This window comes from Schistocerca gregaria, chromosome 3 (assembly GCF_023897955.1).
Source record: "Schistocerca gregaria isolate iqSchGreg1 chromosome 3, iqSchGreg1.2, whole genome shotgun sequence".
NCBI classification, from domain to species: domain Eukaryota; kingdom Metazoa; phylum Arthropoda; class Insecta; order Orthoptera; family Acrididae; genus Schistocerca; species Schistocerca gregaria.
This window is the reverse complement of record NC_064922.1, coordinates 515881851-516026029: the sequence shown is the minus strand read 5'-3', so window position 1 is coordinate 516026029 and position 144179 is coordinate 515881851. Positions and strand designations below refer to the sequence as shown.

The 144179-nt window shown below is 40.4% G+C and overlaps 2 protein-coding genes across 2 annotated transcripts; one reads left to right on the top strand and one right to left on the bottom strand.

Annotated features, from left to right (window-relative positions):
- Positions 1-41912: 41912 nt before the first annotated feature.
- Positions 41913-101594, bottom strand: LOC126356174 (probable RNA helicase armi). The gene is made up of 7 exons (XM_050006936.1): positions 100842-101594; positions 99571-100755; positions 72079-72571; positions 70623-70948; positions 57639-57919; positions 45714-45956; positions 41913-43217 (listed from the first exon to the last, which is right to left on the bottom strand). The coding sequence occupies exons 1-7, from the start codon at positions 101452-101454 to the stop codon at positions 42855-42857; spliced, it is 3504 nt and encodes a 1167-aa protein (XP_049862893.1). The 5' UTR covers positions 101455-101594; the 3' UTR covers positions 41913-42854.
- A 183-nt stretch (positions 101595-101777) lies between these two features.
- On the top strand, positions 101778-135180 carry LOC126356177 (tetratricopeptide repeat protein 1-like). The gene is made up of 5 exons (XM_050006941.1): positions 101778-102359; positions 111151-111324; positions 122368-122553; positions 134531-134585; positions 134669-135180. The coding sequence occupies exons 1-5, from the start codon at positions 102012-102014 to the stop codon at positions 134791-134793; spliced, it is 888 nt and encodes a 295-aa protein (XP_049862898.1). The 5' UTR covers positions 101778-102011; the 3' UTR covers positions 134794-135180.
- Positions 135181-144179: the final 8999 nt, after the last annotated feature.

Genomic DNA, 144179 nt, shown 5'->3' with positions numbered 1-144179 from the left:
AAGTTTCCTCAGGGAGCTGTATCACATTATTCTATAAAATCATGTTATTCTATAAAATATTTTAAGATCTATAAATTATAAAACGAGCATTTCGATTATACTACAATGGCATCCCTCAGGGTAAGGCTGGTATCACTGGAAGAACGGTGCCACTATTTATTGCAAACTATTGGTGTCAATATGTCATTCCTGGAACTTTATTGGCCCTAGAATATAAAAGACTAGTCATGATGAGAGGGAGAGGGTACAAAGGGGGCTATTTGTAGATTATCTGGGTTGTCGATGATTTACACCTTCCTGCAAATTAGCACTTGGTTTCTGATGGGCATGTTTTCTTTCTGATGTGTGTGGAAATACACCAACAGTTCCTATATGGCTGTTCCTTTAGTCTGTTGCGCCTGCTTCTTTGTGTGACCAGATAATGAATGTCATCTACATACTGTATCCAACAACAGGGGCATAACAGTGCAGAAGTTAGGGTCATTTGCTCAAAGTTTCCATAAAAAAGTCCATGGTGATTGGGAAGAGCCCACTGTCACTTCATCTAATTGCTACTTTCCTCCAATACTTAAAAAAAACCTGCATACAAATATACAGTTCATTCATAAAATCGAAAATAACGGTATGACACAACTTTTGGACTTCTCTGGTAACCCAGTGAGGGCAGTATGTCAACAGCTGGACATGAAGTAGTTGTGTGATGATAACAAAAACCAACAGCTGGATTGTAACCCAACATCTTTTGTTCAAAATGTGCTACCAGTTTCAACACTTAAAAGTGTCATCTTCATGCCCCTGTATGTGGAAACACACACAGCATGACAGCAAAGTATGAGAGTACTGAAAACAAAAATCAGTTTGTGATGTATTTATTTATTTACTGATTTATTTAACCTGGCAAGATTAGGGCCATCAGGCCCTCTCTTACATCTAACCAGGCAGTCTGCTTATTTTACATTCATATGTTTTAGGAATCAGGTTGTAAATTGTAGGACATTTCCAGGGGCAGATGTGGACTCTGACCACAATCTATTGGTTATGACCTGTAGCTTAAAACTGAAGAAACTGCAAAAAGGTGGGAATTTAAGGACATGGGATCTGGATAAGCTGAAAGAACCAGAGGTTGTTCAGAGTTTCAAGGAGAGCATAAGGGAACAATTGACATGAATGGGGGAAAGAAACACAGTAGAAGAAGAATGGGTAGCTTTGAGGGATGAAGTAGTGAAGGCAGCAAAGGATCAAGTAGGTAAAAAGACAAGGGCTAGTAGAAACCTTTGGGGAACAGAAGCAATATTGAATTTAATTGATGAAATGAGAAAATATAAAAATGCAGTAAATGAAGCAGGCAAAAAGGAATACAAACGTCTCAAAAATGAGATCGACAGGGAGTGCAAAATGGCTAAGCAGGGATGGCTAGAGGACAAATGTAAGGATGTAGAAGCTTATCTCACTAGGGGCAATATATATACTGCCTACAGGAAAATTAAAGAGACCTTTGGAGATAAGAGAACCACGTGTATGAATATCAACAGCTCAAACGGAAACCCAGTTCTAAGCAAAGAAGGGAAGGCAGAAAGGTGGAAGGAGTATATAGAAGGTTTATACAAGGGCGATGTACTTGAGGACAATATTATGGAAATGGAAGAGGATGTAGATGAAGATGAAATGGGAGATAAGATACTGCATGAAGAGTTTGACAGAGCACTGAAAGACCTGAGTCGAAACAAGGCCCCTGGAGTAGACAACATCCCATTAGAACTACTGACGGCCTTGGGAGAACCAGTCATGACAAAACTCTACCAGCTGGTGAGGAAGTTGTATGAGACAGGCGAAATACCCTCAGACTTCAAGAAGAATATAATAATTCCAATCCCAAAGAAAGCAGGTGCTGACAGATGTGAAAATTACTGAACTATCAGTTTAATAAGTCAGAGCTGCAAAATACTAAAGTGAATTCTTTACAGACGAATGGAAAAACTGGTAGATGCGGACCTCGGGGAGGATCAGTTTGGATTCCGTAGAAATGTTGGAACACTTGAGGCATTACTGACCTTACGACTTATCTTAGAAGAATGATTAAGAAAAGGCAAACCTACGTTTCTAGCATTTGTAGACTTAGAGAAAGCTTTTGACAATGTTGACTGGAACACTCTCTTTCAAATTCTGAAGGTGGCAGGGGTAAAATACAGGGAGCGAAAGGCTATTTACAATTTGTACAGAAACCAGATGGCAGTCATAAGAGTCGAGGGGCATGAAAGGGAAGCAGTGGTTGGGAAAGGAATGAGACAGGGTTGTAGCCGCTCCCCAATGTTATTCAATCTGTATACTGAGTAAGCAGTAAAGGAAACAAATAAATATTTGGAGTAGGTATTAAAATTCATGGAGAAGAAGTAAAAACTTTGAGGTTCACCGATGACATTGTAATTCTGTCAGAGATGGCAAAGAACTTGGAAGAGCAGTTGAACGGAATGGACAGTGTCTTGAAAGGAGGATATAAGATGAACATCAACAAAAGCAAAACGAGGATAATGAAATGTAGTCAAATTAAATCGAGTGATGCTGAGGGAATTAGATTAGGAAATGAGACACTTAAAGTAGTAAAAGAGTTTTGCTATTTAGGAAGTAAAATAACTGATGATGGTCGAAGTAGAGAGGATATAAAATGTAGACTGGCAATGGCAAGGAAAGCGTTTCTGTAGAAGAGAAATTTGTTAACATCGAGTATAGATTTAAGTGTCAGGAAGTCATTTCTGAAAGTATTTGTTTGGAGTGTATCCATGTATGGAAGTGAAACATGGACGATAAATAGTTTGGACAAGAAGAGAATAGAAGCTTTCGAAATGTGGTGCTACAGAAGAATGCTGAAGATTAGATGGGTAGATCACATAACTAATGAGGAAGTATTGAACAGGATTGGGGAGAAGAGAAGTTTGTGGCACAACTTGACCAGAAGAAGGGATCGGTTGGTAGGACATGTTCTGAGGCATCAAGGGATCACCAATTTAGTATTAGAGGGCAGCGTGGAGGGTAAAAATCATAGAGGAAGACCAAGAGATGAATACACTAAGCAGATTCAGAAGGATGTAGGTTGCAGTAGGTACTGGGAGATGAAGAAGCTTGCACAGGATAGAGTAGCATGGAGAGCTGCCATCAAACCAGTTTCAGGACTTAAGGCAACAACTACAAGTTTTAGTAGGGATGTTAAACTAGATCCAGTGCAAAAAGTGAAATAAACAATTACAAAGGCACACCAGGAAAAATACATACATATAGAGTTTATATTCGTAGATCATAAGTACTGTTATAATTAGACATTATTGATGAGACAGATTTTAGGAGTGCTAGCAGCAGGGCGTATGAGGGAGACTGATGGTGAGAGGAGGAGGAGAAGAAGAAAGACATGATGAAACATAATTACGGAATTATAAAGGAAAAAAAGATTGCATGGTTAATAGGGACAGATGAAGAGGAAGGCATCTCAGGAGCAAGATAGGAGACGCTAGCTTTGCTATTTGACAGAGGAGAGGATTGGCCTTGTACATGAATTTTGTGGAGAACGTTATGAGGATGATAGTAGGAAATGCTTCGACTTCTTTTTAAAAGCAGCAGGGGATTGAATTTTGCACAAGGTAAGGGGCAGTTTGTTCCAGAGGTGGACAGCGGCAACTGAGAAGGAGTTTGCAAAAGTTTTTGTTTTGTGAGTGGGCACAGTAAGGATACCAAATAAGAGTGATCTCATGTTTCGATTATGATGGCATGACAGGTGTTTAATCTCTGAAGCAAGGTACTGGGGTGCTTGCGCGGCGAGGATTCGGTGAAGTAGACATAGTGTGTGGTAGTCACGAAATTCGTCCGGCCGCAGCCGCCCTAGCTGGGAGTATGAGGCACTAACATGATCATATTGGTGAATGTTGCAGGTGTAGCGCACACAGGGATTCATGGTTACTTCCAGCCGTCTTTTGTTTTCACTACTCATGCCTTGTTGAATTACATCACAATAGTGGAGGTTCGGTAGAACGAGTGCTTGCACTAGCTGGTGTTTCAAGTCCTGTGGAAATATGTTCCAAAACTTTTTGAGAGCATAGAGACAAGCAGATGTCTTCCGGCATACTGCAACTGTATTCTCCGTCCTGTTGAGATGCTCATCCAAAGTTACACCCAATTTCTTAACTGTTTTCTGATATGGTATTGGAGTACCGTCGAGCAGAATAGGAGGCAACTCTTCGTGGAAATCTGAACATATTAATTTATGATGAGCTATTAAGATAACTTGCATCTTTTTTGTATTTAGTTTAAGCCCCAGGTTTTACACCCATGTCACTACTGAAGGCAGATCATCATTCATCTGAGCGATTGCAGTGTTTATATCCTCAGGTCTGACACTTAAGTAGAGCTGGAGGTCGTCGGCATAGAAATGATATTTACAGGAGGACAGAACCGATGATATATTGTTGACATATAAAGAAAACAAAAGACTGATCCTTGTGGCACTCCTGAGGAAACATGTTTCCAGGAAGATTTTTCATTTACACAGACACACCACACCACATCACTGTCTGTCTTTTAAGTAGCTTTCAAAACATCTCATTGCACTATCTGAAAAGTTAAGCTGTTGCATTTTTCTGAGCAATATGTCAAAGTTAATAGTGTCAAAAGCTTGGCTGTTAGAGTGTCAAGGTCAATTCTTTTCATGTTCCTACAAGTTATGTAATGCGATTTGATCCTTGGCGGCTGCACAGAGGAGGCTAGGAATATTACATCATGTGCGAGAGGCCAGGGGCCGGTGTTTGACCAACATCTCTTACTCTGTCAGTCTGTTCTATTGCGATTACATCTATAAGAGTGTGACTGTGCGCCGTACGGAGTGTAGGTAGTAATCGAAGAATGTTCATGCTATTGCAACTAAACAATCTTCTTAGGTTTATTGTGGAGGTCGTGTCTCTTAGCAGGTCTATGTTCAAGTCACCCATTACGATGACATGTTCGTACTGACACTGAAGTCAATGTAATTCCGACTGAAACGAACTCACTGAGCTTATTATTGGCGGATTGTACACGACGCCAGTCAAGAACTTCGAACTTTGTATGTTTATTTCAATGACCTTGAATTCAGCCTCTTTTTCTTCAGCAGGGTTTGTCATACATAAGACTTTCACTCTGAGATCTGTTTGAATATAAGTGCCGACCCCGCCACCTCGCTTATTTGATGTGTGTGCCCTAAGAAACGTGTACCCTGGGAGATGAATAGATGCAGAGGATATGTGTGGTTTTAACCAAATTTCGGATAAGAGGATTACGTGGTAGTTTAATTGGTTGCAGAGGAGGCTAACTTCTTCGTAATGTGCACGTAAAGACTGGATGTTGCAGTGAGCTACTAAAAGCTCTGACGCGTTATGCTGAGCAGCCTGGAGTAGGGTGGCGGACTGGTTTGTCCCTTGTTAGGCACTACCTGCCACGAGGGGCACTGGCCACTGCTTCCACCAAGTAACATAACACAGGGGTGTCTGAGAATTTGCGTGACCTGTGCCGAAAGAAAGAGATTTCCTGAGGTTGCAGGAGTATAGAAAATGGATTAGTGGTATTCGGTGCAAGGAGAACGTGACCGACATAGTGACAGCTGTGTGTCACTGTGTATCCTCTGTCGTTAGAGGTGAAATATAATAAGTGTATTTGAAACAGCTAAGGGTGGAAATAAGGGAAAGGGGAGTGATTTAAGAGGCCGATGCTGCCAGCAGAGTGAAGTAAGATTAATAACTAATAGATTATCATAGGAAGCTAGAATTAAATTGAAATTTACTAAAGTGCTACTGGTAGTGATTATCGTAGGAAGCTACAATTAGATTGAAATTTGCTAAAGTGATACTGATAGTGATTTTTGTTATGAATAATTTAAACCAAAGAGATGGGTGATTAATGAACTAAAGGAGAGACTAATAACTGCAATGGTACTATTACAGAATGGAAGAGAATTAACTGAGAAAATGAAAAAAAGTATTAGCAGTAACTAAAATTAAGTAAACGTTAGAGCTACAGGTACCAAAAATAGTAAAAAGTTAATACAGTTACAAAAACAATTAGTTGAAGGTACAAATGTGGGTATAATTAATAAGTTAATACAGTTACAAGACAGTATATCTGAGTATAGGGCTGTTACAATTTGCAAATGGTGTTAAGTTTGCACTTTTGGCTCGAGTGTTGCTGTTGTTGTGGTCTTCAGTCCAGAGACTGGTTTGATGCAGCTCTCCATGCTACTCTGTCCTGTGTAAGTTTCTTCATCTCCCAGTACCTACTGCAACCTACATCCTTCTGAATCTGCTTAGTGTATTCATCTCTTGGTCTCCCTCTACAATTTTTACCCTCCACGCTGCCCTCCAATACTAAATTGGTGATCCCTTGATGCCTCAGAACATGTCCTACCAACCGATCCCTTCTTCTGGTCAAGTTGTGCCACAAACTTCTCTTCTCCCCAATCCTGTTCAATACTTCCTCATTAGTTATGTGATCTACCCATCTAATCTTCAGCATTCTTCTGTAGCACCACATTTCGAAAGCTTCTATTCTCTTCTTGTCCAAACTATTTATCGTCCATGTTTCACTTCCATACATGGATACACTCCAAACAAATACTTTCAGAAATGACTTCCTGACACTTAAATCTATACTCGATGTTAACAAATTTCTCTTCTACAGAAACGCTTTCCTTGCCATTGCCAGTCTACATTTTATATCCTCTCTACTTCGACCATCATCAGTTATTTTACTTCCTAAATAGCAAAACTCTTTTACTACTTTAAGTGTCTCATTTCCTAATCTAATTCCCTCAGCATCACCCGATTTAATTTGACTACATTTCATTATCCTCGTTTTGCTTTTGTTGATGTTCATCTTATATCCTCCTTTCAAGACACTGTCCATTCCGTTCAACTGCTCTTCCAAGTTCTTTGCCATCTCTGACAGAATTACAATGTCATCGGTGAACCTGAAAGTTTTTATTTCTTCTCCATGGATTGTAATACCTACTCCAAAATTTTCTTTTGTTTCCTTTACTGCTTGCTCAGTATACAGATTGAATAACATCGGGGAGAGGCTACAACCCTGTCTCACTCCCTTCCCAACTGCTTCCCTTTCATGTCCCTCGTCTCTTATAACTGCCATCTGGTTTCTGTACAAATTGTAAATAGCCTTTCGCTCCCTGTATTTTACCCCTGCCACCTTTAGAATTTGAAAGAGAGTATTCCAGTCAACACTGTCACAAGCTTTCTCTATGTCGACAAATGCTAGAAACGTAGGTTTGCCTTTCCTTAATCTTTCTTCTAAGATAAGTCGTAAGGTCAGTATTGCATCACGTGTTCCAGTATTTCTACGGAATCCAAACTGATCTTCCCCAAGGTCGACTTCTACTAGTTTTTCCATTCGTCTGTGAAGAATTCATGTTAATATTTTGCAGCTCTGACTTATTAAACTGATAGTTCAGTACTTTTCACATCTGTCAGCACCTGCTTTCTTTGGGATTGGAATTATTATATTCTTCTTGAAGTCTGAGGGTATTTCGCCTGTCTCATACATCTTGCTCACCAGATGGTAGAGTTTTGTCAGGACTGGCTCTCCCAAGGCTGTCAGTAGTTCCAATGGAATGTTGTCTACTCCGGGGGCCTTGTTTCGACTCAGGTCTTTCAGTGCTCTGTCAAACCCTTCACGCAGTATCGTATCTCCCATTTCTTCTTCATCTACATCCTCTTCCATTTCCATAATATTGTCCTCAAGTACAACACCCTTGTAGAGACCCTCTATATACTCCTTCCACCTTTCTGCTTTCCCTTCTTTGCTTAGAACTGGGTTTCCATCTGAGCTGTTGATGTTCATACATGTGGTGCTCTTATCTCCAAAGGTCTCTTTAATTTTCCTGTAGGCAGTATCTATCTTACCCCTAGTGAGATAAGCCTCTACATCCTTACATTTGTCCTCTAGCCATCCCTGCTTAGCCATTTTGCACTTCCGGTTGATCTCATTTTTGAGACGTTTGTATTCCTTTTTGCCTGCTTCATTTACTGCATTTTTATATTTTCTCGTTTCATCAATTAAATTCAATATTGCTTCTGTTACCCATGGGTTTCTACTAGCCCTTGTCTTTTTACCTACTTGATCCTTTGCTGCCTTCACTACTTCATCCCTCAAAGCTACCCATTCTTCTTCTACAGTGTTTCTACTTGCTAACCTCTTCTTCTGGGTAAAGATCGCTGCCCTTTTTCGGTATGATATAAATTTAATTATTATTGGACGAGGTTTGGTAGCACCTAGTAGTTTTCGTCCCAGCCGATGCCTCCTGTCAATGTCTGCCTCAGTCACTTCAACGTCTAATTTTTCACGCACAACCTGTATAAGCAGGTTGTCTGTCTCTTCTTCCTTATTTTCTACTACTCCAAACAGTCGTAGACTATTTCTGTACTGTTCTAGCTCGTCTGTTGTGGCAGATAGTTTTACTTCCAACTCTCGTGCCTTATTCTAGTATTCAGACACAGACTTTTTTAGTGCTGTAATTTCGCACAGCATTGGCCTTAACAGTTTCACACATTTTGGCGAATACTGCTGCCGTTACTGTATCTGATATAGTGCCTGCTGTCAGATCGAGATTGTCTTTATCATGAAGTGCAGCATTTACCTCAGAGCAGAACAGCTCCGCTATACCGGGTGCCGCGGCCACACCTTCCGCCAAGAGCAGGCCCGCCGCACCTGCTGCTTCCCCGCTGCTGTTGACTCTTCTGTTTACCATTTTCTTGTAGATATTGGCGGAGCACAGTAAAAAAATAGCACTACTGCACAGAACACTGTTGTTTACACAATTTCCACTGGTACTAGACAACACCACCTGCGAGAGCACCTTCGAATTCAACTAAATTTCATGAGCTGAACTTAACATGTGTTACAATGCAGCTGCCATCTTACTTAATATATCCCCATTTCAGTCCACAACTGTGATTTTTTGTTGTCGATTCACTCATACTTTGCTATCGTGTTGTGTGTGTTTCCACATACAGGGGCTTGAAGATGATGTTTTTTGGTATCGAAAATGGTAGCATGTTTTGAATAAATGACGTTAAATTACAATACAGCTGTTGCTATCAATTAGCAAGATTCAAGTATGTGTGGACTTGGAAGTGTACAGAACCATCAGTGGTAGACTGGGACACAGGCATACTGGAAGCCAACAGACACTAACTGGTGTCAACACACAGAGCCACCATCACTTATCTCAGAGGTATTCTGTTCTGCATACACTGACTGCCCACACCTGTCAGATAAGTAACACTAACAATATAAAAGGAGAATTGAGATGGCTATACTACATCTTTTGCACCAACAGGTCTGACAACAACACTGTAAGAAAGGGAACCAAGGTCAAGTGGAATGAAACAAGAGAAGATGGAAAGGATGAGGTATTTCTGCTAGTGCATTCACCATATGCGAAGGGCTTCAGCGAATGGTGTAACTATTTGCTTATATTGGTGGATAATAACAGACAGTTTTCAGTCATCCCTTTTCTAACAAAACATTTTTAAAGGTATTTGAATAAACTTCAATAAAAATTATTTAACAGGAAATGGATCATAACTAAGAGTAGAGGTACTGTAAGAAATTAAAGCTTAATGTCATAGCTTGTTTTATGATATATAAGGCGAAAATATTCGTTGAACGCTGTGTGTGTATTTAGATCTGTTCTGTCAAACCCTTGTCCGTTAGCGCTAATTGCTTCAATGTGATGTGTAAATATGAATTAGAAGTTGAAACAATATATCAGTATTATTAAAGCTGTGTTTTACCTGATTTGTCCAAAAACAGAATTTCCCATATGGTCAGTATTGATTCCAAAGATCAGAATTTTCTTCCCCAACTCGGATAAATCAGTTAAAGAAATAGAAAGATTTATTTTTGGAGATAGCTAGAGAGACTTAAATTATTAATAGATAAAGAATATGGATAGTGAAAAGCATTGAGGTGGTAATACTTGATATTTACTTTCTGAAATTTTAACATAGCGAGCATTACACCAACAGTAATCAATTGAAACCGTGAGATGCAAAACAGCACAAGTCCAATTTTTGGCAATATATGAGTTATTGATATCATTGCATTTGTCTCACTCAGGGCTATCTTCTGAGAGTCAGAACAGCACAAATAGATGATTCTCTACACAATTACAGAGTCACTTATAGTCATAATATCGTAAGTCCAGTAACATGTGTTGTTCTGCATGCCATTCATGAAACACCTAATGAAGCAAATGAGATTCAAATCAACACAAGCTCGTAGATCACATTATTCCCACCTAGAATCATGATTGAGGCAACAGTCATTTTATTTATGCACACCGAGTCCGAGAAATTAACGTTTGATTCTTCTGTAAATGTAGTGTTTATTTATAGTTTTCCTGAACTTTAATACCACCAATAATAGTAAAATGGGTGACAACAGAGATAATGATATCCCAGTTCCGAAACAAAAGTCAAATCCCTCAAAATGGAATCATAATGTGCAAAAAACCAGTCTCATATCTGCCAAGTTGTATGTACACAATGACGGAACTGTTACATCTGGGGGGGGGGGGGGGGGGGGGGGAGTACTGGTGAAAACACAAGTAAGTATCAAGATTGGTAACATTTTTATGTGATTTGACAAAAAACATTTTATAATTCTACAGTTAATAAATAGCCTGATGTTATGAGCATAAAACAAATATAAGTAGCTTAAACGTATGCTAATGTTAAGTTTCATTAACACACTTAGGTGAATGATAGTGTCGCAAAAGAAGCTGAGTGGAACCGTGGTGTAGTGGTTATGATACTAAACTGTTGCACGGAGGGTCGTGAGTTCAAAACTCACCTGGACTGTAGAGTTTTAATTTCTACAATTCGGTTTGAGTACATTCTAGAAGTATCCACAAATGTCAAGAATCATTGTACTGGAATGTTCTGTAGCTGTATATATACTGTATGTGTTCTGGCCAGAGGCATTTCGCTCCGCACTCCTGTATGTGCAACTGCTGGATACACCTTCGTTAAGTGAATTTAGTGTTAGTCGTTCAGCTACTTACACCTTCTTCTACGTGACATTAATCTGGTGGAGGCGCTGGGTATAGCGCACATTATCGATGACAAGTGGCTCCCATCAGGCCATGACAGAGTTGCCGTTTACGTGGCGAGAAACACGAGCCACATTAAACAGATCGCAATCTACCAGAGACACAAGAAGAAGAGGATGTTACGATGACAACTACTGTGTGCCACCACATGAGCCATCCTTTTGGGTTCTCTGGTGATGATGGCCAAGATCCAAACAAGTGGCTGAAGGTATATGAGTGTACAGCCAAATTTAACGAATTGGATGACACCTCATGTTTGGATAACGTATATTTATACTTGGAGGGCATTGCCAAGCAATGGTATGAGAGCAATGAGGACAAGTTCACAAGCTGGTAAGTATTCCACGCGGAACTGCACAAGTACATCGGCGACACACAACAGCAGAGGTGCAAGACTGAAGATAAATTAAAGTGCAGGGCACAGTGTCCAGGAGAAACTACAGCATCCAACATTCAGGACATCTTGGAGCTGTGTAAAATAATGGACCCTAGAATAAAGGAGGAAGATAAGATTGCACATCTCATGAAGGGTGCTGCTGAGACCATGTATCAAGCCCTACTCCTGAAGGTGGTTTCAACAGGAGACGACTTCATAAAATGGTGCCAGTACATCGAGACAATGCATCAAAAAAGAATTACACGCAAGAAGATTGAATGGCTTCCAAACATCGTATCGACGTCTGTGATGGAGGAAGCAGCTGATTTCACAAGTGTTCTTTGTCAGATAGTGAGAGAGGAAGTTCAGAAGGCACTTGGACTGCACGGCGAGCAAAAAACCAAGATGTTTCAAGATGTCATAAGTGAGGAAATGGAACAGACATTGAACGCAATCTCTCATCCTTCATTTCCCTTTAAAACAGTGAAAAAGTCAAGACTTAGGCAGAGTTACGTTTCTACAATGCCGCACGAGGAACCTGGAAGACTGATGTCTGGAGGACCCAGGATAACCAACCAGTATGTTTCCACTGCGGACGACCGGGACATGAGGTGCGCTATTGTCGAGAAAGGCTGCAGATATTTGATGACGCCCATGACAGAAAGAAGACAGCAGACCAATTTTAGCTGATGCCAACTTTGGGATGACGATGATGAACAAGATGATGTGGGTGCAGGACGACATAGGTCACCATCACCGCAAGCTAGCCATTGGTGAGGACGTTCCCCAACATGCCAGTCTCCATCGCCGTTTAGAAGCTCCAGCCGATTACCTAGCTGCTGCAACCTGGAAAACTAAAGGGTACGACCTTTCTTGGAGATGGGGCCACCGAAGAGATAAATCCTCTGCCATTAATCACTACAAATATGATAGGAAACTATGTCGATACCCTCATGGATGGCCAACCAGCCCAAGCTCTTCTGGACTCTGGAGCATCAATTCAGTCATTTCGGAGAAGTAACGTTGCCAGTTGCAGAAAACCGTATCTGTCGACAACAAAGCATCTCTGCTGAATGTGGCTAATGGGAAATATTTAAAACCTACAGGAAGATGTACCATTCGTGTGGGTATAAGTGGCCGTACACAGCCCTTACAATTCATCGTCTTATAAGAATGTACTCATAACACCATTCTCGAATAAGACTTTTTGAAAGCTTCTCAGGCAGTTATAGATTTCCGTCACTCGAAGATTATGCCCGACGAGATGAGATACTGTGGACAGAAAGATGCGCATCTGAGCATGTGGAAACTATGTGTGCTGGATGAAGTGATATTTCCTGCAGTCAGTGCTAGAAAGGTAACTGTCATGTGTCATGCCATGCATCAATCCATGGATCGTGTAGTGGAATGTAAGAGAAGCATACCACTGGAGAATAACTTGGTCATACCAGCCTCTGTTGTCTCATTTAAGAGAAGATTCGGTGAATTGTGAATAGTTAACTGTCGCCAAGAACTGCAGATGCTTCCAAGACACATGTGGGTAGCAAAAACTGAGCTGTTAATTGCAGAACAGCTGAGTGTCATAGAAACCTTCCATGCCGAGTCTGTGGGCGAACTTAGTGCTACCACTACGATCTTCTAGCTTGACTATCACCAAATCTCACTAAGGAACAACAGAAGAAGTTGCTTGCAATTCTAGAGTTCTCTGAATGCTTCAATCCACAGGTGAAGAGCAAATTATATAAATCGACGGTGAAGCACCGGATTAGCGCTGGAGACCATCAACCAATAAGCCAGAGAGCATACCATGTGTCAGCAATGGAACATCGAATAATTCGCGACGAGGTAGAGAAAATGATGAAGAACGACATCATTCAGCCTTCACAGAGCCCATGGTCGTCACCAGTGGCCCTCGTCAGGAAGAAGGATGGCAGTTAGCGCTTTTGTGTTGATTCCAGGAAGCTTAATAAGATAACTAAAAAGGACGTTTACCCTCTTCCATGAATTGACAATACATTAGATTGTCTGAAGGGGGCTAAGTTTTTCTCAACCATGGACATGTACTCAGGATACTGGCAAATCAAAGTGGATGAGGCTGATTGTGAGAAAACTGCATTCATCACCCCTGAGGGCCTGTCTGACTTTAAGGTAATGCAGTTTGGTTTGTGTAATGCACCAGCAACTTTTGAACAGATGATGGATAATCTGTGTCACCTGAAGTGGATGATATGTCTTTGTTATTTAGATGACATTATAGTGTTCTCAGAAACATTTGATGAACATATAAAAAGACTGAAGGCCATTCTTAAGTGTCTCCAACAAGGCGGACTGAAACTTAATCCAAGAAAGTGTCTCTTTGGAGCAAAAGAAATAAAAATACTTGGACACCTTACGTCAAACAAAGGTGTGCGGCCAGACCCAGAAAAGGTGAGAGTTATAATGGAATTTCCTATTCCTAAAAGTATTAGAGATGTGAGAAGCTTCCTCAGATTATATTCTTATTACTGTTTTATCAAAGACTTTTGTATTGTAGGTGCCCCGGTGGTCCTGGTCGCCTATGGTGGACTGGAAGCCGAGCGGTGACCTCTCCAGTTGTCAGGATGCTAGGAAATGACTGTGGACACATCAGAAACGCCAAAGAAACATTGTTAATTCATGACACCTTTATTCCTGCTGAGTACAATGTGGCCCGCGTAACACAGGCTGGCTGAGCTTGGTGATATCAACGACATTCCCAGAGTCCTCGCTGACTTGGAGCAATGACACCAGCTCCGGGCCGCACCAGTCTTGCTAGTGCAGCGCCATGTGCTGTGACATAGCAGTGGAATGTCCTTACTTCGGCCGCCGTGGCTGGCGGCGCCCGGCTTGGCGGCGGACAGCAGGACTGCTAAGCAATTCTCTCTTGCCTGTTGTGTGTAACCAGGCCACTGCCCCTGCATGACGACACATTCCGATACATGTGCAATCCTCTTACCTCTTGACTAACCTACTGCCTCTGGCTCTCGGCATAGGCGACGAAACTCTGACAATATTCCACGTTTCCAACTCTTTACTATTCCGCGACACTACAGTATCAAAGCCAGGCCACTCCAAGAGTTGTTAAAAGCTGAAGCTAAATTTATCTGGTGTGGTGCTCAACAAGATTCTTTTGATGTGCTGCAAAAAGCTCTGAAGACTGACGATGTACTTGGTCTGTATGATGAAAGAACACCTACCGAACTACACACATATGCCAGTGGGTATGGGACTGGTGCTGTTCTGGTGCAAATTTCGGATGGAAAAGAGAATGTTATAGCCTATTCTTCTAAGACACTTACAGAAGCCAAGAGAAACTACTCAATTACAGAAAGAGAATGTCTTGCTGTGATCTGGGCCATGTGAAAAGACAGACAGTATCTCTATGGAACGCCACTCACAGTTGTTACAGACCATCATTCCCTTTGTTGGCTGACAGGTCTTAAGGATCCAACACGACAACTCACCAGGTGGGCACTACATCTTCAAGAGTATAACATTACCATAATGTACAAACGCGGAAGAAAACACCAAGATGCTGTCTCTCAAGAAACCCTGTGCAAGACCATCCAAGACTTTGATGAATATAGTGACTGTCTCACTCCACTCCAGGATCTCTCTGCTGATCAGAAGAAGGATGCCAAGATATCTCAAATTATGCTTGCCTTAAAATGATCAGAGGATGTGAAAGGACAATTTAAGGTAGTTAATGGATTCCTTTGCAAGAAAAACTTTGATCTGTTTGGAAAGAGGTGGCTACCAGTGATTCCTAAACACATGCGCTTAGATGTTCTACAGAAATTCCATGACACACCTGAGACAGGACACTTAGGATTTATTAAGACATACAATAGAATCCACAAGAGATTTTTCTGGCTAGGTTTATTTAGGAGTGTCCATCACTATGTGTTGCACTGTCAAGAGTGCCATAGGAGAAAGTCAGTTCCTCAGAAACCAGCTGGCTGACTCATACCAATTACACCATCCGAAACACCTTTCCAGCATGTTGAGATTAACCTCCTCGGGCGATTTCCAGCGTCTGCTAGTGGCAATAGATGGATTATTGTTTGCACTGATTATCTGACATGCTATGCGATTGCAAAAGCCGTGAAAACAGCCAAAGCATCCGAGGTAGCCAAATTCATTGTGGAAGACATTGTATTAAAACATGGTACCTCAAGGTTGTTAATTACAGATTGAGGGAAAGTTTGTCAATCGAATCTTGTGGCAGAGATAAAACGTCGGTGCAAATTTACTCATCACATGACGACAGCCTACCATCCGCAAACTAACGAGCTTACCGAATGCCTTATTAAGACTTGGTCGACATGCTATCAATGTTCGTCAATGTTGAGCAGAGCAACTGGGATGAGGTGCTACCTTTCATGATGTTTGCATACAACATGGCCAAACAAGGCACCACAGAATTTACACCATTTTTTCTGTTTCATGGATGTGAGGCGACTACAATGAGTGACACTGTGTTTCCGTTACATCCTGATGGCGTGGACGACGACTACATCGACCAGGTGTTAACTAGAACTGAGGAAGCACGCTGCAGGTTCAAGAAAATGATTGCCGAAGGTATGACGTGAACCACTGCTCTGTTGTCTACCAGCCTGGTGACCTCTTCTGGATCTTCACTCCTGTTCAGAAGGTTGGTCTCTCCGAGAAGCTCTTCAGATGCTACTTTGGACCTTATAAGGTTGTAAGACAGTTGTCTGATGTTACTTATGAAGTTGAGGATTTCGCCCCGACACAAGATGATGAAAGATCAGAGTTACGGTCCACGTCTTTCAAATGAAGCCCTACAAGGATCCTGCAACCCAGAGTAAATTTGAAGCTCCAGCGACAGGCAATAAGCAGAAAGATGACAAGTAGCATAGCGGCAAAATAAGTTCTAAAAAGATCATCACCAGGGCGAGCATCAGTCATCGGGAGTCTGAGTACGCAGGACCGATGACTCATTCTCGGACTAGGAGGATGTAACACCGAGACACTGTTCTCTTAAGGAGGGAGCAATTTCGCAGAAGAAGCTGAGTAGAACCGTGGTGTAGTGGTTATGATAACTGTTCCACGGAGGGTCGTGAGTTCAAGACTCACCTGGACTGTAGAATTTTAATTTCTATATTGAGTACATTCTAGAAGTACCCACTGAAGTCAAGAATCACTGTACTGGAATGTTCTGTAGCTACATATATACTGTATGTGTTCTGGCTGGAGGCAGTTCACTCTGCGCTCTTGTATGTGCAAGTGCTGAATAAACCTTCATTAAGTGAAGTCAGTGTTCGTCATTCACCACAGAGTAAGGTTATCCTATTTTCAAAGAGTCACTAGGAAACAATGACTAATGTACATACCTTTAATAATAATAATAATACATTTTTCTATTGTTTTCTAGATGAAGGCGTAAATGCATGGATGACACATGACATGCTGCCAAGGAGCTATTACTTACACAAATGAACAACATGGATTTGAGGAATACACAGGATACATGTTTAGCTGGTTTAATATCATTTTGCCCACCAGCTAGATGCAGACAATGATTACATGATGCTATGAAGAATCATTCCTCTGTTTTCCATTATCATTTAAGTCGTGTATTCATAAAATAAGTAATAAAATATCATAATATATTTTGACCCTTTACTATGCATGGGATTTCTAATTCAAGACTATGATGGGTCACTTCATTGGTAGCTGAAGGTGTATCATCTCCCAAAGATCGACAAGGAGTACATAAGAAAAATTCTGCAAGCCAAAAAATGCAAAAGAAAATATGAAGGTCCATATAAAATCATTTCCATGCTGAGAAACTCCTAATGACAAATCAGGTAAAAAGACATGATATTTAAACCCAGAACACAGTGTAATAACAACATGGAAACTATATTTACAAAAACATGAACCAGAAGTATATCTGTCTCTACAAAATCTTGAAAGTGATATAACGCCAGACATCAACCATGAATATTACTTTTGCTTCTAACGTGATAACTTCAACTATCCCTTTGGACGTATGCTAACTGACATTTGTTCATAATATGAAACACTGGAACTAGACATCCAATGTGAAAATATTGCAGCACTCAGAGACAATCTGAAAAGAACTTCATAAAACTGGAGCTAAAAGATTCTACAATGATATGAAAGAATGTACACTATTAGTGAAGGAGGGAGAAACAGAGCATCAAACATTAGAGTGTATTGCATTTGATTTTATGCTAAATGTTCCATATCCGGCAAATCCCATGACAGAGAAGTTCTATGCCAGACAGCTCTGGTTATACGCTTCGATATACATCACATGGCAGGTGATCAAACTTTTATTTATTCCTATGCTGAGATGATTGGTAAAAAGATGTCTAATGAAACTGTGTCTTTATTGGACAACCTTCTTACAAATTACGTTAGTGAAACAACAAAATGGTTGCATATATTCAAAGATGCCTGTACCTCACAGAATCAGAACACCACCATTGTTAAATAATTAACAACGAAAATAATCAACTATTGACGTTGTAATATAATTGGATAGATAAAAAAATCTACTCATCAAGCGGTGGCCAGAGAACACACACATACACACACACACACACACACACACACACACACACACACACACACACACAAAGGTTTTACTTATGCAAGCTTTTGGAGCCAGTGGCTCCTTCTTCCAGCAAAAGAGTTGAGGGGGAAGGAAGTACGGTGAAGGAAAAGAACTGGAGAAGTTTAGGAAAAGGGGTACAGTTCAGAAAAGTCACATAGAACCCGGGTCAGGGGAGACTTACTGGACGGGATGAGAAGGAAAGTCTGATTGTAGGGTGCTGCCATTTTTTGGAAACCTGAGAGCTTAAAGGTGGAAGACAGGGTATTACGCAAGACAGAGATTACTACTAAAACATTGTGCACATGTTACTAAGAGTGAAAAACTGAGTACATTGTATGTAACAGAGGTGGACGGGGGAACTGCAAAAAACAGACAGGTCATAAAATGAAAGATGTAAAAAACTAAAAAGGAGTGAAGAAGGGAGTAACCACTGTGAAGAAATGCTGAGATGGAAGGAATTAATGTAAATTAATACCAGGTGGGTGACGAGAACCAAGGACATGTTGTAGTGCTAGTTTCCACTTGTGGAGTTTTGAGAAACTGTTGTTTAGGGGAAGAATCCAGATGGTGCGTGTGGTGAAAGAGGCACTGAGGTAGCAACTGTCATGTTGTAGACATGCTCTGCAACAGGATATTGCCACACGAACCATGGCAAGGCATCTCAGACCACACGTCTACCCAACTCGGCATTTTGGGTGGAGTAAGAAGTTCTATGGATTGAGGTGTAAGTCCTTGCGAGGGGCCTGAGGTTCTTAGGATGGACTGTAGGTCAGTCTGAATCGCAGGGCTGTGATCTTGATGGCAGATGCTGTATGTAGAAGTGTCGGACAGCTGGCGTAGACCTTCACTAACATACTCCTGTCAGACAAGTACCACAGAGGTATATCTTTTGTCTGCCGGGACAATAATGATTGAATCATAAGCTTTTAGGGAATATAGAGCCTGGAGTTTTGCAGAGGACAGGTTAGGGTCAGGCTGTAGGGACCTGATGATGGGTTGTGAAGCAATGCTGTATGTGAGGAATTCTTGGTAGGCTTGTATGGGACGATTTTGAGATAGTGATAGCAGATCAAGTTTGGATCATCGTCAGAACTGTTCAAAGCTGGGTTCAATGTCAGGTTTGCTGTTTGAAAGGTTTTGGGATTGGATTGCAAAGTGATATTTCCAGTTGACATTACATGTGAAGGAAAGTCATTCACCAAAGCAGCATGATTAATTGTAGGTTTAGTGTTGAAAGTGAGACCCTCGAATAATACAGATAATTCATAACGGGAGAGTGCTTCAGATGAGAGGTTGAGAACACTACAGTTGTGGCTGGTCCCTGTGATTATTAGGTTTTATTGGTCTGTCAGGCAGTGGTGAAGGCTGTAGGACAGGCTGCTCTAACACGTCGGCTCCGTTGTGAGCCGCGGAGCGCTCCCTGCTCCAGGGAGCCGTGTCGCTCGCCGTGACCATTCAAGTGAGCCGGCACGGCTGGCTGAGGCAGGCGGCAAGGCAAGCATTTTGATGTGCCAGCTGCGTCTTACAGGATCGACAACCTCATACTCTTAGCTGCAAAGACGTGGTGACATGCTACACCAGGAAATACGATGTTAGGAAATAAATAAGAAATAAATGTTTTACAAGAAACTGCGTACTAAATTTATTGGGCCTCTGTAGCTTGACATTTTCTTTTCATTACAAGATCGGAAATATCAGGCGTCAAAATGTTCGCAGCGTTAATGCAGAGGATGGCCTTCATTGTTGCATCCTGAAGAGACGATCGTTCCTTACTTTTTACTCTTTTCATTGCTCAGGAAAGCCGCTTACAATACGTAGATCCAAACATGCACATGATCTGAGCGGCATTTTCGTGAAGCTTGGGAAATGTTTTTTGCTCTAATGAAAGATACCATCGTGACAAATCCAACGTGTTGTAGTACCTCTCTTTCAAGAAAGTTGAATTTTGTAAATCAATAATCTCCAACTGAAGTGACGATGACAAGTCATCGGGGGAAACTGAAAAAGGAGTGCTGAACAACTTAAGTTCCATTTCCAAACTAATGAGGTCTCAGAATCATGTTTCAAACGACGTGATGAGCTGCTTTAACTTTGCTTGGTAATTCCCGAAAGCAGTACCTTCAGGTAGTTTTAAAGAAGCAAGAGCGCAGGATTTGCTGAGCGGTTTAAGGCACTGCAGTCATGGACTGTGCGACTGATCCCGGCGGAGGTTAAAGTCCTCCCTCGGGCATGCGTGTGTGTGTGTTTGTTCTTAGGATAATTTAGGTTAAGTAGTCTGTTAGCTTAGGGACTGATGACCTTAGCAGTTAAGTCCCATAAGATTTCACACACATTTTGAATAAAGAAGCAAGACTATTGAAGAACGTTAAAGGTCCATTACTTATCTGCCTCTCAAATAAATGTAACTTTTCCATCAACGCTTTGATCTGGTCATGCATGTCAACGATTAGCTGCCCTTTGCCCTGCAATGACAGATTTAAATTATTCAGATGCATAGTTATGTCAGCTAGGAACGCCAGGTCTGATATCCATTTTATATCTTTCAGACAATGCATTTCTTTCCCTTTCATTTTGAGAAAAATGGATATTTCCTCACGAATGGCAAAGAAAACATCAAGAACTTTTCCCCGACTCAGCCAACGAACTGTACTGTGGTAAGGTATAGCCCCATACCCGGCTTCCATATCTTTCAGGAATCCTTTGAATTGGCGATGATTCATACTGTGACGCCGCACAAAATTCACACACTTCACGACATCTTTCATTACACCACCTAGCTCTAGTGTTTCAGCACAAAACATTATACACGCCTTCACGCAGCACACTATGATCAGGTAGAAGGCGTTGCACACAGAGATGCATCTTGGTGAATAAAACAATGAAGAGTCAAAATGTCTTTCCCGAATTCGTCCCCGAGTTTATTTTTCAAACAAGAAGCAAAATCTTGGTGATGCCCGATCATTTGTGATGCACCGTCTGTCGCTACAGAATGGAGCTTATCCCACGGCAAATTCAGATTGTCCACTGATTCACAAACAGCTTCAAAAATGTCACGTCCTGTTGCGGTGTAATCAACTGGTACCACATCAGAGAGCACAAGCTTGTGTCTGTGTATGTGCGGATGGATTTGTGTGTGTGTGTGTGTGTGTGTGTGTGTGTGTGTGTGTGTGTGTGTGTGTGTGTGTGTGTGTGTGTGCGAGTGTACACCTGTCCTTTTTTTCCCCTAAGGGAAGTCTTTCCGCTCCCGGGATTGGAATGACTCCTTACCCTCTCCCTTAAAACCCACATCCTTTCGTCTTTCCCTCTCCTTCCTGAAGAAGCAACCATCAGTTGCGAAAGCTAGTAATTCTGTGTGTGTGTTTGTGTGTTTTGTTCATGTGCCTGTCTGCCGGCGCTTTCCCGCTTGGTAAGTCTTGGAATCTTTGTTTTTAATATGTCCTCGTTTTTTAATATACTGTACCTGATAGTGTATGTTACAACTGTCTTGTATACAGTAAAACTGTACAAATGGCTTACAGATCTGAAGATGGTAACATTGATAATTGAAACCAGTTACTGATCCCAGCAAAGAAGTTTATCTCTTCTAATGTTTCCTAAGTATCTTGGCAGGAAGCAAAGGCAGCTAAAGTCAATTTATTAATAAATAAATAAATAAAATGAATAATTGCATGGCAGCAAATGATGAGTATATTTATCCATGAAAGGTTCTGCTCTAGGAAGCAAGAAAGGAAAATCAGTGTTTATGTTCTGTCAACAACAAGGTCATTAGAGACAGAGTGCAAGCTCAGATTATTGAAGGATGAGGATGGAAATGGCCCTGCCCTTTAATGAAGCCATCTGGCATAACCAACTTGGAGAAATCATAGGAAACATAAATCTGTTTGGTTGTACATAGATACGAACTGTCATTCTCCCAAATGCGGGTCCAATGAGCTAACAACTGCTTTACCACACTCAGGCAACCCTAGGACACGTATATTCTGTTGCAGAATACTGCTCCTCTGTACACTGAACACATCCATGTAATGAATCGAGATGCCAAACTATACAATATGAATAATCAGTACACTGCTACAATGGTTACCTGTGCTGAGCCACACTGTTGTGTCTCCACTCTGGTTAAAGAACCTCTTGGTCGGTCAACTGAAGAAAATTCAATATGACCCAGAACTGCCAGTGCATAAGCAACATCTCTCATATATCACTGAGAAGTTTGATGTCCGGGAAACCACCACTACCCTTATTGCAGCAAATACTAGGTGCAGACTTCAATACCAATGTGCCATGGTGGACAGATTGGAGCACCACGTTTCACTACCCCACTTTAGACTCCACACAAAGGCCTACTGGACTTGAACTTCCCTGCCGACCATGGAAAGCTCTTAACAGAATCTGAACATCACATGGAGTCTGCCAATGCTTTCTGTTCAAAAGGGGGAAAACATCAAGTTCTCAGTGTGGCTACGGTGCTCTGCACCAGACAATGGACCAATCTCTGTAACCCATCGTTAATGCGAGGGTACCAAGGCTAGAATAAACGTGCAACAACACATCGATTACAAGTTATTTATGCTGAGGAGAGGTTTCATGCACTTAAAGTAGGAGCCTCAGTACCAAATAAACGTCGATTTAGAACTTGTAGTTTACAACGGCAAAGCAAATTCAGTACCCATCATGACGGCGAGGTTGCCAAGGCTAGAATAAACGTGCAAAAATGCATCGGTTACAAGTTATTTATACCAAGGAGAGGTTTCATGCACTTAAAGTAGTAGCCTCAGTACCAAATAAACGTCGATTTAGACCCAGTAGTATACAATGGCGAAGCTGCATGGTGTAGACATTAATATTGAAGGATTATTCTTGCTGTCCATCTTTCTTAGCCACTGTCAATTTTTCTAGTGTAAATTCATTCATTCATTTTTTATACTTTTTATTATTTCTTTTATTGTTCATTTTAATGTGGTTTATATTGATGATTTTGATGTTTATTCAGTTGTTCATCATACTGTTTACATTATTGTTCCTTTTTGTTGGTTATCTGTACAGCTTATTTTACTGCTAATTTTACGGCCCGCTGCACTGCACACTATGCTGGTCATTTGACTGTACAGCTTACATATATTTTGTAACTAACAGACATAAAACTTGATGCACTTGTGTTCTCAGCCACCCAGCTGGATTAAATTAAATGCCCAATGTACCACATATGTGAAGTGCTTATGACAAACAAACAAACAAACAAACAAATAAATAAATAACTGAAAAGGAAATGTGAGATATGCCAAAAAATGAACATTCAAGGACAAAATACAACAGTAAGAAAACCAACAACAGGAAAAGAGGCTTGCACCATGAAGTCCATGAGTGTGCAATAATCTCGATTTGACACTGCAAAGTCCAACAGAGGCAATACAAAGATTAATGTAATCATCAATACTCGTTGTGACATATTTTGTAGCAACCGAATGAAAACTGGCATGTTCAATGCACAGATTTCATTTTGTCAAGTTGGTGTTAAGTTCAGGAGTTCTGCACAGTGAGGGTAATGGCTACTCACTCCCAGAAGTGGGGCAAGACACTGGCTGCTTTCATATGTGTGATGACATTGACTCCTAGTATTGACGCTCACCAACATATTGACCGCAGCAACTATGGACATGGGTTATCAGGAGCATAAAGCTCACAATCTTTGATTGTCAGTTCCTACTTGCCTCACAAACAGTGGGTACCACGATAATGTTTCTTATATGTTCCATTTATGTTCACAGCAATGAAGTGTGAAATACTTTGTTAAGGTATCTGTACATTATTCTGCTCAACCCCGGCTACCCGTTATTCCCACACTGGTGACCTCAAACCATAGTACATTTGCCACATATATAACGGACATGCAAACTGCCATCAGGACAATGGAAACCAGTGACCAACAGAGAATTATTGGACCTTTTAATGGGCTCGACAATATTCTTCACGAACTACACAGTGCAATGAGTGATTCGGGACATGTAAAACATCAAAATGTGAGCGAAAGTGACTTCTTCCACTCAAAAACCATCTTCTTCCACTGTCCCACATGTGCACTTAAAATCCTCCTCATTCCACTCTCCCATGTGTGCACTTGAAACCATCATCCCCAAGTGGCACACATTGCCACTACGACAACAGATCAAATCAACCCACCTTCCATTGAAAATCTTCTGTACCCAACACATGTAAACCAACATTCTATTCCACGGGATGCCAGTGATCACATGCGAGGCTTGTTCAGGTCCCCCTCTCCCTCTCCATCCCGACCGAAACTTGTGCTACAATGTAGAGCTCTCAGCAATGAATCCATTCCTACATAGCGGGGTACTTGGCCAGCCAAGTCATATCAGAACACTTTTGGTCGCTCTACCATGCCGCAACAGGGTTCTGCACGCCACTACCCTTGGATCTAATCAAATAGTCACCTATGGGTACCTTCCCTAGAACACCTGACCAGTGCTGCTTACACCTCCTAACCTGCCTCCATCCTTAGCAATTCAGTCTCATACCAGGTTCACTATTGCTGAATCAGTGACCACCACACACAACACATTTGATGATGCATCGGAGTACTGGACTTTATTGTGTCATTTAGGTGAACATAGCAACACAATTAGTGACATCATAATGTGTTCATGTAGATTTAACACAAGTTCAGGCCAGGCAAGATGGCATTGCTCCCGAGACTAGCCAAGACCTGCAAATAACAAGTAGTTGAAGCCATCTGTTTGGAACAATGAAATGGATGACCAGCTTTGCTGTTGTGGCATATTTTACAGACCACAGTGTGCCCCTCATTAATGCCTGAAATTTCACTGTGGGGCATATTGTTATATGAAATCCAAGCTGTGCTAATATGCAATGAAGGAATCTCATTGGACTATTAATTACAGTTTGCAGATCACACGTAAGTTTTACAAAATGGCCACCCATGCTAGCCAGCACCCACTGGCACTACATGTTGTAGACAGTTTTTTGCGCACCGTACTAGTAGATGGCTTCCAAATGACACCGACTTCTTCCAGAGGTACTTAATGCACCAAGTACACGGTAGCTGCAACCATCTTGCCCTCTCCAGGACACCACTAACGGACAGTGTCGATCTCACCTGACATTCTGCGACATGTCATACATGGAGCAGCGGCGGCCATCTTACCTCACTGCCCAGCAGGCCAAGACCCACTGCTACTGGACCTTCCCAATGATGCCCAGCACTACCTCATCCTGTTATTATCCCCAGCTGGACACACCACGCCCCCCCCATAGCTGATGACAGCAGCCAATGTGATGCCACCCACACTACAGGATATGGCCTAAAACAACAGACCATGCAGTAGTGCTGGTTTCACACCCAGTAACGTACCACCGCACATGTGTGTTCCCAGCCCTGCCAATACCAAAACATCTCCTGTGACCTTCACTAGGCATCAGAGGCCATGGCATCAACAAGGTTTGCCACATGTCATACCTGGTTAACATCCACTTGTTGGTAACAACTTCAGCTCTACATGCAAGATCATCACACCAAACAACACTTTTTGGTGGACTCAGGGTTGGAAATCAGTACATCTCAAATACCACCCTACCCTCTCACATCTCCAACTCTACACCCACATTGAAAGCAGCAAAAAGATCCATCATTGCCACTTATGGAACTGTCAGTAACCTCGGCAGCATCCAACACTTCACATGGACATTTCTTCCCACTAATGTCAATTAACCATTGAATGGGCTTGATTACATGTCTGCCTGGATTTACAGGAAGGAGTACTGTTCTGCAGACCAAGAAATGTTACCATCAAAGGTACCGTCAGACGACCACCGGTCCCATCTACACCACAAAATGAGGTCACCTCCTTTCAGTGGTACACAGGCTTCAACTTCTACGATTTTCCACTGAGAATCAATTGACAGCAACCAATCACCAGTACATCCACGCAAGGAAAGAATGCCTCACACTACAGGAGGAAAACTCATCCCTTCAGAGGCAACTGCATGAGCATCAAAATCAGTTAGTGAAAGCAGAATTACAACGTAGGGCCTTCAGACCTCACCTACCACCACTGTGAAACAACTACCACCTCAGGACACAAATCAATGGACTTATGGCCCATGGTGGAGGACCTCCATACTAGAGTGCAGCAATTCTCCACCAGTCCTGGTGACGACAACGAACACTATCATCTTGACAAATCACTGACCCAGATGCAGCTCATCCTGGACTCCACAGACACTAACAGTGACATGCACACATGCTGCCATTGCAAAGAAACATCCACTGTCACATCAATTTGCTTGAGTCTCCATGAACACTACCTCTCACCAACAGCAAGCAACCATCTTCAACAAATACTATGAACGAACACGTTAAAACCAGTGAAACAAGTGACAGTGTAGTCAAATGTTTGTAGTTCAAGTGACTACGACAGATATGTTCACCCCCTCCCTACTGCTCGTATGTCCCCTCAGCCTCCTCCCTGCTATGGCATTACTAATGGGATGGAGCACAGAATCGTAACAATAGAGGGACTGCCTATCTCCCCCTACACACCGTCTCTCCCCTAAGACAAGGCAAATGTAGACAAGTTGCGTAACTTGGGTGTCATCCAATCCCCAGACAGTCCTTGAGCTTTGTCTGTACATATGGCCTGCAAAAAAGGATAGCATTTTTTGAATGTGCAGGGACTACAGAAACCTCGATACTCAGATAATTCTCAATTGATACTGTACCTAGTACCTAACATCCACAACTTTGCACATGCATTATCGGATGCAACAATTTTCAGCATCATTGACTGCTGAAACGCACATATGCTAGTACCAAAAGTGGCTGAAGACATTCCTAAAACTCCAATTATCAACCACTTTGGGTCATTTGAGTACCTGCTCATGCCATTCGGACTAAAAAATGTGGCTTGAACACAACAGCAATTCATACATTCCATCTACACAAATTCCCATCCCTTACATGGATGACATTTTGATTTGTTTACCTACGCCCCAAGAGCATGAAGGCCACATATGACTGGTTTTTTGTACCCGAGAATAGCTAGGTGTAGTCATCAACAATGAAAAATGCCACTTGTGTCAGCAGAGCCTAACATTCTTAGGTTATTCTGTTTTATCAGCAGAGATCAGCCAACAGAAGAAAGGAAGGAACTAATACAAGTCACTTCCAGGACCACTACCAACAAAGAGCTATGCAGATTTCTAAGAATGGCTAATTTCTATTGGTGCAACATTCTGCAAGCAGTTGAAATCAAGGCACCAATAAACGTCACGCGCTTTCTAGGCAATCAAACTGTCAGTACCAAGAGCCGTGACCCTGGCCCATCTTTCACAAATGGCCCATCTGTAAATTACTACTGACATTAATGACACTGCCATCAGCGCTGTTCTACAGCCAACAGTTAACAGCAAACACCAACTCTTGTGACTCTTCTCACACAAATTGAAGATTTCGCAAAAGTTGTGGTTTGCACACGACTGCGAACTATGTGCCCTCTACGAGTCAGTAATGCATTTCGGAGAGGACACTGAGGGACACCCTCTCACGCTTTTCACTGATCACCGCCCTTTGGTACAACCCATTTGCTGGAGGAAAAACATGGTGGTGGACTACATGTTCCCTATTCACACCATCAGTATCCTAATCAACTACGAGGACCTAGTGAACGCATAAGTACATGACAAACAGTTACATGAACTCTTAGATAACCCCAACAATGGCCTGCAACACGAATAAATAAGCCACCATGACACTCACATCAAAGTTTGGTGCAACACATTGCAGGGAAGACCATGCCCACTGATGCCTATCTCACTAAGGAAATCAATTTTTGACAGCCTTCATAACCTGTCACACCCCACACACTAAGTGCCCAACAGATGTGCAAGAAAATTTAGTAACAATATCTATGCCAGATAAGGGAGATCTTGTGGATGGATCAGAACACCTTGACTACTATGAATATATATAACTGTATGCAAGCAGGGGAACAGAGAAATAATGCTAGTACATGGCGGTAACGAAAGAGGCACACACAAGAATGAAGAAGTAATTATCAGAATGGAAATGGGAATCGACCACAATGATTCGAAAATAGAGGAGAAAGGGCAGAACCCAGAGTGAGAAGGTATGTAAAAGGGCACACACAAGGGAAGCACAAAGAGATGAAGGAAATCATGATGAAAGGGATGTGATGCATGGATGAGGTTAAAATAGCTTCAATGGAAGAGACAGAGTTAATCATTCATGAAGTAGTACATTCTGTGTCAAGTGCTGGATAGGCAATCAGGAATACACTGCAATCCTTAATTCAGGGAGAGAGCTATAAGCAATGACAGGAAATGCACATGCAATGTTAAGAGGCTGAGAAGCTGAAGCCAAAGTCACTGTTGAGAGAAATTATATAAGTGAGCACTGTTGTTTCCAAATGTAGGCACATAAGAATGTAGGTGTTGATTGAATTTGCTGTCAATAAGCAGCTATTCAAACTGAATATAACTGCAGAATCTAGTTTAGGCATGCCTGTCATTCTAGGGACAGGTTGATTAGCAAGCAACAAGGCATAAATCGATGCAGTCCAAGTAACCTTATCAGAGTCATTGAGCAGAACAAATTAACACACTTCAGTTGCTGGGCAGAACGAAATGAAGTGACTGAGCATCATGTATCGATACTCAAATCCAATGAGCCAACAAACAATTGAAACTAACGGAGTAAGCTTGGCCGACACTCTTGCAAATAAAATGGAAGAGATAAAGAGTATTTTGGAGTTGTTGTGAATGAGAGGCCATCCGATCAATTTACCATGAGTGTTGCAATCCAGCCAGCTGGCATATGAAATGTTTCACTCTCATACAAGACAATTCTTAATACTTTATTCACCCATGTAGAGGTAGAAAAAATCTTGTTGACTGACAATACAGCATTGTCAAGTTTTACTTTATGGTAGAATTATCCCTCCACCGAACTGACAAGACAATTAGCCTGTTAATAAGAATTATTTATTATCAAGAAAGGTAAAAAGGTTGTCTAAGAGTAATTGAGATGTTGCTGAGGAATGCAGCGCCCTTGGTGGCTGGCATGAAAATATTTTGACAGTACAATGTGAATAAGCACTCGCGGCACCACACAACAGTGCACTACAGTGAGGAGAGGTGACCTTGGCCACTACAAGTGCATTTGAGACAACTCTCGGCTTGCCACAAAAGTTCTTCTCACAGAGTGTGGGAGAGACATACAGGTCACGAGGTGAAATGCTCTCTTCCATGCAAACTTATTCCATTCTATTAGCAAAACATGAGGTATTAGACAATGAGATACAATCCATTGTTCTGGAAGATATCACATAATACACTTGCAGTCAGCATAACAATCCAATAATACTACTGTTGAAACAAGATGATTCCATGCATCTCACACCAGATGCAAAGAAGCTGGTAAAAATGTAGTTGAGGAGGGCAACAGACCAGAAATAATGGAGCAAGCAGCACAACATTTTAATGGGGAACAAGTGTTAATCGGCACTGCCCTTATACATAGTTATTGACAGGTGAGACTTACACCCAAGTGCAGTAAATAGACGATATTGCCCCATGGAAGATGAACATATCAGTTTAAATGTCTTTCATTTGGCTTAAATGAGCTGAAACTTTGAGAATATCAGTGATCATTATAAAAAGAGCTGCACCCAGAAGGACAAGGTGGATTGTGATTACTGTTGGCAGACAAGTAGATGGTACTACCCTACACTTTTAAAGTTGAGGGATAAACCGTTACAGTGCTACATGGCAACACAATATGTGTTAGTAGGGTGTTGAGCCTCCACAGTTACAAATACAAGCATCCAGATGTTGCACCATGGAGTTATAAAGGTCTCAGATGTCTTTCTGTAATACTCCATCCCATGACATGCTCCATGGAACCCCACTCATTCTCAATCAGAGAGAGACCGGGCAATGAGGCTGGCTAGCCATGGCAGAGTATCCATAGCATACTCAGGAGGTGAGAGCAGTATAAAGACAAAAGGTATGAGGACAAACATTGTCCTATTGAAATAAGGCATGGGTATGACCATTAATGAAGGGCAGAGCCGTCAGTCCCAGGACCTTCTCCACATACTGTGCAGCAGTTATGGAAACCATTAAGAACACTAATGATGAATGGGCACTATAGGGTACCGCTTCCCTCACCATCACGCCAGGCAAGCAGAATGTGTTATGGGAGATCACAAACCACTCTTCTTGGCACTCACCACTGTGACTTCGGACAGGAAACAGTAGTCGTCACTTCCATGATAGAAAAAGGATTTGTTGCTAAGAATGACCTGCAGCCAGTCTGCAGGGGCCCATGTCCATTGCTGCTGATACCAGGGGAGTCAGATACGACGTTGTGAGGGGCATGAGGGCAGGCATCATAGTAGTCAGGATGCGGCAGAGCCCTGTGTCCTGCAACTGCATTAGCACTCATGGAATGTTGTGCAGAATGCAGGACAGCTTGCTGAATTACCCCATCATTGCCCTTGGATTTGTTCACACATGGCTGTCAGTCTGCCAGTCCTCCATCCTTGTGGTGCATGCTGGATATCCAACTGCCATAGGTCATGCATGTGTGCCTTCCTATAACCACCGCTGCCAATAATGGGCAGTGGTGGTGTCCATATGACCGGGGTGGCTCATAATATAATGGTAGGATCACCTAGCCTCTCACATCCCCATGATGCAGCCCCTCCTGAATTCGTCGCCTGGACATAATGAACATTCTGATGATGTTCTCTCTGGTGATTCTGCCTGCCTTCATACTGTCTGGCCTGACCGTTTGGGCTCTCTTACATCAACCAATGGGAACAATGTCATGGCCCCATCCACACTCCTCAAGTGTGCAGCCGACCATGCAAAAGTAATCATTGGCATAGGTTATGGTGTGCAAAATGCTCATCCAATTTGCAGACGATTGGCCGGGTCCTTCTAGCTGCAGCTCTTTTTATGACAATCAGTGAATATGTTTTGACACAATAATAGGATGCAGAAGGGTTGGTAAAGTTCTCTTGTAATACTGTTCAAAATTTTAAAAGAAATTTGAATTTTGTACTCAGAGAGAGAAAAACTTAATAGTTAGATATACACCAGAGCACCGAAAGTACAGCACTACGATATTCAACATAAGACATAATAAAGATATACCAAATTACAATAGATTTGACTTATTTTACCATGGTACACGGATAACATGAGGGACAGTTCAGAGGGTAGAGCCCACTCAATATTCTATTCAAAAAATAGTAACAATTATAATTAATACAATATGAAAATAAAATTAAAGTTAAATGTTTTTTAAGTATAGATTTACAACAGGAAAAATTACAGATGCAATACACTCTCTATTGGAGAAGTTATTAATAATAATTAGTGTGCACAAACGAAGCTTTTTATTAACACAGAAAATGGCTCTGATGTTTCAGTAGTGATCTTTCAATTTCGTGGTCCTCTCCAGACACAACCGAGACTATATAAGCAACCACACAGCTACCTTGTGGCGCACTCACTCAAAGTCTTTCGCCCACAGTGTATGTCTCCATCAAACAGGGCAGTGCTGAACTGCACTACACATGATGTTGGGATGCTATCCACAATTGGGAATGTGAACTGAACTGCAATACTTGAATGCATGCTCTTTTTGGTCTAATATGGTCAGTCCACTAATGATAGTATTCTAAATTCACTTGGCAAGTGGAGTATTCAAATTCACCACTTTTCGGCAAGAAATGAACAGAACTTTGAATTCTTAGAACAATTTCTTTCAGAACAGTAATTAACATTAAATGGAATTCTGAGGAGATTTAAGGTCTGAACTGTGCCAGTTGATGTTTTGAGTAGTAAAAATTCAAATGCTTTTTAAAAGATCCAGTATGTGTGAAACAATATATTTTCTGAGTATACTTTATTATTGAAGACAGTGAACTTTTAATATTTTGCTGTTATTACCTTATTCATTTCCACAGTAATGAGTATGAGTATTTTTCAGTTTTGGTGAGATTAAATGTGGAAAGGTGGAATGTAGATTACAAGTATCAAGTTTCAGTCTATTTTCTCGATGGTCATCAGAGTAATTTACAAGACCTTGTGGCTTAAAGACCATGAAAATTCTGCCACCACACATATGGTGCATCGGATCAGCCGAGAAAAACAGTGAAAGTAGTCTGTGAAAATAGTGAACTCAGTAGCCAAAGAAAAGGTAAACGGAATGGAAAGAGGTGATATTAAGTGATGCAGCAAGTGAGAAAAGTTCATATTTTTTGTGACTGTGGTGACTGCCCAGTGGATGTCACCTTCAATGACTTTGGGCATTACAAGCAGAAAGATGATGATGCTATGACATGGCTGCCATTGGTGTTGAGTGCAGAAGTAACTGATGTGTCATGGCAGTGATGAGTGGTCTCCAAGTGGCCACACGAGTTCAAGAACTCAGTCCCATAACCCCTTCCATCCATAAGTTAAGCCAAGAGTAACTATATTAGTTATTAGCTGCCTCTAATCAATCAGAAAAAACAGAGTCTACGGAAAATGGCAATGTCAAAATCTATACCTTGATTGCTAGTCACCTCACATAAAAGGTGTTGTGTCACAAACAGGCACAATGAGAAAGACTGCTTAAAATACAGACTTTATCAGAAAGGACTTTAGAATTTTGAAAATTCATCCAAACCTATTCACACAACTTACAGGTTGAAGTCTTGGTGTCTGACACACATGGTGCGCTACTACTGCCAATGCTAGCGGCTTTTGTGACAAAAATGGTTGCCTTTACTAGTCCCGAGTGTGCCTGCTGTGTGTTTGGGTTTGAAGAGTTGAAGTCTGCAATAACTATGCAATGTAATTTTTGTACAGAGTATGGTAAAGATCCTCCCAGTAGGCCTACTATTTATATGTGGCATAAGAGTTTGACTGAAACCGGATGTTTGATAAGACAGTGTGTCTGATGATGTTGTAGAGCAATTGACACAAAGTTCTGTGAACAGTCCTACAAAATTGACCTGGCACACTTTTCCAGAGCTGTGCACCCACCATGTGACTGTTTGGTGTATGTTAAGAAAATGGTTGCATCTCAAACCATAAACGTTTACAATGGTGCAAGGAACAAAATAAACTGATAGGACTGCTCATTAGAACTATTGTGTGGAAATGTTACATTGTTGGATGAAGATGGAGACTGGAAAGGTTATCTGTAGTGACGACTCAGCTTTACGCTTTAGTGGTAAAAACAATAAACACAGCAATAAAATTTGGTGCAGTGAAAACCAACAAAATCCTTGGAGCATGAACATGACAGCTCAAAACTGAATATATTTTGCATGTGGCGGCTCTAAGACACATATCAGCTTTAGCAGTCCAAAATGCAGTCTATTAACTTTTTTCATATTAGTGTAATTATGATACTGAGGAAGTACGTTGTTTCGTTAGACTCCTTGAACATAAATAGATCCTGACTTAGTGTTACTTGTCAATAGGAAATAGGAGACCACACATACAAGCAGCTAACTGCCTTATAATGAAGAGAGGCCCGAGGTTGTGTATACTTAACCCATTGGCTTATACACTCCGTTCCCAGCCAGCCGCAAGTTGCAAGTCCTACAAAAACTAGAGTTTGGATTTTGCATATCATTTTTTATGGTACCTGGTGTTGTATCAATAGGAATCATGATGTTTTGGAGGTACTAGGCTACTTAAAATTCAAATTTAAAATGCATATATTTGCATATTTTTGGCGTTTGAGCATATTATTGTCATATTTAGAGGAAATGGCAGTAAAGATACATATTTTTGATATTCAGAGGTCATATTGAGGTTCATTTTGTTCCCTGACAACCCAAAAACCTCCCAGAATATTAGGCCAATAAATTTCCAAAATGAGATAATATGGGACGAGCCATCAGAATAAAAGCCTTTCAGGCAAACGTGGGCAGATTATGGAGGGGACATAAGTCTTGTTTTTCCACTTATGTAGTCTATCAGATAAGGATGCTGAAGACTTGTGATGGTTCATTGTTGCAAGATGGATTATCGGAGTAGAAACGTGCTTTGGTATTTGTTGCCCACAAATGCATGTTCAGGTCGCTCACCTCTGCAGTGCGCCAACAATGCCCTGCTAGTTATTGTTGGCATTTCGGAATATAAATCATTCTTGCATGTGTTTCCGTGCTGTTAACATAGACTCTTTGCTACCTTCATCAAATTACGAATATGCCCAGGCCAAAAACCAATAATGTACAGAAATGGATCAGCAGCGATCGTGCTTTCACAACGAACGGAAAAATAATATTCTGTCAACAATGTGAAAAAGAGGTGAGTTTAATTTTGTTTTTTTCTTTTTCAATAATTTTTCCAAGAAATTAAAACAATTATTAAGTTCATTTGTAAATTTGCATGCATGTTTTCTATGTATGAATGGGAAGGGAAAAAAAATAATAATAAAAAAACCTTTAGGAATTACATTCAACATTCTTGCAAATTAAAAAAAAATGTTAAATGTTAAGAGGGGATTGAAGTTCCAATTTTTAGAAACTTATTTGTAGCCTTAATTCACTTTTTTGAGTGAACATCTCGCGGATAAACCTTACATTTTTGTCCAATTGTACATATTTATTGATATAAACAAAATAGAAAGCAACTTCCACATGGGAAAAATATATTAAAAACAAAGATTCCAAGACTTACCAAGCAGGAAAGCGCCGGTAGACAGGCAGAATAAAATAACACACAAACAAAATTTTGAGCTTTCGCAACCGGCAGCTGCTTCGTCAGGAAAGAGGGAAGGAAAAGGAAAGATGAAAGGATGTGGGTTTTAAGGGAGAGGGTAAGGCGTCATTCCAATCCCGGAAGCGGAAAGACTTACCTTAGGTGGAAAAAAGGATGGGTATATACTCGCGTGCACGCACACACACACACACACACACACACACACACACACACACACACACACACACACACATATCCATCCGTACATACACAGACACAAGCTTGGTTCTCAAGAGAGTGGTAGAATACATACAATTACAGGATATAGCTGAATGTAGAAAATGAAACTGAATATGGTATGTACTGAGAAAATGTGAAGGAATTTTAAAGTCATTTTAGAAGAATATGAGGAAGGGAAGATACAGAAAGGACTGAAATCCTGATGATCTACTCAATGGAACAAATATACCAACCTGAAGAAGTAAGCAATCAGTCACAAAAACCGAGTACAGCAAGAAGCTGCTCACAGGGCAGAAAACTGATGATGATAACAGTGATTGATTCTACACCACAACTGAATGAACGTATTAAGAATGTGGAAGGTAATAGTTGCTGGGCACTAATGACTATGAGTGTCATACTTTGGATTCTTTTATCCATATATTTCTTAGTATAGGTATGATGAAAGAGTCTTAGACAAGTTAGAAGCTGAAAGATTTATATATTTTGAAATTTGCTTGCTTAGAATACCTACCTATTCATTTGTTTATCGAGATGTAAATAATTACTTCTTAGTTCAGGCTATTTGTGTGTGAGGCAATTTAAGTAAATGGAAATTCTTGAAAGCATCACCTATTATACATGTGTTGATGAAGGCAGGAATAAATAAACTGTTAATGCTAACAGATGGCTGCTTACTCCATTATTGACTATAACTTGATTCACTATCTGCTCCAGTGACGATTCCCTCAACAATTACACCAATAACCTGACCAGTGCTTTCCTCTCCCGCAATTATCCTGCAGACCTTGTCCACAAACAGATCTCCCGAGCAATACATTCCTCCCCGTCCAACAACAATATTCCTACCCTCAGACCACACAGAAGCATCCCCCTTGTCACCCAATATTATCCTGGCCTCGAATACATCAATAAATTACTCCGCCAGGGATATGACTTTCTCAAGTCAACCCCTGAAATGAGATCATCCCTTGACAAAATTCTCCCCACACCACCCAGAGTTGCCTTTCGTCGTCCCCCTAACCTCCGTAACATCCTTGTTAAACCCTGCAATATTCCCAGACTACCTTCTCTACCCAGCGGTTCCTACCCCTGTAACCGACCCCGCTGCAAAACCTGCCCCATGCATCCCCCCACAACCACCTACTCCAGCCCCGCTACTAGGAAAACATACACAATTCAAGGCAGGGCCACGTGTGAGACTACACATGTCATTTATCAGCTGACATGCCTGCACTGCACAGCGTTTTACATTGGTATGACAACAACTAAACTGGCTGAGCGCATGAACGGACACAGACAAACTGTCTGCCTAGGAGATGTCCAATACCCAGTAGCGGAGCATGCCCTCCAGCATAATTCTAGGGACCTAGGAACCTGCTACACTGTATGTGCCATTTGGCTTCTCCCACCCAACACCAGTCCCTCTGAACTGCGGAGATGGGAACTTGTACTCCAGCACATCCTTTCATCCCGCCATCCCCCTGGATTGAACCTACGTTAAACAACCTCACTCCCATTTACTTTTCAGTCTTCTCCCCTTTCCCTTTCCTCTTTAGCCATTCATGCATCTTTCCATCCTACATCTTTATACTATACACCTCTTTACTTCTGTATGCATCCTCTTTGGTTTGAAGCTGGCACAGTACCTGCTGTAGAATATCTTTGGCTTCCCTCTGACAACCATGCCTCCATCCTTGCTACCTTCCCTGTTTTCCTTTCCCTGTTGCTTCATAACCTGGGTTGTGAGTAACTAAATCCACTTTCCCTTCTTCCCTTTCTTTCCCTTCTCTCCTCCCTGATGAAGGAACATTTATTTCGAAAGCTAGGAACTTAAATTTTCGGTTTTTTGTGTTTCTATCGGCTGTACTGAGCTGAGGTAAGCACTGGCCAGCCCCTCTATCTCTTTGTTAGTAATTGATTCACAGTCATGGAGAAGGTTCTCATTTATAATCAGTTCTAAGTTTCGCACAGAAAACTATCTTTTAAAGAGCACCTAACAAAGACTGCCAAATAATTAAAGACAAGAAACAACATTATTCAATAGCTCTAGGTGGAGGTCCGGTTGCATAACACTCTAAGGATGATTTCTGGAGTAATTAAACCTACTCCGACGCAATGGCTCCCAATATTAAGCCACATCCTGCCACCACACCTGTGACATACTGAAGCCCTTGTACGTGAATACAGAAACGTCGTGCGAAATTGAAGCCCGCCAATCCACCAAGACACTGAGGCTGCAAACACTATTAGGCTTCGATCTAGGAACCCGCCAACAAGAACAGCAAGGACCTGTGTACAAGAATGTTTCAGTATCACAAATGCATGGTCTGAAAAATGGAACGCATGGCAAAGTCATAACGTGCCTTGCATCACACAAAAGCTACCTGGTTTTGACGTACCATGCAAAATGTGGTCCACTCTGAATAGGATTATGGCAGACGTGCTTACTCCCTGTATAAATGGGGTAAATTACCATCCCCTCAGTGTGACTCTGGAGAAAATCAGACCATCAGCCACATTGTTGAAGAGTGTCCCAGAAGAGCCTATAATCGGAGCCCCAACAACTTCCTGCTCACAACTCCAGAGTTGATAGATTATATTAATAGACTTGATGTTTGTTTGTAATCCTTAAACTTTGTTCTATTAGTGACGTTTGTTTGCAATTATTAACATTTGTTATATTAGTCATTTGTCTGTGTCTTTCTTATGTGTCTGTATCGTCATACGATAAATAAATAAATAAATAAATAATATGTCACTTGAAAGTGGTAACACTTATTTAAATTCTAATACCAATATTAAATAGGGCTCAAGAAGGCGGTGCTCAAGTGCAGGCCATATTTATTGATAATTGTTTATTTGTGAGGGGTTCTTTGTTATAAACATTAGGCACTTGTGCACATAATTTAACTTTTGCGAGAACTTAGTAAAATTTGGTACCGACTTGGACGAACTTAGTATCTAGCAGCCAGTTGGAACTTGGAAATTTTGTGAGTGTTTGACAATATGCAGAATCACACTTAGAATTATTTCTGCTTTTTTTGATAATTACTACTGGTTAGTCTGTAAGACTGTATGGATGCTTCTGGGAATCTGGAGACTTTTATACTATGACTGAATTCTAGCTATATATGAGTTAGCTATTGCTTTATGGACAGTCAGTGTATTCTGGGACTTTAAATTTAGTGGGGCCACTATTTCATTTTACCAAGTGTTTGATGGACAAATAAAAATCACCAGTCTGCTAAATTCAAACTTCTGGCGCAGGTAACCATTATTTATCCAAATGGATTTATTGCTTCTCTCATTTATCTATAAATTATTAAATTTTTATTTCTGTTTGATTATGCAAAACTTACAGAACTTAAGCCACATCTGCACAGATCACACTATGCTGCCGAAAACCGAGGGAAGAGATTCGGCACGGCACTGCATGGCTGGTATCAAACTGCACTATTCTGTGCAACAACAAACTAGTTCTGTGCAGGTTGATACATCAGAGGAAAAGGTTCATTTGCAGCTCTGTTTGGACGACATTTCTCACTTTCTATTTTGTGCCATGTGCAAACCCCCCCCCCCCCCCCCCCCCCACACACACACACACACACATCCACACACTGAAACATTGCTGCACACCTGCGAACACTTTGCTCCATTCTGTACTGGTCTGTGGTTTGTGCTGCAAGTTTGTGCACAATGCGGCATGACTGTTCACAAAGTAATTTATTTCAGCGAGGTTAGCTTAGTGTGACAGTGTTCAACCTGATCCTATGATTACTCTTACAACATCTGACTACCCTCCACAAGCAAAATTTGGTTCTCTTGTTGGTTGATGCAATGAGGTAAAGGGACAAGCTGAGTGTGGTCGTACAATATGTTTTGACACGTGACAACTCACAAGCTTTGGCTTGTATGAGATACAGCTTGTGATAAAGCCAGTAATGTCACAGCCCCACAACTACCACTGGGTGCCATACTGGATCATGGGCACATTTAATGACACCAATGGCAAAATGTTCTTTGAGCTAGATGCCAATGGAGTGAACTTCCAATGCTAATGCCAATCAACTTCACCATACAATACACCTTATCCTTTGTATTAGGACCACCCTCATATACTGTTTCCACAGTATAAGATCCAGCATTGCCCTGGAGCAGAGATCTACAAACCTCCCTCATTCCTGTTTGATGGGGGCAGGGGGTGGGGGATCTCGAATACCAGCCTAAAAACAATTCAGGCTCCCTCTCAGATATTGGTATAGACACCATACAACTGGTGGCAACAATCCAGTCAGTGGTAGCTTTCACCCGCAAGATACTGTGACCAGCACTAGTTGGCACTCGCAAGATACTGCGGCCACACTAATGGCACTTACAAGATACTGCAGCCTGCGCTGGTGGCACTCACAAGGTACTGCAGCCTGCACTGGTGGCACTCACAAGATACTGCATCCAACACTAGATGGCACTTGCAAGACACCATAGTCACCGGAAGGTGCACTCACAAGACGCTGTGGTGACTGCTATGTGGCACTCGCAAGATACAACTGTAAGCAACAGTACACAAGCACAAGACACAGCACCATGCACTCTCTAAGGTGCTTGCAACATGTGCTGTGGTGCCCTCAGTTACAGTGTATGGACAGTATTTAGGGAGCTGCATTATCCATGTCAGCTCACTCTGAATTATCTAGCACCTTGTGACACTGGCTGACGGATCATGAAAGCCTGCCCTAGCATGTGGACATAGATTCTACAGGACTGCTGATTTGGAAGGCTTTGTAATTGGATATGATGAGTTAGCTTGGTCTGCTGTACTTTCTGATTAAACTATACTGTACTACTTTTCACCCTAGTGGACTATGACTCGACATGGACAGATTACAAACTGTTTCACTTACTATACTGTGCTTCATTTTGTAAATAAATCAGAGCATTCAAGTCAGTGATGAATACTTCAGCAATTGTGACACTGTCTAACAAATGCGGGATTTTCTGCAGTGGTACAGAAATGAGAATAAGGAAAAGATTGGAAAAGGAAATATTTTGTCTAGGGTATTCTACGGCACCATACTGAAACATGGACCATAGAAAGAAAGGCAGGAAGAGGCTTGATGCTTTTGAAATACGCATATAGTGGATAATAGAAAAAATGAAATGGGTGAAACTGTGATAAATGAATAGGTTCTGAAGAGAGTGGTAGAATGCGTACAATTACAGGATGTAGCTGAATTTAGAAAACGAAACTGGATATGGTATGTAATGAGAAAATGTGAAGGAATTTTAAAGTCATTTTAGAAGAATATGAGGAAGGGAAGATACAGAAAGGACTGAAATCCTGACGATCTACTCAATGGAACAAATATACCAACCTGAAGAAGTAAGCAATCAGTCACAAAAACTGAGTACAGCAAGAAGCTGCTCACAGGGCAGAAAACTGATGATGATAACAGTGATTGATTCTACACCACAACTGAATGAACGTATTAAGAATGTGGAAGGTAATAGTTGCTGGGCACTAATGACTATGAGTGTCATACTTTGGATTCTTTTATCCATATATTTCTTAGTATAGATATGATGAAAGAGTTTTAGACAAGTTAGAAACTGAAAGATTTATATATTTTGAAATTTGCTTGCTTAGAATATCTACCTATTCATTTGTTTATCGAGATGTAAATAATTACTTCTTAGTTCAGGCTATTTGTGTGTGAGGCAATTTAAGTAAATGGAAATTCTTGAAAGCATCACCTATTATACATGTGTTGATGAAGGCAGGAATAAATAAACTGTTAATGCTAACAGATGGCTGCTTACTGCATTATTGACTATAACTTGATTCACAGTCATGGAGAAGGTTCTCATTTATAATCAGTTCTAAGTTTCGCACAGAAAACTATCTTTTAAAGAGCACCTAACAAAGACTGCCAAATAATTAAAGACAAGAAACAACATTATTCAATAGCTCTAGGTGGAGGTCCGGTTGCATAACACTCTAAGGATGATTTCTGGAGTAATTAAACCTACTCCGACGCAATGGCTCCCAATATTAAGCCACATCCTGCCACCACACCTGCGACATACTGAAGCCCTTGTACGTGAATACAAAAATGTCGTGCGAAATCGAAGCCCGCCAATCCACCAAGACACTGAGGCTGCAAACACTAATAGGCTTCGATCTAGGAACCCGCCAACAAGAACAGCAAGGACCTGTGTACAAGAATGTTTCAGTATCACAAATGCATGGTCTGAAAAATGGAACGCATGGCAAAGTAATAACGTGCCTTGCATCACACAAAAGCTACCTGGTTTTGACGTACCATGCAAAATGTGGTCCACTCTGAATAGGATTATGGCAGACGTGCTTACTCCCTGTATAAATGGGGTAAATTACCATCCCCTCAGTGTGACTCTGGAGAAAATCAGACCATCAGCCACATTGTTGAAGAGTGTCCCAGAAGAGCCTATAATCGGAGCCCCAACAACTTCCTGCTCACAACTCCAGAGTTGATAGATTATATTAATAGACTTGATGTTTGTTTGTAATCCTTAAACTTTGTTCTATTAGTGACGTTTGTTTGCAATTATTAACATTTGTTATATTAGTCATTTGTCTGTGTCTTTCTTATGTGTCTGTATCGTCATACGATAAATAAATAAATAAATAAATAATATGTCACTTGAAAGTGGTAACACTTATTTAAATTCTAATACCAATATTAAATAGGGCTCAAGAAGGCGGTGCTCAAGTGCAGGCCATATTTATTGATAATTGTTTATTTGTGAGGGGTTCTTTGTTATAAACATTAGGCACTTGTGCACATAATTTAACTTTTGCGAGAACTTAGTAAAATTTGGTACCGACTTGGACGAACTTAGTATCTAGCAGCCAGTTGGAACTTGGAAATTTTGTGAGTGTTTGACAATATGCAGAATCACAGAATTATTTCTGCTTTTTTTGATAATTACTACTGGTTAGTCTGTAAGACTGTATGGATGCTTCTGGGAATCTGGAGACTTTTATACTATGACTGAATTCTAAACATGGTGAACATATGCATGAATGAATGACTGCAAATTATACACTTAATTTGCTAGTATAAATGCTTATAACTCTGCTGATACTCTATACACAATACAACAAATCATATTTTATGTACTATTCTTCAAACATACTGACAAAGTTCTAATTGTTTATGGATTGTAAAGTAAAATTAATGTTGCCAACTTACATGCCATGCTTGAGAATATATGAAACTACTAACAAAAATAATCAAATCACAGACAAAGCATGAGAAGCTGCATCTTATAGTTAAAAAGTATATAAGGAACTGAAGTAAATAATGAAAATTTGAGGAACTTGGACAGACACAGATCAGTAATCGATAAGTCATCACTGTGATTATATTAAAATGACAGTTAAATCTTTCCAGTCTGGCAACTGGCTTCAAAGTATAAAAATTACGAAAAAAGCTTTAAATTATCTCTCTGTTAATGCTAACAAAAAAATGGTTCATCACTGTTTCTCAGTACATGGGTCTTATACGCATTTTCCACATATGGCAGCACAGTGCCACTTCAAGTCATATACTTATCCTGTATTTACATATTTGTTAGAAATCAAGAACAATCCTGCACACTGGTTTTACAGTACTGGCCAAACATTTCATATGGGAGAACAAAGCTTTTGAACTCAATAACAACTATGTGTTGTCTAACTGATTATCGCACATGTTCTGAATACTCACTGGCAAATCACATCCAATATAACAGTTTCTGCTGATACAGAATGATACCAGAATTCGCCAGAATGGATCACGTGCTAAGAGAACTGGATTTCCTACAACTACCAGCAAAGCTCGTGCCCTTGTAATAGCCACATTTAATCTCTGTGGTGATGAAACAAACCCCAGTGCACGCCTAATGTCGTCTTCAATATGATATGCATTACTTCGAACTGCTGAGAGAATAGTCACCATGCGTTCTTGACCTTGAAACTCTTCTACTGAGCCAATTTTAGGAATAGATGTTTCCAACTGTTTAAGAACATCCCTGAGTCGTTTAACCTGAAACAAAAGATGAATTTTTTACATTAGTTTTGTTACATAACCACTGAAGTTTTTGTGACCACTTCTTGGCATACTGCCTCAAGCAACAATTCTGGGTTCATTGGCTGATGGTTCTTTCATTAATAATCTTATGTTTGGCCAGAAGAAGTGGCTAGCATTCTCCAAGTATTATTCTCCATTACCCATAGAGGACTGAACTGAAGCTCACGGGTGGAAGTTGTATGTACTAATGACAAAATTGTTGGAGGGCCTTCTTGTGGCAATTGTTGGCATGTCTTCTTACCATATGCCATAATTCTCTGTAAGATAGAAATTTAACCTTTTATTAGCCTGAAAGTTTCCTCTTTCTTGTTGAAGTTGTTACTGTGCTTTTAGATTGCAATTACTTCTCAGAATAGGATAAGGTGATTAGTTTTCACAGACAGAACTTGAGTTTCAGGAAAAAAGTTTTGCATCACTGTGGTTCTGAGAGTTCTGGAACCTGTACAGAAAATTAGAATAAACATCAAGATAAACATCATTTCTGCCCCTTTTACTGCTCATGAAAATCACACATGCATGTTGTGCCACCATACAGCAAGACCTTTAGAGGTGGTGGTCCAGATTGCTGTACACACTGGTACCTCTAATACGCAGTAGCATGTCCTCTTGCATTGATGCATGCCCATATTTGTCAAGGCATACTATCCACAAGACACTGTTGGTCCACATTGTCCCAATCAACGGAGATACCCTCAGAGCAGCTGGTGGCTAACGTCATCTGTAAACAGCCCTTTTCAATCTATCCCAGGCATGTTCGATAGGGTTCATGTCTGGAGAACATGCTGGCCACTCTAGCCGAGCGATGCCATTCACAAGACGTGCACGATGGGGGTGCAGTTTGTCGTCCATGAAGACAACTGCTTCACTGATATGCTGCCAAAACGGTTGCACTATCGGTCGGAGGATGGCATTCATGTATTGTACAGCCATTATGGTGCCTTCCATGACCACCAGCGGCGCACGTTGGCCCCACATAATGCCACCCCAAAACAGCAGGGAACCTCCACCTTGCTGCACTTGCTGGACAGTGTGTCTAAGGTGTTCAGCCTGACCGGGTTGCCTGCAAACATGTCTCCGACGACAGTCTGGTTGAAGGCATATGCGACACTCATCGGTGAAGATGAACATGATGCCAATCCTCAGTCGTCCATTCGGCATGTTTTTGGGCCCATCTGTGTTGCGCTGCATCGTGTCATGGTTGCAAAGATGGACCTCACCATGGACATTGGGAGTGAAGTTGCGCATCATGCAGCCTATTGCGTTCAGTTTGAGTCATAACAAGACGTCGTATCACTGCACGAAAAGCATTATTCAACTTGGTGGCATTGCTGTCAGGGTTCCTCCAAGCCATAATCCATAGGTAGCGCTCATCCACTGCAGTAGTAGCCCTTGAGCGGCCTGAGCGAGGCATGTCATCGACAGTTGCTGTCTCTCTGTATCTCTTCCATGTCCGAACAACATTGCTTCGGCTCACTGTGAGACATCTGGACACTTCCCTTGTTGAGCAGCCTTTCCTGGCACAAAGTAACAATGTGGTTGCGATTGAATCGCGGTATTGACCATCTAGGCACGGCTGAACTACGGACAACACGAAGCTGTACCTCCTTCCTGGTGGAATGACGGGAACTGATCGGCTGTCGGACCCCCTCTGTCTAATAGGTGCTGCTCATGCATGGTTATTTACATCTTTGGGTAGGTTTAGTGACATCTCTGAACAGTCAAAGGGACTATGTCTGTGATACAATAACCACAGTCAACGTCTATATTCAGGAGTTCAGGGAACCGGGGCAATGAAAAACTTTTTTTCTGTGTGTGCAATGTTCTGTATCACTCAATGGGTGTTCAGGCTTGGACTGTCAGCTTGCAATTTTGTTTGTGTTCTGTTATACCGATGTTAATGGGTTTTTCCTATCACTTTGATATACACTTTGTTGCAAGTGGGTGTTATTTAGTAATCTTCTGATTTTCTAATTGGGTTTCATTTGTTTTTGGGCATTCTGGGTCACTCACTGCTTTTCTTAGTCAGTCTAAAATTTTCAAAGTATATGTCCAATTCTGTTAAATATGCAGGGTATGTATGGCACAAAGACAGTGGCTGGAATATCTTCTTTAAAGGTATCATTTCATCAGTTGAGGAGGTTAGTTACATTTTTATGTGGTCCATAGAATATCCATAGCATCACACTCATGTCTGAGTAATGGCGCCACAAATATTCTTCTTGCACATGTTACAAGGATGACAAAGCCAAAAACTGATGAAAACACCAGCCCCTCGTACTCATTGAATGCCAGATTATGAATCAAACAGCAATTGGCTGATGGAACCAAAACAGACATGTCCAAGGCTATGCATAAATGAATTGAGTGTTTTAGTTCATGAGACAACAGATAAAAACTATACAATGTAGTTCTACATTAAAGAAAAAATTACCTAAATAGTAACAGTAGTACCTGTCTTTGATATGGTGTGATGACTCCAATTTGATTGGCAGTCAGACCCAATTTGTAAAGTTTTTGGATGTAGGAAGTTACAATGACAATTTCCTCTGGGTTATACCATGATGGACATTCAGCATCTTGATAGTTTGTGCCAATAACACCATGAAATACAACTGCAGGTGGTGATGAACGTGATGGCAGTATAGACTCAACTGATGCCAGAAGTTTTGCCTCATTGCTTTCTTTTTCAGATATCTGTTTTATATATAAAAAAAAGCATTCCATGCAATCATTCAACTACAACTTTTGAAAAATATCAATTACACACAGCTTGGTTAAAAGCAACAGTCATACCCTAATTTCCTTTAATGTTCTACACAAAACACAACAATCAATTTTCATACTATGAAATGCAACACGTGTATGTATGTTTAAAAAACAGCTTTTTGTGTTTTAGTTGACAGTAGCACATAACTGGTTATGGAAACACCGTTCTACAGATAATTATAAAGATAACTATTAAGAAGTGTGCCAAATCACTGGGAGGTTGGTAGTAGCAGCGACTAGATGTAAAGTTGGACAGGTGTTATTACCCATTAGCCAGATACTCATCATTCTTCACTAAGTCTTTTCCTACAACTGTTGCCTGATATCACACAAATATACAGGGCACATTATCCACTTCTGATTAAGAAACATTGAAGTTAAAAACAATTTTACATAGGTTATTAAATTTTAGGATAGTGGGTTTTGCAGCAAAATACATATTTTGTTCCATTATGGAGCTTATTCACATGCCACAACTCACAACAAAAGAAAACATTGCAAAAAGAAAGAAATTTGACTTTGATTTTATCTATACTAATAACAAAACTGTAATGTCAGTATGTCTGAACAAGCTAATATGCAAAACTACTAGACAAATTTTCTCTGTATTTTCACAGGTAACTTGAGCACAGAAAATTGTATCACAGAGGAAAAAAGATATCATAATTTTAATTTTTAAGAGTTTGCTCTGTAAGTAGTTCAGATGTTTATCTTAGTGACAGCACAGTACACCAAAGAAGAAATAGATGGCACTGTTAGTTTTGTAGTACACCCAAGAATCAATTGCTGAGCCTTATCTTTCCAGTCTCCCATCACCTCTTAAAGTCCCACCATCCAGCCACACAGGAAGATTCCCCTCGTAACTCAGTATCACCCAGGACTGGAGCAACTGAATTACATTATCTGAATTACAACTGAATAACAGGGCTTCGACTACCTCTTGTCGTGCCCTGAAATGAGAAATGTCCTGTTCACTATACTTCCCACCCCTCCCACAGTGATATTCTGTTGTCCACTGAACCTACACAATATACTCGTCCATCCCTATGCAGCCCCTGCTCCCAACCCTTTACCTCATGACTCATACCCCTGTGACATACCTAGGTGCAATTCCTGTCCCCCATTTCCTCCCACCACAAACTACTCCAGTTCATTCAAAAACACCACCTATCCCATCAAAGCCAGAGCTGTATGTGAAGCCAGTCATGTGATCCACAAGCGAAGTTGCAACCTCTGTGTTGCATTCTATGTGGACATCACAACCAACTGTCTGTCTGCATGAAAGGCCACTGACAAACTGTGGCATAGAAACAAGTGGACCACCCTGTTGCTGAGGACACCGCCAAACATGAAATCCTTCATTTCAATGACCGCTTCACAGCCTGTGGCATATGGATCCTTCCCCTGTAGCATAATGTTCCCGTAACCCTCATGGCCTCAACCTTCATTAGTCATTGTCCTCTCTCATCCACCACCATTCTCTGTTCCCATTCCTGCACTACACTGTGCCTTCATCCCACTATGACACTAGGAATTTTTACTTCTCTCCTTTCCTGTTACCCCTCCCTCTCTCTCCCCACCTCTCCCCTGTCCCCATCAAACCTCCCGACTGCACACAGCTGCCCTATCCTCTCTCCACCTCATCCTTGCGTGCTCCCCAGCAGCACGTCACTGTCCACACCCGTGCCCGGATGTCCCTCCTCCTCCCCACCTCCTCTTTACCGCCACCCAGTCACCACTCCCATCATTCACTGGTGCTGTTTGCAGTGCGGCATCAGTTGCCAGAGACTGCAATCATGTTTATGAGTTGCATTTGTGTGAGTGAGTGTGAGTGTGTGTGTCTATTGTCTATTTTTGGTGAAGGCCATACTGTCCGAAAGCTTTATTTGTGACAGTATTTTTGTTGTGCCTATCTGCAACTCAGCATCTTTGCTATATGGTGAGATGCAACTTTCCTTTCCATTATATTGTTACATTCCATCCTGGGTTTTCAATTGTTTGATTTATAATGTAAATTTTGAAAGGACTAAGTTCATGTTTACATCCACCTTTGCAAGTACACATATTGCAAATAGTTATTATTCCCTTTTTATGCTTATTTACACAAAATGTGCAGCTGTGCTCTAAGACAGTGTGAATGCAGAGATGTAAATATTTGCAACAAGTACATCAGGATTGGTGCATTGAGGTATGTAATGTGCTTTTACTACTAAGATAATAAATGCGACATTAAATAGTTTTTTCATAACAACCAACGAAATAGCTTTTCACTGTAACCAGATGAAGACTTCTAAAGCATTCAAAATAAATTATTCAAGCATTTTTTCAAAAAAGGGGAAAAACAGTTCTTCAATCTTAGTCAATATCGCACGATCACAGGGTACCAAAACTACACACATCAAACAAGAAGCATGTAGAGTAGTCAGACTTACATAAAGTGCTTAATTTTCAACAGTTAGGCAGCATCAATCAGGAAATGAAGGTCAAACTTCAAACATGCATCACTGTTGAAGGGAATTTATTTAATCTGTTACAAGCAACATTTCTCATTCTTCTTATTTCTATGCCTCCCATATTTTTCTAGAGATTCTTAAGATTCTTTGTCATACAGTTCTTCACTAATTATGAAAACACACACACACACACACACACACACACACACACACACACACACACACACACAGTTTCAAAATTCAAATAAAAATTTTCTTAGAGGCAGTACACAAACTGCACATAAATTTGCACCTCACATATACAGTCCAGGGAACTCTTCTTCTCTCTAAAGCAAAAGAGAGCTTATTAAAAAAAAAAAAAAAATAAATAAATAAATACTGAAGTACAAAGAAATCATTCCAATATAAAAGCCCTTGATCTGTGAAGTGTTATCAATGTGATACCTTAAAATCTGATAAAGATGTGAAATTTCAATTGTGCCCTTATAGTTATTTGAATATATACTTCACACGCTGGATACATGAATGTAAGGTGTGAAGGAAAAAATGCTGCATTTGGAGGTCAACAAGTGATTTCTCATTCAGATTCAAGACAAGAGTTTATCTAGCAAAATCAGATCAATTGCATTTTGGAAACATCAGTACGAAAAAGATGAGCTGGCAGCACTGTCACATCGTGTAGTACATTGGAATGTACAGAGGAATGTATATCAACCCACACTAATGTACCAGCATTTGTGGCTCACTGTGTACGCTGCTGGGACATCAAACTCTCCTCCACTATGGACCTATGGTTTGAATCATCATCAGATTCCTTTTTCATGTTTCAGACATGCATTCCCTAGTTATCGTCATTTACAAACAGGACATCATTTGGCCACATGACAATAGCCTGTCACATGACACTGGACTGCTTTAATCTACATGTCTGTATTTACTAACCATGCTTAGGCCAAATATAAATGGTACTGTAAAGCCCATGTAGGGCAGCTCCAGATGGAGCACACAAGCGATGAACATGTCAATATGCTTTTGGTGCTGGGTGCATCTGACAACCAAGCAGCTGCAGCTGCTCATACATATGATGCTAAGTATCCTCAGAGGTGCCATCCTGATAAGAATGTTTTTCATAGCAATGCCTTTGGGAAACGTAATCTTCATCCACAAGCAATGGAAAAAGGTCATCCTAGGACTGCATGTGCTCCACAAATAGAGGGTGTGATTCTTGAAATCATTCACCAATCACTTCCACAAAGTACCTGTGATTTTGCAAGGAAGTTCCAGATATCTGAAAGACTGGTTGTTGAGGTGCTGCATGATAAAGAACTGCATCCCTGTCATCACCTGTTACCTCAGCACCAGTGGCCACGAGATCACTTTAGACATTACAGTTTTGTGAATGGCTTTTGCACTAAGTGGAAGATTATGAACATTTTATAAATAATGCGATATGGACTGATGAATCTAGCTTTACTCATGAAGGTATTTTCAGTCTCCACAACAGTCAATATTTGTTGGAACACAACCCATGCCACCCGTGAATGTGGCTTTCAGGCATACTTTAGCTGAAACCTGTGAGCTGGAGCTGTGCGAGTGCTTTTGGGTCCTTACCTATCATCAGACAAGTAGAATGTGCCCTGTAATGTACACTTCTTTGCAATAGTTTGCTGGACACATTGGAAAATGTTCCACTTTGTGTTCATCAACAGCTATGGCTTTAGCATGACGGTGTACCACCACACTTTGGAATAAATGTGTGTAACTATTTAAATGAAGTGTTTCTAGGGAAATAGATAGATTGGTCAAGTAGGCCCAATGTTCAGGCCTTCACATTTCCCAGACCTCAGTTCACTAGATTTTTATTTGTTGGAACTCTTAAAGGAACAAGTTTATTGTACTCCATTCATGGCTGTATATGACCTAATAGCTCACATGCATGCCAATTCAGCAATGTGGAGGCAGATATGTTGCTTAGGGTCCAGCAAAGTATGATTTAGTGAGTGGTGAAGTGCTTGCAAATGCACAATGGTCACTTTGAACATCTTCTCTGAAGTGAATGTTGCTTGTGCCTGTATGTATAGGCTCTGTTAAGATAAGCCTGGACATCAAACATACCGAATGGAATTATTGCACGTAGCACAATGTGCAGTCTAGCTTAGCCTAGCTATTGTGTTTCTAGTGCCTGATTAGATACAGATGATGTCACTGTATCCATGACTGTTTCCTACTGGATTTGTATCAAGGACAAAACCAAGCAGTCATTTATTACACTGCACTGTCGAAGAGTGTAAATTGGATACAATTTGATGCTTTAATTTGGGGGGGGGGGGGGGGGGGGAGGGGGGGAGTTTGGCACAAACATTGGTGAACAAAGGCATTGCCTCATCTCATCTAGCTAATGGGACAGCTGCGGCACAGCATAGAGTTCATGCTTCCTGTTCATGGACATGTTGTCCACAGTTACAGTACTGTGTGTGTGTGAAATCTTATGGGACTTAACTGCTAAGGTCATCAGTCCCTAAGCTTACACACTACTTAACCTACCGTATTTACTCGAATCTAAGCCGCACCTGAAAAATGCGACTTTAAACCAAGGAAAAAAAATTTCCCTAATCTAAGCCGCACCTGAAATTTGAGACTCGTAATTCAAGGGGAGATAAAAGTTTTAGGCCGCACCTCCAAATCAAAACAAAGTTGGTCCATTGTAATATGAGACAAAAATAGGTCGAATGAATGACGATACAGCTACAGTAGTTTGGTTCGAGTAGTAAGCTTAGCAGTTAAGCTTTACCAGGTAGCTATTGCTATGCGTCAGGCACTCCGTACGTATTTATAAGGGTACCCTTCCTTTTCCATGTGCTTCGTCTGGTTTGAATTGATTGCTTTTTTTTTTCTTTGATCTGATAAGTGCCGTTCTCTTTGTTATAAGTGTTCACGTCACTCTAAGCTGACAATGCATTACTGTACTGTGTCATGCATTGTTTGTCACTTTCTGATAGTGTGTGTTTACGGCCTGTCACTGCTCGTGAGATGGCTTGCTTTCATGCATGCTACCGCCGCTTACAATTAAAATAAAAAAGAGAGAAATCGTCTCATTAGCGAAACAATGACAAGAGACTGCTATTTGTTGTTATTTACACTGATGCTTTCTTTGATAATGATCAACAAGAATCAAATAATAGACTGCGTATGATAGAAGATGTTCTGAACGAGAGTTTAGCGAAAATTTTTCTCCATTTGAAAATCTTTGCAGGCGCCTCTTTAGTACATTACATTTTGCACAGAAATTAAAGTCATCTCAGATTTAAAAATCTAGTCAATTGCCGTGTTTCATTTCTGACTGTATCACTATTAGGCATAAGAATAATACGAATATAAACATGACTCACTCTAGTTTCGTAGTTTATTAGGCAGACAGGATTTAAATGAGATAGCAGCAATCACGAAACAATACATGGCAAAATGTTTATATTCGTATTATTCTTATGGTGAAGAGAATGCTGCATGTGATTCATAGTTCATAAAAGTTGCTATTAGCAACCACCTCTTCTCACAGATAGGAAAACATTCAGAACGTAGAGTTGGCCATATTGACAAACATCCCAAACAGTCTTGCCAGTTGGATTTTCGTAATACATTGAAATGCTGCTACATTCGAAGATGAACAATACGGAATTTGTATTTACTTCATTGGATAATGTATGAAAATGCAGTGGTTGAAACTTGGGGCGGAGAAAAAAGCTCGTCTTTAACCCTTTTTTTAAAAACTGATTTACGGATGCAGAGGTTTTGGCGCCAGTATTTATCTTTGTGCCTAAAAAGCATGCTTGTGTACCGTTACATATATTCAACAGCAGAAGTTAGTTGTAGCGGCACCTACCAACATTTTTCAGAACTTCTGCTTGATTTGCACTTGATTCTAAGATGCAGGCGGTTTTTTGGATTACAAAAACCGGAAAAAAAGTGCGGCTTAGATTCAAGTAAATACGGTAAATTATCCTAAGGACACACACACACACACACACACACACACACACACACACACACACACACCTGAGGGAGGACTTGAACCTCCGCCGGGACCCGCCGAGTTACAGTATTACTTGAGCCTTCTTTTGTAAATCACATCTCTATTAAACCTATTGCCAGGACTAGGTTTTGTTTAAACGCATTTTTGTCTTGAATTAGGATGAGGAATCATATGCCTACCGCCAAATGTAACATTTGTTCTTCACTCTGTATACATGAACAACTCTCTTCTTCTGTTATGCAGTACGACAAACATCTCCTGCTGACCAAGCAGAACTAGCACATCTAGTAAACAGACTATGTTCAAAAAATGTCCAAAATAAAACAACAATCCAATACAGATGTAAAAGTCTCTGCTTACCAGGTGGCTACACACATACAAATTAGTAATACACAAAATCACTGGATTTCAAAACCACATGTTCTGTTTACAGAAAGAAACAGCAAAGGAATGGAAGGGAATACACAAGAATTGTTTTTGTATACTTCCATGTATTACGCAAGGCAAAAACTTCAGAGTTGAGAGATTCTAAACTGATTTTCCAATGTGTTTTTATACTATGGTAAATGAAATACAGGATTCAAGAATAGCTATTGCAATACTACTGCATACAGGATTATTTGGTAGCTAATGTTTTAAACAATTGGAAACAAGTCAGAAAAATTCAAAGATATTCGGCCGTGCCCTTTCAAAGGAACCATCCCGGCATTTGCCTGTAACGATTTAGGGAAATCGCGAAAAACCTAAATCAGGGTGGCTGGAGATGGGATTGAACCGTTGTCCTCCCGAATGCGAGTCCAGTGTGCTAACCACTGCGCCACCTCGCTCGGTCACCACATGGCCATTGCCCCAAAGAAATGTATATATGTACAAAATTTCCTCTTCTCCAAATCTTTACAATACTTTTTCCAGCTGACTCTTCACCCCCAACCAAAGATGATGAAGGAAAAAATGTATATTGCTTACTACATTTTTGCTGTTCATGCAGTAAAACTGCCACATCAGTCATGAAGTTTTAATTTATTGCTTCTTTACAACTGGAGTTGCCTTCAGGGTGAATACTATGGCCATGATGCTTCAATGTCAGGTCAATGTAACACCACACAGAAATTGCTAAAGTAGACTCAAAGGGTACATGCTGCCTCATGCCCAAAGTAGTTACTGAAATAATATTAAGCATCATATATTTCCTGTCCACACAAATACAACAGCTGAGATATCAATGTTAAGGCATGTGCGCAGGCAGTAGACGCCCACTCCTTAATGTGCTGATCAGATGTGCCTCGCAGTCACGGTGGCAGTACCAATGTCACCACATGGCCAATGCTCCAAAAAAAGTTAGTTATGTGCTATGTTGTCTGCACTGCCAAGGTGCTAACAGTTTCCAGGAGATGATGACAAAGCCACCCATGACCCTGTCGTAGACTGTGGACAGGAGAGGCAGCCATGGCAATAGTGTCTGTCATCAGGAGCAGCAACATTGGCTCTCCCCTTGTGATGACGGAAGAACAGCTGCATCTCTCTAGATGGGAACCAGAGACACTCAGTATGGAAGACGGCAGCAGCCAAAGTCGAACCCTCCATACAGACCAAAGGTCAAAGGCATCTTAGTTCTTCCCATCTGTATCAGCATGGATGACGGCAATGTGACTGGCAGTGTCAGAGTCCCCAGAGTGGGGCAAGCTGTCCCACAGAAGCACATTGACAGCTACATGACTAGACAGCAGGCCAGCATAGGTTTTACGGCCAGGCTCGTTGGTTGCACACTGAGCCTACCTCCACTGGAACTGATGATGGCCTGCATTCATCATGCTACTGTAGGGTGGCAATGACATCCACTGGTATGCTTTCCTTGCTTGGTCAGAATTTCATAACTTTACCTTTCAGACAATCTTTCTGCTGTGCCAGTACACTGACTACTTACTCTTACATCTAACTTACACTTTCTCGTTCCACTTTGCACAGTCACCATTGTGACAGACTCTCTCTGTCAACACACTGTTATTCTGCTGCTTTGCTGGCTTGGACACCCAGCTCAATTAATGTGTAGCAATCGCTTCTGTGTTCACTGCAATATCAGGGGTTCTTCTTCACTGGAATTTCACCACGCTATTAACTTGTTCTGTCCTGCCTCTTGCAACATCAGAAATGTTTCTAAAGTTTATCTGGCTGCACAAGGTACACTATTGTGTGGCACTTCACTACTAAGTCTGTATGCAACACTTTTTGCAGACAGTATCCACATACACTACTAAATGTTTCTGCACCAGACAATGATGTAGCTATTCTTTGAAATATACCAATAACAACTTAGTTAGAGTTCATGTGAAATACCCTGGTCTGTGCAGGGAAGAGGACAAACTGACAGTATGCACAACCTGACTTCCTCAATTATAAAATGCTGTCACTGCATCTAGTGTGCTTGCAAACTGCAATCCTATTCTGTATAGGACAGAGATAACAATAAAAATAGTCTATGCAACAATCTACATGCAACTAAGGTGGCCACTTCTTTATATCACAGAGATGGACTTGCTGAACACACAGAGAGCATATACATTTTCTGTGCATAGCCATCTTGCTTTGTTCACTCTCTAGTACTCCATTTGACGTGACTAATGATTAACTAGAGATGCCGTACAAAACAGGATTTAAATAGACCATGATAGTTGAAAGTTAATATCAACTCTTTGCATACTGTATTTGCCTAAATGTAAGTTTTTTCTGCAAAATTCAGCCATGAAAAATTACGTAATGGTCAATCCTCATGATCTTATGCACATGATAATATTTTTGTGTCACAGAATATTTGCTGTAGCACTCATTCCTAAGTTAAAAACAGAACAACAGTATCACTAATGATCAGAATTAATCAATGTGTATGAGATAACAATAATCTTCAATTATTGACATTTCATTTAGGCAATCACTGTTATCATTTTCACAGTTCCATTATTTTACACGACAGAACAAGCAAAAGTTTTCTCCAACTAAAGGAAAATTATGTGAGCACCAATGATTTGTAACATCGAGAGAAAATCATCAACAAATTTCGAAACTCGGTGCAGTTATGATGCAAAGTTTGAGCTCAGAATTACTGTTTTGCAAAGAATACATTTAACTGAGAAGCTGGCAAAAAGTGTGGTTTAGATGAATGTAATGGTTGGCGTTGAACATATTGCAGAAAAAGCAACACACCACAGTTGAAGCAAGGAAAACCTACAGATGGGAAAAAGCTAGGAAATATCCTAAACTTGAAGCTAGGCCTTAACCATACCATGGGCAGAGTGCTATGGTAGTATTGGTTGGAGCTGCGTGGTTATCCATTTCACATGCACAGAGAATGGCAGAGGATTTTATCAAGAATCTCAGCTACTTTCAAATGTAAGCAATCCAAATATGGCAGTGACACTCTTACCTTCATATATCAGATGAGCAACAAACATTTTTTTGGGACAAACCAAGCAACATGACAGGGGACTATAAAGGAGTGAGAAGTATACAATTAAGAACACTGGGAACGAAAAAAATCAAAGCATTACATCTACATCTATAGCTAAATTTACGTGCCTGGCAAAGGGTTCATCGAACCACCTTCACAATTCTCTATTATTCCAATCTCGTATAGAGTGCGGAAAGAATGAACACTTATATCTTTCCGAACGAGCTCTGATTTCCCTCATTTTATCGTGGTGATCATTCTGCCCTATGTAGGTCAGTGTCAGCAAAATATTTTCGCATTCGGAGGAGAAAGTTGGTGATTGGAATTTCGTGAGAAGATTCCATCACAATGAAAAATTCCTTTCTTTTAATGATTTCCAGTCCAAATCCTGTATCATTTCTGTGACACTCTCCCATATTTCGTAATAATACAAAATGTGCCACCTTTCTTTGAACTTTTTCGAGATACTCCATCAGTCCTACCTGGTAAGGATCCCACACCGCGCAGCAGTATTCTAAATCATGATGTCAGTAGTTACTGTAGAGGTATGAAAAGCTCCCCTCTCCCTCTTCTCGTTATTCTGAAGAGTAAATAATTGTCCAAGGAATATTTCCCAAATGGAGGTTGTGACTTGTTGCCTACAAAAAGGCTGCAAGTACAACTACAAAACTGTAGGTGCCTGACGTCATCGTGAAGAAGCCATTTAAACACCATCTCTTAAAATACTACTCTGACTGACTTTATATGGGGACCATGCACTCACTCCATCTGTCAATATTAAAAACTCATCAGTCAGAGTTATATGTGAGTGGATTATCATTATCTCTTCATAGTACACAGTACCACAAGATTCTATCACAAAAGAATTCAAGTAGTGTAAGAGTGACCACATTGTGTACAGATATTGTAAAAGGGTAATTTGACACTATTTTTCTTCAATGAGACCCCCCTCCCGGCACACACACACACAATAAACTGTGTGGCTTATATTCAGGCAAATGAGGTATTATCAAATAATAAATATGTGTATTATTCACAAATTTATTTCAACGTAACATAACAGCAAAAATATAAGTTTACATTGACAGAAACTTTTTATCTGTATACTGACATTTCCGTGAGAATTTGATTGTCATAAAGCATGTATTATCTGATGAATGAAATATTTTGTTCTTTTTGAGTAAAGTAGTTGTTTTGTCTATTTGATTTATTAGCATTATGAAAGACATGTTTTGGTGCCACTTTTATAGGGTTTTTCATCAAGTGTGTGTGTTATAGTAATGATCTATTATAAACATTTTGTTATTGCCCAGTACTGCGCCTCCTGTTTGTCTAACGACATGGCATTAGTTTGATTTATTATACCCAATTTTATATTGTACTGTAAACAACACACCAAATACTACACTGAAAAAATGTTAAGCTACATAGTTGTTATAGCAATTTTTGGGAGTATAAACCCCTGAACTACCTATTTATAGGATATTTTTTTTTTTTTTTTTTTTTTTTTTTTTTTTTTTTTGTATCACCCATGTGTTACAACTATCATATTTTATTTATTCCTCCAATATATTTCAGAATTAAAGGTACTTTGAGATTAAACATACCAGTATTAATAACTCAATGATTTAAGTAATAGATATGAATAACATCTAGCCAATTTAATTAAAGAAGCCATTACTTACCTGAGCAATTAACTCACTGTTGTAGAACATTTTATTAGGCACTTCAAGAATCTCAGGCAGCGAACGATAATTGTACAGTAACTTTGTTACAAGTCGGGGGTTATAACCTGTGCCAGGAAACCCAGCTGTGTCTCGCAAATAGGGGGGGCAGTGTAGGAGACGAGACAAGTATGACTCGCCAAGCCCATATTCCTTGGCTGCAGCTGATGATACTATAGGGCCCAGTTGTTGCGGGTCACCTGCCAGCACCACCTGACCCAACTTCTTATCAAGGCATCCCGCTGTAGACAAAACAAAATCACAACACTTGTAATATTCAGGCTAACAGAAGAAATATTTCAGTTCTGCTCTTTATGAATGCATCATATACTGGTGTATTGTGAAATCTGGTAATGTAGAATGAAAAACAGAAATTTTAGGGAACTCTGACTATTAATTTGGTAAATCATGCAGAAGATTTAGGAAATTTATTTACGGAGTACAAACAGGCAAACTTCTGATAGAAAGTTTAAGACAATACTTATCACTCAATTATCATTTTATTTTATTTTTGTTTGGCTACACAGAGGCAGTCATGTCATTCGTATAACACAAACATTGTCTCTCTACCCAATGGTTCTAAGTACTCTGGCCTATACAGTACTAGTATCATCTTTTTAGGATTTGAATATACAGGATATAAATTCCATGGGTAATTATAGCTAAATGAATCAGGTGGAGAATAATGGGGATCAGAATATCTGAAAGAGGTAAATAACAAGGTAATTATGTAGAAAATGAAGTGAAAATTATTCTACTTTCCTTTGCTAAGAAACTTGAATTGTTTACTTTAGTGTCTTATTTCAATTAAACTGACATGTGAAAAGAAAGACAGTCATGGATATGCAGCCAATGTGTATGATAATAGAATAGCTAGAAGTTTAGAATGCTGGAATAAAATAGTGCCATATCTGCAAGTGTCCCTAATGCTCTAACAACCTCCTAAGAACCACCCCTCACACCCAATACCAACCTGCACTGGAACAAACTTAACCATACCCTTCAAAATGGCTTCAACTACTTATCACCATGACCAAAAATGAGGAACACCACTCACCTCTCCCAAAATGGTATTCCAACCCCACTCAATCTAGAAAATATCCTTACAACACATCTCAACACCTGCCACATGGGTCATACCTCTGAGGAAGACCTAGTTGCAAGCCAATACAACCCCCCCCCCCCCTCTACCCCTTTTTCCCAAACATCCTATTCCAGAGGCAGGACCACTTGTGAAAGCAGTCATATCATATATCAGTTTTGCTACGACTTTTGCACAGCATTTTATGTGAGCAAGTCCATTAATCGGGTGTCCACCAGACTGAATAACTACTGACAGACTATGGCCAAGAGCACAGTTCACCAACCAATGGTGCAACAAGCTGCAGAGCAGTACACACTTGATTTTACCGGCTCATTCAAAACCCGGGGCATCTGAATCCTTCTCCTCAACATCAGCTTCTCTGAGTTACACAGCTGGGAGCTGCCCTTGCAACACATCTTTCGATCCTATACTCCTCCTGGCACTTTATCTGCGCTAGTCCCTACAACACACCCACTTCCACCCCTGCCCCATGATCCTAACTCATCTCACCCTGCACTCACAACTTCCTCTGCAGAATATTCCTCTTTCTCCGTTCTGTCTCCTCCTCTACCCCTTTCACACCCTCTGGCTACAACTTTTATTGTATTTATCCTCAACACAAGCTTCCCCCCTTTCAAATAGAAACCTCAGGTACACACCTGTGAATGTTCCACTGTTTTATCGTGTGCAAGTGCTGTCAATTGTTGGGCATTACTATGAAAAATCAGCAAGCCACTCTAGCAGTGCACAACAGCTTATAACCACCTGAATGCATGAATGTTGTTGGTTTACTATATTCCACTGTATAATTGAATATTGTTGTTGTTATTTTGCATGGCAATTATTAAAAGGTCATTTTACTATTTATTACAATAAACACTATTTCATAAACAGTTATTTTAGTCCAAGTGTGCAAACTATGTTTTGAAAACAGATACACATTTTTGTATGAATCTTGCATTTAAAATAATTTTGAATCACCTAAGAGCATAACTGCATAAACAATTTTCCTTCCTCCAGAATAAATTCAGGTCTGAAATAGTTAATATACTCCTCTATATTGTATGCTGCACACAACTGCTTCTGCCTGTGGTCAGAATGAGCTCACTGGTGGCACATTCCCATTCAGTGTCTTGATGCCTCTCCCTCTCAGCCATAAACTAGCCTTCCTGAATCCCCTCCCCCCCCCCCCCCCTCCCTCTCTTCGCCGCCTTTCACCCACAGCCCACTCCATCAGACACAAACCCTCATGCTAGTTGTGCTGCAGTACCAGCACAATGTAATCAGCCAGAATAATGTAGCCACACAGTCGTGAGAGGACACTAAAGCTCTGAAGAAGGATCCACCCAAAAGAAGTTTGCCTATAAGTGACTCAATGCCTTAACTACTCAGTTAGTTGTTAACTTTACTCCTTCCATTATTTCCACTCCTCAAGGGGCTTTCCATTACCATAAAAATAAATAGTTTCAAATTATGTGACATTATGGTCATAATGACATTCTTTATTGCTCGTCAACAGCAAGCCCATCAAAGATCAGTGTTTATATAATCTGATTCATGAAAATAAAGTGACTATTGAAACAGTATATAGCAAGACTGAATGCACAACATAAACAGTCATCCAGAAATGTGTTTATTACCAATCACACCAAGAAATCTTTGATGTTTACAGGTTTTTGTTGTTGTTGTTGTTGTTGTTGTTGTTGTTGTTGTTGTCAGTCCTGAGACTGGTTTGATGCAGCTCTCCATGCTACTCTATCCTGTGCAAGCTTCTTCATCTCCCAGTACTTACTGCAACCTACGTCCTTCTGAATCTGTTTAGTGTATTCATCTCTTGGTCTCCCTCTACAATTTTTACCCTCCACACTGCCCTCCAATGCTAAATTTGTGATCCCTTGATGCCTCAGAACATGTCCTATCAACCAGTCCCTTCTTCTTGTCAAGTTGTGCCACAAACTCCTCTTCTCCTCAATTCTATTCAGTACCTACTCATTAGTTACATGATCTACCCATCTAATCTTCAGCATTCTCCTGTAGCACCACTTTTCGAAAACTTCTATTCTCTTCTTGTCCAAACTATTTATCGTCCATGTTTCACTTCCACACATGGCTACACTTCATACAAATATTTTCAGAAAATCTATTCTCAATGACACTTAAATCTATACTCGACGTTAACAAATTTCTCTTCTTCAGAAACGCTTTCCTTGCCATTCCCAGTCTTCATTTGATATCCTCTCTACTTCGACCATCATCAGGTATTTTGCTCCCCAAATAGCAAAACTCCTTTACTACTTTAAGTGTCTCATTGCCTAATCTAATTCCCTCAGCATCACCCGACTTAATTCGATTACATTCCATTATCCTCGTTTTGTTTTTGTTGATGTTCATCTTACATCCTGCTTTCTTTACACTGTCCATTCTGTTCAACTGCTCTTCCAAGTCCTTTGCTGTCTCTGACAGAATTACAATGTCATCGGCGAACCTCAAAGTTTTTATTACTTCTCAACGGATTTTAATACCTACTCCGAATTTTTCTTTTGTTTCCTTCACTGCTTGCTCAATACACAGATTGAATAACATTGGGGAGAGGCTACAACCATGTCTCACTCCCTTCCCAACCACTGCTTCCCTTTCATGTCCCTCGACTTTTATAACTGCCATCTGGTTTCTGTACAAATTGTAAATAGCCTTTCGCTCCCTGTAATTTATCCCCGCCACCTTCAGAATTTGAAAGAGACTATTCCAGTCAACATTGTCAAAAGCTTTATCTAAGTCTACAAATGCTAGAAATCTAAGATAAGTCGTAGGGTCTGTATTGCCCCACGTGTTCCAACATTTCTGAGGAATCCAAAGTGATCTTCGCAGAGGTCGGCTTCTACCAGTTTTTCCATTGGTCTGTAAGGAATCTGCATTAGTATTTTGCAGCTGTGACTCACTAAACTGATAGTTCGTAATTTTCACATCTGTCAACACCTGCTTTCTTTGGGATTGGAATTATTATATTCTTCTTGAAGTCTGAGGGTATTTCGCCTGTCTCATACATCTTGCTCACCAGATGGTAGTTTTTTGTCAGGACTGGCTCTTCCAAGGCCGTCAGTAGTTCCAAGGGAATGTTGTCTACTCCCGGGGCCTTGTTTCGACTCAGGTCTTTCAGTGCTCTGTCAAACCCTTCACGCAGTATCGTATCTCCCATTTCTTCTTCATCTACATCCTCTTCCATTTCCATAATATTGTCCTCAAGTACAACACCCTTGTATAGACCCTCTATATACTCCTTCCACCTTTCTACTTTCCCGTCTTTGCTTAGAACTGGGTTTCCATCTGAGCTCTTGATATTCATACAAGTCGTTCTCTTTTCTCCAAAGGTCTTTAATTTTCTTGTAGGCAGTATCTATCTTATCCCGAGTGAGATAAGCCTCTACATCCTTATATTTGTCCTCTAGCCATCCCTGCTTAGCCATTTTGCACTTCCTGTCGATCTCATTTTTGAGACATTTGTATTCCCTTTTGCCTGCTTCATTTACTGCGTTTTTATATTTTCTCCTTTCATCAATTAAATTCAGTATTTCTTCTGTTACCCAAGGATTTCTACTAGCCCTCATCTTTTTACCTACTTGACCTCTGCTGCCTTCACTACTTCATCCCTCAGAGCTACCCATTCTTCTTCTACTGTATTTCTTTCCCCCATTCCTGTCAACTGTTCCCTTATGCTCTCCCTGAAACTCAGTACAACCTCTGGTTTAGTCAGTTTATCCAGGTCCCATCTCTTTTAATTCCCACCTTTTTGCAGTTTCTTCAGTTTTAATCTACAGTTCATAACCAATAGATTGTGGTCAGAGTCCACATCTGCCCCTGGAAATGTCTTACAATTTAAAAGCTGGTTCCTAAATCTCTGTCTTACCATTATGTAATCTATCTGATACCTTCTAGTATCTCCAGGGTTCTTCCATGTATACAACCTTCTTTTATGATTCTTGAACCAAGTATTAGCTATGATTAACTTATGCTCTGTGCAAAATTCTACCAGGCGGCTTCCTCTTTCATTTCTCTCCCCCAATCCATATTCAGCCACTATATTTCCTTCTCTCCCTTTTCCTACTCTCGAATTCCAGCCACCTATGACTATTAAATTTTCGTCTCCCTTCACTACCTGAATAATTTATTTTATCTCATCATACATTTAATCAATTTCTTTATCATCTGCAGAGCTAGTTGGCATATAAACTTGTACTACTGTAGTGTGCATGGGCTTCGTGTCTATCTCGGCGACAATAATGCGTTCACTATGCTGTTGGTAGTAGCTTACCCGCACTCCTATTTTTTTATTCATTATTGAACCTACTCCTGCATTACCCCTATTTGATTTTGTATTTATAACCCTGTATTCACCTGACCAGAAGTCTTGTTCCTCCTGCCACTGAACTTCACTAATTCCCACTATATCTAACTTTAACCTATCCATTTCCCTTTTTAAATTTTCTAACCTACATGCCCGATTAAGGGATCTGCATTTCATGCTCTGATCCGTAGAATGCCAGTTTTCTTTCTCTTGATAACAACGTCCTCTTGAGTAGTCCCCGCCCGGAGATCCGAATGGTGGGACTATTTTTACCTCCGGAATATTTTACTCAAGAGGACGCCATCATAATTTAACCATACAGTAAAGCTGCATGCCCTCGAGAAAAATTACGGCTGTAGTTTCCCCTTGCTTTCAGCCGTTCGCAGTACCAGCACAGCAATTCCGTTTTGGTGAGTGGTGCAAGGCCAGATCAGTCAATCATCCAGACTGTTGCCCCTGAGACTACTGAAAAGGCTGCTGCCGTTCTTCAGGAACCACACGTTTGTCTGGCCTCTCAACAGATACCCCTCCACTGTGGTTGCACCTACAGTACGGCCATCTGTATCGCTGAGGCACGCAAGCCTCCCCACCAACGGCAAGGTCTATGGTTCATGGGGGTAGGGTTTACAGGTTAGTTTAATTATTTGAAATGTTACATAGTTTGTTAACCGTAGGTTAAAAGAATTAAAAGAAAAAATCTCTTGTTCTGACAACTTGTTTGCTCAAAAAGATGTATCATACAATGTGTCTCAAACCTTTTGAACAGTGCAGGATGCCTAGTCAAAGATCGAATGTTACTCATCAGGAGAGTTGGCAAACATTCATTTAATGTGAGTTGTGGTAGGATGTAGTGCCCGTAAACCAGCATAAATGCATAGAGAATGCTTTCCTCAAAGTCATCATCCTAACTAGAAGACGTTTATCTCCGCAGATACCAACTTATGAGAGATGGGGTGTTCACACTACAAGGAGGCGACAAATGGTGTGTGTGTGTGTGTGTGTGTGTGTGTGTGTGTGTGTTTGACATTTACGGGCACTAAACAGCGCGGTCATCAGCGCCCGAGTACACAAAAAACAGGAACACATGCAGTGAAGGGACTAAGATGAACAGCGATCAAGGAGAATGGCTAAAAGACGCAGACCTTACGCAGTTCCAAATCCCCACATACAGAGGCAAAATAAGAGGAGAAGGAACACACTAAAAAAGGAAAGGAAACACAAGGAAAAGAGAACAGAAACCGAAGGTAAACAAGGAGGTAACTGTGACTGGCGGACCTCTTACCTAAAACCTAGGTGAGCCAGTCACCTAGCAACACATTAAAACCCTCTCCCTAAAATCCGAGGCAACAAATTGGACAGGACACAAAACCGTAAGACCTTAACCACAGTCGTTGCGTCGTCTTGCAAAATAGAGGGCAAATCCGGTGGCAAAGAAACCACCGCTTTCTGGTCAGAGAATAAAAGACAGTCAAGTAAAATGTGGCGGACAGTTATCTGGACGCCACAAGCACTGCAAATTGGGGGGTCCTCCTGCCGGAGTAAAAAACCGTGCGTTAAGGGACTGTGCCCGATGCGGAGGCAAGTGAGGAGAACCTCATTCTGCCTGCATGACTGGTAGGACGTACGCCATGGCCGCGTAGTGGCCTTGACCAGATGCAGCTTATTGTCACCAAGTGCCAGCTACTCTTCTTCCCTTTGACGCATAACACGAAAACGCAAAATGGAGGTAACAGCATGGATGGGGACGGCACAATCAACAACGTGAGGGAGGGAACATGCATCTTTGGCAGCCACATCCACCAGTTCGTTTCCCCTAATACCCACGTGCCCCAGCATCCAGCAGAAAGAAACCTCCTTCTCCTGCCGTTGTAGGTGGAGTAGGGCATCATGGATGTTCTGGACGACCGTATCCGCTGGGTACAAATGGTGCATGGTCGGAAGGGCACTCAGGGAATCAGAACAGATGAGGAACTTAAGACTGGGAACACATCTCATCTGCTCCAATGCCCGCAAGATCGCAAACAATTCGGCATCAAAGATGGTAAACGCCGCAGGAAGCCGTAACTTGACGACTTGACCAGGGAAAACAACAGCACAGCCAACAGAGTCCCCCCTGTTTAGAGCCATCCGTAAATACAGGTACATGGTCCGGATGCTGGAGTAAAATATCGGAAAATAAGGAGGTAAAAACAAATGCAGGAGTGCAGCTCCTCTGGTACTCTGACAAGTCTAGAAGGATGCTGGGCCTCTGGAGCAACCAGGGAGGCAGGCGAATAAAACCTTGTCGTTGGGGGGCCACACGCTCCACACCAAGGGACTCAGGCAAATGCTTGGCACGTATCCCAAATAGTCTCGTTGCCCTGGGACGACTGGAAAAGAGACGTTCCATAGGTGGTCGGGCAACGGTAGAGTATGCAGGGGAGGTAGGACAGGCAAGGAAATGACACACCCGTCACACCATGAGGAGTTTCCGCCGGAGGCGTGCGGCGGTTCCCCTGCCTCAGCACACAGGCTGGGGATGGGACTGGTACGAAAGGCACCAGTGGCCAGCCTGATACCCTCATGGTGTACTGTGTCAAGAATCTTCAGATACGAAGGCCTTGCTGACCCGTACACAGTGCAACCGTAGTCAAGACGCGATCGGACAAAAGCCCTATAAAACTGCAGAGGACGCGCCCGATCTGCTCCCCAGGACCGATGGCTCAGACACTTCAAAATATTCAGTGCCTTCAGGGCCCGCACCTCGAGGTCTTTAAGGTGAGGCAACCACGACAACTTGGGATCAAAAGTGAAGCCCAGGAACCTCACAGTGTCTCTAAAAGGAAGAACGGTATCCCTCAGATGCAATTCAGGGGAGGTAAAAGGACGCCAAGAATGATTAAAATGGAAACACACACACACATTTGTCTGCAGAAAAGGTAAAACCTGTCTTTGCAGTCCATGCCTCTAAGCACTTTATCGTAAGCTGCAACTGCTGACTAGCAGTGACAAGACTGGAGGAAGAACAGAAAACAGCAAAATCGTCCACAAACGAGGAGCATTGGTCAGGACTCCGGATAGTGGATGTGATACTGTTAACAGCTACGGCAAAGAGGGTGACACTTAAAACGCTGCACTGAGGAACACCATTCTCCTGCACGTACAAATCAGATAGCACATTACCAATCCGATACCGAAAGAGGCAGTGAGAAAGAAAGGACCGAATGGAGATGGGGAGACGGCCACGAAAGCCCCACTCATGGAGTTGATTGAGGATAAGGCGGCGCCAAGTAGTGTCATACGCCTTATTAATGTCAAAGAATACACCTACACAATGCTGGTTACATAGGAGGGCCTGCTGCATGGCCACCTCAAGCAGGGTCAAGTTGTCTATAGTGGAACGACATCTCCAAAAGTCACACTGAGAGGGGTTAAGGAGCTGCCTGGTCTCAAGCAGCCAAACCAGGCGACGGTTGACCAAGCGTTCCAACGTCTTCCCGACACAGCTCATCAAAGCAATACTTCGATAACTACTGGGATGCGTTCAGTCCTTCCCTGGTTTGAGGAGGGGAATCAAAATCGCCTCCTTCCATGAGTCAGGGTACATGCCGGATAACCATATCATATTAAAACAGTTCAGGAGAACTTCCTTGGATGGCAGCGACAAGTGCCGCAGCATGCTGTACCGGATTAGATCATGACCAGGTGCAGTATCATGAGCCACAGACAGCTCCGAATCCAGTTCCCACATTGTGAAGTGGCAGTTGTAGGGTTCAGAATTTAGAGACCGGAAGTCCAAGTGACCCCTATCGATGGCAGTGCGGTAGCGGCAGAAATCTGGATCACAGTTAATAGTGGCGGTAGAGTCCGCAAAATGCATGGCCAGTGTCTGGACAATGTCTCTCGGCGCCTTGAGGAGACATCCCTGATGCAGCAATGCCATGACAGGTAGTTGGCTGAGTTTCCTGGAAATCCTCCTGATGGTTTCCCATACTTTCGTAGAACTAGTGGAGCAAGAGATGGAGTTCAAGAATGATTGCCATGACTGTCGTTTGCTCTCTTTTATCACTTGCCGCACTTTGGCCCTTGCCACTCGAAACGCCGCAAGACTGTCAGCTGAGGGACAGCACTTGAAGTGGCACAGAGCTGCACGGCGGGCTCGGATGGCTGAGCGGCACTCAGTGGTCCACCAAGGGACAGGACACCTCTTGGGATGACCGGATGACTGTGGGATTGACAATTCAGCAGCATGGGAGATCACAGCTGTAACATGGTCTACCCATTTGTGGGTGCTGTGTTCCAAAACAGCCAGTTGGCTGAAAAGTGTCCAGTCAGCTCTGCAGAGGTGCCACCGGGGCGGCACTGGTAATGCCACAGCCTCATCCAGGTGGCGAATCCAAAGGGGGAAGTGATCACTAGAATGGAGGTCAGCAGCAGCCTCCCACAGAGCAGAATCCACGAGTGCTGGAGAGCAAAAGGAAAGGTCAATAGCCGATGACAACCCGGAAGCAGTACAGAAATGAGTGGGAGCACCAGAGTTGAGGATGCACAGTTCTTCAGACATCATGAGGCTTTCCAGAATGCGACCCCTGGGGCAAGTAGTCAAGAGAGCCCCATAAGACATTATGATCATTGAAGTCCCCCAGAAGAAGAAATGGGCGGGGGAGTTGGCTAATAAGCTCTGTGAGAGCCTCTGAGTCTATTGCATCCTGAGGCAGTAAATAAACTGAACAGACTGTGAGCCTCCGACTCACAAGATTGTCAACTGCAACTGCTTGCAAGTCGGTAACGAGAGGGAGCTCAGATGAGGGGTGCATGTCACGGACAAAAACCGCAACACCACCCTTTGCCCTTTCCCCCGTCAGATCAACTTTTCGATATACGGTATAGCCCCGTAAAGAAGGAGCACCAGTGGCCCGAAAATATGTCTCTTGGAGACATAAGCACAAAGGGCACTCTCGTACAAGGAGTTGCAATTCGGTCACATGCGTCCTGAACCCATCAGGTTCCACTGTAACATGGGAGCCAGTGATCAGGGTGGCTGAACTTTCACCCTGCCTCTGTGCTTTGGAGGAGAGCCCGTACTGGCCGGAAATTTATTCCTGGGGTGAGAAGATCGCCGCCGGTCGACATCAATGCCCATAAGCTCCGATGACGACCCACGGGAGATGTCAGACAGTACGATGGCCTCGTCATCGGACCGACCCTGACTAGTCTCCTCAGGTGGCAAAACCTTCACCTTCGGCGTCTTTGTCTTGGGGGGCTTAGAATGCAGAGCCTCGTCAACAGTTGGAGCTCTACTCGCCTGGGCAGAAGGTGCCATATGGGGAGAGGCAGGAAGTACCCCAATGTCAGCAACCACGGACTTGTACGACGTAGCAGGGAGAGCCGCATGTTGCAAAACAACCATAGCACCACAAGTGCACTGGCAAATGCAGGTATTAGTGCTAACACTAGCAACCTCCGTTTGCGTAGCAACAGTGGCCGTTTGTACCGGTTTTTTCAGAGCGGAAGCGAAAGATGTTGAAAACACAGGAGGTTGCATGGCCTTGAAGAACTTCTCAGCCTCACCATAGGGTATGCGCTTAGATGTTTTAATTTCCTGTACCTTCCGTTCTTCGAGATAGATGGGGCAGATCCGGCTCCAGACAGGGTGACTCCCAGAGCAATTCACGCACTTCACAGGCGATGAACAATTGGCTCCGTCATGGGCAGGCTGACCACATTTACCACAAGTGGCTATCCCATTGCACCCCAACGTAGTATGCCCAAAGCGCTGACATTTAAAACAGCGCATTGGGTTGGGGAAATATGGCCGTACTGGCAAACGTAAGAACCCCACTTTAACATGCTCTGGGAGTCTCGGGCAACTGAACGTGAGAATAAACGAGTCAGATCTGATGAGGTCCCTATCAACTCGTTTCATAATATGCTGCACATCAACAATACCTTTCTCAGCCTACTCAGATTTTAAATCGTCTATTGGGATATCCACCAAGTCCCTACATGTCACAACACCCTTACTATAATTCAAAGTGGAGTGGAGCGTGGTCTCGATAGCGTACTCTCCTAGACAGGTTGCTTTCCGAAGGGAAGCGACTTGACGGGAACTAGAAGTCTCAACTAACAGAGTTCCATTGCGCAGTCGCTTCACAGATTTCAGTGTTCCTGCAATTCCCTCAAGACCCTTGTGGATGTAAAAGGGAGAAACTCTCTCAAAGCTACCCTCCTTCCGTTTAATAATCAAAAACACATTCTGATTATGGGCATGTGCTCCGTTACGACAGTCTGTTAAATCTCTATCAACACCAGGCGCTGGAGGACTCGCAGTGCGTAGCCGCTTTTTCGATGGGGTGTGTTTTCCTACCAGTGGCCCACCCAAGCCACTGGTAGGGGGAAATGTAGAGGTCGAAGGGTCCATTGCGGTCCCACGAGCAGCTAGGGAACTAAAACTCCGCTCAGACAGAGCCCCGCGTGCCTGAGTAAGCCTTATACAACTGGTGTACAGCAGGTGCCCCAGAGGTTACCCGCTTGCGACTGTTCCACCCCAACAGCCATGCATCTTCTAGGCGCGGAGCACACCGAAAGATCGAGGTTTTTTTTTTTTATTTTTTATTTTTTTTTTTTTTTTAAGAGGTTGGCCTTCCTCGCAATCCAGGCGGTCAAGCCAAGATTACCATTCCCTGCAGCACACAACATTGCACCACCGCGCCGTACGGTGGTCGCTGAAGCATGTCTGAGGGTTATGGTGACAGGAGACTGGCGGCGCTGACCAGTCTCCAGCTCAGGACCCCGGGGTCACGAAGCCCGTACTCAGCAAGTGAATGCTGAGCCCCTGGGGGCCCGACAAATGGTCCCACCAAACACATGTCTAACCACAAGCCTTTGAGGAGATGGTGTTGGAGGATCCTGTCTCCTGGTACAATAGACACCAGGAATCTTTGAGCGAGTGTGACAGAACTTCATGTGCCACTGCCATACATGCGTTGACACTGGTGGTGATCACTTTGAACAATGATTATAAGCTTCATTGTTGTTATTCGGTTTATGCTGTGTATCTGTACAACACAATAAATATGCATTTCTGACGATTAGTTCCCTATCTATGGACCCACTATCACCTGTTTCAGTGTGATCCAAAAGGTTAGAGACACCCTGTATATGCTTATTTGAAATCTCCATGTCAATTATCAAACTTGTTCACTGGAATCTACAGCGCACATATATTTCTACAAACATTAGTTGAGCTCATTGCTTAGAAGTGTCATACTTCACATCTCTCCTACACAAGTGCATAAAAAGTAAGACTATGCCCAAAAAATTATACTGAGAACACAAAACTTTTAGACAGCTTGACAATGCCTAATAAAAGCTCCTGTATTTATGGGCAATGCTCACTAACAAACTACAGAATGAATAAAGTGTATTGCACACAGGAGATTTCAAAGCACAAAATTACCACAATAACCCACCTACAACTTTCAAAGTAAGTAGAAGGGTTAAACAAAGTAATATAAATAACTAAGTTAACCATACCCACCAACAGGAATAAGCAGTTCTGGTTCAAGTGCTTGTCCAGCCTCATCCACAAGTACATGTGTGAAATGGCCACGAGGCAATCCTGCAATGAACAACTGGCCAAGTGCAACACAAGTACCTACAGTAATCCGATGTCTTCCCATCAGATGTGATTGTTCTACTTCAGCACAGAGACAGTAAGGAATGAGATCCTCAGGCATTCCACCTTCCTCCAGGTATCGATAACCCACAAGTCTTACCATATCGCCAGGTTGGAGCAAACCTGACTCCAGTAATCGCTGAGCCACAAGATTAGCAGAACTATTTGATGGCGTAGCAACAACCAATCTGAAAGTAAGCAGTGCATCAGAAATAGGTCAAAATCAAAATACCTGCCACAGATTTTCAGCTGTGAACACCAACATACAAGGCAGTGGACCATACGTGGAATCCAAAACATGAAAGAAGGATGTTACAGGAGAACGAAATAGGTATCATTTGCATATTTACTGGAAGTTTTGAAGCAGTCACTATCATGTACACAGTTCCTATACCAAGTTCAAAAAACTTTGCGTTTTCTGTGAGTACATCCAAAGCAGCTAAGTATCATAATACACATTATATGGCAAAATTACAGTCCCACTGAAGCCATACTGCATTGGGGTAACTGATCTAACACCAGAAGTAATGTATTGTATCACCTGAAGAGCACTGGAACATTGGCAGTTCAATCTGCACAACAGAATTACATTATTTGCTACTACACCATAATGAATTCAGCTTTATACATTGAGATAAACTTATAAAATATGGAAATTTAAGTTTAATGGAAGTTGAACATACAGATGAATAGTTGTGTAATATGAACGGCATACTAATTTTGAAATAAATCATTTCTTTACTGAGAAGATATCAATAAATGTTGATAGGGACCTGAATCTTTAATGTTAAGAAATTAGAGGAAAGATGGACAAGGGATGCAGTTTCCTTTTGTGTCTCTCAGTTCAAACATAGATTTGGTACCACTAACAAGGACGCTGAACATTAAGAGGACTTATAAGAAATGAGAAGGTTATTTGCAGAACTGAAAAACAAGATATGTGAAAAACTCCAACTAGAAGAAAGGGCACAATGATAAGGTATGCAGACACAAGACAATAATGTCTGTGTTAATAGAGGTAGGTATAGAGGGGAAGAAATTGTAAGTGAAGACAGAGATAAGGATATATGCAAAAAATAATTTAGGATGTTGGTTATAAGTGCAACTCTGAGATGAACATATTGTCACAGGAGAGGAAATCACAGCAGCTTACATCTAATCAGCCAACAGAATGTTGATAAAAAGATTAAATAAATAAAATCAAAAAAATTATAATTTGAGTAAAGCAGTTGAAATTTTGTACATGATAGAAATATATAATGAACAGAATCCTTGATGACAGAAAATATGTCACTTAAACTAACTAAGCAATACTCACCTGCTATCAGGTATCAGATGAAATATTTGAAGAATAACTTCTACCAGTGTGACTGTTTTGCCTGTTCCTGGTGGACCAAATATTACATATGGAAGGGGACGGGCTTCTCCCTTTAAAATACATTTTATTGCTTTCTTTTGATAAATATTTAGATTTCTATTAAACCACTGTATTTTACGCCTTGCAAAATCTATTTTATGCTTTGTACTAGAAGTGCTGGAAGTTCTCTTCTGGTGCTGCCCTTCATCATCATCATCATCATCAAAATGAAGCTGTGGTGATTTTAGAGTAACTGTTGTTGGGAAGAGCATGTCAGAACCAAGGTTTTTAACTGCAAGATCAACTGCAGCATGACATCTCATGTATCCACTACGGCTTATTCGAAACGTTACATCATATTCTTCTCCATTATATGCGAGGTGAAAATTTTTATTGAACTTCAACCAAACTTCTCTCTGGTAAACTTCATGAACAAATCCTTCATATTCCATTCCTAAAAAGGATTAAGAAAACAAAAGAAAATAGAAAAATCAAGTTTGGACCATTCAGCACAAAGCAAATAAAACTTAGCAATTTTTAAATTAGTTAGCACAAGAGGTAGCAGCAGCTACATACCAAATGGTGACAGATTTCATATCTTTTAAATCGAAGTTCCTCCAATGAAAGAAATAAAGAAAATGAAGAAGGGAAAACTATATAAATGCTTTAATGGCAAGAGAGGGTAGTCACCACAAATGCCATGTCAAGTATGACATAGCACAAAAAAGGAAAATAAAGATATACAATGAAGCACATGAGGTCTGCAACCATTAACAGGAGGAACATTGCTGGAGCGGGTAGTAGCTCATGAACTACAGGATGTTACTAATCACTGATGGCTGTCATATGTCCTATATTTCCATTAAGTTCTACCTCATTTGCACCTCACAACACTGATTGGCAAGCTCTTCCTTCTCTCCAATAATCTTTTCCAGTTAGTATCATTTTTTCTTTGATTGGTGACCTTTCCTTCTTATTTAGCACTCATTTTTCGTGATCAATTTAGAAGTAAAGGTAACAACTCGTTAGATAGTGCAGGTATTAAGATGCCAGCAGGCTCACAAAAAGACTGAAAACTTTGGTAGCTGTTGAGCAAATCCTCTTTTGGGCAACAATACACAGATAAATGTGCGGTGACCCCCACCCCCCTACCCACACACATACAGCTACATTGTGATGGCTTAATAAACACCACTGGGACTGTTTATTTAGCCAGCACAATAGACTGGTGTGTGTGTGTGTGTGTGTGTGTGTGTGTGTGTGTGTGTGTGTGTGTGAGAGAGAGAGAGAGAGAGAGAGAGAGAGAGAGAGAGAGAGAGAGAGAGAGCTCTATTATTCCGTGAGCTGTTAACTTTACAGCTAAATTAATCACATTCTGCAAGAACTTTCAATACCATATTTGTAAACACTTTTGTTGTTCAGTGAAATATTTTACTGATCTCTTCAATGGAGTAAGACAATTTAATTTTTGTTTCTCTTTCCATTATTTCTCAAGATTCTCTGCAAATCTGGGATTCGAGTGACCTGACTGACCTCATCCCTCTTTTCCACTTTCTTCTTTCCTAATACCTTTCCCAGAAAATTTGGAAGCTAGGAGAAATGGTATTTTATTTATTAATGCACTTCTAATGGCTGTACTAGGATTTTTGTCTCCTGAAGAAGTTGTGGTCAGCCCATCTCTATCTTCACAAATGAAACAGCACTCGATGACCCAAAAGGAAAGATAAATGCTAAATGTTAGGGGCAGGCAAACACAAATGTTGGCCAGAACAAAATTTTTCGCTTTGCATTGGAGTGTGCGCTGATATGAGACTTTCTGGCAGAGTAAAACTGTGTATCGGACTAAGACTCAATCTTGATACCTTTGCCTTTTGTGGGTGAGTGCTCTACTGATTGAACTATTGAAGTATGAGTCACGACCAGTAGGGAGAGCACTAGCCCTCTAAAGGTAAAGTTCCAGAATTCAAGCCTTGGTCCGGTACAAAGTTTTAATTCACCAGGAATTTCCATATGAGCAAACACTCCACTGTAGAGTGAAAATTTCATTCTGGAAACACCCCCCAGGGTGTGGCTAAGCTATGTATCTGCAATATCCTTTCTTCCAGGAGTGTAAGTCTTGTTGATTTAACAGGAAAACTTCTGTGAAGTTTAGAAGGTAGTAGATGAGGTACTGGCAGAAGTAAAGCTGTGAAGACGAGTTGTGAGTTGTCCTTTGGTAGCTCAGTTGATAGAACACTTGCCCGTGTATGCCATAGGTCCCAAGTTTGTGTCTTGGTCTAACAAATAGTTTCAATCTGCCAAGAAGTTTCACACATGTTGAAATTGCTATGGGCAAAGTATGTGGCAGAGAATCAGGACAAAAAGAGACATAAAATAGGAAATACAAATGAAGAGAGGGGATGAAAGTATTCAGTATAAATATATTTCATTTATTTATGTGCATTCAAACTCACAAGCAAAAGATGGCGGGACACTTAAAGTTAGAAAGTCCTATCAATTACTTCTAGTACTGAAGAGTTTACTGTCATTGCAACATGAAGTTACCAACAGTACCTTACATCTAGAGCATCTTTATTAAACAGACAAAAATATCACTAATCACCTGTCAATGATCACAGAGTGGCACACACAAACATAACAGCTTACAAAATTGTACTTGCCACAAATGGATGTTTTGTTCAGTTCAGCATATTCTAATTTCATGTACTTAAGGGGACTTGTATGTGAACAACTGTCAAAAAATGGATTTTTAAAATTTTTGTCTTAATAAATTCTCTGTAGTTTTATGAACAAGAAAAAGTTTACTTCCAGGTAAATGAACCACAGAAAGTACCAAAAGTGGCTGCACGCGCCATGACGTCCCCAAGGCATATAATCAACTCTGTTAAAAATAAAGTTTTGCTCTCATTTGTTTCATTTTTATGACTTTTTAGTCCCTTAAGCTGGCTAACCTGCAAAAGCTTTACAGCTGCTTATCTTTTATTTATACAGAGAGTTTAGTCATTGTTTTGGCACTAATGTTTTGTTTACAGCGAAGTAATTGTGTGTGTGAGTTTCTTATAGTGTGCATAAGTTTCTTATTCCACTTGAAAGCAAAGGGAAGAATTAAGAAGTTTGGTGTTAAATAATGTACATTTTATGGAAATTGAGTCACCACATGGATTAATTCTGCTAATACTGGAATACAATACAGCTTCAACTACTCCAAGTGCTTCAAAGCTAAAACTGAAATATTTGGGCATTGAGCTTGACAGTATTAATGCTGATAATAAGAGGCACCAACTATTGATACAGGTTGTGTTATTCATGAATGCTCTGCTCTATCTGAACTAATAAATAAAGCTTTGCAGTATAAGGAATGTGGCAATAGTGGTGTGAAGGTAGTTGAGGAGATACATGGTAGAAGAGGTTGCACAAGGAAATTAAGAATTGTTTGTAATTTTTGTGATTTAAACGAATGTGGTTATACTTGTGGTGTAACTAAACAGAATATGTATACCACAAATATTAAACTTGCTTATACTATGCAGTGTATAGGCAAAGGTTACAGAAATGCACAAATTTTCTGTGCTCTAATGGACTTATCTCCTACAGGGTATGACAGGTACAATAAAATTATTCTACAGACTGAAAAAGAACTACAAAATGTTGTAATTTAATCTCAAAGATACAAGAAGAAAATCTGTTCGACTGTCATACCAGAGGAATACTCTAAAAAACTTTTTTATCACTTGAGAGACAAAGGACTAATTTCGAGATTCTTTTATTACTTTGAGTATTAGCTACCTTTTTGTTCTGATGTGCTGGCGTAAAGACGTACTGTATAGTTTTATGTCTATGTTTGTGTTAAATGAAGGTGTTAAATGATGAAAAATGTGTTTTATAATTTCTGTCAAGATCAAGCCTAAATCCCATATCAATGGAGCACAAATGATTCTGTTAATTCGAGAAGGCGAATTTTAGATGGAGGCGACGATCTTTACGACGGCACTGCTCAACGATAGAGGTACGTGATTGTGCTCACTACTTTCCTTTGGTGGCCACTAAGATTAATTTCGATGTGTTTTTGCCGAGACATTCAGAAACTACAATCTTCCTTTTTGTATAAAAGTAGGAGTCCGATTGAAAAAGAAATGTTCTTAAATTTAAATAATTGCAATTCTTTTACCCAGGCCACAGGGAATGATAGAAAGAACATGCCTCTACCCTGATTGTATGTTCACAATCTCCGAGTGTGTTACGACGTAATTATTTTACACAAAAAAAATTTAAGATAGATCTTTCTCATCAGATCGCAATCACTCGTACGCGAATGTACATACCCTTTGACTGTGTGTAGTCAGTCATGCGCATTGTTCTAAAGCTTTACTGTTAATATTTTGTGGATTGCATCTCCGCAATTAATTTTTGTTTATGCCGCAAATCGCGCTTCACGCGAAGTATTTATTACGCAAGTTTCAGGCTCCATTTAATGTCAAAAAATTCCGAAGTACGGATGACTAAGCAAACCACTACAATAATTTCATATCTTTACAACTACAATAACAAAAAGAACAATAACAATAAAAGAGAGGGTACATTACAAGACTTTTGAAGGTGGTAGCAAATGATAATATGAAAAATGCTGTTCAGGAAAGTGTAGACATGAATGACAGCAATATGTGTATGTCTGCAGCCCTGGATGCATCCTGGCAATAAAGATGCCATAGTTCCCTAAAAGGTGTAGTGACAGCTACCTTCTTGGACAATGGCAAAGTCACTGATGTGGAATGTATTACCAAGTACCGTCATGGTTGTACTAGTGGAAAGCAAAATCATAAATATTGATCAATTCTAGTGGTTATAGTGGAGGGACAGAATCTGAAGGTGAAGTGAAGATATTTCATAGGTCAGTGGGAAATAAGGTGTGATGTATACATCTGACCTAAGAGATGGAGATTCGAAAGGGTACCAAGAAGTTTGTGAATCCAAACCTTATGAAAACACAAAAACTGAAAAAATGGGATGTGTTGGACGTGTCCAGAAGAGGTTAGGTACAAGACTGAGGAAATTGAAGAGAAATTTGAAAGGAAATAAATTAGCTGATGATAAGTGCATTAGTGGGTGATGGGGATGGAGGTATGGGTGCACGATGGCAAGGTCTTTAGTGCCTACACAAAAACAGATTGAGACGAGAGTCAGTAAAATACCCAGTGCAGAAAGATAAAACACTAAACAAAACACATGTAACACAGGATGGAAAACTATATGTGGACTCACACCGAAGCAGGGGATGAAGTGCGGTGTCAGTAGTAAAACTTGAATGATACAGGAAGAAAGTGGTAGAAGGAGCTAAAGTGCACTAGTGGACGTGATCAGCTTACAGGTGAAGAAATAGCCAGGTTTCAGTATTGTCATGGACAAGCCATAAGACAAAGTAAAAATGACCTTGAGGGAATGAAAAAGGCCGAATGGACTACCTTCTTTCATAAATCCTATATAGGGATCTTAGTGACACAAGATTATTAGAGAAATATTAACACAGTAGAACTCAAAACCCAAATGAAAGTTTCATTAATTGTATTTGGGAACGGATACTATAAACTGTTCTAGTAGGACTAAATACTTCAAAAATAGGTGTGCTAGATGCTGTTCTATGTTTCAATGATGGTGCAGTATCAAGGATTAAGGGAAGATTGTACCTTATATACTTACAATGTTAAATTTGTCAATTTTAGGTACATTTATCTCGTGAATGATATAAAATTTTAATGCCTGGTGGAGGAAGAATTTCTCTCCATTGACCTATTTTTGTAGATAAGTCACTTGCAAATTTCTACAATATAAAACTGAACTTCTTTTAAAAATGAATCATTGATGTTCAGCCCAGTATCTGTAAATTGTGTAAGTTTCACCGTTCTATGATGGTAGGTTCCTGGAAAAAATGTACCCAATCATGAATCCAGCTTTAAAGATGAACATAGTTTGTTACTGATCTTAGAACTTCCCTGCACCATATCCGGGGTCATCTGCATTTTCTTCACCCTCCCTGGCTCTCTTAGCATTCCTTGAGTGCATTCTTGCCTTTCTAGCTATCATAATCTACTTTCTTCACACGAACAGCATCCAATTCGGAGAGTGCCATCATCGTATTTTCCCCAGGTTATATGCATAACTTTTGAAGCAGCCTAACTCTCCCCACATTGCCATCGTTAAATGAAAGAACTGCATCATAAACTCTGAAATTCAATGTATCTTTACCTACAAATACTGTTTTAGGAATTCTTGACCATATGGCACTGTTAAATGATTCATTTGGGTTCTGGAAGGACAAGGAACAAGCAAAAGTAGTGTATGAACAGGGCAGCCAACTGTGAGCACAAAATATTTTCACAAATCAGGTAATTACGTTTTTGAAGTTCAAGAAGCTGACAGAAGGCAAAAGGTGGGCGTGGCAACATGTGCTGCCCTTAGAGTAAAAGAATATTTAAAGCCTTTAATGGCTAAAATGCCCTTAGAAAACATATTTCTCTAGTAAAATACACTCCAAGGAATGTTTATGAGAAAAAAAATAATATTTTGCCCCCTACGAAGGAACGACCCCCCTTAACGTTACGGAACTGATGGGAGTGCCTGGTGGGCTAAATGTGCATAGAACTCTAGTATCCATTGACCAAAGAAGACTCTTCGAAGCAGTAAAATCAGTGTTGGAAGCCACCAAAGAGGCAAGACTAAGAAGGACAAGTGTGAAAAAGAGAAGGGATGAAGAACAACACAGGAAACAAGATGAATATGGACCTGGGATTCATTAGTGCTATGCAAGTTTAATAGAAAAAGCAAGTTTTGACTTTAACTTGAATTTCCTGAAAGTTAAATTACTTCATGTTCTGATACACTTTGACTAAAAACTATTAAAGGTAGAGAAATGGAATTTTGTATATTGTCTTAAAACATGGTTAATTAATAAGCAGACTGCTCTTGTGACTTAACTTTGAAAATAAATTTTTTTTTTTTTAAGAAAAACCCTGAATTCATTTCCAAAATTTTTGATAAATATAATTAAAATTTTTTTGCACCACAATTAATGACAACACCATCTTTTCAATAGTCTGCTTTAAAGATAATAGTGTGAAGAACTTACAGGAAAAAATGTACCTTCAACTTTCTTTGAGTAATGTGTACCTATGATGTACATAAATAATTAGCATGGTTTATTTCACGTGCAACAAAAAAATACAATTAAAAAAAGTGTGAGAGCCAAAGCTTTGGTTCATGCTTAAAAATGTCTTAAAATATGGTAAGTATTAAATGGTTTTACAAATATTATTTTTTGAGTTACACTATTTAGAAAACTGACCATTCAAGGTTTCCCCTGGTATTCAGGAACCAGTCCCTTCAAAATTCTTGTACTATCTTTAGTAGGTACTTAGTTTCATTTGAGATTTTCTTTTGTTTTATTATTTTGTATCTGTAATGTATTAAGGTGTTTGTATAATTACCTTTGTTAAATAATTGCCTCTTTCAACCAAGTTGGTATAATCTCCGTATTTTCTGAGATGCTGAACTTATTTAATCTGATCTGGTACACCTCCTTATACTTAGATAAATTAACATCTACAGTTCTGATTTATTATTGTATAGGTTTGTTACTTTCAATCTGTGTGTTCATTTTCATCCTAGATTTTCTAGTACATGATCACTCTAAATTTTAAAGCAGTTCAAGACTCACATGAAATACAACTTCCTTAGTATTTGATAAAATATAGTCAGTTTCATATCCCATTCCACATGGTATCGGTCAAGTCTGTTTTCTAGTTTCATACACCAAAGAGTGTATTTAGGGTGAACATGTTATTCTTGCTGGTGAAGTCTGCTAATTAATGACATCTGTCATTCCCAGTAAGATACATGCAGAATCAATCTTAAATTATTGTCCTACTTTTCCATTACCATCTCCCATTAGGATGGTGTATGAACTTCTTTAAAATCGACAACAGCACCAATTAGTGATCACAAGACAAAGGAATGGTCTTTTTGTTGTGAGTACATATTTAATTATTGTTGAAAGATAACTGCAGCATAAATCTGTTCCATAAGCACTAAAGGCAGTGTGTGACAAAATGCAGATTTTCAAACCCAAATTCAATGCTTTTCATTCAGTAAATTTCACCTACTTCCTGCAGGAATACTTTAGATTCATAGTTCTGTTACGAAAGAAGAGAAAATGTTGTTCGTATGTGAATTCTTCAGGTCAGTTTGAGATATGACAATTGTAACTCATTCAAATAAACTTTATAGTATAAAATACCTATTAGTCAACCACAAGATTATTGCACCTGGGAATGAGGACACATACAACAGCTCATCAAGACTTTCTATACATTTCCCAAGGGCACATTGAACTGCTTCATAGTATAAGAACAACTGGCTTAAAATCATCCACAATGTGCTGTGTTTTCCTAAGCCATCACTGTATTAGTTTACTGTAATGTCACTGTATGTTTCTGATAACGGCCATGGGAGAATAAATGCAATTATCATTTGCTTATTATTTTTCACACTTCAACTGTTTGTCACCACATCTGGACCGGCTTCAGTGATGCTGTGTAACTGACAAAGAGATCAAATAAGATAAACAAAAGTAAAATGCATGGGGGAGTAGCAAACCACCTCATTAATTTCTTGATGTGTAAGAGCCAAACACTGTTGTCTATTTGCATAGACCCTGTCGTGTTATCTGACAGACTGAATTGAAAGTTTATCTTTACACAGTATATGATATCTCATTTGGCTCTCTCACTGATTTTAACAGAAACACGATTGTCTGTCAAAACAGAAACTACCATAACAGAAAATTACCATATATCTTTCACAGACCCAAAAGAAACCGGTTACAAGTAAAGGCTGTTTGTGGCACCATATTTAGTGTCCACACACTCATGGATAACATAGGAACTAAAACTGAGAATAGCGAAGCAAACACATAAAACTCTGCTTTAAAGTATTCTTTCACAAAGGAAAATCCAGTACTGCCCCTGATTGATTCTTACACTATTGCAAAATAAGAGATGTTGATAAAAGTATCAGCAGCAATGAGGAACAGCTAAAATCGCTAATGTTGAACATTGTCCCTGGGTCCAATGGACTCCCGATCATGTTCTACGAAGGATCCTGGGACTGAGCTAGTCCTTTTAATCATAATATATCATACATCCCTCAAACAAAAAGCTGTGCCCAATAGTTGGAGGAAAGAACACATCATTTCTGACTATAAGAAGCATTATCCGAAGTGATCAACAAACTCAAACATAAAGAGGTATCTCAGTCAGTATAACCCCCTCCATGTCAACTATCATGGATTCTGAGAATTTCCGTCATGCGAAAGCCAACCTGACCTTTCTGCACACGACATCCTGAACACCATGGATCAAAGTTACTGGGTAGTTGCAATATTTCTTAACATTAGAACAACATTTGAAACCATATAAACTAAAGTATGATCATATGAGGTATAAAACAACATTTTTGACTTGATTGAGGATTTCTTGATATGGAGGATGGAACATGTTATCTCAGTTTGAGTTTCATTGATAGATGTAGAAGAACTTCAGGCACCTCCCAGATTTTTGTGGCAGGACTGTTGCTGTTCATGTTGCACATTAACAATCTAGTAGATAGTATTAACATTCCATTGATCCCACCTATATCTGTACAAGTGGTAGTGTATTGAACAAAGCACAACACATTGTTTGTTTCAATTATTGGTGTTACTTTAGGTTAACTGTGTTATATAATGTTGTAACCCTACAGTGTGAGTGCATATGATCAAACAGAGCACAATACACGTGCCTCCACGAATGGCCTAGAGAGGTCACCTTGCAACCTGGACAGACGGTGCAGCAAGCGCTGTGACATGCCCATAACAACCTCGCCCTCACTGCTGCAGCAAATCCTATGTTACATCAGGTTGCACAATTTGTCCACCATAGCTGGCTGGGTAAACCACTGGGCTGAGCATTGGATTCCTTGCACAACTATTATGCTCTCTGCCACCATCTATCAGTTCTTGACAGTGTGTTACTATTGGCTACTGAAGATTCAGCATCCAGGGTTGTGATCCCATGTACGTTATGATGGGGTGTCATACGCCTCCTCCAGACGGACCGTTGGCATGTTTCACAAACAAAATTGCTGGCCCACCACCACATATTTTGGCCGGGTATTGACAATGAGATCTTGTGCATTGTGACAGTACGCTACCATCACATGCCATAAAGAGTCTCTCATTTCCCGTGGCCTGCACCCCCAGCATCCCTGGGAGAGTATTCATGCCGATTTTGTAGATCCGTTCCTTAACTCCTTTTGGCTTGTAGCAGTTGATGTTTTTTAAAATTTGCTTCTGTGGTTAGATGCCTGTCCATGTCCATGGCAGATATGGACCTCTCGGAAATTATTTCCTTAGGATTCACCATATAACAGGGATGCTGAATCGCAGATAGGCACAACAAAAAGGCTGTCACAAATAAAGCTTCCAGCCTGTAAGACTTTTGCCAAAAATAAACGACACACACACACACACGTAGTGTGGGAATGGGGACAAGGGAAGGGGCTGGATGGGTGAAGACAATGACTGACGAAGGCTGAGGCCAGGAGGGTTACGGGAACATAGGACATAATGCAGGGAATATATTGCAGGCAATATATCCTACGTTCTCATAACCCTCCTGGCCTCTACCTTCATTAGCCATTGTCCTCACCCATCCAGCCCCTTCCGTGTTCCAATTCCAGCACTACACAGCCCTCATTCCACCATTGTACCCAATCTTTTTACTTCTTCCCCCCCCCTCCCCCCCCCCCCCCCCACCTCTACGCTGCCCTCTGTCGACTGCTCATAGCTGCTCTACCTTCTCTCCACCTTGTCCTGCGCGCTGCCCAGCAACACTTCACTCTCCGCCACCCCTACCCTACTATCCCTCCCCCTCCCTGCCCCAACTTCCTCCTTACCCCCACCCAGTCGCCACTCCCATCATGCACTGGTGCAGCTGCTCGCAGTGTGGCTTCAGCTGCCTGAGACTGCAGTCGCGTGTGTGTGTGTGTGTGTGTGTGTGTGTGTGTGTCATCTATATTTGACAAAAGTCTTACTGGGCAAAATCTTTAATTGTGACAGCCTTTTTGTTGTGCCTATCTGCAACTCACCCTCTCCGCTATATGGTGAGTAGCAACTTACCTTTTCATAATATTGTTATATTCCATCCTCGATTTTCCACTGTTTGATTTCCTTAGGATTGTGTTACATGCTTGTTACAGACAACGGGCCATAGTTTGTGCCTCAAGATTTTGAAGATTTTTGTTCAAAGAATGGCATCCGGCTTTATCAGCTGTGGCCCAACCCCGGCCAACCGCCAGAGCTGTGGTGCTCATAGAAAATATCATAATCATGTATAAAAACATATGCTGGGGTGAAATCTCTCCTGTAGTACATTAAATCTAAAATTACTCTGGGTCTCTGAAGTAGACATGAATGACAGCAATATGTGTATGTCTGCAGCCCTGGATGCATCCTGGCAATAAAGATGCCATAGTTCCCTAAAAGGTGTAGTGACAGCTACCTTCTTGGACAATGGCAAAGTCACTGATGTGGAATGTATTACCAAGTACCGTCATGGTTGTACTAGTGGAAAGCAAAATCATAAATATTGATCAATTCTAGTGGTTATAGTGGAGGGACAGAATCTGAAGGTGAAGTGAAGATATTTCATAGGTCAGTGGGAAATAAGGTGTGATGTATACATCTGACCTAAGAGATGGAGATTCGAAAGGGTACCAAGAAGTTTGTGAATCCAAACCTTATGAAAACACAAAAACTGAAAAAATGGGATGTGTTGGACGTGTCCAGAAGAGGTTAGGTACAAGACTGAGGAAATTGAAGAGAAATTTGAAAGGAAATAAATTAGCTGATGATAAGTGCATTAGTGGGTGATGGGGATGGAGGTATGGGTGCACGATGGCAAGGTCTTTAGTGCCTACACAAAAACAGATTGAGACGAGAGTCAGTAAAATACCCAGTGCAGAAAGATAAAACACTAAACAAAACACATGTAACACAGGATGGAAAACTATATGTGGACTCACACCGAAGCAGGGGATGAAGTGCGGTGTCAGTAGTAAAACTTGAATGATACAGGAAGAAAGTGGTAGAAGGAGCTAAAGTGCACTAGTGGACGTGATCAGCTTACTGGTGAAGAAATAGCCAGGTTTCAGTATTGTCATGGACAAGCCATAAGACAAAGTAAAAATGACCTTGAGGGAATGAAAAAGGCCGAATGGACTACCTTCTTTCATAAATCCTATATAGGGATCTTAGTGACACAAGATTATTAGAGAAATATTAACACAGTAGAACTCAAAACCCAAATGAAAGTTTCATTAATTGTATTTGGGAACGGATACTATAAACTGTTCTAGTAGGACTAAATACTTCAAAAATAGGTGTGCTAGATGCTGTTCTATGTTTCAATGATGGCGCAGTATCAAGGATTAAGGGAAGATTGTACCTTATATACTTACAATGTTAAATTTGTCAATTTTAGGTACATTTATCTCGTGAATGATATAAAATTTTAATGCCTGGTGGAGGAAGAATTTCTCTCCATTGACCTATTTTTGTAGATAAGTCACTTGCAAATTTCTACAATATAAAACTGAACTTCTTTTAAAAATGAATCATTGATGTTCAGCCCAGTATCTGTAAATTGTGTAAGTTTCACCGTTCTATGATGGTAGGTTCCTGGAAAAAATGTACCCAATCATGAATCCAGCTTTAAAGATGAACATAGTTTGTTACTGATCTTAGAACTTCCCTGCACCATATCCGGGGTCATCTGCATTTTCTTCACCCTCCCTGGCTCTCTTAGCATTCCTTGAGTGCATTCTTGCCTTTCTAGCTATCATAATCTACTTTCTTCACACGAACAGCATCCAATTCGGAGAGTGCCATCATCGTATTTTCCCCAGGTTATATGCATAACTTTTGAAGCAGCCTAACTCTCCCCACATTGCCATCGTTAAATGAAAGAACTGCATCATAAACTCTGAAATTCAATGTATCTTTACCTACAAATACTGTTTTAGGAATTCTTGACCATATGGCACTGTTAAATGATTCATTTGGGTTCTGGAAGGACAAGGAACAAGCAAAAGTAGTGTATGAACAGGGCAGCCAACTGTGAGCACAAAATATTTTCACAAATCAGGTAATTACGTTTTTGAAGTTCAAGAAGCTGACAGAAGGCAAAAGGTGGGCGTGGCAACATGTGCTGCCCTTAGAGTAAAAGAATATTTAAAGCCTTTAATGGCTAAAATGCCCTTAGAAAACATATTTCTCTAGTAAAATACACTCCAAGGAATGTTTATGAGAAAAAAAATAATATTTTGCCCCCTACGAAGGAACGACCCCCCTTAACGTTACGGAACTGATGGGAGTGCCTGGTGGGCTAAATGTGCATAGAACTCTAGTATCCATTGACCAAAGAAGACTCTTCGAAGCAGTAAAATCAGTGTTGGAAGCCACCAAAGAGGCAAGACTAAGAAGGACAAGTGTGAAAAAGAGAAGGGATGAAGAACAACACAGGAAACAAGATGAATATGGACCTGGGATTCATTAGTGCTATGCAAGTTTAATAGAAAAAGCAAGTTTTGACTTTAACTTGAATTTCCTGAAAGTTAAATTACTTCATGTTCTGATACACTTTGACTAAAAACTATTAAAGGTAGAGAAATGGAATTTTGTATATTGTCTTAAAACATGGTTAATTAATAAGCAGACTGCTCTTGTGACTTAACTTTGAAAATAAATTTTTTTTTTTTTAAGAAAAACCCTGAATTCATTTCCAAAATTTTTGATAAATATAATTAAAATTTTTTTGCACCACAATTAATGACAACACCATCTTTTCAATAGTCTGCTTTAAAGATAATAGTGTGAAGAACTTACAGGAAAAAATGTACCTTCAACTTTCTTTGAGTAATGTGTACCTATGATGTACATAAATAAATAGCATGGTTTATTTCACGTGCAACAAAAAAATACAATTAAAAAAAGTGTGAGAGCCAAAGCTTTGGTTCATGCTTAAAAATGTCTTAAAATATGGTAAGTATTAAATGGTTTTACAAATATTATTTTTTGAGTTACACTATTTAGAAAACTGACCATTCAAGGTTTCCCCTGGTATTCAGGAACCAGTCCCTTCAAAATTCTTGTACTATCTTTAGTAGGTACTTAGTTTCATTTGAGATTTTCTTTTGTTTTATTATTTTGTATCTGTAATGTATTAAGGTGTTTGTATAATTACCTTTGTTAAATAATTGCCTCTTTCAACCAAGTTGGTATAATCTCCGTATTTTCTGAGATGCTGAACTTATTTAATCTGATCTGGTACACCTCCTTATACTTAGATAAATTAACATCTACAGTTCTGATTTATTATTGTATAGGTTTGTTACTTTCAATCTGTGTGTTCATTTTCATCCTAGATTTTCTAGTACATGATCACTCTAAATTTTAAAGCAGTTCAAGACTCACATGAAATACAACTTCCTTAGTATTTGATAAAATATAGTCAGTTTCATATCCCATTCCACATGGTATCGGTCAAGTCTGTTTTCTAGTTTCATACACCAAAGAGTGTATTTAGGGTGAACATGTTATTCTTGCTGGTGAAGTCTGCTAATTAATGACATCTGTCATTCCCAGTAAGATACATGCAGAATCAATCTTAAATTATTGTCCTACTTTTCCATTACCATCTCCCATTAGGATGGTGTATGAACTTCTTTAAAATCGACAACAGCACCAATTAGTGATCACAAGACAAAGGAATGGTCTTTTTGTTGTGAGTACATATTTAATTATTGTTGAAAGATAACTGCAGCATAAATCTGTTCCATAAGCACTAAAGGCAGTGTGTGACAAAATGCAGATTTTCAAACCCAAATTCAATGCTTTTCATTCAGTAAATTTCACCTACTTCCTGCAGGAATACTTTAGATTCATAGTTCTGTTACGAAAGAAGAGAAAATGTTGTTCGTATGTGAATTCTTCAGGTCAGTTTGAGATATGACAATTGTAACTCATTCAAATAAACTTTATAGTATAAAATACCTATTAGTCAACCACAAGATTATTGCACCTGGGAATGAGGACACATACAACAGCTCATCAAGACTTTCTATACATTTCCCAAGGGCACATTGAACTGCTTCATAGTATAAGAACAACTGGCTTAAAATCATCCACAATGTGCTGTGTTTTCCTAAGCCATCACTGTATTAGTTTACTGTAATGTCACTGTATGTTTCTGATAACGGCCATGGGAGAATAAATGCAATTATCATTTGCTTATTATTTTTCACACTTCAACTGTTTGTCACCACATCTGGACCGGCTTCAGTGATGCTGTGTAACTGACAAAGAGATCAAATAAGATAAACAAAAGTAAAATGCATGGGGGAGTAGCAAACCACCTCATTAATTTCTTGATGTGTAAGAGCCAAACACTGTTGTCTATTTGCATAGACCCTGTCGTGTTATCTGACAGACTGAATTGAAAGTTTATCTTTACACAGTATATGATATCTCATTTGGCTCTCTCACTGATTTTAACAGAAACACGATTGTCTGTCAAAACAGAAACTACCATAACAGAAAATTACCATATATCTTTCACAGACCCAAAAGAAACCGGTTACAAGTAAAGGCTGTTTGTGGCACCATATTTAGTGTCCACACACTCATGGATAACATAGGAACTAAAACTGAGAATAGCGAAGCAAACACATAAAACTCTGCTTTAAAGTATTCTTTCACAAAGGAAAATCCAGTACTGCCCCTGATTGATTCTTACACTATTGCAAAATAAGAGATGTTGATAAAAGTATCAGCAGCAATGAGGAACAGCTAAAATCGCTAATGTTGAACATTGTCCCTGGGTCCAATGGACTCCCGATCATGTTCTACGAAGGATCCTGGGACTGAGCTAGTCCTTTTAATCATAATATATCATACATCCCTCAAACAAAAAGCTGTGCCCAATAGTTGGAGGAAAGAACACATCATTTCTGACTATAAGAAGCATTATCCGAAGTGATCAACAAACTCAAACATAAAGAGGTATCTCAGTCAGTATAACCCCCTCCATGTCAACTATCATGGATTCTGAGAATTTCCGTCATGCGAAAGCCAACCTGACCTTTCTGCACACGACATCCTGAACACCATGGATCAAAGTTACTGGGTAGTTGCAATATTTCTTAACATTAGAACAACATTTGAAACCATATAAACTAAAGTATGATCATATGAGGTATAAAACAACATTTTTGACTTGATTGAGGATTTCTTGATATGGAGGATGGAACATGTTATCTCAGTTTGAGTTTCATTGATAGATGTAGAAGAACTTCAGGCACCTCCCAGATTTTTGTGGCAGGACTGTTGCTGTTCATGTTGCACATTAACAATCTAGTAGATAGTATTAACATTCCATTGATCCCACCTATATCTGTACAAGTGGTAGTGTATTGAACAAAGCACAACACATTGTTTGTTTCAATTATTGGTGTTACTTTAGGTTAACTGTGTTATATAATGTTGTAACCCTACAGTGTGAGTGCATATGATCAAACAGAGCACAATACACGTGCCTCCACGAATGGCCTAGAGAGGTCACCTTGCAACCTGGACAGACGGTGCAGCAAGCGCTGTGACATGCCCATAACAACCTCGCCCTCACTGCTGCAGCAAATCCTATGTTACATCAGGTTGCACAATTTGTCCACCATAGCTGGCTGGGTAAACCACTGGGCTGAGCATTGGATTCCTTGCACAACTATTATGCTCTCTGCCACCATCTATCAGTTCTTGACAGTGTGTTACTATTGGCTACTGAAGATTCAGCATCCAGGGTTGTGATCCCATGTACGTTATGATGGGGTGTCATACGCCTCCTCCAGACGGACCGTTGGCATGTTTCACAAACAAAATTGCTGGCCCACCACCACATATTTTGGCCGGGTATTGACAATGAGATCTTGTGCATTGTGACAGTACGCTACCATCACATGCCATAAAGAGTCTCTCATTTCCCGTGGCCTGCACCCCCAGCATCCCTGGGAGAGTATTCATGCCGATTTTGTAGATCCGTTCCTTAAACTCCTTTTGGCTTGTAGCAGTTGATGTTTTTAAAATTTGCTTCTGTGGTTAGATGCCTGTCCATGTCCATGGCAGATATGGACCTCTCGGAAATTATTTCCTTAGGATTTCACCATATAACAGGGATGCTGAATCGCAGATAGGCACAACAAAAAGGCTGTCACAAATAAAGCTTCCAGCCTGTAAGACTTTTGCCAAAAATAAACGACACACACACACACACGTAGTGTGGGAATGGGGACAAGGAAGGGGCTGGATGGGTGAAGACAATGACTGACGAAGGCTGAGGCCAGGAGGGTTACGGGAACATAGGACATAATGCAGGGAATATATTGCAGGCAATATATCCTACGTTCTCATAACCCTCCTGGCCTCTACCTTCATTAGCCATTGTCCTCACCCATCCAGCCCCTTCCGTGTTCCAATTCCAGCACTACACAGCCCTCATTCCACCATTGTACCCAATCTTTTTACTTCTTCCCCCCCCTCCCCCCCCCCCCCCCCACCTCTACGCTGCCCTCTGTCGACTGCTCATAGCTGCTCTACCTTCTCTCCACCTTGTCCTGCGCGCTGCCCAGCAACACTTCACTCTCCGCCACCCCTACCCTACTATCCCTCCCCCTCCCTGCCCCAACTTCCTCCTTACCCCCACCCAGTCGCCACTCCCATCATGCACTGGTGCTGCTGCTCGCAGTGTGGCTTCAGCTGCCTGAGACTGCAGTCGCGTGTGTGTGTGTGTGTGTGTGTGTGTGTGTGTGTGTGTCATCTATATTTGACAAAAGTCTTACTGGGCAAAATCTTTAATTGTGACAGCCTTTTTGTTGTGCCTATCTGCAACTCACCCTCTCCGCTATATGGTGAGTAGCAACTTACCTTTTCATAATATTGTTATATTCCATCCTCGATTTTCCACTGTTTGATTTCCTTAGGATTGTGTTACATGCTTGTTACAGACAACGGGCCATAGTTTGTGCCTCAAGATTTTGAAGATTTTGTGTTCAAAGAATGGCATCCGGCTTTAACACGCGATCTAGTGTAGAATGGCATCCGGCATGTTACAGCTCCTCCATTTCGACCTCAGTCCTAAAGGGAGGTGGAGCAACTGGTCCGTATGCTAAAAACCCAGATAATATTGCCCAATCTTCTTCCAAGGAAGCCCTTGATAGATATATATGTTCACTCCAATCGGCGACGGAGCTATTTCACAGTCACCAGCCCCATACACTGCTTTATCAGCTGTGGCCCAACCCCGGCCAACCGCCAGAGCTGTGGTGCTCATAGAAAATATCATAATCATGTATAAAAACATATGCTGGGGTGAAATCTCTCCAGTAGTACATTAAATCTAAAATTACTCTGGGTCTCTGAAGTAATCACGGTGGCAGGTGATTAAAAACCTCAATTTGGGACTGAACTTGCTTCAAAAGTGATTCCAGCACACACTGCATACTGATCCCATACGGCATTCATTATTCCTCATGGATGGTAGGCAAAAAGGCATTCCAGAGGTCGACAAGCAACAGTACAGTATGCAGATGAAGTCTGAGCTGTGAGGAACTTACATGCCTGATGCATCACGAGGAGCTGCTGCCAGATGGTGAGTGATGGCTCCCCAGCCTCAGCACAGGGACTGCTTATGGTGTTGGTCCTATAAGCACTCATGGCCAGCATAGTTCCTTCATGGTGGATAACATCAATGGCCCTCAGGTAAAAAGGCCTCACTGAGTTATACACTGTGCATTCATAATCTAGCCACAAATGCATGGAAGCCCTATAAAACTGTAGTGGATATGCCTTGTCTGATCCTTAGTATGGTTCATGCCACCTCTGGCTCCAGCACAGTCTGCATTCTGGCTGGTGCCATCACTGGGTGGAGTATTCAGTGCTGGGCTGCCTCCATCTCCACAGACCCTGTCACCACCACCATCTTCAAAGGTGTCACCATCAGCGAGTGACTGCCCAGATGGGGACATGGATACATGACCATCTTCACCAGTGCTCCCTTATGTTGTCTGGCAGAGTGGGCACTGTACCTGTCCTTGCCTGCACCACTCCAGACCACATTCCCTTGTGACAGCAAGACAGTCGCTCCAGCAGTCATCATCTGCCAATGAAGAGACGGATATCTCCACAGTGAACACTTTTCCACAAAGGGGAAGGAGTGTTGTAACCCTGTAGTGTGAGCATGCATAATCAAACAGAATGCAATACAAGTGGCTCCATAACCAGCATAGAGAGGCTGCCTCGCAACATGGACAGATGGCACAGCAAGTGCTGTGTCATGTGCGCAACAGCCCAATATAAACCCAGAATGCCAGTACCTTGGCCTCATTTATGTTTACTTGCTTACAGAATGCTCACCTAATACTGTATTTTGATGTGTTCTATAGTTATGAGACTTTGTGCGGTTCTATACTTCATTCAGAATTATTGTGATCTCTTCCTGTGGAAGCAGAATAAAACATAGTTGGTGTTACCTCTGATATTGTGTCTATACAATGTTACAACAAATAACATATTGTAACAATTTTAAGTTCAAAGTATAGTGCTTTTCATATGTAATTATGTTGTACTTTTTCATTATATTTATTCACATAAAGATTTTAAAACAAGAAATATTTATTGTTCTTTGTATTACAACTGATTTTTTTTTACAATCATAAATCATCACTATTGACATTTATTGCAAACAATTTTTATTTAAGAGTGAGTTTTGCATACAAAATGACCAGACATACTGCATGCCATTGTTGTGGAGCTGTTTTACTACCTGTCACAGACATTGCGAAACTGATGCATCTCTTTTTCTTGAAGACTCAATGAAACTGAAGTTGAGGATGGTGGGTACTGGAGATGTAGAAATGCTTCCAGGTCTATTGGGAGACAGGTAATTTTTCTTCTGGAAGATCAACAATGCAGGAAAAGATAGACTGCTACTTACTGTAAAGATGACATGGTAAGTTGCAGACACGCACAATTAAAGACATGTTCCTTCATTAATTCAAGGGAACACATACTCAAGAAATTTCTGCATAAAATAGGTCTTTTATTTCCTTTTAGCATTACATATATCACCTGTGTATTCCCTCCAGCTATATTTGTAATGGTGAAAAATGTTGATAAGGGCCACCTTCTTGTTGTTTTGGCTCCAATATATGAATCGCATTGTCCAATGTGTCCACTCCATCTTTGGCCCTATTATCGTCCAGAATATTATCTGCTTTTCCATTTTCATGTCTATATCTCAACTATCATGCTTTCTTGACATCAAATAACTGGTTTATTTATTGTGGTTACATATATACACAAGTGTTTGGCCTTTCTGATAACCAAATGCTGAAGAACCTCAACTTTTTAGGCAAAAATTTTAGAGAGTGATGACTTTTTTTTTCATTGTTCCTGGAAGCGTATACTTTTTTATACAAGATATTTGACCATGGACAAAGAGTTAATGAAGAACAATGTGACTGAAAATAATCGGAAAGGAAGTGCTCGCACACTCTATTCTGTACAACAGCCAGGCATACTCTGACTAAATTGTTTATGGGCATGAATGTACCACAACATAAGGATGAGGGGGGACAAGTGGCAAGACAAATATTGACACAAGGAAGAGCTGGTGCCTATTTTGAGAAGCTGACCAGAAGTGATGGTCAGTTAACAGCACAATCAGTGGGACAACTGGAGGAGGGGGGACGGGGGTGGGGGGGGGGGGAGAGGATAATAGTGACATCACACTTTTTGCAGATTATATATTTGGGACCCATAATAAGCAGGAGTAACTGGAGATATTGAATGTATACAAATAAGGGCTGCATGAATTTTGACGGGTTTGTCTGATAGTTAGAATGGTGTCACAGAAATGCCCAAACAACGAAAAGTGAAGATAGGTGCTAGCTATCCTGTGAATGCATACTAACAAAGTTTCAAGAACCAGGAATCTACTAATATACTACAATCCCCTTGTTTATCATTTCTGGAGGGAATGCAAAGACAAGATTAGACTAATTACAGTGTGCACAGAGGCACTGAAATAGTAGTTCTTCCTGTGTTCCATATGAGTTAGGAACCTGTGACATTCTGGGAATTACCCTCTGTCATGCACTTCACAGTGGTTTGTGGAGTGTAAAATTAGTTAGTTTAATGTTCCATGGTTTATCTTACATGATAAGTCATAATGATGTTGAATAAATCATTTTCCATTCCATTGCAAATTAATCTGTGAATCTGGCTAGGTGCTGAACATTAATATGTCTCTTTTTTTTCTTCTTCTTTTTCAATACACGTCATTTTTCTTTCTGGTATTGTAATTATGTACAGTATTGTTCCTTTTGAACTGTAGTGGATTATTTATCACAAATTTCATGAGGGAATAAATATACTGTAAAGCAGTAGTCAGGACGCCCAACTCTTTAAAAAATGTTGTTGTTGTCGGTTGTTTTGGGGAAGGAGTCCAGACAGTGAGGTCAACAGTCTCATCGGATTAGGGAAGGACGAGGAAGGAAGTCGGTCGTGCCCTTTGAAAGGAATCATCCCAGCATTTGTCTGGATCGATTTAGGGAAATAACGGAAAACCTAAATCAGGATGGCCGGACACAGGATTGAACCGTCGTTCTCCCGAATGCAAGTCCAGTTTAAATGATGTCTACTAGGTGAAAGGGTGAGCACTACATTATTGTTACAGCATGCTTTTGAGCAATGAAGACTTTGTTTCTTAAAGATGAGTTACCCCAGAACATAATTCCATACAATATTATTGAATGAAAATACGAAAATTATGTCATCTTACTGATTTATCTGTTCTCCAAACTTGCAATGAATCTAATGCAAATATGGTTGAACTAAGCTGTTTTAGGAGTGCCCAAATGTGCTATTTCCAATTTCATTTCTCATCAAAATGGATGTCTAAGCAATTCGAAGTTATCACTCTATTTATTATTTCCTCACTAAATGTTGTATTTGCCATTGGTGTAGTGCCCCCAGATGTACAGAACTGAATACATTGTCCCTTTTTAAAATTGAGGTTGAGACCATTCACAGAAAATCAAGGAATGATACTTTAAAGAACATTGTTTACCATTTCTTCTGCTTCTGTTTGTATGCTTGGACTGATTACAATACTAGTGTCATCTGCAAAAAGAACTTATTTTGCCTGTTGTATATTAGACAGAAGATTATTTACATACATGAGCAACAATAGTGGACGTAAGAGTAAGCCCTGTGGAACCTCAAATGTGATTTCTTCCCAGTTAGAATTACATCTCTGATCTCTATTAGGTGAATTACTAAGCACAACTTTCTGCATTCTTTTGGTTAAATAATACTTTATCAATTGGTTGACTATGCCATCAATTCCATAAAACTTCAATTTATCTAAGAGAATACTCTGTAGGTTGTAGAAAGTACCAAAAGGAGTTATTTCATTATTAAATGCTCGTAAATTTTGATGAGTGAACATGTAAATGACATTAACTGTAGAGCAACTCTTCTGAAACCCCAACTGTGATTTTCCAAGGATACTATTGTTGCTAAGGTGAGATAATATTCTAGAAACCACCACCTTCTCAAAAATTTTGGAAAATGATGTCAGAATTGTAACAGACATCTTGCCTATACCTTTCTTAAGGGGGGGGGGGGGGGGGGTAACAATGGCACATTTCAGCCTCTCTGGAAAAATTCCTTGAGTTAATAATTCTTTACACATTTTGGATAAGACCTGGGTTATTATGTGGGAACAAATCTTTAGTACTCTATTGGAAACACCATCCAAATCATATGAGCTTTTATTTCCGGGAATGAATAACTTTCTTAGTTTCAGAAGGAGAAGCTGATGATGCACACATATCACTGAATATTATAAGAGTTACTTGTTCAATATACTACTGTGATTTTTCGCTTGAACTGCCTGTCCCTATACTTTCTACTGTATTTTAAAAAATGATTATTAAATATATTTGGTTCGTGTTACTCCTCATTTATAGCCCTTCAACTCAGTTCAATAGTGATGTTACTTTGTTCTGTAGCTGGTTGTTCTGTCTCTTATTTCACTACAGTCCATATAACCTTAATTCTTTTCTTGGAATTATTTTTTATGGCACTATGTGTGTTTCTTGACTTTTTATTAACCTTTTGCAGTAATTTTGAGTAGTTTTCATAGTTTGCAACTATTGCAGGATTCTTAACTTGTTCTTGCAAACAGATAAAATTCCCCTTTCCTTTCACAAGATACGTGAAGCTCTCTAGTGAGTCATGCTTTTTTATGTGGTTGCTTGGTTCCACTGTCTTCATCCACTTGTGTTGGAAAGTTAAAAGTTAATTACTGAGATCGAATTGTATGATCTAAATAAGGTTTCCAGATAATTTTTGCTATCAGAATCCTTCAGAAAATCTACACTGAAGTCACCACAGATTAGTAAGTGCTTGATGCTGTCTGACAGATAGCACAGAAAGGAATCCAGATTCCTCATAAACAGTTCAAAATTTTCCGCTGGGGACCTGTATACTGTTACAATAAAAGTATTCATTCACAAGTACACTCTTCTATGCGCTGATCACTACAAAATATACTCGCCTCAATGTTTCTGAACTTGTGTTCTGTTTTAAAACTCCTTCTTTTCTCTATTAGTTTTGCATGAGTAAAGTGATATAATGTAATCTTTTATATGCTGGAAATAAGAAGCTGAATATGAATAAAATAATGCAAGCTGGGGAATAAATGCACTCTGATGGAGGAGTGGGTAGCATACAGATAGATGAATCTGACAAGAAATTATACTAACTGAAGTACAACAAATCAAAAGGGGTTGATGAAATAACTACGGGACTTCTGAATGGTATGGCAGAAGAAATACATTATCAAATGTATAAACAGGAATGTGTTATTATACACTCAGCCAGTTACATGCATACTTCATAAATGTATTAGAGTTCCCATTAAAAGACAGTTTCTACCAACATATGCAGTCAATACTGAACAATGATCTTATATTTGAAAACATCATAACAAAAATTCTGCCTACAGTGATACTTTCAAGAGTGGAGGATAAAGTAGGAGCTATCCATAAAGAAGATCAGTTCCATTTCAGAAGAAATAGAGAACAACAGAAGCAGTGCTAGCACTTAGGTATTTCTTAAAAAAGAGAATGAATAAGGATTTGCATATATTTACAGCTTTCGGCACTGAGGCATGGGAATACCGTTTTCAAGATACTAAGAGAAATTGTATGAAGGAGATATGATTGCAGCGAGATTTTTATAGAGCAAGAACAGTATGTCAGAACAAGGAGAGGCACGTGAATGGGTGCTCCTCAATATTATTCAACACTCACATCCAAAAATCACTAGAGGAAATCAGATCGCAACAAAATGTTAAGATTTTAAGATGCCATACCAATATTGATAGAAAATAAGGGACAATCAAATGATAAGTTGCTCAAGAAAGAGTCTACAATGAAAAATAGAACATACAAAATACAAGTTTTATGGGTTAATTGTTGTCTTTTGTAACTGTAATAAAAGGCTTATTAAGAACAGATGCATTTCACTTTATTCTAAAGCTTCTTTAGTGATCAAGGTGTTCTCTTCTTTCCCCTCTTCATCTTCTATATGTATGTGTTGAGTTTTTGCACACAGCACTTTAACCACAATTAATACAATCACATTTTTATGTTCTCAACACATAAATGTGAATATATTACATGCAGCGAAAGTGCTGTGTTCAAAACTCTCTTACTATAATGTGAAACACGTCTGGTATAAACGCAAGAATAAAAAAAGAATCTACTGAAGACATTTGTGAAGTGTGTGTTGTTTGATGGGAGCAAAACAAGGATAGCGGAAGCACTGAAGAGGCAAAGGATTGAAGCCAATGAAATGTAGTACATTGTCACATCCAAAATATATACAGGGTCACAAGCATAACAAATTAGGTGCAGAGACGAAATGGAATAAAACCAGATTTGTAGACAACAATATGGAGGCATGATGAAAAGAATACTACAGGGTACAAAGGAAGGAGAGAACAGCAGACAAAGACTTGGGCGGATATTCACTGAGATACTGGAAATGGATAAAAGATGTAACAGTAACTTCAACATTAAGAGAGAGGCTACAGTCGAAGCAATGTAAAGTGGCTTCTGTAAACCAACTGATAAAGAACATTGTGTTGAACAAATTTAATTTTGAATACAGATTACTACTGAAAAAAGGTTCTTTGGTTGAATCTTACACGACTTAAAACATTCACCAATATGTGACATGACACATAACAGCTTCCTGGATGAAAATAAAAATTGTGCAAGGAATCACCTAAGACTTCAGTTCTGAGTAAACTATTAAGAAAGCAAACATGCTACCAGTTCCATTGACGCACTGGAATTTTTATATTCATTAGTTTACAAACAATGTGTCATGTAAAATTTGGAAGTATGAGAACAATACATCTAAAACCTGTGTAATGGAAATCAGAGGCTGAATGCAGCCTGAAGAAAAAGTTACCGACAGTTGATAGTTGCTGTTAATAAGGGGTTTTTTTCTGTTTTTTCATTCCAATGGTAGCAATTATCCAACCCGAGCACCAAAACTGAAACACTGATGGAAATTAAGTTAAGAAAGAATGAACCATGGCACAATGAAATTAAAATGCAGCAGAAAGGTTGGCATCAGTGTGATGGAACAAGGTTATTTAGAAAAGACAAGAATGAAAAGTAATGCCAAAAATAAATACAAAAGCTTATCACATTGATAAAGTTTGCTTGCTGCGACAACACTGTCTCCACAAACAAGTAATATCATAAGCAGCATTCACCAATATTTCGGTGTTATTCATATTTATGATAGTGCTACATTTTTCGATAGCATTGTTATTTCTCATTATAGAAACATTAACATATTGTTCTTAAAAATTAAGCCATTTTGATGTTATTCTAAAATAACAATCATAATTTTTGCATGAGTGCAAGCATTAAAATATTGTGAATTTCAAATGATCCTACCAAAGTTAAAATCTGATACTGATCGGTTCAACCGACCTGTAAAGTATATGGGCCATTAGTGTATATTTTACAGTATGCTTACGTCATTAATCAATGTATCTGAACTAATACAAATAAAGAAAGAGGATACGCTAAATAAAAAAAAAATCTCCCTTCCATACTACTAGCAAGAGTATTACTTTTATTTTGGGTGTAACTGAAATGAATAGTTAGCTAATGCCTCATGTCAGAGCATTAATGTAATTCATCAACGATACATCAGTATCGCACTTTCGATTAGAATTTGTTAGTGGGCAATACACACATTTTACACTCTTAGGAAAAAAAAGGCACTAAACTGAAGTCGACTACATGCACTCATCTTCCGTAGGAAAAAAGTGAATGGTATATCTCAAAATGAGTTCGCTTTGACTGTTGAATATATCCAAATAAATGTTGGAACTCACATTTTTATTTGAACAGAATATACTCAAAAAGATTAAAATGTGACCAACACTCCTAGCTCTACAGCTGACATCTCAAAAAAGGAATTGACTATTTACAACAACTTCTTTTTAAGATCTATTAGGTCATCACACAAATGAATCCTGTAACATATTATTCATAAAAACTTTGAGGTTTGCCGATGACATTGAAATACTGTGAGAGACAGCAAAGGGCTTGGGAGAGCAGTTGAATGGAATGGACAATGTGTTGAAAGTAGATATACAAAGAACATAAACAGAAGCAAACCAAGGATAATACAATGTAGTCTAATTACATCAGGTGATGCTGATTATTAGATTAGGAAACAAGACATTGAAAGTAGTGGGCCTATGTGAGTTTTTTTCTATTCAGACAGCAAAATAGCCGATGATGTAGAGAATATAAAACAGAGACTGGCAATGGAAAGGAAAGTTTTTCTGAAGAAGAGAAATCTGTTAACATAGAACATAGATCTAATATTCTGAAGTGTAGCCATGTATTGAAGTGAAACATGAACAAAAATAGTAATGGAGGGAAATTTGTGGAGTTAAAGTTGTAGAGGGAGGCCAATTGATGAATACAATAAGCAGATTCAGAAGGAATGTAGCTTGCAGTCAATATTTTGAGGTGAAGAGGCATGCACAGGATAGAGTAGCATGGAGAGGAACAGCAAACCAGTCTTCACACTGAAGATCACCACCACTACCATCACTGCCACAGCAATAACAGTTTACAATTAACTAGGCCTTACTAACAGTATGATTATTTAACACAAAGAAGAATGTAGGCACTTGCTGTATTACTCACCTTTGTTTGAACTTAGACCAGCAATAGCTTTGTCACCAACAAGAAGGGATGGTCTTTTCTCGGCTAAACCAGGAACTTCTAGTGCTAGGAATTCTGCACCTGGGCCAGTAATCCTGAAGGTCACATTTTTTAGGTCATACTGCCTCATCTTAATGGTTTCTGAAATTTCTTCCAGGTGCAACAGTGTGTGGAAAAAATCACTGTAATTTATAAAACTGAGAATGTCAGATAAATATGGAACAACACTTGTTAAGCTTTCACTTCGTTCAATGCCACTTTTTCTTTGACTTTCAACTGTATAAACAAACTGCCAAAGATATTTTGGCACTACATATTGACCTATTCGAACAGGCACAAAAGGTGGTGCCTTCTTAGGCTTCACACCTGTAATAAGCAATCTGCCACTTACATCATTCTCTCGTTTGATTGCATCTAATGTATCAAATTTCATTTTACCAGACTGTGAATTTCTAAAATTATTACTCTGTGAATCATCTCTCACCCTCACTTCCACTGCAATCTCTATTTTGAAGCCCTTAAAAACAAATCTGAATTTCTCTGTGTGGCAACCTGCATATCTTCCATGGCAAATAAAATAATAGGAAAAACTTTTTCCAGGGTGCAACACTATTAGTTTATCAATACTTGGAGACTTCAAACGAAGCTGTGACCATGACATTTGACTTAAAAATTGACAAAATTTCACTACCTGTTTTGTTTGTCCAGTGTTCAGCAAAGTAACTGAGATTTCTTTTTCTTCGCCTATCTTCAGTTCGCCAGATTGTAGAACAGCAGGAGTAACAGTGACACCATTTAAAGAGACTGATTCCAAAACAGGTTTCTTCTGTTCTGCTTTACTTTTGTTGTAGTTGTGTTGTCCTGTGTTGCTTGTATGCAATGGGACAACGCTAAGAGCACGCCACAATACCGACTGCCTTGTACTTTCAATCGCCTCAACTATAACTTCGTCACGTAACTCAGGTAAGTAACCTGGTTCACAGACTTCCTTGCTGAAATATATCGACTTGTCCACGAGACCATCACCTGTACTTTCGAAACTTGTTATGCGTCCGGTGACAATACGTGATCGCAACGCTCGTACGGAAAATAAATGTAAAATTTCTCCTTCGAAATTTGCTATACTACCATCCAATTCAACAAGAGCATCAATTAGTATCCAGTCTCCTGAAATCAGACACGAAGAAAACGCGTTTAAAAAAATACACAAACTAACATTGGATGTATTGGAATATCCTTTGTAATACACAAACCTTCAACGGGTATGAAGTCACAAGGGACGTCATCCAAGCTAAATTTGAGTTTATCTGATATAATGACATTTCTGCCATCTCTGCTTATTACTTGTCCAACAATACTCCTCGACAGGGTCTCTCGCTTTTCAATTAATGGCTCAGAATTTTCCCAGTTTTCTTCTTGTATAGAGTAAATTTTCTTAACTCTCCATTCGTCCGACGGCCTTAAACGGAAGGCAAGATATTCCAATTTGTTTCCGACCTTTATATTGCGGTATGCAGGATCTTTTAAATCACAATACACCTCATCATCAATCAGGGCATAATCCGAATGTACATGAGTTACTACTCCCACTCTGTAACAGCAACAACTGTCTTTGGAAAGGTCTTGTACAACACTACCCTCAATTTCTGACGGAGCACACGATTCATTACTGGCTGCATTCTGCTCTAATGAAGACAGAAGATCAACAACACTAAAATCTTTTTCTGAAGTTTCTAATTCCGAATCTGTGGAACCTAGTAAGTACCTAGATAATTTTGCAACAATTGAAATCATGTCTACGTAAAAGCTAGCCTCACATTCCAAAATATAAGAATAACTCTGAATGCCAGATTTTAATGCTACCATCCGTAAATTATATCACTCATAATTTATTTACACAACAAAGTGCCTTAGAATCACTGTACAATACACGCGCGTTTCAGAGATGTCCGCGACAAATGTAAACACAAATATGGAACACTTGTTGCCCAAGCAGTTAACACTATGAGCAGAGATGTAAAACATTTTATTTATTTATTCGTCCGTATGACTCTAAAAAATTTACATTGCGAATAATTGTAGCGTAAATAGCTATACGTGACCATTATTTCTGGCAAAATGGTGCCTCGTCCATAGTCAAATAATTAAAAAAATAGTAATAACATAGTAGCAGAACAGTCTAATAGTGAGAATCTTTGTTGACATAAATAGTTTGACGTGAAAACTTAGTGCGTCGGCGAAGTGAGTAAGCTTTTGTGTTGAAGAGCTTTGGGTCTGTTAAATCATGTTTGTTGTGGTAAATGCTGTAGAAAGGTAGAGGAAAACGTTTTGCAGCGAGCTGAGGAGTTTGATGGCATATTTGCTACAGTAGTAGTTTCCGTGCCAGTAAATTGAAGAGAACTTTTGATAATACTGTTAGCAAAATGTCAAAGGCACCGTGTGAGGTTTCAAGTAATGTGCCAAGTAACGAGGAAATTATAGCAGAATTAACTAAAGATCTGGAACAGTGCGCAGTTAAAACGAATTCTGTGAACGGTGACACACCTTCTACACTAGAGCATGGTAGTGTTGACTCTATATTGACTACACCAGTAAATTGTGATGACGCAATTATCAGCAGTGTTTCGGACGAGAAAGCGAAAGAAGGCAAGGTAACAGATGATGCTTATAGGTTGGACGATGATGAATCAATCCTGCACGACGATTATGATACAGTTGATGAAGAGGCTCTTAAAATCGCAGAAGCTACTTATTCAGACGACGAGAAGAAGGTTGTTACATTTTCACAGAATAAAATCTTCTTCACATTTTAGATTAAGGTTAGGCCTAAGTTCCTGGAAGTACGTGTTGGTACAGTTATTCATTAGCGGGTGCGTGTTATAAAACTTTGTGCCTTTACGAAGCATGTGATGTCTTGTTCTGCTGTGCGATGTAAGTATCCTCAAAAATGAGAACAGCACCCCATCAGTAGTCACATTGGCATTTATGGTTTACTTAGTGTACTTGATGTGAATGTACTATAAAACAGAAATCTTCCAGTCACCAGTTACAAATCTGTTAGCATGTCGATATAATTTTTATAATTCTTGATGTTCATAGCTTAATCTCTGTCACAGTTTGTTTTTTACCTGCTATAATAAATAACAGCTAATAGATTCACTGAAGCCCTCGAGCTTTGATAACTTCGAGCAATATTATCGATTTATTAGCCTATTTGATGTTAATTAATATGGTACTCTTTATATGACAAAAAAATTATTTACATTAACAAAACGATTTACTGCGCCTGTGGTGATGTGCTGTTGTCAGACAATACTGTTTCTCACCATAGTGTTCTATAAGATTAGATAGCCGGATGCTTACAGGAGAAATGAAGAATGTAATTTCTCTTTTTATTTATACCTAATGATAGGGTGCTTCCAACATGTCAGCTGCAGAAGAGGCACTTCTATCATTATACTGAGTATCCCATTGACAAATTTAATTAAGAAAAAATTTTATACCCCTATTAGCAAATGGGTCTCTAAATTTTATGTAAGCAACACTGCATTAATGATGAATCTCACAAGAATGTTCTTCTGTGCATAGTACATTTCACAACATATATAGTTTCTGGATCAACTGTTAAAAAATTCGGTAACATAGCATTTGACGCTATGTGTATATTAATTTTCAGAAGAGGCATTTGTTGTGTAATTGGTGCTCTAGGTTTGGTTGAAGTGTAAAACAGTTATGGAAAAGAAGTTTAGTTGTTGAGTAGTTCTCATTGTCTAGCTATGCAGAAATTTCAGGAATTTGAGAACGTGTTTCCATTTTCGTATTCACATTAGTGCTTCGCTCCAGCTCTGGATTGTCTTAGGGAAATTGTTATTGCTGCATCTACCTTTTAGGGTGCTTTTGTTGTCTTTGTTGTTTCTTGCTGGTTGAACTCCCTAACGTCAGATAATTCTTTCTTATTACCTTCCATAATACCTATAATTGCAAAAAAGGTTGGAAATTAAGGAGATGGGGCCTGGCTAAACTGATAGAACCAGATGTTGGAATTTTTTAGATGGAGCATTAGGGAATGATAAACAGAACAAATGAAATGAGTACACTATAAGACAAATGGGTAGCTTTGAGAAATGAAATAGTGAAGTCAGTAGAGGAAAAAATAAGTAAAAAGACAAGGCCTAGTAGAAATCCTTGTGTAATGTAAGAGATTTTGAATTTAATTATTGGAAGGATAAAATATAAAAATTCAGTAAGTGAAGCTGGTGATGAGTAATACAAACATCTAAACAATGAGATTTGCAGGAAATGCAAAATGCTTAAGCAGAAATGGCTAGAGGACAAATCTAAGGATTTAGAAGCATGTATCACTAGGGAAAGATAGATACAGCCTACAGGAAAATTAAAGAGGTCTTTGGAGAAAAGAGAACACCTTATATGAATATCAAGAGCTGAGATGGAAAATTAGTCCTAAGCAAAGGAGGGAAAGCTGAAAGGTGGAAGGAATATATAGAGTCTTTACAGTGGAGATGTACGGGAGGGCAATGTTATTGAAATGGAAGAGGACATAGCTGAAGATGAGATGGGAGATGAATTTGACAGAGCACTGAAAGACCCAAGTTGAAACAAGGCCCTGGGAATAGATGACATTCCGTTAAAATTACTGATAGCTAGCCATGACAAAACTCTTCCATCTGGTGAGAAAGATGTATGAAACAGGCAAAATCCCTCAGACTTAAAAAATAATATAACAATTCCAATTCTAAAGAAAGCAGGTGCTGACAGATGTGAATACTACTGAACTATTAGTTTAGTACAGTTGGGGGAAAAAAAAAAAAAAAAAAAAAAAAAACCTCATATGAATTCTTAACGGAAAAATGGAAAAACTGGTAGAAGCTGACCTCGGGGGAGGTCAGTTTAGGTTCTGGAGAAATGTAGGAACACATAAGGCAGTACTGACGGTATGACTTCTCATAGAAGATAGGTTAAGGGAAGGCAAACCTATGTTTATAGCATTCGGAGACTTAGAGTAAGCTTTCGACAATTTTGAGTGAAATGCTCTCTTTGAAATTCTGAATGTAGCAGGGATAAAATCCAGGGAGCGAAAAGCTATTTACAACTTGCACAGAAACCAGGTAGCAGTAATAAGGGTTGAGGGCATGAAATGGAAGCAGTGGAGAAGGGAGTGAGACAGGGTTGGGTGTAGCCTATACCTGATGTTATTCAGTCTGTGCATTGAGCAAGAAGTAAAAGAAACAACAGAAAATTTTGTAGTAGGAATTGAAGGCCAGGGAGAAGATATAGAAAGTTTGAGGTTTGATGATGACATTGTAATTCTGTCAGAGACAGCAAAGGAGTTGGAAGAACAGTTGAAGAGAATGGTCGGGTCTTGAAATGAGGATATAAAATGAACATCAACAAAAGCAAAACAAGGATAATGGAATGTAGTGGAATTAAATCAGGTAATGATGATGGAATTGGATCAGAAAATGAGGCACTGTAATAGGAGAGTTTTACTATCTGGACAGCAAAATAGCTAATGACCAAAATAGATAGGATATAAAATCGGCAATGGCAAGGAAAGCATTTCTGAAGAAGAGAAATTTGCTAACATCGAGTATAGATTTAAGTGTCAGGAAGCCGTTTCTGAAAGTATTTGTATGGACTGTAGCCATGCATGGACGTAAAACATTTGACGATAAACAGTTCAGACAAGAAGAGAGTATAAGCTTTTGAAATGTTGTGCTACAGATGAATACTGAACGTTAGGTGGATAGATCACATAACTAATGAGGAAATTTGTGGCACAACATGACTAGAAGAAGGGATTGGTTGGTAGGACATAATCTAAGACATCATGGTTCAAATGGCTCTGAGCACTATGGGACTTAACATCTTAGGTCATCAGTCCCCTAGAACTTAGAACTACTTAACCCCAACTAACCTAAGGACATCACACACGTCCATGCCCAAGGCAGGATTCGAACCTGCAACCGTAGCAGTCCCACGGTTCTGGACTGCAGCGCCTAGACATCAGGGGATCACCAGTTTAGTACTGGAGGGAAGTGTGGGGGTAAGAGTTGTAGAGGGATATTTAGAGATGAATACAGTAAGCAGATTTAGAAGGATGTAGGCTGCAGTAGTTATTTAGAGATGGAGAGATTTGCATGGGATAGTGTAGCATGGAGAGCTGCATCAAACCAGTCTTTAGACTGAAGATCACAACAACAGTACCCACTATATCCTAATTGCTCAGTTATTGAGATGAGAGCTTAGAGCTTCATATGTTCTTTTTGACAACATCTGTGAAACTAGTTTGTTTTTCAATGCTCAATCTGCTTTTCAGTTCCACTGAACATCTCACTGACTACTCATTGAGAATGAGGCATCAGTTTTTACTGTTTATACATTCAGGAGTGATTACATATTGGGTATGTCATCCAGTATCTATTATTTGATCTTCAGAGAATGGGTAACTTATTCTTGTCAAATGCCTTTAGTATCCTCACCTCTTCTAATTGGTAGAGTGTAGTAGACTTTAATTAATAATATCCAGAATGGTTTTCTCGAAAAGTTAATTGAACTTAGTGCCTTTAAAACTTTGAACTGTTTTCTCATCAACAAAAATGCACACATGGTTAGATATTATTTTCAAAATGAACCTGCTTCAATGTGTAAAGGTTTTCTGTCACAATTTGCTTTAGTTTTAATAGTTCATTTAATCAGAGTTTACGTGTACAAGTGCCTCGATTAATAGTTTTATAGTAGGGAAGCCAAATTAATGCTTGTAATGATTTACACAGCCTGATTGCCATGTAAAAGTGGTGGATCCCCTGTTCTTTAGTGAGATCTGCAAGCTACCTGTTAACTTTCATTTCAATTGCAGCTGCAGAAAGAGGAATGTGCTAGTCAGTGGCTGAAGTTTTTCTTCCATTCTTTTGAGAATCCCATGTGTCTGATCTATTCACATTCACTGCCCTGTGCTTGTTGGAACATTAAACTGATTTTACGTTTGATTCTGAACTATCACCAATAGTCATATTGCTGAGTCCTGTTGCATGCTGGATGTGAACAATACATTCATTTTTCTTGCAGCAGTCCAAAACTTCTTTTCTAATGAACACTGACCCCCCCCCCCTCTCCCCCTCCCCTCCCCCAACACACACAGTTTCCCTTTAATGGCAAGTATTGACACAACTACTGCACTCGGCACACCAACTTCCTTGGCAAAGTGGAAATGGTAACACCAGTTCCCATCAGATTGCCGAAGTCAAGCACTATTGTGCTTGGCTAGTGGTTGGATGAGTGGCCATCTGGGTGTGCCAAGTGCTGTTGGCAAGCATGTTGCACTGATCCCTTGTGATGGCATTTGAGGAGCTACACAACTGAGAAGTAGTGGCTCCAGTCATTAAAATTAACAACAACTGGGAGAGGTGTGTGCTGACCACATGCTCGTCTGAATCTGCATCTAGTGATGCCTAGTGATGATTTGTCTCTACTGTTGGGCCTTCCAAGGCCTGTTCGGGCGGAGTTGTTTTTAGTTTTTCTGTACATGGCACACATTTTAAACATGTAATTTTTACATTCTCTGCATTGTTGTTCATAATCTCACTTGGGATCTGCGGAAAGAATGTTAGCATGTGAATTCTTTTGTAAAAATGTGTTTTTATTATTTTTGTTTTTCAGATATGTTCTATAGCACCGTTCATCACCATCATATTTCATCAGTTCACATCATCGTTGAATTTTTTCAGATTAGTTTCCTGTGGTTGATCATTAGCCTATACCTCTTCATTTGTTTAAATGCACTTCTGCACAAACTGGTTCTGACAGTGTTCTGTATCACAAGTATATTCATTGTTAAAGATTTTTAAGCCAACAGACCACTGTTGTCTTGTCTGGAATGTGCTGCTCTTCATAATGAAATGTAATGTGAGAAGTCTCAAACATGTTGCAGTACTGTCTTTTTGTGTACTGATAGTGTTGTTTGAAGTTTTTAGGCTATCCTTTATCTTGCTTCATCTTGTACTATATCAGCTGAGTGACATTATTGTCTTGTAACAAAGTTTCAGTGAATTTCCTGCTTGGCACTTTGAGGTGAAGTGTCGGGTTCCTATGATGTGTGATATTTATTAACTGCTGTAACACTGATTCCTCTGCTCAGGGTGTAATTGGTGGGTCAGGCGTAAGATTCCAGAAAAGTATGTCACAGCTGGTGGTGGGAGTTCATGACGAGGGTAGCAGAGATGTCTTGACCTCAACTCTTCGTGTAGCCTGTCCGTTCCGTCTGCTGTTTCTTCTGCTTTGAATAGAGCTGTCTTGATGGATTTGTGCTGTTGCCAGATCCCATGTACAGATTAGTTGAAAACAATTGTCCCAGTTGACAAGATTGTCATATATTTATATCTCCATTGTGTCTTTGAAGACAGTTCCAGAGCCTACTGGCGTGGCGCAGCCCCTTCATCTGTTCAAAATCAAATATATGTCCACTGTTGATGCTGTGCTCTGCTACCATGGAGTTGTTTGTTTGGCTGAGGCAGATTCTCCTGACATGCTATATGCAGCACTGTGAGTTGCAGTGCTACTTACCAAACTCGCACCTGATACTAGAAATGTCAGGTGTTCATAGTCCTAGTTGATCTATGTCCTTGATTTTGTCTGTTGGGTGGAAAATGTTTTTGTGTGGTGTTTCTCCATGATCCTGTTAATCTTTGGTGTGGGTGGCTCTGTACACAGAACGAGCATCATGTGTGTGGTTTCTTCTTCCGGTGTTTTCTTTTTTCCTCTTGTTCTGCCAGAATGCACACCTTATTTTGGTCACCATTCACCTATTCTTATATAAAGGTTCCTGCAGATACTGTAACTTGACAGGCAGACTCTTCTTGTTGAAAATGTTCTTTTGATCCTTATACTGCGGTGTGAGCTCAGAATTTTCTTGCACTGTTTGGTGTAACTTGACAGGCAGACTCTTCTTGTTGAAAATGTTCTTTTGATCCTTTGATCCTTATACTGGGGTGTGAGCTCAGAATTTTCTTGTGCTGTTTGGTGCCAACTATTAGCACTATGGTGCAAGTCCATGTGTGTCTCCTTCCTGTAGAAAGAATGTCCCAACATGCCATCATGGTTCTTCTTCATTATAATGACCAGTAACAGTAGGCATACATTTTCTTCCGCCTCCATGGTGAACCTGTGATGTTGTTATAATGACGATAAAGGGGATCCTATGGCACTCCCATCTCTTTCTTCACAGGATTTCACACCACATTGAAATTAAAGGGTTGTTAGTGCATGTCGGACCAGTTTAACTGTGCCCTTATCAAAGTGACCCTTGAAATGTACCATGTAGTGTCTCAGTGGCACCTGTCTGAAGACGGACATGATGTTGAAGCTGACTGGGAGATTCAGGTGCAGGTGCAGGTGAATCTTCAGGAGCAGCTTCACAACTTCTGTCGAATTTTTGACTTGTTATGGGTAATGATCTGTGAGAGGTATCACCAGCTGCACCACATGTTGGTGAATTTATTGCATTCACTATAGGACGTAGTGGGACTCTCCCACTGTGTATTTTCAGGAGATCGTGAAGCCATGATGGTGCCTGTGTTCTGGAGTAAAGCAGTCTGACACTATCCTTCTCTTAAGCTGAGCTGTTTAGGTGTGGTGTGGTCTTCTGCATCATAGGTGGTGTAGAGTCCTTATCCACTTCTTTGTTTTCCAGATGCTGTAGTAATTGTCTGTATTCATCTAGTAATCATCTGACCTTAATAACACCGTCATGTGTCTTTTGTCTGCTGTGGTTCACGAGGAATATTCAGTTTAAGTTGTCAGCTTTGGCCAGTGATGTAATCTTAATGGCTGCTGCCACATCACTTTTGGTTTGTATATTCACAGTTTTTTTAGTTAGTGAAGCCAATGAATATGAAAGCAATAAATAAATAAATAAAATGGTTGTGGTGACTGACTTGTGTGTAGCTTAACACAACATATAGATTAGTTTGGGAAATGACTGTTTGTGAGTAGGTGAAGCAAACGAATGTGATACTAAAAAACCATGATTATGCTGACGGACTGATCTTTGCTGATGCCGTGTGGAAAAATTGCCAAAAACATGAAGTTATAGTTGGCATATTGTTTATGGCATTTGTCACATGTTTCCTATGACACTGGTCAAAAGCTTGTGACTTGTATCAAATGTGGCACTATATCTCTCTCTTGCTGGGACCACTAATTATCACCGTCACTGAGATGTTGGTGTTTGGCATCTTGGCTCTTTCAATGGTCCTGCAGGTCTTCCTTCTCACTTTTTCAGTGACATCACTAATGATTTGCTCGATGCTGCTAATGACCTCAAGTTTATGTAATGCTCTCGGTGCTGATGCAAAATTCAAAGCTTTCAGCAGTATGGTTGTTTTCGTCCAGTAGAACTGTTGATGATCCCTTAATTGGTAGTGGAAATCAATGAAACTTGTTGCACTGTGTTGCGGTAGATCTCTCTGTGTAGAAGCCACTGGTTGCAAAGATGTTTCCATTGACTCGCTTCTAAATGCAGGCGAAAATACTGGATGCAATAAGCAGGTGGCAGCTTGATGCATCGTTTATAACTTTTAAATTATTTGAATAATTTTTATTTTGGTATCATAATTGTTCCTCTCCTCTTTGGATTCTAAAATTTAGTTATTTCCAACTATGTGACGACTGTCATTATGCCATGCATGTTGGACTGCTTAATGGCTGCTAGGACCAACTACGGATATTAGTTATTTCTGAGCTATGGTAGTGAGAATTGGTACAGTGCCACCTTGGTTGAATTAGAGTACAGCAGAATTTTCCATTGTGAGTTTGCATATGACAATGTTATGTTGAATTCATGCTGCAGTGGAAGACAGAGCAAAAAAAAATGTTGGCAAACATTATTCTAATCTCAATTAGCTCAAAGAAGCCAACAAAGTTTAATGTCGCCATTGAAGGGATTATATGCTTCGACTCAAAAAGTTGCTGTTGAGAGGTTTGTGGTTTAATCCAAGGCATTTGGATATAACCTGTAATGATATGCTGCAATGTTTAAGAGACTCAACCTGCTTAGCTCCAATTGATGAACCATCAGAGTACAGTCTTTTTCAACATTGAGGCGCTATAGAGAAACATTCAGGCGTATTATTTGCAATTGTAATAATCCATCCTGATGTTATATGTCACGGGTGAACAATGCTCACATGTTGAAAAAGCATGTGGGAATTCCTTAGCCATGTTGAGTAACTCAGAAGATAGTGATTGGATTTGCAGGGAGCTATGTGTTGTGATATTGCTATGCAGTCACTGAATGTGATTATGATGTGCGGACTTTATATTCCTGTCCAAATATATTGATGAATCTTTTCTGTGGTTTTCCCTAATTTCCTTTGAAGACGCCACAGCAGAGTTTTACTTTCACATCCTTGTAGTGTGTGCTTTCCCCTCTTTTTTACATGAAATTATATTGTTTGTAGTGTATTTTTGATTTGAAGTGGTCCAAGGAAAATAAATAAATAAATGTGCCCTTAGAACCAAAGATAAGTGTGGTATTTTTTTTTCCAGGAAAGGAAAGATGAAGCAGAGAAAATAAAATTATCTGCAAATGATTTGTTTAAAGAAGGCAAACACAAGGAAGCTGCTTTAAAATACACTCTCGCCTTACGGACTTGTCCACTAAAGTATGAGCACGACAGAGCCATCTTATACTCGAATCGAGCAGCAGCAAAAATTAAAATGGTTTGTTGAAAATAAGATTTGTTTTGCTTGTGATTTATGTGTTTTACCATCTGCAAAATGTGAATTTATGCATTTAGGTATAGTCTCTGTTGCATGATACTTATTTCCTACAAGTTACTATATCCTTGTAATTCACCTTCACCATATACCGTAGCAGTAAAGAAGACCACTCACCATGAAGCAGAAGTGTTGAGTTGCTGATAGGTGAACACACACACACACACACACACACACACTCACTCACTCACTCACTCACTCACTCACACCTGCCCTTACATGGTGCCAGCTGGACTAACAGTGCCACTGATTTGGTTCTCAGTAGGTGGATTGGTATGGTGAGGGTAGTGTCATGTGGGATGGGTAGAGAGAGAGGGACGCAAGAGACAGGGAGAGGGAATGAATGTGGGTGTCTAGCATCTCGGAGGTAGGCAGTCGGTTTGTTGGCTAGGAATGTGAAGAGGAGAGGTGGCAGGTATATGAGCTAGCCATGTAATGCACAATTGTAGGGGCCGGCGGGGAACGGCACATGCTGAAGGCAGTGTGGAGACATGAATTGGCAAGGGGTGACAGTATGGAGTAGTGGGAGACGGTTGGATGGAGGGTGCAAGGATAGTGTGTTACCTTATATTGAGGTCAGGATGATTACAGGAGTGGATGATGTGTTGTAAGAAAACATCCTATCTGCATAGTTCAGAGACCAGATGATGCAGGAAAGGGTCCAGATGGCCTGGGTTGTGAAGCAGCCATTGAAATTCAGCATGTTGTGCTCGACTGCGTGTTGTGCCACCAGGCGGTAACTTTGTTGTTGGCAACAGTTTGACAGCTGCCCTTTCATTCTGGTGGACAGCTGGTTAATTGTCGTACTGACATAAAAGGCTGTGCAGTGTTTGTAGCAGAGTTAGTATATGACAAGGCTGCTCTCATGGGTGGCCTGGCTACTTATGACTAGAATAAGCTTATGACAGGACAGGATGGATGGATTGGACAGGTCTTGCACTTTGGTCTTCCACAGGGATTTTATCCTTGTGGCAAAGAACTGGGAGTGTAAATGCCTTAGGGATGGACTAGGATGTTGTTTAGGTTGGGTGGGTGTCAGAACACCACCTTAAGGAAGGGTGGAAATGATCTTCTGTAGGATGATCCTCATTTCAGAGCAGGGTGAGTGATAATCAAACCTCTGACGAAGAATATGGTTCAGTTGTTCCAATACGTGTTGATACTGGGTGATAAGAGGGACCTCCTTTGTAGATTTTTTTTCTCTCTTTGTTTGGGTGGGGGTGGGGTTATGTGAGTATACAGCCTGGGAAAATAATTTGTGAACTAGGTGTAGGGGCTATTGTCTGCCTGTGAAGACCTTCATGAGGCCTTCAGCATATTGGCCAAGGGAGTTATTGTCACTGCAGATATGTCGTCCGTGAGTGGTAAGGTGGAAGGGATCTTTTTCATTTGGAAAGGATGGTATCTATTACAATGCAGGTGTTGTTGCTGTTTAGTTGGTTTAATATGGGTGGAGATATCAGAGACATGGGGGTTACTGTCCAGGATGGTGGTAAGTTGTGTAGAGGAGGACCATGTGAAGTGAATGGGAGAGAGGAGGTTGAATTTGCGAAGGAATGTGCATGGTTATCTTGCCCCTGAGTCCAGATCATGAAGGTAACAATGAACTAGAACCAGACTAAGGGTTGGGAGGTTTCCTCCAGATGGCCCATACGAGGATGTCATGGAGATGCCCCTGGCTGTGGTGTGGATTTATTTGTATACCTTTCCTTCAAAGGAAAAGTAGTTGTGGGTCATGATGTGATTGGTAAAGTGTACATGGAATGAAGTGGTGGGATTGATGTCTGAAGGACAGTGGGAGAAGTACTGTTCAGTAGCGGCAAGGCCATGGGCATGAGGGGTGTTGTATAGGGAGGTGACAGCAGTGGTGATTAGGGATCCAGGAGGTAAAGGTTTGGGGGTGGTTGAAATTCAGTGAAGGAAGTGGTTAGTATATTTGCTGTGGGAGGCCAGGGTTTTTTGCAGTTGGTTGGAGGTGTTTCTCAACAAGAGTAGAACTTGCAAATAGTCTTCAAGGGTTTGCCACGGGATGACATTGTGCAAATTTCACAATATTTCCTTGGAGCAATTGTCCGACATCTTCAAGTGGTTGAACCTTGCTGCTTTGTTGGTGGCTAGGTGTGACTGGCAGTATCCGCAAGTTGAAACCCCTGTATATAGAACATGCATATGAAGAATGCCCAAGTGCGGAAATCACGCATGCACAATGATTTGCAGATAGATGGCGCCATACCCAAATGCCCTTTGCTGAAAATTCTGGAGCAGCCCTCCTGTGCATGTGCTATGTTCACTGACAGTGCGGACAGACGTTACTCACTAAAAAACCGTACTAGACCATTGTTATGACAGGTCTGTTATTGAAAAATCTTGTGATTTTCTTATCATCATTTAATAGCACCCAATGCAGGGTTCCAGGTGTTCTCAGTGGAGATCCTATATTCCTTTTGATTAGATTATCAGCTGTACAAATATATATTGCCTCCTTAATGACGCAATCCTTGAAAGATGATGCTGGGGATGAAACCTCTGTCTTTTCATAAATAATGCGATCTCCCATATTCTGACAGTATTCTGTGATTGCCAACTTCTCCAGTTGGTGTAGGTATGTATGAAGTTGATGTTTACCACAGCGGGTCTTGTACTATGTGACATGTCTGGCCTATATATGCCACTCAACATTGACATGTTTGAGTACGGCGCCATCTATCTGCCAGTCACTGTGCATATGCGTTTGTGGTGCAGGTGTTCTATATATAGGCGCATTGACATGCGGATACTGTCAGTCGTACCTAGCCACGAGCAAGGTTCAACCACCTGAAGGTGTCGGACAGTTGCTCTGAGGCAATATTGTGAAATTTGTACATCATCATCTGGCAGCAAACCAATGAAGACTGTTTACAACATATCCTCTGGGAAAGCTTGAAGAGTCACATCTGGTACTCTTATGGAGAGGAGATGGCAAAGAACATATGTAAGTTCGACAAGTTACACCTCAAGAGAGGTAGATTGTTAAGCACCCTTGCATTTTATCTGAGATGCTGCGATAAGCGAATCATTCCCGTGTTTGTGGAATTTAAACTTTGTTGAAAATCACTAATATTCTCATTCCACAGGTCTCAGCCAGTTGACAGAAAGTTTAAGCACAATGTTTGAGGAAGATTAAATAGTGGGAGGGACTGGCGGCAGTTTAGGATGGTATTAGCCGTATGATATTGCTTGTATCTTGGGCAAAATTGCTCCTGAGATTCTCACTGCTGATGTTTGCTATGTGCAGCACTCCGATCCCGGTTTCAGACACACATTTAATTTGCCATAAAGTTTCAAATCGGGGCACACTGAAGACTGAAAATTCATTCTGGAGATATATGGTTGAATTGTTGGCCAGTACGTACCTACAGGAGATGAAATGTCAGTACTGCTGATAGACACACAGAAAAATACACACACTATTCCAACTTTCAGAACTCCTGGAGGAGCAGAGAGCTGTAGAGTGGGGAAAGATTGAAAAGGAAAAGCAAGTTACTCCAATACCAAGATAAGAGAGACCTACCTATTGTCAGGTCAAGGGGACATCTTTTGAGTATTTTTTCAGGTGTTGAATATTCATCCAGAAAACATAAATGCATTTTCTCAGTAATGATATTTCTGGAACCAGAGAGAAACTTCTTTTTCTCTGCTTCTACTTAATCAATGCTTAAAATGATCTAGTCACGCAACAATGCTGTCTTTACATTTTTTACTTAAGTATTTTGCTCTAAGTGTTTCAGGAACCCATTATACTTTATGTGGAAGGCATTGTAAACCCAATCAAAAGTAAATTCTATTCCATAGCACACACAGATCTGAATCTTACGCGAACATATCACAAAATTGTGTTTGTATGTCTGATTCTCACTTGGAAAGTCCTAGGCTCTCAACACACAGGATGAAGTGGAAAATTTTTCAGTTATTCTGTAGCAAATGCCCATACCCCAGCTGCGCAAGCAGAGGAAGAAGAAAGCGACCTGTTCTATGAACTGGAATGAACATATGATGACTGCCCTGTGTACGACCTTAAAATAGTTGTTGGTGATCTAAATGCTCAAATGGGAGCAGATTTTTAAACCAATGATTGGAACCCACAGTAAACAAATCACAACTAGTGGTAATGGAAGAGTGCTCATATTATTGTTGGTTCTTCACTGTTCCCATACAAAGATATACACAAAGTAACATGAAAGTCATGAAATGGGAACATTGTTAAGCAGACTGATCATGTGTTGACTGATGCAAGGTGCAAGTAGGACCTTTTGGACATGGGTAGCCGCAGAGGCCCAAATGTAGATTCAGACCACTTTTTACTATGGGCCTGAGTGAGGGCCGGAATTTTCAATACGTGTAAATGAAACAAAACCAACAAACAGGAACATAATGTAATAGCTCTAGAATCATCTACAATTAAAAAGCAGCACCAGGAATAAATACACAGATCCCTGGGTTGGTACTCACACCTGCTGATAATGCTATGATAATAGAGGACACAGAACCAACAATTTTGGCAGCGAGCAAACTGGTTATGATGGCTGTTGACAGGGGGTGCTCACACCATATGTATGAGTGTTGCCCAAAAAGTAGTGCACCAGAATTTTTTTCTCAGTCAAAAACAATGCTACAAATGCGAAACGTTACATCTCCTGATTGAGCGTGCCAAGTTTCCGCCACTTTTGACAGATAGGGTAACTGCAGGACAGTTTCAAAATGGTGTCTGTAGGTGATGTATGTTACAAGCAACATATCATTATGGAATTTTTCACTGCAGAGAAAGAACTGTGGGGAATATTCACAAATCCTTGTGTAAAGTCTGTGGAGCATCTGCTGTGGATAGAAGTACAGTTAGTTGCTGGGCACGGAGGGTGAGGTCATCAGAAGGTGGTTTGGCGGAGCTCCAATATTTGTGGTTTGACGGAGCTCCAAGATTTGCAGCAGTCGGGGAGATCATCCTCAGTTGTCACACTTGACTTGTTGCAGTCAGCTGATGTCATTCTCAAGGACAGATTGAAGGATGCTGTTCGTTAAAGACATTTTGAGAACGAGGAGGAGGTGATTCACACAGTGAAGGACTGTCTTTGCCACCAGCATAAGAATTGGTACTGACAGGGCACACAAACACATTTGTTTCGCGCTGGAGGAAGGCCACTGAATGGGATGTAGATTACATGGAAAAATGGGGTGTGTAGATAAAACACCATTCTTTCATGTGTGTAATTCTCATTATGTTCAATAAAGAATTGTTGAAGGAAAAAAATGTGGTGCATTACTTTCTAGACAAGCATCATACAAGAAAGAGCCTCTAGTTTCCAAGATACCAAGTTAAGGTGTATGCTGACTCGAGTCAGTTGTATGTTTAGTAGCTCAGCAGCATTTATGTTTGCATGTTTAGGGGATCTCTTTTTCTTTGATCTCTTGATTACATATGTGGTTGACGTTCTGGCTTGTGTTCTGGCCTGTTATTTGTGGTTGTTATAATTCCCGCAGTTGATGAATTGGTGCAGCTAGGATAAAAAACTTGGAAGTACTGAAGAGTGTGACAACTCTGAGGATAAATGGAAAATAATAAAGACTGTAACAGTGGTGCCAGGAAATGAAACACTGGGAACTGAAGCAAGGTGCATAAGACGTCCATGGCTTGACACTGAGTGTGAGATAGCAACAGGGGCAAAGAATGTAGCATATAGAACAACACTACAGTCAAGTTTTATAAGAGCAAACATGGAAGTTGAGGTGGGGTTGGAGGAGGGAGAGGGGGGGCGGATGAAAGCAGACATTAAAGAACTAGTGTGAAATGTATTTGCATTTGCAAATATGGACAACCATCAACTGTATAGTGGGGTAACAACAATGCAAATTTGTTGCGAGCTGATTTCCCACTTATCGCAAGTGGTCACCTTTAACCGTTTGGCTATTCGAGCATGCTCCACGGCCAGATCCAAAATTCCATATATCATCAACCATGTGGCTACAACCTGCACTCTTGCACCCATTATGGATGTTCCTGTACAGAGAATTTTAATTGAAAGCCACTTGCTCAATGTTGGTGGATAAATATGGTATTGCAGTGCTTGTGGTGTTCAGAAATACAATGCTCTCCCCTGTACAGGAATGTACGGGTGCAGGTTGTAGACACATGGCTGATGACATGTAGAGGTTTGAATCTGGCTGTGGAGCATGTTTGAATAGCCTAATGCTAAAAGGACCACTTGCAATAAGTGGGAAATCTGGGTTTGAATCGTGGTTCCAATACAAATTTTCATTGTCAATATTAACAATTGTGAATAGATTTCACGAATTTCATAGTGCTACTATTGTGTATGTTTCTTCGGATGCATCATACTTCTGAACAGCACAGGTATAGCAATATTGTATCAAAGAACTGGAGTTTCAGAATAATGAGAATGATGTGAAAAATTTTTGCAGGAAGATAAATGCTGCCTGCAAATCCTTTAATGGAAAAACTAGCTTGGTAAAGGATGAAACAGGTAAAATCATAAGTGAAGGGAAAGAGAGGGGGTGAGAGATGGTGCTGACATTTTGATAAACCATGGAATGATACCAAGAGATCTCATGAAGTACAAGGATTAAATGAAATATAATTGGATGGATAGAATCTACTAGCAAGCAGCAGCAGCAGGAGAAAACATACGTAATGCTATTGAAACGTGCAAGCTTTCGGAGCAAGTGTGTCGTTTCACAGGGTTAGCCACCTGTGAAATGACACGTTGTGTACCACCTGTTGTGTAAACATTGTTTGGCCTTTTACATTGGCTTGACCGCCACCAATTTATCAGTATAAATAGGCATAGGCAGAGGGTGTATACTAGAAACACAATATCCTATTGCTGAACATGCTCAACAACATGACAGTCATGACCTTCGTGCCTGTTTCACTATATGTGCCATCTGGATTTTTCCATCAGTCAACAGTTTCTCAGAACTCCACGAGTGGGAACTGGCCTTACACCATGTACCACCTAGCCTTAATTTCCATTAATTTCTACATTTTCAGCATTTTTTTCTCAGTAACTATTCCTTTCTTCACTCCCTTTTCATTCTGTATATATTTTTTCTGACCTGGCTGTTTTTCCCTGCCCTCCACCTCTACCACATACTTAGCTTCCTGTTTATTAACTCTTGCACGGTGTTTTGTCACTAATCTCTCTCTTGCATGTTACCCTATCTTCCACCTTTAAGCTCACAGGGTTTCAAAGCTTGTCCCGTGCAGTCCCCAAAAATCAGTCTTCCCTTCTCATCATGTCCGGTGAGTCTCTCCTGACCCAAGCTTCCAGGTGACTTTTACAGTGCTCTCCATTTTCTAAATCTCACCAGCATTTTCCTTCACTGCTGTTCCTTCCCCCTCAACCCTTCTGCCAGGAGGAGGAGCCACCAGCTCCAAAAGCTTGGAAATTTCAATATTTTTATTTGTGTTTTCTTGTGCTGCCTCTTGCTGAGTAGATTTTTTAACCATCCAGTTACATTATGTTTTCAAAAATTGATTGTTTTCATTTCGAATGAGTTGGACAAAATTACTTGCCCACCAGATCTAGAAGAGACGAGAATTGCTTTGAAGAAATTGATGAACAATAGGTTACCAGGAACACAGAATATTTTGGCAGAATTTTTCAGGCAAAGCGACCTTAGATTAGAACAAGTTCTCCTAAAACTAGTCATGAGGAGAAAATCCCCCAGTAGTGGAGAGAAGGAAATATGAGCTCTGCATACTAGAAAGAAGATAGTTTGGAATGTGACAACTATCAAGGAAGTATGCTGCTAAACTTGCTATATGAAGTATTCTCCAACATACTGCTCGACCACTTCCTCCCAATTGATCAGCATATGGTAGGCTAAACAGATAGCAACTGCACTATGCTTTGACCAAACTTGTAACTACCGGGAAATTATTAAGGATTGTGAGAATGACAATGTATGTGGTACATAAGCAAATCTACTGTTCAGGGAAATGATATTTTGTAAATCAGTACAGCTACTTAGATATAGTCACAAGAACTATAAAGGCAATGAAGAAGACATTCAGCATTTGGGAAGGCCGGTGAGAATATAGGACTGAATATCAACAAGAAGATAGTGCCACCCCCAATAACATTGGGCGATTATACTTTTGAGAGAATTGAGCAGTTTCAGTATCTGGGAAAACAGTCAGGCACTTCAGCGACACCTCTTATGAAATTAAACAGAGATTAATACCAGCCAACAAAGCCTATTTTACATTAAAAAAACTATTTTTCTCAATACTCTTAACTCATAGTACCAAGTTAACAATTAATGAAACTCTTATGAGAACAGAGTTTACATTTGCTTCAGAAACTTCATCATTATAATTAAAAGATATTGGAATGCTAGATGCCTTTGACGGAAGGTATTTCGAATAAGTGTTGGTTCAATCTGTGAAAGAGGAAAATGGAGGAGGTACAGTCATGAACTGTACAGTATATGTAAAGATCCTCCTCCTAGAAGAATAGTAAAATCAGCCAAATGGAGATAGGGTGAGCACGTGGCACGGATAAGTAATATGGAAGTAAAGAAAAGAATAGTAGATGGAAATCTAGGGGTGTCAGAGACGACAGCGTCAGCCAAGGACCAGATGGAATCAGGAAGGACCAGCAGAAAATCGAGTGTACAAGGAAAACTCGATTGTTGAACAGTGATATCAGACAAAGAATTGTTGAAGAGGCTGTAGAACCATAGAAGAGTAATTTCAAGAGCATGTGCCCCATTGTGTGGTAGGTATTGTAGTTCCAATCAAAACTAAACTTTGCCCTATATCATACAAAAGTTTGAATCTGACATGGACATATTGCAAAACTGTGTTTGGATGTCTGATACTCTCTTCAAAAGTTCTTGTACTGGCTATCATGTATACCTGACACAGAGAATCTACATTGTCACGATAGTACAATGAGTAGCTTTACTTACAATTACATACCAATCAATCTACCTCATTGTCTTTGACTTCATCCTGGATGTACAAATACATAGAATATTATTCTGTGATGCAACTGAGTTAATTACATTCATCCTTGCTATTCTGGGACATTTGTTAACAAAGTGCCATTTATAAAACCACAGTCTTCGAAATGAACCTGCATATCTGTTTATCCAATGAATTTCAGTCACACTAAAAAAACATTGGCCAAGTGCGAATAGGACAAAACCATACAAATTTTTAAGTTCATTCATCCTGTGAATTGAGAATCTCAAAGCATTTTGCCTGTTAGCTATTACACTGCCTTGTATAGAGTCATGGATGCAATGAAACACTGTATGAAGGCCAGTATCTTTGAAATGAGCTGTTATTATCTTTTTTTGTGCTCATTGTGTGTGGACGAAACCTCCAGATTTGTATTTGAGATTGTGCAAATGTGTTATTCCCAGTTACATCTGTTTATCATGAATTAATCCTGTTATCCTTATATTTATATTAGATAAGGATATTATGTTGTGTTGTGGTTCCCCATGTTAAGTTTGCCTAAGAATATCATAAGGTTTTGGAGCACGCTCTTTTTGTGGCATTTAACAGAACTTCTGCCTGAATGTCGAGAATACCAAGAAGTCCTATCATTCAGTGTTTTTTTTTGTGTTGGAAGTGTGACCAAACCATTAACAATAGTACCAAGTGCTAACTGCATCATGGTTGAACTCTGTTATGGTTGTTGGTTGTAATATTTGCATATGCTGTATCAAATTTATTGTAATCTTCACTAGAGTGTGGACAAATATGAATTGTACACAAAATCTTTCCAGTAGTTTCAGTAACAGATCAAATTGCGTATTAGCCCACAAAACCAGCAATAGTAATCCCAGATTGAAATTAGTATAACTCCAAGCATGACTACTTCATTGTGCATGCATTTTACATTTTTCTTTTTCTTCCTCCCACTGGACAATCACTTGTTGAAGTGGGATTCACCATGTACTCTATGGGATTCTGGATTGTGTTGTACATTGCTAGACTTGCTGTTATTTTCAAGTACAAAATAGCTTTATCATGGGTACTAAGGTCATATGGCTACAATACATAATACTAGTTGCTTTCTTGCCAAGTACAGTGATGGTATACACTTTAAACTTTATTAAGACTTCAAGCTTGTCACATCATTTCCACCACCCAATACTTAAGCTAGCTGGAACTTAAGTCGTGCTGGTCTCATAATTTGTAAATACAGTGACAGTTCTCTGAATGTTAAGTATAAACTAAATGTATATAGTTATGAGTATTTTGCATTGCTGTTGTTGGGATATTTATGTTTAATTTCTATTTGGCAATTTATTTTCCATTACTTCAAGAATAAGAATAAGAATAGGATAGGTTTTCAGTGGTCATGCTTGCAGAGAGAGAGAGAGAGAGAGAGAGAGAGAGAGAGAGAGAGAGAGATATACATATATTCTATACAAGTGTGTGTGTGTGTGTGTGTGTGTGTGTGTGTGTGTGTGTGTGTGTGTGTGTGTGTGTGTGTGTGTGTGTGACACAGTCTTGAGTGAACAGGCCTGATAGATGTTAATTGATATGGGTATGGGTTTTAATTAATTGCATGTAATGTGTGTCTACATTCTGGAAATGCTTAGTGAATGATGGACATCGGTAATATGAAAATACGCAAATATTAAGGGGACAATTTAGAGACTGAGCTAGTCACATTACTGTTGGCAGAATGTATTCTTAGGTGTTTGTGATTGTCCAAATTCATAAAACTTTATGATATACTTGAAAGAACTTATGATATTATGTGTGTTGGATTGAAGCAATTATTTTTCTTGATGATTGAGGCATTTGTCACTGGCGATATCTAGGATAGAAATTACATTTTTCTGTAATTCGTCACTGCACTTGCATTATATTTTAATAATGTTATCTATTACCTCTGCATTTTTGGCTAATGATTTTGTTATAAAAAGTTGTATCATTATTTTAATAAGTTTTTTGTTATTCTACAGGACTTGAAGAAAGAAGCTGTTGAAGATTGCAGTAAAGCCATTGAGCTAAATCCAACATACGTGAAAGCACTCTTGCGTAGGGCACAGGCACAGGAGTCACTAGAGAAACTTGATGAAGCCTTTGAGGATTACAAAAAAATACTTGAGATTGAGCCAAGCCACAAAGAAGCAAAGGCAGCTGTTCAGGTGATTAAACTTTTCAATGCATATGACATTTTTCACTAGTATTAATGGCTTAGAAATAATGACTGTCATATAACAACAAAAAAATCACTTCTCTTTGCCCTCACAAGCCCTGTACTCTGTTCTAGGCTTCTCTCTAAAGAAAAAGTTTGGCAGAACTGGGAATCAAACCTGGTCCCCCTGTGCCTCAGCCACAATTACTGACAGCTCAGCTGTAGACACAGATGTGAAACCACTAAAATCCATTAACATTTATGAAGTTTGAACTTACTGATGGAAGATAGGACCAATAACTTCGCTATTCATTATTTTTATATCTGTCACAGTTGAGATAACAGTTATTTCTTTCTGGCTACTAATTTTGAACCACGGCATCAGTTTTCAAACCATAGCCTTAGATGTAGATGTAATCGTACAGTCCACCGATTTGTATATGTGAGTAACCACTTTTTCATTACTTGTCACTGGTAATCATTATATGAATTAAAAATGTTAAACTATATGAATGTGTGGTGTCTGTTCTTCTTACATGTCTGAAAGAACACACACCGCACATTCATATAACTGATTTGCCATTGTGGGCAATGTGTCCACAATATCCAGGGTGGATGCACATTTCGTTCAACCTCCTGTGGCAGTCTAAAATTAGTGAACTTGGAGGTCATGGATGGGGACTACAGATGGATGGCACTAGGTTGGAATGTGGGTCAGCCAGGGAGCATGGCAAGGTAGTCCACACATTTATGATAAACACTGTGTCTGGATGGCACATTGGTTAATGCAACTGCCTAGTAAGCAGAAGAGCCTACGTTTGAGTCCCAGTGTGGCACACATTTTCACTCACTGCTGCTGATTCTGCAAAAAGTCCTGACACAGTTGTATCAATAGTTTCTTCCCTTCCCTGTTGCCCCTTCATATGAGTATGCCGTGTGATTTCTTTCCAATGTAATGGGTTTGCTGTGTTTGATTGGCAAGGAATTGCAATGTATACTCACATGAAGTTTAAAATTTTGTTTTCATATAGTGATTACTAGTGATGAATAATGAACATTTGGTTACTCACATGTACAATGATGGATTGTATGATTACACTTACATCTAGTGCTATGGTTTGAAAATGGACTTGATGGACCAAAACTAGTCACCACAAAGAAATGACTATTATCATATGTGTGGTGGATATTGGAAGAAAATAAAAATATTCTATACATTGGTTTATCGGTCCATTTATCCTGCAAAAATTAACCACAGCTAGAGAAAACTGAAAAAGATATTGCTATTTTTTCTTCAAAATATTCCATACTCACCTCAAAAAAGTGCAAAATTAGATGTTTTGATCTCAGTGTTAGGTGGTTCTTCTTCTAGTCCGCATAATCTTAGTTTGCATTACTCATCCACACACAAGAAATTTCTCAAGTGTCACACATTTATGTATTTCCTGTGACCATAAAGTAATCCTGTCTCCTTAAAGCTTGACAGACCTTACATGTAATGATTTTGTCATCCGTGCATTTTCTCAATATGTCCAGGCATTCTGTTGGAGTTATGCTTGTCACTATCAAATAAACTTGTCATCTGGAAACGATTAATAGAGATATGCACCTCATCATTAATGTTTGATCAACAGTTATTGACTTTGTTATGGCTTTAAAAACTAGTCATAACTTGTAAACAGCTGTATGAATTTTTGTTTATAATTGGTGAATGTTATTTTTAACCCTCTGAAAGTGGCGGACATGCTTGCTACTTGACTGCTGCATCATCATCAGTAATCCAGCTAGCTGCTCGACAAGTGCCTTGCACTTCAGCTTACCTGCGCCTGAATTACCCAGAATGACCTATGTTGCTCCATGCAGAATATTTTCTTTGAGTTTGGTCATTACCGATACAACATAGATACAATGAATGTGCAAGTTATTCAGACAGTTAAGTTTCTAACTTTGAAACTTCACTGCATATAAATAATTGAAAAACTCAGTGTGTTGTTTGAATTGTTTCTTTGACTTAAATTATGTCTTTTGATACTATTTTAGTAGTTTGTGATGAAAGCAACATTCACCTTTGGCCAGTGTTTCTTGCCATCTGCTCCTCTCCATGTATTCCTCACTGTTTTAACTGAAGGAAGAGTAAAACAAATCACAACTTACTTGAGGATATTTTTGTTGGTGAAAAAAACATAGTACATTAATTGTAAGGGAAAGGGATGTGCTGACTATCTGTTGTATTGCTCTGATGTCAGCATTTACTGTGAACCACAATATAAACTTTTTCACTCCAGTTTATTGAATGCGTTTCATGCGGGCTTTTTGTCGTTTTATGTATAATTTATTCCTTAAACTATAACAGAGGGCTTAATCAAAGGATATATTTTCCAGCTGCAGTAAGTACACTGTGTAAATAGTGTTAGTAAAGCACAAATATTGCTGCCCTGGGTAGTAGCTAATCAAAAGGCTATTTTAATTTTGATTTACTTTTTGTGAGCTTTAAATAGTTGACTATCTATGAATGACTTTCTTTTGAGCAGTGATGCTTAATAACACTTCAGAATCCAAAATGTCAAACAGTTCCTGTTCGTCAGTGCTAATTTAACTTCTCTCCCCATTAAATTGAAGTTAAATTATTATGATTGAATTATATTTTATTACTTGAATGGAAACTTTTGGGCAAGAGAAGTCGCTTCTTCATTATTTGAACACAGATATATCCCACACTTCCTGCTATACATTTAATTACTAATTGAATTCTCAAGTGTATAAAACAAAATTATTAGACACTTATAGTTCATAATCATACTATGTCTGCCTCTCAATGTCGAGGTTAGCATCTGGAATAAAATTTCTTTAGCTTTGCAGAATGCCAGCAATCCTTGACTCTGAAAATTCATAACCTAGTCAGAGGCACAATTGTATGCCATGGGGAAGCCGTCTTGGGTGCTATGATGTATTCACTCTGCAGCATGGGAATCAGTGTCAAAGTTGTGTATTAATTTCAATAAAAGTCCAAAAATTAATCTCTCAAAATAGAGCATAAATGAATGTGTTGCAGGCTTTACTGATTTTGTAGTATACAAAGTTCCCTACTAGTTACGATGTACCAAATAATGTTCTGAGCCACAGACACCCAAAGAATAAAATGTGTCTTCTCCATTAATGAAATTGTATTTTTCCATAAATGATTTTCAAAGCTACATTTCAGGCTACATTATCCTCTTGTATGAGATGAAATGTTATCATAATTAATTAAATTTCATTCCGTATTCAGAATGGCAGCTTACAACAATGCCGCTAATTACAGTTCCACTGCGATCCTACTCTCCACAATTCTAATCTGAAGTCAGCCTTTCCATTGTACAAGTAACATTCCACATTATATCCACAAAGTTTTTATATCATGAGTCAGAGATAATCTGTCTTTCACAATTGTAATGAGTCTTTGACCCGTGTAGGTCACTTACGCAGTTACGCAAAAACATTTACTCTTTAAAAAAAGACAGATAGAATGGTGGTACTACATGAGCACAGTAACTCCTCCATAAACAACTTTCAAGGAAGATGTCTAAGTACTAGAAAAAACCCTTCAGATATATAACATTACATTTTTAGCACACAATTCCAATAAAATTTCACTAGGTAACCTTCAAAATTAAATAATCAATGTCTCTGAGCCCTTTTCATTGGTACCCAAGTAATAGTTACACATTGGAAGTAGTCAGTTAAGTACAGTTGTGCTTAATTGACAAAATATATGCTGAGTTTTGTTTGTGTACTTCGTAACAGATATTACTGCATCATAAACGCATAAAGTCAATGTGTTTTTCAGAAATTCATTTGAAGAGAAGCTTCAAAGTCAGTTACTGAGGCGTGTTCAAATTCTTTTCACTTCTTCTGTATGTACTATTCATCCTTTTTCATCTGGGCTTTGGATTGGAAATGGCAAAGTTACGGTTCTTTTTTTGAGTTCGTACATGGTGCACACGGGGCCCCGAGTTATTGCATCTCATTCTTCATTCCCTTCTCCCTATCCCCACGCCTTCCCCTCCCTATCCCCACTCCTTCCCCTCTCTTGGAGTTCTGATTTATGTCGACCTGGCTATTCCCCTGGTTTCCTGTATTGGTTGTAATTTTGTTCCTTTTGCCTGTTCTTTTGTCCTTTTGGTGTTAAGGTCACCACTTGAGGTTTGACTGCCACTTCAGAATTTCCTGTTTTTAGTGTGAGCCATATGGGGAAGTACTCCCTCCGTAGTATCTACGGTGTGGATCCCTCACCCATCCACCTTGCTTCCCCTCCCCCTTCCCCACTGTAGCCCCCTTCCACCTTGGTAGGTCACCTGCACGTGTAGCCAGTCTGTGTGGTGGGGCTGTTATGTACCCATATGGCTGAGCCCCATGACAACACAGGGATCACACTACTGATACCTGAGCTGTTCCCTCCCAGTGTATGACACTGGACTCACATTCAGGAGGACGACGGTTCAATCCCCCATCCGGCCATCCTGATTTAGGTTTTCTGTGATTTCCCTAAGTTGCTTCAGGCAAATTCCAGGATGGTTCCTTTGAAAGGGTGCCACAGACTTCTTCCCTGTCCTTCCCTAATCTGATGAGACCGATGACCTTGCTGTCTGGTCTCCTTCCCCAAGTAACCCAACCCTCCCCTTGTATGCCAAGGAGTGGTTGCTTATTGTCTTGAAGCTTCGGAACTCCCGGCAATGACCATTGTGCCAGAGGACCCTTGCTGAGGCTGGGTGGTGTCTAAGGGGAGAGCCCCTGGTCAGAGTGGGTGGTATCAGGGCAGATACTTGGTGCATGAAGCATATCAAGCTGCAAAAATTTGGCCACTCTCAAATGGTTGTCTCTTCAAATGGTGAAGGATCCTTGATTGCTGCTTCGTATGATCCGGCAACCTTCCCTTCCCTGGCTACACCATGGGAGTAGGGTCAAGCTCGCCATCTTGGGCTGAAAGCCTTTCCCCGTTACCTCGTGTGTACTAGGATGGATGAATACACACTCACCACTACAAAGCCATTGTTATTCGTGGAAAATATCAAGGACAAGCTTGGTGAAGTGGAGTCTTATGTGTAAGATGCCTTGGGCTCCCTGTTGATCAAAGCTTCTTCTGCCACTCAATCCACAGCTATTCGTGCCTGTAATCATCTTGGCAATGTCCCGGTGTCTTGTCACTCCTCACCAATCTCTGAATATGGTCTAGGGAGTAATTTTTCATAGGGACCTACTGCAAACTGATGAGGAACTTTGGGCTAATCTGGAACAGCGTGGTGTTCATTTTTTTGTATGTGTGCAGAAGGGTTGCAAAGACAACTGCACTGATACTGGTGCCTTCATTCTGGCATTCGAAGTGAAAACTCCCAGAGAAGGTCAAGGTTATGTGCTACAGATGTGACGTGAAGCCGTACACCCCTCCACCTATGCTGTGCTTTTGGTGCTTCCGTTTTAGGCACGTCTTTCCGCTGTACGGCGGACCCTTTGTGTGGTGACTGTGGCCACCCACTCCATGAGGGAAGCCCCTGTGTTCTGCCGCCTGTGTGTGTCAATTCTGCTGACTGCCAATCCCCTCACTTGCTGAATTGCCCGGCTTACAAGAGAGAAAAGAATATCCAAGAATACAAGTCCCTGCTTTGCCTGCCTTAAGCTGAGGCTCACCAGAAGTATGAGAGGCTCCATCCAGTGTCACTATCTTCAAGTTTTGCCTCTGTTACTTCCTTTCCTCCTCCTCCTCCTCCTCCTCCTCCTCCTCCCTCATCCTTACCCCAGACCCATCCCACTCTCCCCTTCCCCTCCCCTGCAGTTCCCACAATCTCTCATCAGGGAGCTGCTCCCCCTTTTCTGCAGAAGTCTGTACTCATCCTGTGCCGTGCCCTCCTCCACCTCAGAAAGAGAAGAAGAAAAAACATAAATCCCAAGACAAGGCACACCCGTGGCCCCGTAGGTGCCATCTCCCCCCTCGCAACCTGAGTCTGACATCTTATTTATGGATGTCACCCCATCCTTGTAGGTGACAACTACGACCAAGTGACCTGACCTCGGCATCTTCACATCTACCTTGGATTCAGGATCATCCAGTGGAATTGCAATGGATACTATCGTCACCTACAGGAAATGCAGTGTCTTGTCTCCTCTTATTCTGCATTCTGTCTCATTCTTCAAAAAACATTTCCATGATGACCACTCACCAACTTTTCGTGGTTATTGGGCATTCCTTCAGAACTGTGCTGGTCCTGGGGTGGCATATGGTGGGGTCTGCACTTTGGTTCGCTCCTGTGTCATTAGTGACTGGATCCTCCTATGTACCACCTTGGAAGCGATAGTGGTTAAAGTGCAAATGACTCTAGAAATCACCATTTTCAATGTCTACCTCCCTCCAGGTTGGCCACTTGTTTATGTTGCACTGTCTACCTTAATCCAGCAACTCCCACCCCCATTTCTCCTCCTTGGGGACTACAATGCCCACCATCCACTGTGGGGGAGTGTCACTGCAGCGGGTAGGGGTATCCTAATTGATCAACTTATCACGGACCTCGATTTGTGTCTCCTCAATGATGGTTCCCCTTTCGACTTTAGTGCCGCTCATGGCACCTTCTCTGCTATCGATCTCACGATCTCCTTCTGTGACCTCATGGCTTTTCTACATTGGTCATCACATGATGACCTTCGTGACAGTGACCACTTTCCAGTGATTTTATCATTCTTGCTGCTGCTGCCAGGCAGACAGGCTCACACATTGGGCATTATGCAGGGCCAATTGGCCTTTATATATGTCTGTTGTCCACTTTAACACTGCCTTCTCAAATTCCATTGATGTAGCTGTGCAAAGCTTCTCTGCCTCTCTTCCTTAAGCTGCTGGCACTGCTGTATGCAGGTCCCCGTCATCGCCCACCAGTATCGTGGTGGACCAAGGATGTCACAGTCACTGTCCATGACCACCAACTGGGACTGCAGTGATTGAAGCGATAACCTTCACAGCCCAACCTCCTCACTTTTAAGCGTCTTCTTACTAAGGCTCCTTAGCACGAAGTAAAAAGGAATGCTGGGAGTTCTATGTTTCCTCCTTGGGGATGTGTGCCTCTTCATTGCAGATTTGGTCAAAGCTCCATAGCTTTCTGGGCTGCCAGCAACAGTCAACTGTCCAGGGTCTTAACCTTCAAGGTGCTCTGTGCACTGATCCATTGGTCCTCGCGGAAAACAGACTCCCTTCTGTTTCATCCCACACCACATTGTGGTGAGCTTAAAATGCACCTTTCGCTGAATGTGAATTGGTGCCGGCTCTTAGCTCTTCATGACACACAGCCCCAGGGTGGATTCCATCCACAACCAGATGATCCAACACTTGGATGTTCCCCAGAGGCAAAAGCTCCTGAGGATCCTCAATCACATTTGGCTCATGGGTGTTTTCTTGCCACAATGGCAAGACAGAGTAGTTATCCTCATCTTTAAGCCCGGGAAAAACCCAGCATCTCTCAACATCTACCACCCAATTAGCCTTACGAATGTACTTTGTAAACTGCTTGAAAGGATGGTCAACTTCAGATTAAGTTGGGTACTCAAATCATGGGGCCTTTTGTCCACATATCAGTGTGGCTTCCAGACAGGTCAATCTCCAACTGACAATTCACTCCGACTGGAATCAGTCATCTGACAGGCTTCTGCTCATCGCTGGCACCTTACTGCAGTCTTCTTTGACCTGCATAAGACGTATAACATGGCTTGGTGCCATCACATTTTAATCACTCTCCATGCCTGGGGCTTCTGTGGTCCCCTTCTGATTATTATCCATGAGTTTTTATCTTACCAGCTCTTCCGGGTTCAAGTTGTCACTTCACTCTGTGCCCCTCAGACTCAGGAGAATGGTATCCCACAGGGTTCTGTGCTAAGTGTCACACTCTTCCTCATTGCCATTAATGGGCTTTCAACATCTGTTGGGCCTCTGGTTACCCCAGAATTGTGCGTCAACAATTTTTGCATCCAGTGCAGCTCTCACTTGGTAGCATTTGCTGAGCGCCAGCTCAAAGGTGCCATTCGGAGGGCCTCTGCGTGGGCCATCACCCATGGCTTCCAGTTTTCTCCCTCCAGAATTCGGGTTATGCATTTTGTGTCATCGACCCACAGTACACCATGATCCAGAACTTTATTTAGGCAATCAGCCCCTCAATGTTATAGCACAGTCTCATTTCTTGGGCCTTATTTTTGATAACAAGCTGACATGGCTGCCCCACATTCATCACCTAAAGACTACATGTATGCATAAGCTTGTTGTTCTCTGCCTTCTGGCCCACACATCTTGAGGTGCCCATTGTTCCACTCCTCTCCATCTTTACTGTGCTCTGATCTTGTCCAGACTAGATTATGGTAGTCAGGTTTATGGCTTAGCAGCCACTTCCACCATGAAACTCCTTGTCCCTGTCCATCATTGTGAGGTGCGTCTGTCTATTGGTGCCTTTCACATTAGTCCTGTTGATAGTCTCCTGACAGAAGTGGGGATTCCCCCTCTACACATCTGATGGAGCCAACTCCTTGTTTCTTATGCAGTCACCATTCACCAATTCCCTGACCATCCCATGTACCCTGTGCTCTTCGCCAGTGAGGGATGTCTCCCTCCTAACACCTGCCTATGGGTGGGATTGCCAGTTGGCATGCGCCTCACTTCCCTCTCTCCGAATCTCCATCTCCACTCACTGGACAGTACCCCGTGTCTTTCCTCCCTTACCTCCCTCCTTGCATGGTGCCTAAACCACAGATTAGGACTGATCTATTCCAAGGTCCTAAGGTCTGTCGCTCCTATAGTTTTCCAGCGTCTTGTCTGTGCCATCCTTGCAGGGTTTCAGGGTGCCTCCATCTTTTACACTGATGTTTCTAAGACAATAAGGTGGGATATGCTTTCCCATCTTCTACTGGCTTCGAACACCATTTACTGCCAGGATCATGTAGTGTGTTCACAACAGAACTAGCCATTCACAGGACTCTCCTTTTTGTTTCTCGGGCCTCCCTCCACAGTGTTTTAATTTGTTCAGACTCCACGAGCAGCCTGCAGGCTATTGGTCAATGCTATTCTTGTCACCCTTTGGTCTCTGCTATCCATGACCTTCTCTTTGCTGTTGAGCATGCCACCTGTTCATTGTCTTTCTCTGGGTACTAAGTCACATGGGCACCCCAGGGAATGAACTGGCCAACTGTTTGGCTAGAGAAGCAGATACATACCCCCATTTCCTTTCATGATTCCAGGTGCGGATATGTGGATCTACGTCAAATCTATCTTTGCCCGACAGTGGGATAGCATCTGGAGTGCTACTGCTCATAATAATAAACTCCACACAATCAAGGAGTCCACTGCAGTTTGGGGCACTTCTCTCTGCCCCTCTTGGAAGGAGTCCACTGTTTTACGCTGTTTACGCATTGGCCATACCCGTCTCACTCATTGTTTCGCGCTATGTAATACCCACCCCCACAATGTGGATGTGGCATCGGACTGACAATATCTCACATATTGGTGGCATGTCCCCTTCTTTCGACCCTTCGTGCTAAGTATAGTCGTCCTGCTTCCTTAAGTTTAATATTAGCAGACGATCCTCGGATGGTTGACCTGGTCCTCGGTTTCCTCCGTGAAAGTGGTTTTTATTTCCATATATAAGGTGCTCCTTTAGTCTTGGAGCAGGGGTGGGTAGTTGTGGTTGGGACTCCTTTTGCAGCCTTCACAGTCTGAGACCCCATCATCACCCCCTTTTTTCCCCCAGTTTTTAGATTTAGTCTCACCTTTTCTGCTTTTGCTGTGTTTGTTTGATGTTCATTCTTTTATAATTTGACTCCTCTGCCTGAATCCGTCCACTTTTAGGAGACCCTCTTTCTTATATAACCCACTTCGGAATCGCATGACTGATGACCTCACCATTTGGTCCCATACTCTCTCAATCAATCGACTACCTGACAACAGAGTTTACATACTTGTACAAAAGTCTCCACAAGAATGAAACTTCTAAACCCAAATAATTTGTGCTTTCTACACAAATTAAAGGTGAAATAGGACAATGAAAAGAACATGGGTTTGGCATTCCTAACCTTAAGCAAAAGTGCTTACTGCCCAGGTAGATAAATTCAAGGATCATTCAGATTTGAATTGCTTTTTGGTGACAGGTAACGTTACAAAAGCAATATTTTTCTTTTTATACTTTTTGTCCTTCAACACATTTATTTACCAGAATGGCAGCTTCCTCATAAAAATATGAGTACTTCAGGAACCTATTACACATTTATTGTCGACTACTTTACCATCACTGAAGTTTTGCCTACCTGAGCCTTCTACATGAGTGAAAAAGAACATTTGAGATATGATCATTGAATTGCTTTGATTTTTTAGCTGGTTAAAGCTGCTGTATGCAGCTGAAGATTGTTATTTAATAATATTGGCAGTATAGTTTGTTGCAGTAGGTAGTTTTCGTATTAACCAGCTACCTGCAATATTATTCTGCATCCATCAGCCTTCCATCACAATGAAAATCAATGTGCAACACTCATTTTGTATCCTGAATGACAGTCACTAGAAGTTGTGTGTCTAACGGATTTGTTCTGGCTTTGACTGCAATATCCCCCACACCTTTTCCCAATATCCCCCACACCCTTTCCCCTTTTCCATTTGTCTTATTTTTTTCTGGTGTATAGTGAAAACCTGAATCTTGTCACTTGAAAGTCACTTCCTCTCACTGAAGACAAATGGGACCCACCTTATTGATGTCTTGTGACATCAAAGATCTTTTTTCTGATAACAGTATGAACACTCTCACATTCAGTGAGATGTTGACATCAGCTGAGCATTGGTAATTTTCTATATTGTTGTGGTCAGTGACAATGTTTACATTAGTCATACTCAACTATGAAGGACAATAGTGAGCTTTATCTTCAACATGGTCATGACTGTGGAAACATCACTGACCCATTCAAACACTTCGGTCTTTCCAAATAGAGCAGCTGCAAACTTTGTTTCATCTTGTTAAAGTCTTAGTGTATTTGTCATCTTCTTTAATGTGGAAACTGATAATATTGTGTTGCGCAACAAGGGGGAGATGGTTATAAGTGCTGCACTCAGCTGATGGACAGCTGTTATGGAATGACAAGGGAAGAGATGGCTTGGAATGATGTGAGTGCCACAGCCAACAACAACTAGCAATCCATGATGCTTCGGGCTCTTTCACCATAGACAGTGTGGAAGTTTGTTCGTTTGAATTGTGGACAGTATGGTGCGTACAGAACTGGGTATGAATGTGGAGCCCAGTATATAGGCCCAACATAGCATTGTAATTTCATTGTCGAGATATTACCTTCTTTTGAATGCTCAGATGTTACCAGTAATTAGTTTTGAGCCTCTTGTGATCAAAAGGAAGCAGTGGGAGTAAGTGTAAAAGTTATTTGCTGAAACAGAACAGAAGTTTCCATCTAAATTAAACTGGCAGCCACATTACACCACCACCACCACCACCACCACCACCACATTGGGCAGTGTGTGACTGGTCCATCTGGTGTTCTGTTGGGAAAGCAGAGGTGTAATCCAGAATATATAAATAACAGCTTCCACTTCACCAGAACGGGAGTAGAATATTTATTGAAACATTGTGTTGGGGTGAATTTATCTTTTCGCTGATAATCAAGAAAATTTTGCCATATCGTTGATATGAAAACTTTACTTTAAAAGTTATTTCTGAACATAACTAATTCACCAAAACTAATATTAGCTATGGTCTCATTTTCAGTCATAGCTAAAAACATCTGGCCAAAGTCTCTTGTGGACATAATTCCCAATCATATTTGTTGAAGCTATTGCATTGATAGATCAGTTTTCAGTTCACAGAGTTTGAAGTACTATTTTTGTTGTTGACAAAATTAACTGTTTAGAGATAATATTATTTCCATATACAGCACAGATTATATGTTTATTATGTTGGGTTTTTATCCACACTGTATAATAATTTCCTGTGTTGCAGAGACTACCATATGAGATAGAACAGAGAAATGAAAAATTGAAAACAGAAATGCTATGTAAGTAAAGCAAAATTAATTCCTATTCTTTGAGAGAAAAAAAGTAACAGAACAAGCTAATGGAAGTATTGTCATTGTTTCAGCAAAACTGAAGGATTTGGGTAACATGATACTTCGACCATTCAACCTTTCAACTGAAAATTTTGAACTCAAGAAAGATCCAAACTCTGGAGGCTATTCAGTTAATTTTAAGCAGAATCCAAGATGAAAAATTGTGATAATGAATGTAATTTATTGGCACATGGACTGTTGTACAGTTTTAACAGTCCTTTCTTGTGACTGCATCTTTCTGTGATATATTATATGATATTACAATATGCACCAAAATAAATAAAATCTAATCATGATGCTAGTCAGTGAAAGCTAATTTTGAAGAGACAAGTCAGGACCATTATTGCTTGTGAGACCATTTTATTAAGTTTATTGTTTTTAAGACATATGTAGTATTAGCTAAAATGTAGGGCTGTTGGTGTAATAAGAATCCTAATTGTAAATGTGAATAGTTGGTGTTTTCCTTCAGCACTTCAAATTAGTTGCAAATATGTACTTATTGTGGATTTGGCAAATAACAGACAAATATTACTTCATTGAAGTATTAATGTAGATATGTTATTAAAACAGATGAAACTATGTCAGTTTGTTAAATGTTGTGGAAACCAGTGATTAACATGGTGTGAGCACATGTTATACTGCCATAGTTTTTCATTAGTTCATGAATTGCTTTCAAGGCAGAACTGTTATATATAAATAGCAGTTCTTGTAATATCATATCATTATATGATTTTGGGTAGAGGGTGCTGAAGAGTATTGCATATAGAGCTATAATTTCCAATAAATATTCATGACTACCACTGTGCAGTGATAACAAACTAAAGCCGAATTTTATTGATTCAGACGAAGTCATGCATTTCCAAGTGTCAAAAGGTGATTAACAGCGAGTGGAAACTCACATTACTTGTCATTCACAGTCGTATGTTGGTAGCTTTAATTTACATTTCTTTGAAGACATCTTCTGAAACGATTAAGGTTTCCAACAATAGGGAGGGGAAAACTAAGAAATACAAGAAGAAAGTATGCTACTATCCTCATATATATTTTACTTTGGATGAATTTCAAATCATTTCTGTGTCGTCATTTGAATTGAATTAATGATTACAGGCTGTAATGTAAGTTTTGTTTTTGCCTGATTTTAGTGAACACAGGTTGCTTTTGAAAAACTGCGCACAGTTGCATTTTCCAGTTTTCACCTTGTGGAGATACAAAACTGGTTACCCATAATTGAGCACGAAACTTAGCAACACCTAGATACATACACTTTAAATAAATCTGCTTGATGGTTGTTCAAATCACACACAATGTACCATTAAGATGGGTTTTTATGTTTTCAATTGATATTCAGTATAATTTCATCAATCTCAAATATATAAAGTAAATGTTCATGTAATGTACAGGTTTCAAAACAGTTTGGGAATTGGAGATGATATCCTGTCATATCCTGAGCTGACTGTTATGGCTGGAGTAGCTGAGAGTATATTCCACAACACTATGAAAAGGGTAGATTGCTACTCATTGTAAAGATGACACGTTGAGTTCCAGACAAGCACAGTGAAAAGACTATTACGCATTTGATCATCTGGCCAAAGCGTTCTTTCGAAAAGAAGGCGCGCACACACACACACACACACACACACACACACACACACACACACACACACACACACACAAAGTAAGCAAGCAAGCAGACATCACATGCACATGACTGCTAGCTCTGGACTCTGACAAAGTCTGGCTGGAGCAGCTATAGGTAATGGTCATGTGTGTATGAGGTGTGCTTGCTTGTGCTTGTGTGTGTGTGTGTGTGTGTGTGTGTGTGTGTGTGTGTGTGCACGCGCATGCCTTTTCATAGAAGGGTTTGGCCAAAATCTCAAATGTGAACAGTCTCTTTTGCATGTACACAAATCATTTATACATATTAATAATAACTGAGTGCGATTCTCAAAAACTGGCACCCTAAGAGTTGTTTATTTTCAATCCTTATTTTTCAGTATTATACAAATAACAGTGATGTAATATCTGAATATAATCTGTCAAATTTTTATGGGATAAATGTTAGTAAATGGTATAGAGATGTCCCAAAGTAAAATTTCATGAGTGGCATCCCCAAGCACCTGGAAGACACCATCGGTGTTTGGTCACCTGGTGCAAGTAGTTTTTCGGCTTCAGTATTTCTTCTACTTTAGTGACTTGGGCATGGATAAAGTTGACAAAAAATGATTAGTACAGCACACACTAAGTCTCCAACTGAAGAAAATTTTGAACCTGGGAACCTGTGATTTAGTAAATAGTAAATGATGATGTGAAATTTACTGACTGGTTTTGCTCAAATGGGCAAATGTAAAGCTCATTCATTATTGTACAGTGAAAAAGATGAGATGTTAGAAAAGTAATCGACCATTTTTTGTCTTTTTTTGCCAACACCTGGTGGATCTGAATGTAACATACTTGCATGAGCCAACCTTGAACCTTCATGTGCATGTGTGAATTTTTTCCTGCCTGTCGGTAACATCAGTTGTTGGCAAGCAGTAGTTGAGTGAGGTTGTGTGTAACACTCAAGTCAGTTTTTCATTGCAAGGGAAATTACAGAATGACTGCAGCAGCTCTACTGAATCAAAGTTTGCCAGAAACTGGTTTGACAGCCAGATGGTAGCCATTCTGAAGATTCAGACAACTTCCAGTGATGTTGCTGTGGGGCATCACACAAAAATTAAGGAATTAAGAGAAGTTGCAGAAGAGGTGGGCATCAGAACATTTTTGGCACATTCCATTGTGACCAAAGATTTGGCTGTGAAAAGTGTGTCAGTAAAATTCATGCAAAAGCAACTTCGTGTTGAAGTCTCACAGAACACACTGGACTCCACAAATAGTGATTCTGACTTCATGAATGCCATTATCACTGGTGACGACTCCTAGGTGTGTGGGTATGATCTGGAAACCAAATCCCCGTCGTCATAGTGGAAGCATTCCTTGTTACCAAGACCAAAGAATACCCGCCAAGTGCGCAGCAACATCAAAGTGATGCTGACTGCTTTCTTTGACTCCTGCAGTGTGGTACACCACAAGTAGACACCATAGAGTCAATCAATCACCAAAGAGTACCGTAACAGTGTCCTCCATTGCCTATATGATACTGTGTGTCATGGAGAGATGGACTTACGGTCAACAGGAAAATGGTGCCTCCGTCCCGACAATGCTCCAGCACATACCTTGCACTTGATTCAGACTTTTTTGGTGAAAAACAAGATTCCTGAGCATCAACAGTTTCCTTATGCTCATGTTGTGGCTCTATGCAACTTCTGGCTGTTCCCGAAACTCAAGAGACCATTGAAATGAGTGTGATTCCAGACGAGAGGACATTATGGCAGCAGTGACAGCTGAGCTAAACTCACTTCCCAAATAGGCTTTTTTGGCATGCTTCCCACAATGGTGGCACATGTGGGAGAAGTGTGTGGACTCTGCTAAAACGTTTAGGTACAGCTACTTCTGCCATAAAAATTATTGCCAGCTTTTGGAATACAGGCGTCAGCAAGTCAACATATTTTGCATGTTTCATTCACAGATGTATTATTCTTGGGTAAGTCTTCATTTTGGTGAGAAATATTCATAAGAAAAAAGGAGGTAATTAAAATTGTGTGGGTAACCCACACTAACATCTTACAGGCATCTCTTCACGCAGCTGGCTACATAACCACAGTCTTGTGGAACATTTATTCACTTATGAAATTGTAAATGATTTTACAGAGTTTGAGAGTAACAGAGGTATTCACAATTACAACACTTGAAGGATAAATGAGCTGCATCACTCTTTAATGAATGTAACTTCAGCATAGATAGGGAAAGGGGGTGAAAGATGCAGCTATAAAACTGTTTCACAATCCACCCTGTAAAGTAAAATGTCTGACAGATAGCAGAAGTGTTTTGAAATGTAGATTAAAGATGTTTCTCCTTAAGAGAAACTTACTGAATTCTTAAATAGAAATAACAAGTTATTTTAAAATAGAAAGAAACTTCCACATGGGAAAAATATATTAAAAACAAAGATTCCAAGACTTACCAAGCGGGAAAGCACCGGTAGATAGGCACAATAAATAAAACACACACACAGAATTTCGAGCTTTTGCAACCGGCGGCTGTTTCGTCAGGAAAGAGGGAATGAAAAGGAAAGATGAAAGGATGTGGGTTTTAAGGGAGAGGGTAAGGAGTCATTCCAATCCCGGGAGCGGAAAGACTTACCTCAGGGGGAAAAAGGATAGGTATATACTCACGCACACGCACACACATACACACACACACACACACACACACACACACGCCTACACACACACACACACACACACACACACACACACACACACACACACACACACACACACGGCAACTTGAAATTAGTGGAGATTGAGGCCTGGTGGATAACGAGAAGAGAGGATATATTGAAGGGCAAGTTCCCATCTCCGGAGTTCGGATAGGTTGATGTTGGTGGGAAGTATCCAGATAACTCGGACGGTGTAACACTGTGCCAAGATGTGCTGGCCGTGCACCAAGGCATGTTTAGCCGTAGGGTGATCCTCATTACCAACAAACACTGTCTGCCTGTGTCCATTCATGTGAATGGACAGTTTGTTGCTGGTCATTCCCACATAGAAAGCGTCACAGTGTAGGCAGGTCAGTTGGTAAATCACGTGGGTGCTTTCACACGTGGCTCTGCCTTTGATCGTGTACACCTTCCGGGTTACAGGACTGGACTAGGTGGTGGTGGGAGGGTGCATAGGACAGGTTTTACACCGGGGGCGGTTGCAAGGGTAGGAGCCAGAGGGTAGGGAAGGTGGTTTGGGGATTTCATAGGGATGAACCAAGAGGTTACGAAGGTTAGGTGGACGGCAGAAAGACACTCTTGGTGGAGTGGGGAGGATTTCATGACGGATGGATCTCATTTCGGGGCAGGATTTTAGGAAGTCGTATCCCTGCTGGAGGAGCCACATTCAGAGTCTGATCCAGTCCCGGGAAGTATCATGTCACAAGTGGGGCACTTTTGGGGTTCTTCTGTGAGAGGTTCTGGGTTTGAGGGGATGAGGAAGTGGCTCTGGTTATCTGCTTCTGTACCAGGTCGGGAGGGTAGTTGCGGGATGCGAAAGCTGTTTTCAGGTTGTTGGTGTAATGGTCCAGGGATTCAGGACTGGAGCAGATTCGTTTGCCATGAAGGCCTAGGCTGTAGGGAAGGGACCGTTTGATATGGAATGGGTGACAGCTGTCATAATGGAGGTACTGTTGCTTGTTGGTGGGTTTGATGTGGACGGATGTGTGAAGCTGGCCATTGGACAGATGGAGGCCAATGTCAAGGAAAGTGGCATGGGATTTGGAGTAGGACCAGGTGAATCTGATGGAAGCAAAGGAGTTGAGGTTGGAGAGGAAATTCTGGAGTTGTTCTTCACTGTGAGTCCAGATCATGAAGAGGTCATCAATAAATCTGTACCAAACTTTGGGTTGGCAGGCTTGTGTAACCAAGAAGGCTTCCTCTAAGCGACCCATAAATAGGTTGGCATACGAGGGGGCCATCCTGGTACCCATGGCTGTTCCCTTTAATTCTTGGTATGTCTGGCCTTCAAAAGTGAAGAAGTTGTGGGTCAGGATGAAGCTGGCTAAGGTGACGAGGAAAGAGGTTTTAGGTAGGGTGGCAGGTGATCGGCGTGAAAGGAAGTGCTCCATTGCAGTGAGGCCCTGGACATGCGGGATATTTGTGTATAGGGAAGTGGCATCAATGGTTACAAGGGTTTTTCTCGAACGCCTGGAATCCGTACCCAGTCTGTTACCCCCGGAAACCATCCTTGCCCCACTTGTGACAGGATACTTCCCGGGACTGGATCAGACTCTGAATGTGGCTCTCCAGCAGGGATATGACTTCCTAAAATCCTGCCCCGAAATGAGATCCATCCGTCATGAAATCCTCCCCACTCCACCAAGAGTGTCTTTCCACCATCCACCTAACCTTCGTAACCTCTTGGTTCATCCCTATGAAATCCCCAAACCACCTTCCCTACCCTCTGGCTCCTACCCTTGCAACCGCCCCCAGTGTAAAACCTGTGCTATGCACCCTCCCACCACCACCTAGTCCAGTCCTGTAACCCAGAAGGTGTACACGATCAAAGGCAGAGCCACGTGTGAAAGCACCTACGTGATTTACCAACTGACCTGCCTACAGTGTGACGCTTTCTATGTGGGAATGACCAGCAACAAACTGTCCATTCGCATGAATGGACACAGGCAGACAGTGTTTGTTGGTAATGAGGATCACCCTGTGGCTAAACATGCCTTGGTGCACGGCCAGCACACCTTGGCACAGTGTTACACCATCCGAGTTATCTGGATACTTCCACCAACACCAACCTATCTGAACTCCGAAGATGGGGACTTGCCTTTCAATATATCCTCTCTTCTCGTTATCCACCAGGCCTCAATCTCCACTAATTTCAAGTTGCCGCCACTCATACTTCACCTGTCATTCAACATCATCTTTGCCTCCACACTTCCGCCTCGACTTACATCTCTGCGCATACTCTTTGCCTTTAAATATGTCTGCTTGTGTCTGTGTATGTATGGATGGATATATATGTGTGTGCGTGCGCGTGCGCGTGCGCGTGGGCGTGGGCGTGGGCGTGGGCGTGGGCGTGGGCGCGCGCGAGTATATACCTATCCTTTCTTCCCCCAAGGTAAGTCTTTCCGCTCCCGGGATTGGAATGACTCCTTACACCCCCTCTTAAAACCCACATCCTTTCATCTTTCCTTTTCCTTCCCTCTTTCCTGACGAAGCAGCCGCCGGTTGCGAAAGCTCGAAATTCTGTGTGTGTGTGTTTGTGTGTTTTATTTATTGTGCTATCTACCGGCGCTTTCCCGCTTGGTAAGTCTTGGAATCTTTGTTTTTAATATAACTAGTTATTTTCATAGACTGATCATTTAAAAGGCCAGAATGCAGATATATAAACATTTTTCCATGTGTATGTACTGTTGACACATTCCACATAATAACAGTTACTGGCCGGTGTGGCCGAGGAGTTCTAGGCGCTTCAACCGTGCGACCGCTATGGTTGCAGGTTTGAATCCTGCCTCGGGCATGGATGTGTGTGATGTCCTTAGGTTAGTTAGGTTTAAGTAGTTCTAAGTTCTAGGGGACTGATGACCTTAGATGTTAAGTCCCATAGTGCTCAGAGCCATTTGAACCAATAACAAGTACTAAGAATCTGGTCTGTGAAACAACTAACGAACTAAGAAGGCTTTTTGCAACTTCAACTAACATTACACAATAAAATGAAACACCTTCAGCCACCATTTTGAAGCTATTTTATTGTACTGCAATCAGTTTTGGTGACTCATTATACCATCTTCAGGCCTTAACTAATGCTGGGAGGGTGAACTCCAATCATTTACACGATCCCATCCATAGCCAACATCTATGAACTGGCTTCTGTAAAATACTGTAACAGTGATTTTGTGTCTGCAACTATGAACTACCACCTGACTAGTAGTTGGTCATTGATGGTTGTATAACATCATCACTGTTACAGTATTCCAGTGAAGCCAGTTCATAGATGTTGGCCACTGATGGGATCGTGTAAATGATTGGAGTTCATTGCCCCCCACCTCACCCCACACCTGCATTAGTTAAGGTCTGAAGGTAGTATTCTGATTCACCAAAACTGGTTGCATTGTAATAAAATAACATCAAAATGAGGGCTGCAGGTGTTTCATTTTATTATGACAGAGTCCTGCAGTCTATCAGTCAGAAGGATGGACATACAAAAACTCAGCCAACATTGGTAACAGGATGTAGAATATTGTCTCCAAACTTTTCGTAAATTGACTAAGGCAAAGGCAGGGATTGTTCCTTTGAAAACATCATGGCGAATTTCCTCCCCCATCCCAACTCTTCCCGAAGCTTGTGCTCAACTTGTAAAGAACATTTAACCTTAATGTTCCTTCATTCTCCATGGATAAATGAAATTATCTTGGAGAATTCAGTCTTTATTCATATAGATTACATTTAATAATGACCAGTGTAATTCAGCAATATCCTGATAATATTGGTCAGAGTTCATGGAATAAATGAAAAATTATTTTGACTCAATACTAAGCATAGTTGGTCATTGTAATGCCAATAGATTCTGTCCAAAAATATGCTGAAACATCTATTATTTCTCTCTGTGTGCCAGTACACGAGGACACGCTGAAAAGTAATGTCTAGCAATTTTTCTATGTGAAAATTCTTGAAGTTTTTTAAATAAAACAAATGTTAATAACACCCTACATCTTTATTCCTCATGTCTACTTATTTATTTCTCAACATAGTCACCCTCGTGACAAACATGTTTCTCCTAATGAGAGACAATGTTGTTGATACCATCGCTCTAGAACGTTTGACTTCATTGACAATGCCATAAACTTACTTCCGCTGGCATCAAAGTGAAGTCCTCAGAGGTGTTCTTTAAGCTTTAGAAACATTAAAATCAGATGGGGCCAAGTTGCGACTGACCTCAAGGCATTGAATTTTTGCAGATGTAGCAGCACTCTTGTGTGGTGTATCACTCTCATGCTGAAGGAGAGTGTGTGTGTGTCACATATGTGCTCTTCCAATTTGTAATTAGATTACAGCACACTGTTTCTCATATCCTGATATAGTTACGTCAATGGACTTCAATGCTATAAGCTACAATTTGGAGCCCTCTATGACAGAGGGCTAGAATTCATAGACATGAAGAATAAAGATTTAGAATGTTTATAATCTGTGTTTTATTTAAAACACTTTAAGAGCTTTCGTGTAAAATATTAAGAGGCATTACTTTTCAGCATGCCCTCAATTAAATAGCACTAAACTCAAGCAAGTTCTTTCTTGGCATACTGTGTTTCGTTGTCTCAAAAGCTGTTTAGGTGGTACTGGGAACATGTTCTTGGGTGTCATTTAGGTCTTACATTTCTCACGACAAATGAATGTTTCATTTCTGCACACACTGTGATGCAGAGTGAAAGATTCTTTCTGCAACTAATATCCTAGGCTGTGATTAAGCTGTTTCTCTGGTATATTCTTTCATCGAGGAGTACAGATGAAGGTTATAAGGTAAGACAGGTATTGGCAGAAGTGAGGCTCTGAGGGTAGGTTATGTGTTGCGCTTGGCTTGTTCAGTTGGTAATAGCATTGCTTGCGAATGGCAAGAATCTGGGTTGGAGTCCTGCCCTGGCATACAGTTTTGTTCTACCAGGAAGCTTCATGCCTGTGAAAGTTTTCTACAGAGACCACAAAAATTAAAGACACTACCCACTTCAACAAGTCCATATGGAAGCAAATAGTGCATCAACTGCAACCTCATGATGATGTACACAGGGTCATTTCATAGTCTGTGGTAGCACTTAAACCGACATGTGATTGTAGGACCGTGTGCACATTGACCATAGCCACCTTCTGCCCATATTTGAATATGCTTTTAAACCACTGTATTGTACAGTATATCATAGAAATCCTTTGCCAGCCGGAGTGGCCGTGCAGTTCTGGGC

What these genes read in the sequence shown, in the direction of transcription:
- LOC126356174 (XM_050006936.1), bottom strand. Translation starts at nt 101,454, where the DNA reads ATGGTAGCATTAAAATCTGGCATTCAGAGTTATTCTTATATTTTGGAA. An exon ending in TGGTCTAAGTTCAAACAAAG is followed by an intron (nt 72,572 to 99,570) that starts GTGAGTAATACA and finishes AATCCTTTTTAG; the next exon opens with GAATGGAATATGAAGGATTT. An exon ending in AGAACTGCTTATTCCTGTTG is followed by an intron (nt 57,920 to 70,622) that starts GTGGGTATGGTT and finishes TTTTGTCTACAG; the next exon opens with CGGGATGCCTTGATAAGAAG.
- LOC126356177 (XM_050006941.1), top strand. Translation starts at nt 102,012, where the DNA reads ATGTCAAAGGCACCGTGTGAGGTTTCAAGTAATGTGCCAAGTAACGAG. An exon ending in CAGCAGCAAAAATTAAAATG is followed by an intron (nt 111,325 to 122,367) that starts GTTTGTTGAAAA and finishes GTTATTCTACAG; the next exon opens with GACTTGAAGAAAGAAGCTGT. An exon ending in AAGCAAAGGCAGCTGTTCAG is followed by an intron (nt 122,554 to 134,530) that starts GTGATTAAACTT and finishes CCTGTGTTGCAG; the next exon opens with AGACTACCATATGAGATAGA.